Here is a 144179-nt window from a genome sequence, read left to right on the forward strand (position 1 = left end):
ATTGACACTTTTCTTGAGCCAAGACCGATTCGAATTTCTAGCTGCGATTTTACGTCTCCGCATCTACCGTCCGCCATCCGTACTTGCCTTTTTGTGGGTGCAACCTTTCCTGCCGCCTGCAGCCTGTCCGCCAGCTCTTTGCTGATGAAACTCGCTGTCGCGCCGGTGTCCTCCGTGGCCTTAAAGTTCGCGTCACCTATGAGCACTGTGGCGGACAGTTGCATTTCTTCCGCCTTCAGGTCGCCCATTATTTTTGAGAGGCAGCACCTTACGATCCCTGGCCGCCCCTCGGAGGCTGGGATCGTTGCGCGTTTTCCGAACAGCAATTCACCGTTCGGACGCCTATCTTTCCGCATCGCCAGCAGAATGTGAGTCGCCGGTTCCGGCACTCCTTCGTCCAATGGTCCACTCCCAGAGGACACAGAACCGCCCAGTGCCAAGGCCAAGGGCAGAGCAGGGTGCGGTGTGTAGGTGGTGCCAGAAGGATACGGAGGCGCCACGGTGACATACGCCGCAGGAACATGGACCACCAGCCGATCGCAGTGGATTTACCCAGAATCCGGCCAACGCTTGCCGCAGTTGCGGGGGCGCGGAACAGGAACAGGATGAACAATCCATCACCAGCATGGACATTGGGGACGACCAAGGGGATGGACACCCTATGTCATCCCAAGAGCTGGCCCAGGAGCTCCTCCTGGACGAAAGCTGCGAAGAAGCCGAGGTTACCGTGATAGCCGGTGATGGAGAGACTTGCTCTCTCTCTTCACCAGACCTCACGGATCATCAAACCTCGGAGTGATGGCTGCAACAAGCAGCACTCGGCTAGCCCAGGTAAACATCCATCGGGCCAAAGCAGCATCTGCTGTCTTGGCGAGGATGTTCACCTCCCAACACCTCGGGCTAGCCCTTGTACAGGAGCCATGGTGGCACCATGGCATAAAAGGCCTGTACACGAAGGACACTAAGGTAATATGCGATCCAGGAGGATCACCTCCCAGATCATGCATCGTTATAAGGAAAGATATCAACTATAGTATCTTTTCAGAGTTCATGAGCAGAGACTGCGTCGCCGTAACCATCAACGGCACAGAAGCTGCACCGAAACTAGCAGTGGCCTCCGCCTACTTTGCCGGGGAGGAGGCCTGTCCACCGCCAGGAATACCCGGGCTAGTAGACCACTGCCGGACGAACAAGATCCCCCTCATCATAGGATGTGATGCCAACGCACATCACGTGATCTGGGGTAGCACGGATGTCAACAACAGAGGTGAGCAATTACTAGAATTTATTTTAAACAATAACCTAGAGATCTGTAATGTCGGCGCCAGGCCGACATTTGTTACTAGGGTACGAGAAGAGGTGCTAGACATAACTCTAGTAACCAATTCTTTTAAACCCCACATTAAGAACTGGCATGTGTCACCAGAAGAATCAATGTCAGACCACAGGACAATTTTGTTTGAAGTAGCCTTCAAAACAAAAAGATGTAGCCCTAAAAGAAACCCCAGAAAAACAAACTGGGACAAATTCAGGTCAACTCTAGAGCTCAATCTTTCCAACGAACCGTCAGGATACCCTAGACATCCCTTGGAATTAGACAGAGCGGTAGACAACCTGGGTCACAAGATAGTAAATGCCTTTGAAGACAGTTGTCCTCTAGGTAGACAGAGGCGGGAAACAGACGCACCATGGTGGAATGCTAGTCTTGAACGACTACGAGTAACCACTCGGAAGCTTTTCAACAAACCAAAAACTGATAGAAACTGGGAACTATACAGGCAAAGCCTGACGCTCTACAACAAAGAGATCAGGAAGGCCAAACGGAAAAACTATAGGAACTTCTGTGAGGCAATAAGTAACGTCAACGAGGGCGCGAGACTGCAAAAAGCAATGGCTAAAAGTGCAGCGGATAGTAATTTAGCCCTGAGGAAAGGGAATAACACCTTCACCTCCACGGATCGGGAGAAATTAGAATTGCTATTTGACACGCATTTCCCGGGGAATACTCCCACTATGGGAAACGCAAGGCGTGATCAACATAGAACCCCTAGGACAGTAGCCAGTGACTGGGCAACAGCCAAATCTATAGTTACGCCCGAGAAACTCAAATGGGCTATTGGAACCTTCCAACCATTTAAATCACCGGGATTAGACATGATCTCTCCAGCTTTCTTACAGCAGGGGCAGGAACTACTCCTAACCCGCCTAAGAAGACTATTGGTGAGCAGCCTAGCCCTTGGGTATATCCCAAGTGCATGGTGCAGCGCTAGGGTGGTCTTCATCCCCAAGATCGGGAAGAAAGACATCACCAGCCCAAAGTCCTTCAGACCTATCAGCTTAGCTTCGTTTTGTCTCAAAACGCTGGAAAAACTGGTAGACTACAACATCAGAAGAACAGCTCTCAGAGACTGTCCGCTGCAAAACACACAGCATGCATATAGAGCAGGCCGTTCAACAGACACTGCACTTTATCAACTATGTCGCACCCTAGAAGGGGCAATTGACAGCAAAGAAATAGCTATCTGTGCCTTTCTAGACATAGAGGGAGCCTTCGACAACACATCACATGATGCAGTTCGAGCTGCCCTGTCCAGAAGGAACATAGACACTACTACGAGCAAATGGATTGGCAACCTACTTGAATCCAGGCAAGCAACATGTACACTGGGTTCGGAAAGAGTGACAATTGCTACCAGCAAAGGCTGCCCGCAAGGAGGAGTACTGTCCCCTCTGCTATGGAGCCTGCTAGTAGATGACCTTCTCAGCAAGCTTGCTGGAAAAGGAATTCAATGTCAAGGATACGCCGATGACATCGTGATAATCGCCAGAGGCAAATTTGAAGCGACACTCTGCGACATCGTCCAACTCGGACTAAGGACAACGCTAGACTGGTGCAGGGAGGTTGGACTCAACTTAAATCCTGCTAAGACAGTCATCGTTCCTTTCACAAGGAAGTACAAACTACAGAGAATGAGACAAATCTCACTGCTAGGAACTCCTATAGAAACTAGCCGAGAGGTTAAATATCTAGGAATCACTTTAGATAGTAAACTGACTTTCGTTTCCCATGTCCAAAAGACATTGGAAAAGTGTTACAGAGCACTCTATACCTGTCGGAAAATTGCTGGGAAATCCTGGGGAACCAGGCCTCAGATAATACGATGGCTATACTTAATGATCGTGAGACCAATCCTCACTTACGGAGCACTTGCATGGGGCAAACGAGCTAAGCTCATCAGCATGCAAAACCAGCTAGGAAAACTACAAAGACTTGCCTGCGTATGCATGACAGGGGCAATGAGGACCTGTCCTACAGCTGCCTTAGAAGTTTTGATGGAGCTAACACCACTCCACTATGTGATTGATATCCAACGCAAAGCTACACTCCTGAGAATAAGCACTGAGGGCACAGGTAGTGGTTGCATTCTAAATAACAGGGATGCGACTAATTTGTTAGGTGAGGTGCCCCTAATACTCCACCCTAGGGATGAAATGACAGCCGAACTAATCTTCGAGCAGAACTTCACAGCACACCTAGGCAATAAGAAAGATTGGACCACACTGTCTGAAGTGCATCCGATGGCTAAACACACCATTGCATGGTACACAGATGGATCCCTGACACAACAAGGCACGGGCCTTGGAGTGGTAGGGCCTCGCATAAAATACCACGAATCCCTTGGCCAATACACCAGCATATTCCAGGCTGAGGTATGTGCCATTGGACGTTGTGCAGAGCTCAACATACAGCGTGGATACAAGGAAAAGGACATATCGATCCTTTCGGACAGCCGAGCAGCAATTACTGCTTTACATAGTAACAAAATCACCTCGAAGCTAGTCCTAGAGGTGAAGAGTAAGCTAAATATACTGGGCAGTCGAAACAGGCTGGCCCTCAGATGGATTCCGGGACATAAGGACATATCCGGAAATGAACTTGCCGATAAAATGGCAAAACTAGGAGCCGAACAGCCCCTGGTAGGCCCAGAGCCCTACTGTGGCATAGGGAGGCACACTATAAAAGAATACCTTAGGAAAGCGGAAGGCGCCATGAGACAAGAACACTGGAGAAATACCCCAGGTCTTAGGCAAGCCAAAACTCAAATAAATAACTATAACAAGAAGAGGTTCAAGGAACTTATTCAACTGGGGAAAAACTCACTTAGGATCGTTACCGGATTACTAACCGGGCACTGTAGACTGAAAAGTCACCTAGGTAAGATGGGAATAACCAGCAGTGGAACTTGCAGATTCTGCGACATAGAGGACGAAACCTCTAGACACATCATTGCAGACTGTCCGGCGTTAGCAAGCATAAGAGGTAAAATCTTAGGAACCAGAACTCTTACACCTGAGCTCCTAGTAAGAATCAACCCACTAAAACTCCTCGACTTTATTCGAGGAAGTGGGTTGATATCTGAGCTGTAGGCTCTGAATGGGGGTACAATAGATCTTATAGGTCGCGGTACACTGGACACCCCGATATTAATAATAATAATAACCTATAAAATCGTCATCAATCTGTTGTACTGTCTAGCGTTTCGTCTTCATATGAAAATGTTAATCGTGGTGCACCCCAAGGGTCTGTGCTTGGTCCCTTATTGTTTACCTTGTATGTTAATGACCTTCCCAATTCGTTATCTGAATGTAATGTACACTTGTATGCTGATGATGTCCAAATTTATGTGAGTCGTCCTTGAATTTATAGATGTTTGTAACAGAGAACTTGCACTTGTAAATGAGTGGGCCGGCAACAATGGAATTGGGATCAACCCACCAAAATCAAAATGTCTTGTCATAAGTAAAAGAAGGATAATTTTTAACAATTTTCAGCCACTGAGTATGAATAACACGCCACTTGAGTACGTTGATACATCTGTAAACTTAGGTTTCACATTCAACAGAACTCTTACCTGGAATGATCATATTACAAAGTCTGAAGGGAAAACATATGGCATAATAAGGACATTATCCGTAACAAAAAAATGCCTGCCCACCCATATACGTTTACTAATAGCTAAAACCTGCATTGTTTCAGCGCTGTTTTATGGAGTAGAAGTTTTTTCAAACTGTGACACTACCAGTAAGAACAAAATTAAAGTTCTATTTAATTGCATAGCCAGGTATATATTCAACCAACCACATAGAAATCAGGTATCCGATTTTTCGCAGAAATTATTCGATATCTCGCTAAATGAATGGATAAAGATGCGAATCTTAATTTTTCTGCAAAAAATTATTTTCCAAAAACAACCTTCGTATCTTTTCGAAAATCTTCAGTTTACATCCTCTAGAAGAGCAAACTATCTTACTTGCATAAGACCTATGTAGATCACTGACATCCGAAAGACAATTTTTAATTAATGCTATTCGATCATGGAATCAGCCCCCAAGATAAAATTATTCACACACCTTAAAAATACCATTACGTAAATTAAAGTAAAAATAGAAGGCGACTTAGGTTAATTTTTATGAAAATTAGTTTTAAGTATAATGTAACAATTATTTGTTACTCTTAGTGACTAGCGCATTAACTTTTAAATTCCAAACTTGTAGCGTTAGGATGAAATTTTATAATAAAATACAAAAACAAATACAAAAATACAAATAACTCGAAATGCGTGTGTATGTGTACGCGACTAGCGGCTCTTCCTAGGCAAATGCTAACGGAGATTGATGCACTGACCGATAACTAAGGGCAACGAATATATAAGCCTGATGCCGAAAGGCACGCAAAAATTATGAAAAGCGGGGGAAAATGTTTAGACAAACTGCGGCGAAAGTTTTTGCCGCTAATTTTTGAGAATTACACTTTTCACAATTTGCACTTTTTTCCAGCTGTTTTACTTATACCCTAAATTGGTGCTCACTACTACGAAACTGGGGGAATTAAGTTCGCACTAATTGGGTTGACGACGAGTGTTTTACTGGCTTGTTTATGGGCCAAAGCGATTCGCATATAATTCAAAATATATTGTTTATTGCAGAATTTTGGTTGTTAGTACATGCAATGTACATGTTTTGAATTAAGAAACGCGAAATTTGTGACTGCAGTAGGTTCGAGACGATATATTTTGCGATCATTTGTGTAAAAACATTTGCGAAATTTTGACGACGAATGGGGAGTGGATACGCTGAAGTTCGATTGATCACTAAATTTAATATTTCAATAATTTCTCTTAGAACCTAACTTATGCTAAGGTGGCGAGAGATGGGCGAATTCGCAAGAGCGAACGGATGAAAGTTTTATTGGCCCCCGCTCTCGCCCTACAACTAGTGACTTCAAATACAAGCGCCAAGTGCGCAAACATAAAGTAATTTTCGAAAGCTTTCAAGGTTTATTCTTACGTTTTTTTGTTATTTTTTTTTGTTTTCAAACGGTAAAACGGAATCAAAACCGTAACCGTAACGGAAATCGAAACAGATATATATATTTCTTTCACAACAAAAAACTATTACGTTTATATGCAAACTAGTATCTCAGTTTTAAAGCTATCTCCATGAAACTTTCCCAAAATTTGTATTTCCATTGCAGGTAATATATAAGTCGGAACGAGCCGGTTCGGACGACTATAGCATATAGCTCCCATGGGAACAATCGGATGAAAAAAAAAGACTTTGCTGTATTTTAATTTTTAGTTCTTCATATAGTAATGGTTAAATATTTCAAAATTACGGTTAAAATTTTATCAAAATCGGACGACTATTCATATGATTCCCATAGGAACAATCGGAAAAATAAATGAAACAAAATAATAACTTTGCTGTTTCTTATTATACCCTTGCAGAGGGTATTATAATTTCAGTCAGAAGTTTGCAACGCAGTGAAGGAGACATCTCCGACCCTATAAAGTATATATATTCTTGATCAGCATGACTAGACGAGTCGATCTAGCCATGTCCGTCTGTCCGTCCGTCTGTCCGTCCGGTTCTACGCAAACTAGTCTCTCAGTTTTAAAGCTATCTCCATGAAACTTTCCCAAAAGTTGTCTTTCTATTGCAGGTAGTATATAAGTCGGAACGAGCCGGATCGGACGACTATAGCATATAGCTCCCATAGGAACAATCGAAAAAATAAATTAAAAAAAATTATAACTTTGGTGTTTTTTAATTTTTTTTTTAGTTCTTCGAGAAATAGTAATGGTTAAATATTTCAGAATTATGGTTTAAATTTCATCAAAATCGGACGAATATATCATATAGCTCTCATAGGAACAATCGCAAAACAAATACAAAAAAAATTATAACTTAGCTGTTTTTAAATTTTTCTTTTAGTTCTTCGACATATAGTAATTGTTAAATATTTCGGATTACGGTATAAATTTCATCAAAATCGGACGAGTATATCATATAGCTCCCACAGAAATAATAAAAATATATAAAATAACTATTTAATAATTGAGCTGCAAATCATCATAGCTTAAATGTTTTTAGACATATACGCAAGTAAATCATAATTTTAATGTTTCAAAAAATATTTAATTTTTGCAATAGCTGCAAGGGTATATGAACTTCGGCTTGCCGAAGTTTGCTTCCTTTCTTGTTTTTTTTTTTAGTTCTTCAACATATAGTAATAGAGCTTTGCTGTTTTTACATTTTTTTTTAGTTCTTTGAAATTTATTGATGGTTTATAGTTTTAGAATTATGGATTTAATTTGATTAAAATCGGACGACTAAATCATATTGCTCTCATAGCTCAAAAAACTCCTCTAATTTTCAATTTATTTTTTAATTCTTTTGAACATAGTAATGGTTTAATAATTCAGAATCACGCTTTTAATTTTATTCAAATCGGAGAACCATATAGCTGCCATAGGAGCTATCGAATAACTAAGATGAAAATCATTAAAGCTTCAATGTTTTTTAACATATACGCATATAAATCGAAATTTAGATTTTTTAAAGAATACAAGGGTAAATAAACTTTGGCTTGCCTAAGTTTGCTTCCGTTCTTGTTTTCGCTCCCATGGGACAAACGAAAAAATATATGAAAACATTATAACTTCGCTATTTTAAAATTAATTTAAATATACAAATTAATATTTTATTGTTTCAGAATTAAATCGGACAACGATATTATATAGATTTTTGTAAGACATAAAAAACAAAATATTGTTATTTTAAAAATGTTTGGAATAGCTGCAAGGGTGTATAAGCTTCGGCTTGCAGAAGATTTCTTTGCTTATGCTTATTCATTTTTCGTCACAAAATTGGATATCAAATATTTTGTACCTTGCCAATGGCTTAGTCCCACAGAGCACCAACCACCATTTCGTTGAAATATGGTCCGTAAGGATTAACCGAGCAAAAAATTTCTTGGTTATTCTTTGAAGGTGGAATTTACTTTCTTAACCGTTCGTTTCTGGCCGATATTTAGCCGATTTTTGTTCGGTGCAACACTAAAATCTAAACGCCAATAAATTTGAATTGATATGGCGGCCATCTTTGTTTCTGTGAACCAGAGACGTAATTGAAAGAGAAGGGGGCTTAAGAGGTTAATGCTCCCGCGGGCAGCAATTTGAATACAGAGTATATATAAGCCATTATTTACATGTTCAGAAAATCATCTAACCACTTTTCCATAGCATTAAAATAAAAGTAGGAAACAGTATTTCTAACAGGGCTGTAAACCCAATTTAATTTGGCTTAGGTTCGGTTCGGGGTTCGAACGATTTATAAGGTTCCGGCTTACGAACCGGTTTGTTCAGGTCGGAACCGGGGCTTATAGAGGCCTTACTAGGTATTCTTCCAATAGAACCCCCAAATGACAATAGTGATCTACCCAGTCTAGATAACTTAGTAGGGACTTCCACAGAATCCTGCAATTTGGCCTTCGAATCAGCCTACCCTTAATGCAAACCGAGGATCCAAAAAGCCTCCTTGGTGGACCCAGAAACTTTCAGAACTCAGATCCAGCTGAAGAACCCTTTTTAACAGCGTGAATGCGGTAAATGCAGATCTAACAATAACAACAACATAAGTTGGAACTAGCCTCCTACAAGAAGGCCATAAGAAAAGGAAAACGATCAGCTTGGCAGGCCTTCTGCTTAAACATAGAGGAAACAACCAATGCAGCTCGGCTGAGGAAGATCCTCTCCAAAACAAGCTCTTCCTTGGGATACCTTAAAAAACCAGATGGCTAATGGTCAGACTCTAGTGAGGAGACCCTAGGCCTACTTCTAGACTCCCAATTTCCTGCTATTCTCCCGGTAGAACGAATTCCAGAAAATCAGTCTGGTTCAAGCATTGACCTGGAAACGCTACTTTCTGAACGTAACATAAGATGGACAATAACAGTTTCAAACCCTTCAAATCAGGACCTGATCATCTCTACCCTGCGCACATCCAAAATGATGTGTGTCAACTTGCCGTCAACTGGCTAAAGAATTTTCCGCACCATACTAAAGATAGGAACATTGCCATCAACATGGAGGGAAACTAAGGTAGTCTTTGTACCCAAAGCGGGCAAAGCCTCGCACTCGACGACGAAAGATTTCAGGTCTATAAGTCTTATTATTATTTCATTATTTCTACTTAAGAGTTTTGAACGACTGATTGGACTGCACATCAGGTCAGTCATGGACTCAAAACAATTATCAGCAGCACAACATGCATACTCAAAGGGCAAGTCCACCGAATCAGCTCTACACGCGGTAGTCAGCCAAATCGAAAAGTCACTCAACCCCAAGGAATATGCACTAGTTGCATTCCTGGATATAGAGGGCACTTTCAACAATGTTCTCCCTGCAGCTATAACCGAACCCCTTACTGACCTGCGAGTTGAGTTAAAATACTATCTGACTGGACAACAGAAAGAGGTCTAGGGGTAAGCCCCTCGGAAACGGAACTGGTGCTGTTCACAAACAGATACAAGGTTCATCAGCTAAACCCACCAACATTAAATAACTGCTCTCTCTCTCTTTTAGTGGTAACGCTAGATACTTGGGGTTAGTACTAGATAAGCGTCTAAAATGGAGACTGAACAGCCAAGAGAGAACGAGAAAGGCAACAATTGCCCTCTATTCCTGCAAAAAAGCCATCGGAACGAAATGAGGCATGTCCCAGAAAATCGTCAACTGGCTACACACAGCGATAATCAAGCTTATTCTACTCTACGGAGTGTCCATATGGTGGCCTGCGCTAATGAAACAGACACAGCAAACCTTAACAAGGTTCAACGAATGGCATCCTTATGCATAAGCGGAGCCCTTCGCCACCACCAACAAGGCGCTAAATGCTATTCTGAACCTTCCCAGCCTGGACTTAGCCGGCATGGAGCGGGCCAAGATAGCTGCGGTATGAATGAGGGACTAAGGGCAATGGAAACCCCAAACATATGGTCATGCCAGGATACTCCAGCAAGACACAATGATCCCATTTAAAACGGATCTACGCGAACCAATTGAATAAATCTACACCCCCTTTGAAGCATTGCTCCCAACCAGAGACGACTGGCAGACCATTTCTACACTGACGGCTCCAAAATAAATAATCAAGTCGGAGGATGAATATACTCCGACCAACTTAACATCAGGAAATCCTTCAGACTTCCGGATCACTGCAGTGTCTTCCAAGCGGAAGTATATGAAATAAATGAAGCTTTGTTGCTCCTAAACGATGCAAACCGTCAAAAGAAATGGGTAAACATCTACAGTGATAGTCAAGCGATCAGGTCGATTATCTCGACCAATACAAACTCAAAAACTATATCAAACTACCGCAAATCTCTTAATGAGATGGTTTTACAGTTTAAAGTATACCAAATATGGGTCCCGGGTCACCGAAACATTGGAGACAATTGTATTGCAGATGAGTTGGCCAGGCATGGCAATACCGTTCCTATCCTTCCGGACAAGGAGAACATTGGTATGCCGATGGCCACCTGCAAGCTAAACATTAAAAACAAATATAAAGAACTTGCGAGCCTAGCATGGACACATATAATATAAGACATTTTCGCATCTCTATCTATTAATACGAGAGATCTTCTGAACTTCTAAAGCTAAACCGAACCGAGTGCGGAATGCTAATATGAAAGCTTACAGGCCATTGCAAAGTGGTCGGTTCCATAGGCCATAAATAAAAAAATCAAAGTCAAAATTTTCCATTTTACATCAAAAAATATTTTTAGTATGTGTTGTGTTTTGTGTAAATCAATATTGTATTTAGTACATAATTGTGAGCTTTCTTGGTTTGTCTTTTCTGTGTTTAGTTAGATTTTTAGTTGTGATGGCATTATTTTGCACAAAAAAATCTTTTTGTATAATATTCTTAAGCATTTTAAGAATATAAGAATGTTTAATTCAAGTGCGGAAAGTTGCCTAACGGCTTGCAATTATAAAAAAAGCGAACCTAATCTCAATTTCAAAAAAAAACACGTGCTTCTGCTGTGTGTTGTAGTTTGTTGCCGATTGTTGGTTTGTATTGTGGTTTGTTGCTATTTTTGTGTTATGTTTTGTGATTATATTCTTTTATTTAAAATAATAGCTTATTATTTCTTTAGGAGCACGCGTTAGGATTGCGTGCTTTTGAGATTTGGTGTGGAGAAACAGGTTCTAATAAAGAAAAGTCGACTAATCTAAACGATTTCATTATTAAAGATGCATATCATCTGGGATATCAGCTTTATCAGGAAGAGTTAGATAAATGTCTAAATTACGTTTGCAAGGAGCTTGCAATGTTTTGGCAAAAGTGCAATCGTACCCGATCATCCGCCTTAAAATATTATTCTGATTGGTTGGAAAAAAACGGCACCATATCTGCGAAACAATGCGATGTGCAAAAAGAACCTTTTACATTGAATCGTGTAAAAATCGTGAGCGTGAATCGCTCATTTGTAATTTCAAAAATCGGGCATAATTTACTACCTTGTTACGATAACATACTGATGTCCAAAACCAAATGCTACCCCGATAACATCACAGTTACCGAATCCCACGCTGAAGTTGAACTTCAAAATTTACTGGATCATACAGCAACTCGTATATTGCAGCTTCAGAAAGAAGTTATACATAATTTAGATTGTGATTCTGTAAAAAATCTAATTTTAATAGGAAATGGGGCTTCGATAATAGCACTGGCCATGCGGAATATAAGCAAAAAGTAGCAGCTAAAGACCTATCATATAACAGCTTGTTTGTAACCATATGTACCCTTTAGACTTGTTACGAAGACAAATAATTCAATTTGTATTTGGAAAAATCCACGACCATCGTCGACGCGGTACTGTCGACCTGTCAGATTTCAATTTAAGAAAGAAACTACTAAGTTGTCCATTGCCGAAGAAGAATACTTTTAAAAAAAGATTGACCAGCTTAAGCCCGTTATATTTCTTTAAGATCAGAAATTTAACATTGAACATTCTTTGCAACTAACGATGATTGATGGTAAAATATGTAATGCCCTAAGTGAAACATCCTCAGCAAAATGTTACATATGCGAAGCAACTCCAACTCAAATGAATAACTTAGATGTATGCCTGCAAAAAGATGTTAATGAGGACCGGTATGAATTTTGGCTATCACCAGTACATGCGTACATACGATTCTTTAAGTATTTTCTACATATATTATTGAATATATATAATCAATGTATATACAAACTCCAGGAACACACCAGCCCGATTTGCCAAATAGTAAAACACTTTAATTGTCTTTTTAGTTAATTTTTATTTCACAACCGCACGCTCTCGTTGTCTTCAAGTAAGTGACAAGGGTACGCATGTGCATACAAAAAGGAAACAAAAACGTTCTTTGAAAGAGAGGGAGAGAACAAAGAGAGGAGAGGGCTTTGCCTCTCTCTGAGATCTTCATTGTTCATCCCCTTCCCACACACACACCATGTGTATATGTATAAGTGTGACTTTTGGTATTCTCAACACGCCACCTCAAAAGTTACACTGATACAATTTAAGGAATAACAAAAGATAATTTTCTGACGAGTTTGTGCATTTTCAAATGGTTGTAATATTTTTTTTTTTCTTCTCTGGGGACTTTTTTTTTTTTTGATCCAGCATTTGCTGCAAAGAATTGGGGAAACCCAGTAAAACCCAATCAGATCATTCAAAAACATAAATCAACAAGATTCGCTTATATAAACAGTAATGGTTAGACTAGAAATTATTTTGGTTTGATTATTGTTAAATATATATATATATTCCAAGAGATCCAGTTTGGCTTGGTTTAAAGGTGAATTATAAATTAGCAAAAACTCCATATAAAGGTTCAGGGTGAAGGTCCAGTTAGCCCCATTTGGTCTCGCAGTGCAGTGAACCTAGCTGTTGGTAGTGGCTTCGTTAAAATATCAGCCAATTGGAAATCTGTGGAAATATACTTGACACAGATTAGTTTGTTTTCAATTTGTTCCCTGGTAAAATGATATTTGATATCTATGTGCTTAGATCTCTTGTGGCAAGTAGGATTATTGGCTATACTAATACAACCTTGGTTGTCTTCAAAAATATCTATTGGGCCAGTTAATTTTAATTTAATTTCATTTATTAATGACTTTAGCCATAATGCTTCTCTAACACCTTCAAATAAGGCCATATATTCGGCTTCGGTAGATGAAGCAGCAACTGATTTTTGTTTCATAGTACTCCAGGATATTGAACAATTTCCAAACATTTTAAATATATATCCTGTAGTACTTCTCCTATCAGTCTCATTTCCAGCCCAATCAGAATCGACATACCCTATAAGAATATTATCCACTTTAAGATTCCTTTTGAACGATAACTTTAAGTCAACAGTTCCTTTTAGGTATCTTAAAACTCGTTTAAGACATTGCCATAATTCTTTGTTATTATTATTAGTATACCGGCTTAAGATACTAATTGATGTACTCAAATCCGGACGTGTACACAACATTATGTACATTAAACAGCCAATTAAATTCCTACATGGTGCTTCACATGATTCTTCAGCTTGCAAGTCCTCATAATTTAGTTTGCTTGGAAGAGGGGTACTAACTGGATTGCAATCTTCCATATTGAATTTCTTTAAGACATTTTTAATATATGCAGATTGACTGAGACAAATTTGATCATCTTTTCGATCAATTTTTATACCAAGGAAATGTCGTATTTCACATAAGTCAGTCATTTGAAACGTACTTGAAAGATAAGTTTTAAATTTAGACATACTTTCGGAATTACTGGTGGCAATTACCACATCGTCAACGTATAATAATATATATATATTTTTACTTATATCTCCCTTATTTAAAATATATATACATCGGTCTACTTCTAGATTCTGAAATCCAAATTGTTTAAGTGCACTTTCAAAAACCTCAAACCAGCATCGCGCAGCTTGCTTAAGGCCATAAATAGCTTTATTTAGTTTACATACTTTATTTCCATCATACTGGTTTAAACCTTTTGGAACCTTCATATAAATTTCATCCTTTAAAGTTCCATTTAAAAATGCTGTTTTTACATCCATATGATGAATCAGTAAATTATATTGATTAGAAAATGCTAAAAGAAATCTGAAACTAGAAATTCGTGCAACAGGTGCAAAGGTCTCGTCATAATCTATCATATATTCTTGGGTAAAGCCCCTTGCTACCAGTCTTGCCTTATATTTTAGAAAATTACCATTTTCGTCTTGCTTTAAACTAAAAACCCACTTGCAATCTACTATGTTTTTATCCATAGGCCTTTGCACTAAGCACCATGTATTGTTTACAAAATGAGAATTTAGTTCATCTTGAATGGCTTCCTCCCACAAGGTTCTGTCATCCCGAAATTTAATTTCCTCATATGTATTGGGAATATCACTTAAACACAATTGGGTATTCATAAGACATTTTTCTAAAAATCTATATGATAATTTTGGTTTATCTTTATTTCTCTCACTGCGTCTGACTTGTTGATTTTCATTTTCTTGTATATTATCACCAGTTCCAACTACTGGATCGGTATTCTCGAGACAAGTGGAATTTTCATTTGAGTTTTCACCAGACTTTGAATCCATTGATTCATTCATTTCCTGTGATGGAAAAACTAACTCTTCATTCTCTCCAATTTGAGAATCATGACTTCTGCTAACATCATTATGTTTTACCACAGAGTCATTTTCATTTAAAGTCATAGATTTTATGCTTTTTTCGTCCACCACTACATCTCTAGCTATCACAAATTTTCTCGATTCCTCATTCCACAATTTATAGCCATTTGGCTCATACCCGACGAGTATAGTCTTGATCGATTTGTCATCAAATTTTTGCTTATGCACTTTATTTAGTGCGTATACAGTCGATCCAAATATTTTTAAATATTTTAATATTGGCTTCTTTTTATGCCACATCTCATATGGTGTTTTTCTTATATTTCCCAAAGCTCTACTTGGGGACCTATTAACTAAATAAGTTGCTGTTAAAACAGCTTCACCCCAAAAACTTTTATTAAGTTTAGTACAGTTAATCATAGAGCGAGCTTTTTCGGTGATTGTCCTAATCATCCGCTCTGCAACACCATTCAATTGTGGGGTATGAGGAACCGTTAAGTGATAGCTGATACCTTTTTCGACACAAAATTCACGCATTTCATTAGAGAGGTATTCCCTGCCATTATCAATATATAGATTTACCATTTTTAAGTTGAAATGAGCCTCACTTTTTGCCACAAAGTCTTTGAATACAAAAAACATGTCTGATTTATAAGTTATTAGATATGTCACACAGTAATGTGTAAACTGATCAATAAATACTACATAGTAGTTTTTATTATCAATAGTTGAGGGCGTAATCGGACCACATACATCAGAATGAACTACGAACAATGGGCGGTCAATATTTTCTTTGTTTTTAGATTTTTAAAATTTTAGCCTAGATTGTTTTCCGTTAATACATGCCTCACATAATTCATTTCTATTTAGCTGTACGTTTTTTATAAGTTCAATATCTTCAAACAAGCTGTTTCGTTTAATTTCTAAGAATTTTCCTACACTAATATGACCTAACCTTTCATGCCACAAGCGATATTCTGCATCATTTAAAATTTTGGATGTATATACTTTACTATTTAAATAAAATTTCACAATCGGTACATTATATTTACATATCCCTTCAAATGCCAAGTTACCATTTTTGATTACTTTTATTCCATCCGGATTGAATTCGACGGACATTCCAGCATCTAGCATCTTCTTCACGGATAGTAAATTGTGCGGGATTTCCTTGCAGTACAGCACGTTTTGTAATGTAATGTTTTTTCCAGAACTGTTAAGGCTAACTAGTCCTTTCGCAGTAGCATACACAAATTCTCCACGCTTTGCAATCTCAATCGCCACACTTGGATTTATATTCTCATACTCGGAAAACAGAGTTATGTCGTTTACTATGTGATCTGACGCCCCTGAATCTAATATAAAATCTACGCCATCTATCTTTTCACTGGAATTAGCTAATTTCATCATAAATGCAAACGAGCGTTCTGGCTGCGTTGCTGTTGCCATCTGAGCCTGTCTCTCTCTAGCATTACTCTGGACATGAACATTCTGGTTGCCACCTGCCTGCCTTTTTAAGGAGAAACAGTCTTTCTTTATATGGCCTAATTTGCCGCAATGAAAACACTTCAACTTAGGCTTAGACTTATTCTGAAATTGTTTCTTCACAAATTTTGTTATTTTGTTTTTGTATGTGTTATCCCTAGGCTCTCGATTGCCTATAGCCTGCAACACTTTTGCACTTGTGTCCTTGCCAGCACCTTTTAGTTTAATTTCGTGATCTAGAAGCCGAGTCTTTACAAAGGCTAATGTTAAATTGCTCTCAGATAGAGTTTCTATCGCTGTTATTACCCCATCATAGCTAGTTGGAAGTGTTAGAAGCAAATGGGACACTTTGTCCATTTCATCTATCTTGGCTCCCGCCGCAACTAACTCAGTAACCAAATCATCAAATAAACGAAAGTGGTTTACTAGCGGAGTATCACCCTTCAATTTTAAAGACAATAGTTGTTTGCGTAATGAAAGTTGAGATGCCAGACTTTTACGCTCGTAAATAGTATCCAAATTTTTAAAAATTTCCTTAGCCGAGTTCCCATTGTTGGCAAACACTAAAAAAGAGTCACTCAAGTATTCAATTATAAGACTCTTTGCATTTCTCTCTGCTCGCTCCACTTCCTCACTTTCCTTATCACTTGGTTCCTCATCAATTACTTTTATCAAATCGTTTTCCTCTAACAAAGCCCTGACTCTAAATTTCCATATGGAATACTTTTCCCCGTTAAAAGGTGTTATATTTCTCTTTCCCTTTTCCATCTTCCGAGAATAACTGTTCTTCTTTTCGGTTGCTATGCGCTTCTCAGAATTTTTTGTTGCTGGTCTGCTCTAACACTCGCACTGAAAAATGAAAAATGTGCGCCAATTTGGTGCGTCGTTATACATATACATATGTATATGTACGTTGTTCACTTATAAGCACAAATTTCAATAGTAATTATTTTGTTTAGACTTGATTTAAGTTTTAATTTGTTTCACTTTTTTTTTTATTTCACTTTTATTATTCGGTAACAATTAAAGCATTTTTCTATAGCACTTAGCTGCAAATTGTGACTGGGCCCATAACCTATTGAATATATATAATCAATGTATATACAAACTCCAGGAACACACCAGCCCGATTTGCCAAATAGTAAAACACTTTAATTGTCTTTTTAGTTAATTTTTATTTCACAACCGCACGCTCTCGTTGTCTTCAAGTAAGTGACAAGGGTACGCATGTGCATACAAAAAGGAAACAAAAACGTTCTTTGAAAGAGAGGGAGAGAACAAAGAGAGGAGAGGGCTTTGCCTCTCTCTGAGATCTTCATTGTTCATCCCCTTCCCACACACACACCATGTGTATATGTATAAGTGTGACTTTTGGTATTCTCAACATATATCATATAGACTGGACCAAGAAATTTGACAAATACGCTCTGAAGAAGCTAAAAGGAAATTCCTAATCCGAAAAAAAATTGTATTTAATCAGAGTTCCGATCAAAAATGGGCTTAATTGTCGATAAGCCTAAGGCAGGTGGAAGCGGAAAGTCTAACGATGGTACTACTGCCAGGGCATTTTTTAATAATCCTGATGGCTCTGCTATTATAACAGGTGTTGAAGAGAACTTGATCATAAGATGCTTAACAATTTTGCAAGCCATGTCTTCAGGCTACAAAATAAATCCTGCAAAATTCGGAGAGTATGATTTAGAAACAGCAAAACTTCTTATCAATAAATATCCGTGGTACTACCTGCCTGCATCGGTCCAAAAGGTATTATTACATGGTCCTGCTATTATAAAAAATTGTTTAGTCTCAATTGGAGAGCTTTCTGAGGAAGCTGCAGAGGCAAAAAATAAAGACATTAAATTATTTAGGCTAAGCCATACGTGGAAAAAATTTCAAGGGTCCTGACGAATACTGATTTATTGAACAGATTGCTTTTAAGTTCTGATCCTTGCATTGCTGGTCCAAGCTACTAAAATCAGGTATTGATTTACTGGACGAAACTATGTGAAATATAATTTATATGTATGTTTGACGAATTTTTACTACACATTTATATAAATATAAAAGAGTAAATATATTAATTAAAAGTGTGATTTATTTGATGGTCGATTTTGGTAAATACATGTATCATTTCACTTGTGCCATCGCAAAACGCAACCTTAACAGAAGCGAAACACTTTTTTGTTCTGCGTCATATCAATGAAAGCTTTTGATATAGTTGTCCGATTTTAATAATATTAAAACCGAAACTCGGGAATATTAAACTATTACTCAATCTTAAAGAACTAAAAAAAAATGTAAAAAACAAAAAGGTTATAATTTTTAAAAAAATCTTTTCCCTATTGTTTCTATGAAAATTCTTGTTTTTTTATTTTTATAACATTTTTCTAGATTTTTGGTAAAAGTTTCAAAGCGATAGCCCCTCTAGAAGTATTTATGACCGCGGTTCCCATACAAGATCGACCAATGTGCATTGGTTGGTCGGCACACATGCAAGCAGACTGGGCGCGCCCCAAAACGATTTCTGCAGAAGCTGCAGGGACGAGGAGGAGGAGGAAACGGTGGGACACCTGTTCCTGCCCGGCCCTATGCAGATCTAGACTGTACCACTTAGGGAATCCCTTCATGAGCAGTCTATCTGAACTGACGTATATAAGCCTAAAGCGAATAAAAAAATTAATGAAAGCAACCGGATGGGAGCTTTGCTAGGCCAGCTGCGGTAAGAGCAGCAGACAATAATATAGGAAAGGGGACACAGATCCACGCGGTATCACAATGGACCTTCTAGGTCTAAGTGTGTCAATAACCTCTAACTTAACCTTACCTAACCTACAGGAAATACCACAATATAAGTTTACTGTATTAGACAACTTTATAAAAATTATAAAATTCTCAATTGAAATTGGAAAAATGAATACATGGAACTGTATTTTGTACATTTTCTCATTTAGTAAAAAGTAGACTATATTTTGACAAAACGAAAACCCCTCTTAAAGAGATAAGTAGTCGTGACGGTCGCTCGTTTAACATACAAAATTTCTGATTTTAAGTATTGTTCCGAAAATGGTTAAGCATTTGACTAAAAATATACACCTTTTTTAGTGTTAGTCCCCATGCCGCCAAAATAATGGAATTCGTTGAGTCTGACCATCATTCAACCAGTAAATCAATTGCCCAGGAGCCAAACATTGATCAAAAAACAGTTTGGAATCATTTAATAAAGGCTGAATTCACAAAAAAGCTCGATGTATGGATGCCACATGAGCTATGAAAAAAAAAATCTTCGACCGAGTTTCGATCTGCGAATAGCTGCTGAATCGCAACAAAACCGACCCGTTTTTGAAGCGGATGGTGGACTGGTGATGAAAAAGACAACGTGGGGCGGCAACGGCCGTGGTCGAAGAAGGAGGAGCCGACCCAGGCTGTCACTAAGCCAGGATTGACGGCCAGAAAGGTTTTGCTGTGTGTTTGGTGGAATTGGCAAGAAAATATCTACTATGAGTTCTTTTTGTTTTGTTTTGTACTGTCAACAATTGGGCCTTCTGAAGGAAGCAATTGCCCAGAAGCAAACGCCTTGGCCAAAGGAAAGAAATTATTTCCCATCAGGAGAACGCAAGACCACACCTGCATCCACTTTATAGCCCGGACAGCGCACCAAGTTAATACCACCTTTTTCCTATCAATGTCGAACGTTTTAGATTGTGTAAAATAAGCTACAAGAGAGAATTAAGAAAACCGACTGGCTCACCTTTTTTGCCAATAAGGGCGAAGGATTTTATCATGAAACTACCATCAAAATTCTGCTTATTTGAAATAAATCGGTTAATTCAATGGTTTAATAATTCAGAATCACGCTTTTAATTTTATTAAAATCGGTGAACGATATAGCTGCCATAGGAGCGATCGAATAATTTAGCTGAAAATCATTAAAGCTTCAATGTTTTATGTTTTATAAATCGAAATTTAAATTGCTTATTTGAAATAAATCGGTAAATTCTAACCAAAAAAAAATTGCTTTGAGTTTAATTTACAAACAACGGATTACTTTTAACTTGACCTTATATGATAAGAACACACAATTCCAAAACATAAAGAAAGAAGAAAAAAAAATTTTTTAAAATTACATTCTGAATCCGGTTTGGTTCAGGTTCATTTACGAAACAAGTTGCGCTCCGTTTAATGGTTCGGTTCATTTAAAAAAAATCTGATCCAACATTTGGATCACAGCCCTAAGAGTATTGAAGAGTTAAAGACCTCCTTCAATCAATTCTGCATACGCCACTTTAATTTGTTGATGGATGGTGGATGGCGGAAGGTAGACAGTGAGACTGTGGTCTACCATCCATCAAAAATTCCAACCGTTTCGGTTGGTTGTGCTCTGTGGGTCTGGGCTATAAGAAGTGTTTTTTTTTATTTTTGATTGCATATGTATATGTAACATTAATCCATTTAAAGTTATGAATTACAATCTTTATAAATATAACTGAAAGTTATATCCTGAGACTCATTCAACAAAAGAGGCATTAAAATGTGGTCATCAACACATTGTTATTGAAAGCTATTTTTATTTTAGTTTTTTAAGTTTTTCTGCCCTTTTTTTTGACCCGAGAAGTTGTCTGCTCTGCCAACTCTAACATTTGAAGATAACATTTTTTATGCCTTGCGCCAGGCCCTGTCAAAAGTTCACCAAGAGTTCATCCAAGACGTCTAACGTACGTTCACCCAGAGAAATCTGGCAACGCTTTGCAATTTTCTGGTTAATTTTTCGTTGATTTGAATACCGGGCTTCATAATTAAAGCCTAGAACTCTGTTTTTTTTGGTATTTTTTGCCATCGATCTGAGAAATCGCTAAGCTTTTGATGTCAACTTAAATTATTTAATATTTGTGTAAGAAGAATCATTTTACGCTCAATTTTTTTATAAATAATCCAATTTTCGGCTAACTTGATAACAAGTTAGCACTACACAAAACCAAACTTTAACGTTTTTTTTGTTGTGCCGTAAATTATCCGTGAAGGAATAAAATTTGACGGTCTTGTTTTTATGATTTTTTTTTTAAACAAACCCTGTATTCTGCTAACTTGATATCAAGCTAGCAGAACATAGGGTTTGTTTTAAAAAAATATATTAAGACACGAGCGGCAAATTTGATTCTTTCACGATTAATTTACGGATAATTAACAGCAAATTCGTGGAAAAGAAATTTTTCGAATAGTTAAAGTTTAGTTTTGTGTACTGCTAGCTTGATATCAAGTTACAAAAACAAAGGGTTAAAGAAAAAACAAAACATAAAAAACAAGAACGGCAAATTTTATTCTTTCATGAATAATTTAATGGCAAATTCCTGCAAAAATTTTGTCGAAAAGTCAAAGTTTCGTTTTTGTACTGCTAGCTTGATATCAAGTTACCAGAGCAAAGGGTTAAAAAAAAATAAATAAAAAAAGAGCGGCAAATTTAAGTCTTTCATGAATAATTTACGGATAATTAACGGCAAATTCCCGCAAAAAAAACATTGAAAAAGTTAAAGTTTAACATTGGATAACTTTTAAAAAAATTGAGCGGCAAATTTTTTTCTTTCACGGATAATAAACGGCAATTATAGTTAAAATAAGTTTAGATTTTGATTGTTGTACTGCTTTATGCACATCGCAGACTGAATATTTAAGTGAAAAAATGTATGTGATATATACTTGCATATAAGTTCAATTAGAGGTGCCCTTTTGTGCCTTTTAGAAAAAATAGATTTAGAGTACTAACCTCAAAAACGGCAAATTTATCAGAAACATATTTAATTTTTTTTACTATTTACGGAGATAATCTAGCTAACTGAAATTGTTTTCAAGTTCATGTTTAGTCGCAGAATTTAAGTCTTTTACCTTTTTTGCTTTAACTTTAATCGTAAATGTATTTTTGGCATAAGTATAAGCAACTTAGGGTCCCTTATTAAATTAGTTCCTGTAAGTAAACATCGTTAGAAATTGTTTCATTAATACATTAGGTTATTAATACCAGGGACCGTTATCATATAAGTTTTATAATAAAAATTATTTGGTAATGATTACATTTTAATTTTTTACTATTTTCTTCAGAAAAATCATTAATTTTGAGTAATTTAATAAAACAGGGCATAATTATTATTTTTGATAAAAAAATAAATCTCAAAAATAATGAATATTAAAGTCCTGGCGTCTGTGTTAGATTTTTCTCGAAAATTTTTTCATATGCTACTCTGGAGGACTTTGTTTTTTTTCTGCACTGAAAAAAAATTTTTTCCATGATTTTTAATTTTTTTGATTATTTATTTTTGTATGCCGTTAGTTTTATTAAATTACTTCAAATTTTCATTAAAGAAAATCAATAATTTAAAATTCATGAAAAAAATGCATTGATGTGACAAAAAGAAAGATTTTGGTATATACCATGCACTGAAATTATAATACCCTCTGCAAGGGTATAAAAATGTAATTTTTTTATTTTGTAATTTTGTTAGAAATTCTTTTTGATTAATTAATAATTTGACAGTTCAGAATTACGCTTTTAATTTTATTAAAATCGGAAAACGATATCTTATAGGTGCCATAGGAACTATCAAATAATTCAGCTGCAAATCATCAAAGCTTTAATGTAAACATACACGCAAGTCAATCATAATTTTAATGTTTTCAAGAACATTTAATTTTTGCAATAGCTGCAAGGGTATATGAACTTCGTCTTGCCGAAGTTTGCTTCCTTTCTTGTTTTATTACGAGTTATCGCTTTTTATAACCTTGCAGAGGGTATTATAATTTCAGTCAGAAGTTTGCAACGCAGTGAAGGAGACACCTCCGACCCTATAAAGTATATATATTCTTGATCAGCATCACTAGTAGAGTCGATCTAGCCATGTCCGTCTGTCCGTCCGTCTGTCCGTCTGTCCGTCTGTCCGTCCGTTTATATGCAAACTAGTCTCTCAGTTTTAAAGCTATCTGCATGAAACTTTCCCAAAAGTTGTCTTTCTATTGCAGGTAGTATATAAGTCGGAACGAGCCGGATCGGACGACTATAGCATATAGCTCCAATAGGAACAATCGGAAAAACAAATGAAAAAAAATTATATCTTTGCTGTTTTTTAATTTTTTGTTTAGTTCTTCGGCATATAGTAATGGTTAAATATTTCTGATTTACGATTTAAATTTCATCAAAATCGGACGACTATAGCATATAGCTCCCATAGGAACAATCGGAAAAATAAATGAAAAAAATTACAACTTTGCTGTTTTTTAATTTTTTGTTTAGGTCTTCGACATTTAGTAATGGTTAAATATTTTCGATTTACGGTTTAAATTATATCAAAATCGGACGACTATAGCATATAGCTCCCATAGGAACAATCGGAAAAATAAATGAAAAAAATTATAACTTTTCTGTTTTTTAATTTTTTGTTCAGTTCTTCGACTTATAGCAATGTTTAATTGTTTCAGAATTATGTTTTAAATTATATCCATATCGGACGACTATATCATATATCTCCCATAGAAATAATAAAAATATATAAAATAACTATCAAATAATTGAGCTGCTAATCATCATAGCTTTAATGTTTTTAAACATATACGCAGTAAATCATAATTTTAATGTTTTCAAAAATGTTAAATTCTTGCAATAGCTGCAAGGGTATATGAACTTCGGCTTGCCGAAGTTTGCTTTCTTTCTTGTTTTTAAATACAAAAATATTTTTATTGACGAATTCATAGGAAACTTGTTATAATCTGTCATGTGCACTTTGTATTTAACACTAAGAGGATATTTTTAAGGGAACTCATAATTGTGATGGTGGAAAAAGTTATGGAGAAATAAATGCAAAAGAAATAAAGTCAATAGGACCGCTACAGCCGAATATTTAAAGTTCCATTCAAATGGTATTTGTGTTATTTTATCAAAATTTTGTAATATTTATTTTTACAAAACCCTGATACTCGTGTTAACTTAATTGCCACAATTATCTGCAAAACAAATTTCAAATTTTTGTTCGTCGGTCCGCCCGTTTCTACGCAAACTAGTCTCTCAGTTTTAAAGCTATCTGCGTGAAACTTTCCCAAAAGCTGTCTTTCTACTGCAAATAGTACATAAGTCGGAACGAGCCGGATCTGACGACTATAGCAAATAGCTCCCATAGGAACAATTGGAAAAATAAATAAAAAAAATTATAACTTTTCTGTTTTTAAGTTTTTTGACAAGATGGTAATGGTTAAATATTTCAGAATTACGGTTTAAATTACTTCAAAACCGGACGACTATAACTTAAAGCTTCCATTAGAACAACAAAAACATGACAAAAAAGATTTTTAAAAAATGTAACTTATCTATTTTGTAATTTTCTTTTTAATTCTTTTTGACTTATTTTTAATTTTACATATCAGAATTACGCTTTTAATTTTATTAAAACCGGAAAACGATATCATATAGCTGCCTATCGAATAATTGAGCTGCAAATCATCATTGCTTCAATGTTTTTAAACATATACGCAAGTTAATCATAATGTTAATGTTTTTAAGTATTTCAAATATTTAATTTTTGCAATAGCTGCAAGGGTATATAAACTTCGGCTTGCCGAAGTTTGCTTATTGCTTCTTGTTTAATTTAAATGTAGTAACCTAAAAGACTGTTATTGTATCTCACTTGTTCACTTATTATATAGAACATTTATTTGATTTATAAAACAAAAACGAAACAAATTTTTGCTACTAATTCCTAAATCCGCCGCCGCAAGATCTTTCCAAGCTCTACGCTCGGCGTATATTTCTGGCTTCTGCAAGGGTGCAAGTGTATAAAAATAAAAAAATTTAGCTTTCCTAATTTAAAATTGTGTTTATTTTTTTTGGACTTTGGTTTGATAATGGCTTAATAATTCGGAACTATATTTTAATTTTATTAAAATCGGATAACAACATCATATTGCTGCCATAGAAATGATCGAAGAATTGAGCTTTAAGTCATTCCAGCTTTCCAGTAATTTGAAATTTGGATGTCTAAGAGAATATTTAATTTTTGCACAAGCTGCAAGGGTATACAAAAATCGGGTTGCCGATGCTGGCTTCCTTTCTTGTTATAATTAATTTTTGTTACGCGACAATTTCTCTGGTCGCTGCCTGGCTAATATTATTAATGAAAAGCGGTTTTTTCTGTTACATTGTTTTTTCTTTTATAGAGTTTCACTTTCAGTTGAAATTTTTGTTCACTTAGCGGTCTCTGCTTTTACCAGAAATAAATAAAGCTTTTTATACCCTTGCAGAGGGTATTATAATTTCAGTCAGAAGCTTGCAACGCAGTGAATGAGACATTTCCGACCCTATAAAGTATATATATTCTTGCTCAGCATCACTAGGCGAGTCGATCTATCCATGTCCGTCTGTCCATCCGTTTCTATGTAATCTAGTATCTCAGTTTTAAAGCTATCTGCATAAAACTTTCCCAAAAGTTGTCTTTCTATTGCAACTAGTATATAAGTCGGAACGAGCCCGATCGGACGACAATCGGAAAAATTAATAAAAAAAAATTATAACTTTGATGTTTTTTAATTTTTTTCTAGTTCTTCGGCATAGAGTAATGGTTAAATATTTCAGAATTACGATTTAAATTTCCTCAAAATCGGACGACTACATCATATATCTCCCATAGGAACAATACAAATATATAACATTTTTTTTTTAAATGCAACTTTCCTATTTTGTAATTTAATTCTTTTTGACTTATTAATAATTTGATAGTTCAGAATTGCGCTTTAAAATTTTATTTAAATCGAAAAACGAAATCATATAGCTGCCTAGGAACTATCGAATAAATAAGCTGAAAATCATCATTGCTTCAATGTTTTTAAACATATACGCAAGTAAATCATAATTTTAATGTTTTCAAGAATATTTAATTTTTGCAATAGCTGGTTTAAATAAACGTAACGGAACTAAGGTTCTCAACTACCATGGCAATACCTGAGTCATAATGCTATGAGGTTAGAGACATAAAAAGTCATAAAAATGTTGTCTGACATAATTGCTAAAAAAAATCACAAAAGCACAAAACAGAACCTTTTAAAATTTGCATAAGCTGATTATTGTTTTTCAGAAGTATTAGTGTGCTCCTGAGTAAGAGTGCCATTAAAAATTATGTTTCATCAGCTAGGGGTACCGCGGTATAGCTAATACGAAAATCCGATGTTTTTAATTATGTAGACAAACCGTCTTTAAAAAAATGTTCCCGTCTTAAACCATCAAACATTTCCTTGGAATATATCTTCAAAGCTTAAATCTCTGATTTAACGCAATTTCTCCAATCTTAAAATGCCTCTAAAAAACATATCTTCAATTGAATTTTCCTGAGCATTGTAGTTTCGATTTAAACAGTATTTATAAGTATAATTAGTTTGCTATTTTATAGAATTAAATGTACGGGTGCATATTCTTAAATATTCCGCGGAACCCTAAGCTGATGGGACATAAGTTTAATTTTTTAATTTAATTTATTTTCGTTTTATCTCAGTGCTACAGGCTAGGTCACGACTTTAAGTTATGGCTCGAGTTACTATGGGTACAATATATTTTACATCAATTATTTGTATGGGACTTTTACTCAATTATGATAGAAAAGTACAAATAGTGCGTGGAATACTGCGGAGGTTTAACTGTGTTATCATACAGCCAACAAAAACCGTCCGCTTGGAATTAGACATTAGTAGAAAAACTTTAAAAGGAGAAAGCGCAACAACCAAAACTATTTCGGCTAATATACTGTTAACCCTCGTTCTCAAACCCGCACATTTCCAACCACAAGACAAGTCAAACTTGTTGAAATCCCAAGCTTTGCTCTTAAGAGGGCCTTACGCAGCCCGTTAGCCAGTTACTCACCAGTAAAAAAAAAGAAGGCCATGCTCTTTTGCCTCGACTATCAGATACCATTCAACAATTTTAGAATAAATTTGATTTCAGCAGAAGTGGCTGGCATTTCTATTGATATTGTCCTTGTTAGACGAAAATGTCTATATATATAATTTTATAATATATATATATATATATTTTATAGAACATAAGCAAAAAATATTATTTAAATTATTTAATTGTAAAACAGTTATTACATTGTCTAACCAGAATATAATACTATCAATCTATAATCAAATGATTATTATTACTATTATTATTATACCCTTGCAGACGATATTATAATTTTGAGTCAGAAGTTTGCAACGCAGTGAAGGAGACATTTCCGACCGTTTAAAGTATATTTCTTGATCAGCATCACTAGCAGAACCGATCTAGCCGTGTCCGTCTGTCCGTTTGTCAGTCTGTCCGTCTTCCTTAAAAGTTGTCTTTTTATTGCAGGTAGTACATAATTTGGAACGAGATGGATCGGAGGACTAAAGCGTATAGCTCCCATAGGAACAATCGAAAAAGTAAATAAATAAAATTAATTTAAAAAAAATTATTAGTTAGCTGTTTTTTAATTTTTTATTTAGTTATTCGACTTACAGTTATACTTAAATATTTTAGAATTAAGGTTTAAATTTCATAAAAATCGGGCAACTATAATATAAAGCTCCCATGGGAACAAAATAAATTTTAAAAATCTTTTCTATTTTGTAAATTTTTTTTAAATTCTTTTTGACTTATTAATAATTTGACAGTTTAGGAGTACGCTGTTAATTATATTAAAGTCGTAAAACGATATCATATAGCTGCCATAGGAACTATCGAATAATTGAGTTGAAAATTATCATAGCTTCATTGCTTTTAAACATGTACGCAAGTAAATCATAATTTTAATGTTTTAAAGAATATTTAATTTTTGCAATAGCTGGAAGGGTTTGCCGAAGTTTGCTTCCTTTCTTGATACTATTAAGATATACTACTTTGTTTTATTTGATAATAATGGTTTTTTTTTTGGAAATTATAAATTATTTTTAAATTTTAAAACATTGGAGACTCACTGTAAGAACCAAACTATTTTTATTTTTAAGAGTAATCTGATGATAGTAAATAAACTGATAAAACGAATTTTAAATCACATATTAACTATGTTCCTATATTGAATTTAACAATTCCATTTTTGGAGTGTAACAACTGTCCAACATTTAGATACGAAAAACTTGTGGAAGCCCCAACCGATGCTTGCTCGCTCCACACCAACAGTGTGATCCGAGCTTTTGTTGTAGCAACTACACCACGACGCAGTCGAAATACGTTCCGTGACGCTTAGACAAGTAGACAAAACCTGAATTGTCTTGAATGTTTGTGTAGATACGTATGTAAAGAAACAGTTGGTTCATAAAAGCAAATAGTTTTTATTCTCGATGAACTATTATAAGCCACCAAATGACTGTTCATTGAGAAGTAAAACGTTAAATTTGGGATTTAAATAGATGGGATAGCAACAAGTTTTTTAAATTACATTAAAAAAAAACATTTAAAATAACATTTTATTGTTAAGCCATCAGTAAATTGAAAAAAAAAAACTTGAGAAAAAATGCCTGCCGCCAAGTTGAAAATGCAGCCTCGCAGAGAGATGGTTGGAGAATATGAAACTGTTGATTCGCGTTACAGTGCTAATGTCCCCAAAATGGAGCTGCTGAAGGTTAGTTATGTGCACCAGTGCAAGAATGCTATTATGCACAGGTTGAACGAACAACCGCTGTCTGCGGGCGGTAAAAATTCGACATTTTTTGTCGGATATTGCCGCCAAACCGGTCGGAAACTCTCCCCGAATAGCTTCAGGACTCCTCTAGTCAACCTTAAACCTCCAATAGCTGATTCTTGGCAGTTGCTTTTGCAACCAACTCAAAAACGCGGCCTTATACCCATGCTTAAACCTAAGCAGGCCAATCTCAGAAAACTTACTAAAGATGCAAGTGTCGATCTGAGTGAAAATTTCAACACATTCAGCATAGAGGGTAGTACTGATATAGAGGACAATAAGAAGTCACATAGCTGGAAATATAAAAATCACTTTCATACTGTGGTAAGCGGCATAAAATCACGAGCAGACCGCATCGCACGCATAGAAAAAAGAAAATGCAGTTTCCATCTCAAACCATCATTTCGAAACCAAAACCAAACGACGGCATGCGAAATAACCCGCCCAAATCAATCTGTACCAGAATGGATGTTTAAGAACCCAGGAATATTCCTTGGGGACGGCAGTGGCAGCAGTAAATGCAGCATTAATGACTCGACGGCTCCACCAGGGCAATATTTCCGCTTTCAACAAATAAAACAATATAAAAAAGAACAGCTCACTCAACCAGCTGAGCTTTCTCGACCCAATTATCGCGATGAAAGTTACGACTGCAAGCTCTGTTCAATGCCGCAAAGTGAAGAAGGTCATAGCAAAGCAGTTTGTAAAGATAAACGCTTTTCTCCGAAGAGCTGCTCTGATTTCGACGCGTCATTTTCCGAAGAATATTGTCAGCAACAACGATATCAGCAATCCAAAACTATTCATAATGAAAAAAGATTTAATTTTAAAAATATCGAGAAGCAGACATTGGTGAAGGAATATCAAGAGCTAAATGGTTCAATTCAAACAAAAGACCATGGGGACCCTAACGACTTGCAGAACTTTTTGAAAAAGAATCTTAACAAGGCTACAACCAATGAATTGCTAACAGCTGCCGCTGAAAACACCAAAAAGTGTAACATTGAAATAGAACGTAGATTAAACGATCTTAAAGTAAGAGGTAAGAAGTCCACATTCAATGAAAGAAGCATTCCATACAACGACACTTCACTATCAACAACGCCGAAAGTAAGTTCTCTGACGGTTGGCAAACCATATAAAAAAAATGACGAACCAATATTTACGAAAGAATTAAATGAATTAAGAAAACCATCAAGGCCGTATTCCATTGATACATTATCAAGCGATTCTATGTCATTGTCTGGCTGCGGTAAATCTTGTAGAGACAACAGTTCTGTGTGTAGCTCAGAAGATGATTGCTTCGAATGCATTGACCAGAAGTATTCCAAAACTCCTTTCAATTGCCACAAAGCCGTCGAAGGTGTTTTCTGGAACACTGCATATGACGACCTTCCTACAGTTGAAATTACCGCTAACTGTTGCTGTAGCCTGTCTTACTGTGAAAAAGATGATTGCTCATTCCTTGATGAAAACTTAAGCGTAGACATAAAATCTATTTCGGTTCTCCAATCGGAAGCAAGCGGCGTGGACGAACATCTCACAAGGAACAAAAAATTACCGTTAATGGTAGGTTAGCTCTTAAGGCAAGGCAATATAAATCATTTTTATGTTTATATAAAATATTTTATAGGAATTTCACAAAATTATGCACTGACACTAGTTATACGCCAGTAATACATCTTATTAAGGGGATAATAGTAAACCGTAACAGCAAGGCCTAATAATACATTTTTTTCAATTAAAACAAGATGGGAAGCAAACGTCGGCAAGCCGAAGTTTATATACCCTTGCAGCTATTTCAAAAATCAAATATTCTTGAAGACATTAAAATTATGATTTACATGCTTGTATGCTTAAAAGCATTGAAGCTATGATGATGAGCTGCAAGCTCAATTGTTTGAGTTCCTATGGCAGCTTAATGATATCGTTTTCTGATTTTAATAAAATTAAAACCGTAATTCTGAACTGTCGAATTATTAAAATATAAAAAAGAATTTCTAAAACAAATTTCAAATTAAAAAGGTTAAATTTTTTAAAAATTTTTCTTTTAATATTATTTTTCTAATTTTTTATTGTTCCTATGGGAGCTTTATGTTATAGTCGTCCGATTTTGAGAATTTAATTTTTGCAATAGCTTAAAGGGTATATGAACTTCGGCTTGCCGAAGTTTGCTTCCTTTCTGGTTTAGGTGTAATTATTATTTTTTTTATGAGTGTTTAGGGAATTTTTAAATTTTCTCTAAAAAAATAGTTATTTGATTCTTACGTAAAATTAAAATATGTTTTAAAGGACTTTCAATACAATACATATTTCTTGTATTATTCAAATCTCGTGATAAGTGGTCGAAAAATAATGCTATTTAAACTACCGAAAAACTTTAATCGCGTTTTTCTCGAAACCATTTTATTTAAATGTCCTTAACTTTGTCAATTTTTGTCGGAATCCTACCAAGGTATGTTGTCTAGAAAATTCAATCACTGTGGACGGCCGTCCACGTAGTGATGGTGAAAGCATGCGCAAGGAGCCTACTACATATAGCCGTAATATTCGAAGTCAGCAAAGAATAGACCAATCTTAAAAAATGATATAGCAATCTAAAGGTATAGTTTTTTAAGAGTTTGTGAATACTAAGAGTTTTAGAAAGTCAATTGGTTCCGGAGAAATAAATGTGAAAAAGAGAGAAATTTATGTTTTATATTGAAGCTGTTTTGCAGCAAAAAGTCTTAAATTTGTGGCATGGTTGTATTCTGGCTTTATGTACGCGTCCAACGCCACCTCAATTATCTCAATCCGATACTCCGATAAAATAAACAAGATTTAGACAGAATTTTTGAAACGAGAACGTTTTTCCCATTATGGTTTGTATATGCGTATTAAATCGATATTTTAGGGTCCTGTAACCAAGTTTACTGTGTTAAGCAGCTCGAGCTGAAAACCTTATGTTCGACCACTTTTTGGAAATCCCGCTAGTTTAGCTGGAAAACGGATATAAAAGCTAGATTTTACACGCCCATAACTTCCAAACGACTAAAACTACGAATACGTGCTATTAATCGTTTAAAAGGTAGTTTTAAGGGCTATATTTAACATAGCCAAAAGTACGTTTTTGTGTTCACAAATTTGAAAATATCAGTACAGATTTATTTTTACTTTCGAGTCCTTATAGCTTTAATGGATTATTTCGGTCTATAAAATAACACATTTTTCTGCCAAAATTCGCTTTTGTTTAACCCCGGTTGTTCCCGTGGGATATTTCCGTAAAAAAAAGGTTTACCGGCAGATTGTTGAAGCTAATAGTTTGTTAGATTCGTGAGTGTTCCATCTTCAAGATAAAGTGATAAGAGTGTTCAGGCGTGTATTTTTTTATAATTATTTTATGCTGTCGGAAATTCAGTTTCTGCCAAGTGGGCCACCTAAAACTAAAAGTCTAATTTTCATGAAACTTTTAGGCTTTTTGGGTCCACAACAAAAAAAAATACATTTGGGCCGATATTGAGAATTTCGAAGTTTTGCGGAATTTTAAACTTCAAGTCAACTTTAGTCACTTTTTTGAAAAAATATCACTCTTTATTTAACAACGTCTGATTGGTCGGAGTGGTTTGATGATTTCTTCAGCAATTACTGCTTACAATAAGGTCCAGTAAAAAGAAATCCATTTTTTTTGTACATGAAACTCAAAGCTTTTCTTATGGTTAGAATTAACCGATTTATTTCAAATTAGCACCATTTTTTTCTTAAATCGATTGCCAATTTGATGGTAGTTACATGATTCCGTTCTCATCAAATTCTTCGTCCTTTTTTGCAAAATACTGAGTCAGTCCGTTTTCACAATACTCTCTTGTAGCTAATTTTACACTATCCAAAACGTTCGACATTGAAAGGAAAATGGGGTAGTAACTTGGTGCGATGTCCGGGCTATAAGGTAGATGCAAAAGTACCTTCAGTCCAAGCTCTCGGAGCTTCTGTCGAGTCGCTATTGACGTGTGTGGTCTAGCGTTCTTCTGGCGGACGCTTCTGGGCAATTGCCCAGAGAAGGTCCAATTGTTCACAGTACAAAACCGAATTAAGTGTTTGGCCATGGGGGAGCAGCTCATAGTAGATAATTCCTTGCCAATCCCACCAAACACACAGCAAAACCTTTCTGGCCGTCAATCCTGGCTTAGCCACCGCCTGGGCCGGCTCCTCCTTCTTCGACCACGACCGTTTTCGCCTCACATTGTCTTTTTCATCACCAGTCACCATCCGCTTCAAAAACGCGTCGGTTTTGTTGCGACTCAGCAGCAATTCGCAGATCGAAACTCGGTTCAAAAGTTTTTTTCTTCATAGCTCATGTAGCACCCATTCATCGAGCTTTTTTGTGTATTCAGCCTTTGTTAAATGGTTTAAAACTGTTTTTGAGCAATGTTTAGTTCCTGGGCAATTGATTTACTCAGACTCAACGAATTCCATTATTTTGGCGGCATTTTTTACAGTATTAGGGCCATATACTCCATTTACATTTTCAGCTGCCTGGCTTGCGTTTTCGCCTTTTGTCAAAGAAAAATTTTAAAATATATCGAATTTTTTCCTTGCCGGTCTCTCAACTTTCTAACGCCACTTACTAAAATCTGACTTATACAACGCGAGATACAGATCACTAAAGTCATATATTGTTCAAATAATGGTGTACTTTTAACTTGACCTTATATATTTCCTTGGTGAAAAAAAAAACCCTTAAAAAAATGGTGCCATATAAATGGAACAATACAAATGGTGCCATACAAATGGTGCGACTTTTTGAATCAGGGAGTCCATCTTCACCTGAAAATCAAGATTGGACTGTAAGCCAGTGTAAAAAAGAATAATTTTTTGAATCAGGGAGTCCATCTGCACTGGAAAGTCAAGGTTTGATCCCTGGGGGATTTCATTGGCTTAAATTTGTAAATTTGTAAGTGTTATCAGCTTTTATCGAAAACGAAAATTAAATTAAATGGAAATAAATCGGAAATTATTTTCAACAAGGGATCCATGTACCAAGTTAAACGCCGGTATGTTGGGGCTTATTTCTTCAGAATAAATATTTCTGCAAGCTGAATATTTAATCGAAGCTAAACCCGCGATTTAAAGAGCTTAGTCCGTAAAATCTTTAGAAAAATAAAAAAAAAAGGAATGTGCTCAGAAACAGTTAATTTAGCGGATATCATAAAAGTAAAAAGTGGTGCCAAAATAATCATACTTCGTAATTTAGACGTTGCATCAGGTCTATTAAATGATGCCATAGGGGTATTAAAAAACTACATGAAAATGTAAATATCGTTAACGCTCACGCCGTAAAATCTGTTGCACAATTGTTTGTCCATTTTGAAGAAAAGAAATATTAATTCAAAAGTTCAGCTAAATCACAATGTCTTTAAAATGTCTCCAATAGCTTTGCCATATGCAATAACCATCATCAAAGCCAAGGGACAAATAAAAATAAAAAAAAATGTTCACCTACGACGTCAAACAACTACTACCATTGAGCCTTCCGCATTAGACAAAAATTTTACAAGTTGCAAGAATAACAAAAAAAAAAACGCTATAGTCGAGTTACCCGATTCTCTGTTCTGTAATTCTCTCTCTTTCTTATCTACTAGCAGCAGCAGAACAGCAGCCGATCAGTGGCTAAGCAGCGGCAGAGAAATTTATAAACTTTATAACTCTTATAATAATAGCTCGAAACGCATACACAACAATCAACCCAAACCTTCTAACATGTTTCAGAGTAACAGTACACACATGCTTTTACGATTTGTGGGCGGTAGAGTGGGCGTAAACTTGCACTGCTTAGGAACTACTAAAATGTACATGCCAAGTCCCACATCTCTAGCTTTTACAGTTTCGAAAATCTCGACGTTCATACAGACGGTTAGACGGACAGACAGACGGACATGGCTTGATTGACTCGGCTATTGAATATATATACATATATAATTTATATGATCGGAAACGATACCGTCTACCTATTACGTACTTTTCAACGAATGCAATATACCCTTTTACTCTACGAGTAACGGGTATAAAACCCGCGTCATGAGTGGATGCAAGAGCCGGCATTCAAAGATGGCCCCAGAATTGAAAATCTGCTGTGATTTCCCTAACGTAAAGAAACACCAATCGAAAGGTATTGCTAAAAGAATAGGGATTGCATACCAAGATTTTAGTAAAATTAATTGGTTCTGGAGAAAGAGATTGGTTTTTAATATCTCGGATCCGCTGCTCCGTTTAAAAGGTATTTTAAAAAAACTTTTTTTTGGTATACCCCAACATGAAACTTATTCGGTGTCTGTTTGTCAGTTGCAAAAAATTGTAGCGATTTGTTTTAGAATCATGGAATAATTTTTCATGTGTTGGGCAGGTCGTTACAAAAACGACTTCTTGAAAAACTAACGGAAAACTGCTTAAAATAGGTAAATTTTGCACCGCTATAACTTCCAAACTAGTAAAGCTACTCAAATGCTAATAACGCTATCTTAACATACTTGGTATAAAATACCTCAAAAATTATTACATTTTTTTTTTTTAATTGTTAGAATCGATTTTTGATTAACGTATAAAGCTTTTGAGATTCCTCACTAATTGATATAACACGGCATGCTTTACACGATTTACGCGGAGAAACACAAACAAACAACTGTCAAACTAAGCTGAATCTTACCAAATATCAAGAAGAATACTCACATTAGAAATTTAAGATGTTTTCAGAAAACTGTAATCAAAGGGGAAAAAAAGAACAGTTAGCAAATAATAAGGTTGAAATGCAAATTTGATTATATAGATTAAAATAATTATTATAAAGAACACGAAATGAACCCGCAGGCCAAAACTTGATAAGATAAGATGATGGTTGTTGCGGGTTGGTCTAAAAGGCACATTAAAAGTTAAGATTGTCATAAAAAGATTGACGAGATTGTGCATAAAAATAGTTCCAAGTTTGTTGACAGAGTAAAGGGTATCTATCTCTCTTGTTGGTTTTATTGTTGAACGTTGATGCACTTTAAACAGTACAAACAAGTGGCCCAACGGAAACAAACACGAGCTTGTTACGCGTGGGCCCTTTTAGCATAGTGGGCAATTATCGATTTCGCAAGGAAACCACGTATAATAGCCTGATTCCATTGCCGTATAAGTGGACTTTTTAAATGTGCATTAGCATTTAGCTAATGCTACTCTGACATGTGAATGACACGAACAGCTGATCTGGGTTTGTTTACTTTTGAATTGTCTCAAATTAAAACGAAATAATACGAAATAAACGAAATGCCAACTTGGCCAAGGAGAGCTGATGGTGTTGTTTGACGGGTTTGCTAAGGGAGGCACCACAATTTCAAAAAAACAGCAAAGCTCCTGGTATATGTAATAGCCTGATTCCATTGCCGCATTAAAACGCATTTAGCCAAATGCGCATTTATTTACACAGGGAATCCCATAAGGCTAAATGCCGCATTTAAAATAAATGCGATTTTTAAATGCGATTAAAAACCATTCGCCCCGAAAGTTTTTAGAAAAAATACTGGAAAATACCGATGTTTAACGATATTTTCTTCGTGCCACCACTACAACAGCTGTTTTCTATAAGCAAGGTTGGCGCAATTTTTGATGTCTTTTGAATTTAAAATCTATTTTGTATAAAAATGACTGAAACCTAGAGCGCACGCTGCAAATTCTGCTCGCAGTACCACAATGCATTACTGCTGGATCTCTGGCATTAAGTAACTCTCACATATACGGGGATCCGTGCCCTTTTTAGAAACTGTGGTGGCAATCAGCTTCTCTCCTTTGTCATCCAAGTTGGCAAATGTCTCGGTCGCAATATGGATGTCCTGCTGAGCATTACAGATTTTAGTAAACTCACTCATGTTAAATAATTTTAATTATTTTCTTTTGGATTTGCTATAGGCTATAAGAGTTTTTTCCTGCCAGAGATTGTGGTACTGCAACCAGGATTTGCTGCGATTACGAAATATCGCTTAACATCAGTATTTTTCGGTATTTTTTCAAAAAATGTTCGGGGCGAATGATTTTTAATCGCAATTACTTATCGCATTTATTTTAAATGCGGCTTTTAACCTTATGGCAAGCGCTGTGTAAATAAACGCGCATTAAGCTGAATGCGTTTTAATGCGCCAATGAAATTCGACTATAAGTGCAGTATAGAGTCTTGTCGATTTAGGAGTTGTTATTGACCCGAAATTGAAATTCGACTGTCTCGGGTTTATTAAGTGATGGTCGAAAGAATTTGATCCTTATTATTAACTTCCCTAGTCCGTCCTCATTTAATCAAGTGGGATCAAAACGTAAGGTTGCCTTCTTACTGTAGTAGAATACTATTGCTTAACTTACCTACTCTTGTATATCGAAGAATCATGCTTGGAACTATTTTTATGCACAATCTTGTTAGAGGTGACATTGACTCCATAGAATTGGTAAGCCGCTTAACTTTTATTGTTCCTTTTAGACCAACCCGCAACTACCATCCTCTTAACTTGCCGTGATGTATGTGTCTTAAATATCGGCCTGCATGAACCCTTTCGTGTTCTTTGTAATAATTATATTAATCTATATAATCAAATTTACATTTCAACCTCTGTCACTAGCTTAAAACTTCAATTATATCATATTTGCACCGTTCTTAGTTTCAGTTTTTTTTGTAAATGTCTCTATATTATTCTATAGCCTGATTCCATTGACGCATTTAAACGCATTAAGCCTAATGCGCATTTATTTACACAGGGAATCCTACAAGGCTAAATGCCGCATTTAAAATAATAATTAATAGCCTGATTCCATCGCCGCATTAAAACGCATTTAGCCAGATGCGCATTTATTTACACAGGGAATCCCATAAGGCTAAATGCCGCATTTAAAATAAATGCGATTTTAAAATGCGATTAAAAACCATTCGCCCCGAACGTTTTTAGTATAAATACCGGAAAATACCGATGCTTAACGATATTTTGTTCGTGCCACCACTACAACAGCTGTTTTCTATAAGCAAGGTTGGCGCAATTTTTGATGTCTTTTGAATATAACATCTATTTCGTATAAAAATGACTGAAACCTAGAGCGAACGCTGCAAATTTTGCTTGCAGTACCACAATTCATTACTGCTGGATCTCTGGCATAAAATAACTCCCACATATACGGGGATCCTTGCCCTTTTTAGAAACTGTGGTGGTCTCCATTGCAAACCCCTCATAACAACGCAATCAGCTTTTCTTCTTTGTCGTCCAAGTTGGCAAATGTCTCGGTCGCTATATTGATGTCCTGCTGAGCATTACAGAGTTTAGTAAACTCACTCATGTTTATTAATTTTAATTAATTTCTTTTGGATTTGCCAAAATTCAAAAGTAAACAAGCCCAGATCAGCTGTTCGTACCACTCACATGTCGGAGAAGCATTAACTAAATGCTAATGCGCCAATGGAATCAGGCACATTTAAAAAGTCCACTAATGCGGCAATGGAATCAGGCTATAATGCGATTAAAAATCATTCGCCCCGAACGTTTTTAGAAAAAATACCGGAAAATACCGATGTTTACCGATATTTTGTTCGTGCCACCACTACAACAGCTGTTTTCTATATGCAAGGTTGGCGCAATTTTTGATGCCTTTTGAATATAAAATCTATTTTGTATAAAAATGACTGAAAACTAGAACGCAGGCAGCAAATTTTACTCGCAGTACCACAGTGCATTACTCCTGGATCTCTTGCATAAAATAACTCCCACATATACGAGGATCATTGCCCTTTTTGGAAACTGTAGTGGTCTCCATTGCAAACCCCTCAAACAATCAGCTTCTCTTCCTTTTCGTCCAAGTTGGCAAATGCCTCGGTCGCATTATAGAGTTGAGTAAACTCACTCATATTCATTATTTTTAATAAATTTCTTTTGGATTTGCCAAAATTCAAAAGTAAACAAACTCAGATCAGCTGTTCGTGCCACTCACATGTCGGAGTAGCATTAGCTAAATGCTAATGCGCCAATGGAATCAGGCACATTTAAAAAGTCCACTAGTGCGGCATTGGAATCAGGCTATTAGAAATGTTTAGTAGCTGTCGCTGCCTGTCAAAATACACTTCTATTAGGCAGGACTGGACAGGACAGGCTTCAGACAACTTTTTAATATTTTTTCTTTAAATGTCTTAATTTAAATGTTTTTTATATCCTCAGCACAAAAAAGAAAATTAAAAATAACTAAAAGTGTTTAATTCAAAAAAAAAGAAACATGGCAAAAAAAAAAAAAACGTAAAAAATAAACAAAATTACTCAAAATACTTTTTAAATTTAAAAAAGATAAAACAAAAATAGTAAAATTTTGTTCATATTTACGGTTTAGTTTTAAAACACTTTTAAAAACGTACAACCAAATACTATGTATTTGTATTAGACAATCAGCTAACAAAGCAAAATATTAAAAAAAAAAATTAACAAAACGGTAATGCCAACCGGATTTCATATTAAAGTCAGTTTGGCAAAAACCAGAGCACATTTAATACTGAATGCCTGCTATATTTTCTTAAAAATTCTTTATATATCATAATATATATTATAATACATAATTAATCTAAAAAAGTAAAAAAAAAAGGTACAAATTCGAATAATGCGTTCAAGCATTTGAACTCGAGCCTCTAAGTTTTGTTCCTCTTTGTCAACATGATTCTTAAATCGAATCGAATCAAGGCAATTTACGTTTGACGAAAAATTCTAGGCCATCTTCAGGAATTTCTAAAAACATAACTCAGTGGCATGAGTAAGTGTAATGCGCAAAGACGAGTGAAGTTTATTTTGTTTTTATCTTGTTCTTCGTTACTCATCTTAATGTTATAGAGTCTTTGGTTGAACTAAGCCTTGCTGCATTTGCGATTCTTTTTATTCTTCTTGATCATTTTTTTATCTTGGAAGCACAATTCCGTTCTGGTAACCGTGGTGATCCACTTTTTCAGAAGCACCACTCTGGCGTTACAAAAATCAATATTTTTATCCACTTGCAAGTAATTAGTAGACAAACGAATAATAGCCGATATTTAATATTATATCTCTTTATTTTTTTCTCGCAGGCAGCTCAAAAATAACTCTTTTTTCTAGTTTCTCTCTCACCGCTCTCTTGTTGAGAGAGCGCACATAGATTTAGAAAGAGAACGCTTATATGCTAACAAACTCGTATGATATGATAGAGAGAGATAACTGTATTATTCTAACGGATCTTAAACAGTAACTACTATATAGCGTATTTCCACCAAGATCCATCCACCTTTCACCATCCGTTGAAGGGATGGTCCATAAGGTTTTGCCGTTCCAAAAACTTCCCAGTTAGTCAGCCGTTACAATTTTACGGACTTTGACGAACTAATTTATGCGATAGTTAACCGATGTTTCTGCGGTGCAACCCTCTTTCCACGTAGTCCATCCTTAAAAAACCGTTGGGATTTTTGAACAAAGTGAAACTGAAATCGGAAGGATGAAGGTGGATGTGCTCTGCGGAAATAGGAGTTACACATTTGTTGAAAATTCAAACCGTTTCCAAAGGGTGGACTGTGTGGAAAGAGGGTAATAGACCTGCAATAAACCTGTTAAGATACAAAAAAAATGAAAAATTTTTACCATTGACATTTTGAGAATATAAAAGAAGTGAGCACGAGCTCCCCGAATATTAAATACCCGTTACTCAGTTAACAAGTTTCAAAATAAATATTCCCTCAGAAAACCATCGGCTTGTAGCTGGCGCCATCTGCCGAATTGCATTGACAATAATACATAAAAAGAGCGACCAGCAACCCTCCCCCGCTACAACGTCACAACAGTATAAATTACTCACACAAATCCGCTGGTCTCGGTTGCTCTCCGTAGCCACTGCTGCTATTATACTTTTGCAGAGGGTATTATAATTTCAGTCAGAAGTTTGCAACGCAGTGAAGGAGACGTTTCCGACCCTATAAAGACCCTATATTCTTGATCAGCATCACTAGGAGAGTCGATCTAACCATGTCCGTCTGTCCGTCCGTTTCTACGCAATCTAGTCTCTTAGTTTTAAAACTATCTGCATGAAACTTTCCCAAAAGTTTTCTTACTACTGCAGGTAGAACATAAGTCGGAACGAGCCGACTATAGCATATAGCTCCAATAGAAACAATCGGAAAAATAACTGAAAAAAATTATAACTTTGCTGTTTTAATTTTTTTTTTTAGTTCTTAGACATATAGTAATGGTTAAATATTTCAGAACTACGGCTTAAATTTCATCAATATATATTATCATATAGCTCCCATGGAAACAATAAAAATTTAAAAAATGTAACTTTTCTATTATTTAATTTTTTTTGTAATTATTTTGAACTTATTAATAATTTGACCGTAGAAAATTACACTTTTAATTTTATTAAAATCGGAAAACGATATCATATAGCTGACATAGAAAACATATTAAACATATACGCAAGTTAATCATAATTTTAATGTTTTCAAGAATATTTAGTATTTGTAGTAGCTGCAAGGATATATGAACTTCGGCTGGCCGAAGTTTACTTGCTTTCTGGTTTAAATATGCAGTGACGTAATAGCAAATCAAAGTGCGAGTTACTTTTAAAGCTATATCATGACATTACAAATTGTTTGTCAACCGAAACACACACTCAAAGCCCAAAACCTTCAGCCACAAGAAGCAAAAAACTACTGCAAATATAGGACGCAAAAATCAAATCTCGTTGTCCTGAGTTGTTCTGGACATCCGATTTATTGGGCACTTTCCCGCTCCTAAGCCCTGCGCGGAAACGTCCGTTGTTAAATCAAAGTTTTTGTTACAATCGGCGTTCTGACGCTAAAATTGTTTTAAGACCCAATAGATTGCCATTGGTAATCATAACACAACTCATAATTTAAGTTGTTAAGGTCCAATGGTTTACTGTGCCTTTTCAATATTTGTAAGTATGGTAGAGTTATTGGGAACAGGGTAATTATCATTAACTGAATTATGTTCAATCCTACCAATACTACGGTCAATTCAAGCATTTATTGAAATGATCAAGGCCAACTATGCCGTTGAATTCGTTAAAATTTGTACAGATAAATAAACACAAGTTTTCGTTTAAAACGTTTATTTCCCATTTTTTTTTCCATTTTACGATTCCTCTACATTTGTTATGTTTGGCAGGCAAATTATTCAACAAGCATGGACTCTCCTCTAAAAAATTACAATTTTCGGTTGGGTGCAGAACGTTCTCAACTTATATCAAACAAAAACACCTCTTAACGAGGTAAAAAAGTCGAGACGATCGAACCTTACTATACAATATCTGATGTCAAATTTTGTTACGAAAAATGAATAAGCTTTCGACAAAATAAATACACGTTTTAAATGTTTTCATTCAGACCGCTTTATCCAGGTATTTTGCCTACAGAGGCTTTTTTTATTTTAGCGTGACTTGTTATATACTTAAAGTTGAGGAATCTAAAGGGCTGTGTACGTGAAAACTTAAACAAAAACCAATTCTAGCCGGTTCTAACAATTTTTAAAAATTTGTAAAAAAATAAAATGTTATATATTTTTTTAATATTATATATAGACCAATTATGTGAAGGCGGCGTGATTAGCATATGATTATACCTTTTTATATCGATTGTCTAGCTTAGAGGTTATAGCCGTGAAAAATTTAGCTATTTTCAGCGATTTCCCACTAAATAAGCTAGTTTTACAAAAAGTCGTTGAACAAACTTTTTTTGTAACGACCTGCCAAAGACAATAAAACAGACACGGAACAATTTTAATTTTGAGTTGTACCCAAAATAAGGATTTTTTGAAAAACTTTTGAAACGTTTGGATTTAAGTAAATTGGGTGTCAATCGACGCGTACTTTCAAAAAAAAAATGTATCTGTGCTAAAAGAGTGGAGTATTTTAACAAGCTGGGCCCAAGAGCTCCATTAAAAAATTTTTTTAGTATTTCACTTTCACCGCCCTTTCTCCTGATCTAATTAATTTTTTAAAGTCTTGCTAAGCGATTCCTTTCGATTGGTGTAATACTCGTTACGATCGGACCATCACAGCAGATTTTCAATTATACGGCTATATATAGTAGTCTTCTGTGCACCCGCTGCATTTACTACCATCCATAGTGGTTGGCCTAAGCAAGATTTTTTTGTACAAAATTCGCTGCCTGCAGATAGCGTTTTCTTGGTAATGTTGTTTTTGTTCCTTTGAAATATGTGATTCTTGTTGTTTTAGTTCTTGTTGAATTACCTGTATGGACATCTTATCTGCGTAAGTAAATTCTATTCGAGCTATGATATCCTTATAATTAAAAACGGTGTTAAATGAGGCGTACCTTACCTTACCTGTTGTACCTTATAATAGCTACGGCTTGGTAGTGTTTCGGACTACCTTAAAATGGTTTGAATACTTCATACGAGATATACTGATCTTGTTTACCGTCAAATTCCAGCAAAGTATTAACGATGTCTAGAGGCTCATCCAGTTCTTTCACTTTTGCTTCAAAAAGGTGAGCTAGGTATTTAATTGTTCTCTAAGAACGACTACAGCTACATAATTCAAATATCTATTTTCACTTATTCTGATTCTGTATTTTTTTAAATTTTAGGATTGATACCTCCAATGTATTTTTTTGGTTGTTTCTGTTTTTAATTCTAACCCCTCTATCCCGCTACTATCTGGATCTTTACAAAAAATTTAAAATTAAATTCGCAATCCACAGATAGAAGAGAAAAAAATTACATTTTAAAAATATTTGTTTTTTTTTATTCTTTGTATATATTAGATAAAGGATAATGTTGTAATCTTAATAAAATTAATAAAAAAATATTTTTTTAAGTAATCATTTTATATATATTGTTGTATTCTTGATCAGAGTAATATAACAACTTTTAAAGTATTCAGAATCCTTTTTTCACATTTTTTAAGTAATTACTAAATGTCCAGTTACATGAATTCCTTTAGAATATTTTAATTGTGTAACCTTAAGCTTATTTTTCATTGAGTGTGTAACACACAAGAATAGATAACTTTTGATTGAGATTTTATTTTCAAACTGATTATAGATGTGATTTGCACCAAAACAGTTTTTCATTAAATTTTTGTGCAATGGACGAGAAGCGTTTTTCTGACCCATATGAGACTTTAGGGAGTCAGATGGATAGCTAAGTTAATGAATCGAATACAACCGTATACATTGGGAAGCAGGTTGTATCCATCTATGACCTTTAAGACTGAAGATAAAAATGTAAGATGGCTACGAACCGGTGCGCCCTTTTGCAGAGATAGTAGCGCTGATGTTGGTTTCATGCGAAGCAAAGCATGGCTCTTCGCAATTCCAATGGGGAAGGTTAGAGGACCATGATTGTCGATTGCCAAATCCATTGCAGTCCCAGCTGTAAATCCGTAAAAGAATAGGTTTTGGACGAATGCTCTGCTAACGCTGATCGTTTTTGCATGTAGAGTTGAGTCAAGCGGTGAACTCCTCAAAGTTCAAGTTGCGGCAGCGACTTTTAATTGCCTAGATGCAGCAACCATAATCCCGCATGGAGACATCACTGAAGCCGTGGAATTGTAGCTCATTGATGTGGAGCTGCAAGCAACATCGCGCGAAAGCCAAGGAATCCGAGTGCTTTAATGAGTAAATGAATGTTAGCCACGCTTGTTGAAGTGGCATTGACACCGACGCGATGTACTGCAACTTGAGGAGCCAAATTTAATGTAGCAGGTTTTTTGACGCCATGTTAATTGGTTAGAAAAGTCCAGCGGATCGAATAGAGATGGTGCCACTTAAAGAATAGCTCGCTTTGTGATTCTTTCCGGGATGACCTTTGAGATTTTAAAGGTGTCTTCTCGTCGATGCCACTTCAGGCTTAGTGTAATTGTGATGGCGCAGTCGTCGAGATTCAGATCTTTGACTACACGACTATCAAGAAGCAGTCCTGGTGGTTAGTTTGCGACCTGCCACTAGTTCCATCCTGCTCGTTTTGAGAATGATGACTACCGCTTGAATTTTGCTTATGAGATCCAACGAGTCTGCTCCGGTAAAACTGTTTGGTACCGATGTGAGAACTTCTTCTATGCGCTATGTACGTTCCATAATAAGATTAATTAAGTACTTTAACGATAAGAAAATGTGGGAAAAGGCGACGTGGCCATGATTTTCAGTGTAATCTGATATCACGAAGTGCAGCATGATGTGATGCAACCTTGAACAAACTCTGCATCTGTTTTAAGATGGGCAGTTAAATGCCGGATAAGCCAAGGCAGTTGATGCACAGTGATTTCGTCCAAACAGCCACGAGTCGCTGGACGGAATTATGTTCTGAAGTCGCGAGCATCAGAAGATCCTATGATCCTTGCTAAAGCAGATTGGTCGAGCTTGTGTAGAACACGCGGAGCTATGTCCCATGCATTGCGTTTGTTGTTGTCGCATCCTTTTCGAGATGTTGAGAGCACAGTTATTACTGCAGCCGTGATGCGTGGTGGACTCCAAGTGTTGGCAATACCGTTCAGTAAAGTTAAGGATCCTCTTGCCACCTTGCTCTTAAGGATGGCGACCAGCATATCTTGTGCAATCTGCGCTTTGGTTCCTTTAGAACGCAATGAAGTAAACGATTCCGATGCGTTGTCGACTATGCTGTGAAGCTGACAGACACGAAATGTTGTCCAAGACCTGGAACGCCTGCAAAGTTTCTAGGGCAGCACCTCGGAGACAGTTAATGACTTGGTTACACTTGCCGATTTGGCAAAGCGAATCCTGCTGGGGTTTCACTTGCTTGAATGTGGAAATGAAATTTCGGTATTCTGTAGTGTTCGCCTAAAAAAATTGGGAGTACGATCCTGGCGTAAGGACCGTATTACTGTGCACATCGTCACTGACCTCGATGTCGGTTTGGACAGCCATAATTTGTTTGAAATAGGTCTCCCGGCGTTGACGCAACTTGCGGCTTGTGTGACTTTTCAGCCTTTGTGATTGCTGTTCCGATCCACGACGGACATTACAAAGCTTTTGTTTTATCAATTACAATTTTGAAATGGTCCATGCTTAGAGTAGATCGTAGTAAACGATATCTTAATTATATTTTTCGAAATTTTTAACAACAAGAACATTCTATGAGTGTTTTCAAAACGAAGTTCCAAACTTAAAGAATACAGAGTGTGGTAGCGCTTTCTGAAAGCAGGGGCTTACGTTATAAACCAGTTCCGAAGCTACGAATGGCGTTAAACTAGTCTCAGCGAATGACGTGATCGTACTGGCGTAGTCCGCAAAACTACAATGAAGACGTAGCCTTACTGTTGTGGTGTTACGTTGGCCTGCAAACAAGCTTCCAGATTTTTGTTTGTTCACTGCACTATGGTGCAGTAACGATTCTAATTGCTTAAATTAACTATCCAGCCCCACGTTGGACGATTTTCTGGAGCAGGAGCGATTTCCTGACCCACATGAGAGTTAATGGAGTCGGGGGGATAGCTTAGTTAATGAAGCAACCGTCTTATCGTGTTGTTAAAAATGAAGTCTTCCATTCTTCGCGTTTAACAGCCTTCGGGGCCAGTGTGGCGAAAATACATGGGCATTATTAAATTTGATTTATCACCAACGGGTGTCCAGTTATAACAATAATGATATATTTCAATTCTGACAGTTGGCGAAATTGGCCAAAAAATCACTTTTTAGCCCTTGTAGAGGGGAAGGAGACATGCTCATTATTACTAGGTGAGTGGATCTAGTAAAGTGCGTCCTTCCGTCCGTCCGTTTCTAGGCAAACTGGTCTCTCAGTTTAAAAGCTATATGCATGAAAGTAATCTTTCTATTCCAGGTAAAATATAAGTTGGAACTAGGCTGACTGTATCATGTAGCTCACATCGGAAGAATCGGGAAAAAAATAAAAAATATATTACTGTTTTTAAATTTATTCATTGTTTCATTGTATTGGACGACTATATCATAAAACTCCCATAGTAAAAAACACCTTGTGGATTTTTAAATTTTTTTTTTTAGTTCTTATGGATATAGTAGGCTTACTAAAGACATATTTTAAAAATGACTCCCGTTTGATAATATTGGATTTAGTATAAATCTGGAATCCGTTTGGATTCATTGCGAGTCTGTAAAGAACTAATTAATGATAGCTTAAATTTTCTCCAAGGAGGACGGGCAGAAGGTCCAGCGCTATGAGCAGAATGCTGACCTTGTACTTCACGTCCAATGCATAGCCCGCCGCACATCTCGGCTGCCTTGGAGTGCTGACATTGTTCCTATCAGGGTTTGCATTTGTTACTCCCAAGAAGCGAGGCTTATAAATATATTGTTATGCTATTGTTACCGCTCTCACTTTGACGAGAGCCGGATCAGAGAATTAGCAGAACAACGAAAATGTATTTGCTCTGCTCTGCCCTGCGTAGTCGTAGCAATAGTACAAAAATATCTTTTGCCTTGCCCTCATCTCGCTACGGCTACGCAGAGCAAAGAAATTCATTATTATACCCTTGCAGAGGGTATTATTATTATTTTCTGGACAGAAAGGCAGGTAGTTATGTATAGTTATGTATATGCTAGATCAACTTCTAGCATATATTGCGCTTGTGGAGTTCTTTAAGGTATTCTTCCTTCCATCGCATACGAAACTGCTGATGGAGAGCCTTTAGATGCTGCCAGCGGTTGATCATAGACCTGGTGTCCCCTTTGACTTCTGGTTCCACGGTAGACAGGAGAGGTCCTCCAACAAGAATATGACCTGGTGTCAGGGCCAATAGTTCGGTAGGGTCTTTGGACAAAGGGGAGAGTGGCCTGGAATTGCTTTTAACCCCAGCTTCCCATAGGCCTCCCATGTGAATGGCTCCCGGAGGTATAAATTGCCAGGTGAGCTGCTGATGATCATAGGCATCTGTCACAGACTCTTTTACAGCCTGAAGAAAGTCGCGAGAAAGCAAGGCGGCAGCGCCAACGAAGGTTTTTCCGTTGTCAGACTGGACTTGTCGAGGACACCCTCTCCGGGAAACGAAGAGAGCGAAAGCGGCGAGAAACTTCTCGGTCGTGAGATCAGAGGTAGGCTCTAAGTGGATGGCCTTGGTGGAAAAACAAACGAACACTAACACATATCCTTTTGTTATGAGACATGCTCTTCCGGTATAATTTTTAATTTCAAATGGGCCGGCGAAGTCCATTCCCGTGTACGTAAATGGTCGGGAGAACGACGCACGGTTTTTCGGCAAAGTGCCCATCAACTGTGTTTGTAGCCTTTTCTTGTAGATAACGCATACCTTGCAGGAGTTTACTATTGCCTTTACTAAGTTCTTTAGTTTTGGTATCCAGTATCTTGACCGAATGAGGCTTACCATTAACTGGTTGCCGCCATGGAGGGTTATGCGATGAGTGAACTGGACAAGTAGGGGAGAAAGTGGGCAGCTATATGGAAGGATAACTAAATGCCGCTCATCATATTGAAGGCGGTCGGAGGCCGTCACGCGACCGGCCGCTCTTATCAGACCATGTTGATCTATGAACGGGTTCATGCTCAGGATATAACTTGAAGAAGGCACAGAGCGCTTTTCACTTAAGCAGTAATAATCATGGGAGAAGTCTCTGCGCTGAGTATTAAGAATAAGTAGTCGTTCCGCGGCGGAAATTCCCGCAGCTAGCCGGTGCTTATCAGAGGGTGTTGCTTGTTTTTTGCATCGCTGGATGAAACGATTGACATAAGCGAGAACCCGCAGTGCTTTGTCGAACTTGGAAAAACGGTCAAGGAAATCTTCAGACGGAATAGTTGCGACGTGGGACTTAAGGGGACGTTTCTCTAGCTCGGTCGCTGGGGAATTGTCGCCCTGACTTGGCCATTGGCTGCGTGGCTTTTGCAACCATGCGGGACCATGCCACCAAAGAGGATTGTCGACCAATTCCTGAAGTGCTACCTCTCTACTGGCCAGGTCTGCGGGATTGTGTTCGGATTGAACATGCGACCACTTCTCGGCCTTTGTAGACTGGGTAGTCTTGGTCACCCTATTGGCAACAAAAGTAGTCCACTGGCAAGCTGGCTTGTTTAACCATGCGAGCACAATGGTGGAGTCTGTCCAGCAGAAGAGTTCGGATGTGAGTATTGGCATACTCGGAAGAACACTTGCTGCCATTTCAGCAAGTAACAAGGCCCCGCAAAGCTCTAATCTGGGAAGCGATACCGTTTTTACCGGCGCAACTCGCGTCTTTGCAGTGAGAAGGTGCACCATAGTCGTATGCCCCACTTCCACTCGTACATAGATCGCAGCACCGTATGGCGTTTGAGATGCGTCACAAAAACCGTGATGCTCGACTCTGAATTCTGGTCGGAAGGAGACCCACCTTGGAATGCGGATTCGATTTAAGGCAGAATAGCTTTGTAGAAAGCTCTGCCATCTCAGACACAGATCACTTGAAAGTTCGTCGTCCCACCCCAGGTCCTGCAGCCAAATCTCCTGCATGAAGATTTTCTCACGCACTACGAAGGGCGCGAGCCACCCTGCAGGGTCAAACAATTTGGCAATTTGTGACAGAACCTGGTGTTTCGGTGCTTCGGATCTACCCAGATCTGCCGACACGTATTGAAAATACCGCCACTTTAGGATTTGAATGGTAAGGTCGGACTGTAAGACTGGGCCAGCATGAAGCATATCATTTAAACTGGCCCCATTCGCAGAAGGACTGGATGCGTTGAATACTACGCGCAGCTTTGTAGTAGTGCTCTCAGGCTTAAGTACGGCATGATGTGGAAGGTAGTAGCTGGCGAAATCGTGGGTAGGAAAGACCTCTCTCATATGGTTCAGATCCAGATATTCTTGAATCACTGAGTCGTATCGTATCTTTAGTGGAATGTCTCTTTTTAAGCGTTGCTCGTTTCTCAAAAATTGACATAACGCAAAAGACCTGGAGTACCCTAACCCTGACCCTGGATGTTCCGGGTCGCGAAAAAGTAGGGTTACGACGTATCTGCCGTTCGCATCTCTCGTGGTCGTTCGGAGAAAATTCTCTTCGCAGACGGAATCGGATTCCTTTACCAACTTTATTGGTAGGTCCTCCACCTCCCAGAATTTGGTGAGGATTTTATCTAAGCCATTGTCGTACGCTTGGGAAATTTGCGTAGAAGGTGGCAATCTGACTCTGGGTGGAAGCGAATACTGGCCCAGTGAGCACCCACCCGAAAATTGTTTTTTGTCCAAGGAGGAAGCCACAGATGTTTGTTTTTGCCCCATTTAGGAGAACCGAAGGCAGAATGTCGGCTCCTATCAGAATATCTATCTGTGCGCTCTCGTAAAACTTCGGATCCGCCAATGGTAAATCGGGAAGATTTCGAAGAAAGTCTTGCGGAATTGGGTAGGAAGGCAGATTCCCTGCCAGTTGAGGAAGGGCATAGGCTGACGTCTCTAACTGCAGAGCGGGCCTACTTGGAGATCTGATTGTAAAATGACAGAGCTTCTTGTACTGAGCGGACACTGTCTGATTTAAGCTTGAGACTTTGGCTTAGACGACTTGGAAGGGTAATTTGAAAAGATTGAACAGACGCTCTGTCACAAATGTTGCTTCGGATCCTTAGTCGATAAGGGCACGAGCTTGAAAATTCGAACCCAGGTGGCAAATATTTATGATGGCAGTCCCCAGCAGAACCGATCTTGCACCTGACGCAAAATAGACTTGCACTCCCGACTGGTCATCGGAAGTGGCTGCGCCTTCTGTCGAAGTTGCTGGTCGTGACATGGGAACATCAGGTCGACTTGGAGGGCAGGCAAAAGGGTTGCTTCGGTGCAGCAGCGTATGGTGGCGACTGCGGCAGGTGAAGCAGCTGTGGGTGCTTGTGCAGTCCCAAAGCTGGTGCCCTCGGGCAAAGCAGTTCAAGCACAATTGCTTGCTTCGGATATAGGCGGCCCGCTCGTCTACTGTCATTTGGAGGAAACGTGGACAAGTGCGTATAGGGTGGCTTTCCCTTGAGCACAGATCGCAACGTCTCGGTTTCGGAACTATCTTAGTCTCATAAGAATTTATTCTGCTTAAAGACCCGCTAGCGTTCGTTGCTTTGGACTGGGAATGATTGACCCAGAAGGTCGCACGTCATCTATGGCCTCGAGGGTTCGATGGCGCTCAGTGAGAAAGGTGTTCAGGTCAACCCATTTTGGAATTGCGGCTTTATCGTTCAAGGACTGCTCCCATAAGGAAATTGTAAGCTTGGGGAGCTTTGACGAACACATATAGACAAGAATGCAGTCCCAATCCGTAATCAGGATTCCGGACAGTTCCAAGGCGTTCAGACAGCCTTGAATCGTAGTTTGCAGTTCCTTTAGAGCTTCCCCAGATTCTTGCGAAATCGACTGGAGGTTGAAGAGGATTTTAAGCTGGATATTTACTAGCAATCGCTTGTTGTCGAACCGCTCAGTTAGGTTATCCCAAGCTGAGCGAAAGCCATCGTTGGTGAGAGGGAAATTTGAGATTATGGCATGCGCGTCACCGCTCGTTTTAGCGTTTAAGTGGAACAGCTTTTCCACAGGCGTGAGCCTTGGATTATTTATATATATCTCTGTAAAAAGGTCCCGGAAAGTGAGCCAGCGTAGGTAATCGCCTGAGAAAAACCTCTGTGTCGCACGGAGGCAGCCGACAGCCAGAGGAGATATAGTTCTGGGCAGGGGCTTGAGCTTCAGCTGGCGGAGCGGTGCCCTGTTGGATTATATCTGTGAGCTGAGCGGCGTATCTCTCATACACTGTATAACAGTAGTTATACTTTGACTTGAGAATGGGCAATGTGGACGCTGCATCCTCGAACTCTTTCTCCACCTTGTCCCATAACACTCGGACTTGCTCCCGACGGATTTGGAGCATGGAAACGCTTGGAGTTTCGTTCCCAGGAGTGTTGGTTCTGCTTTCGAGATCGCTTAGACGATCTGAGACCGCAATGAACTTATTTAACGCTAACTCGTAAGCAGTTGAAGCCATTTTTTGTATGGATCGAGTCACCCTTGAACTGGAAGTAGCGGGTTTGGCGTTTGGACTTAATGAACTTGAGTTTTTGGCGTAGCCGGCTTCACCACGATGCTTGGGCTCTTGGATCTTTTGGTTGCCAGCGGCGATATTAAATGACTCTAAATATATATATATATATATATATATATATATATATATATATATTTTTTTTTTTTTTTTTTTTTATAAAGGTTTCATTGACAGTAAGTCGAACACAACTCACTTACCCCTTTTTATTTCCATCGACGAGAGCTCTCATTGTGGTATTCTGGGTTTGGAAAATTAATTATACACCGATGCATAAATATAGAGTATTTATATTAGTGCAAATTCACTTAACATTTTTAATAAAGTGTTGGATTAATTTATATAAAAACATTATGTTAATTGTCATATCTTGGGCATTTATTTCGCAAACAAAAAGAAAAGAAGTTATTCGCTTTATTGTGATACGAATTGCGAGGAAGACTGGAGTGAAAACGGCACTCGCGACGGTGGACGGTAGCACTTCTAGTTGAGGTTTTTTCTGGTGGTTCCAATTACAAATAAAAACTTCGATCTTTTGCTTGCAATTAATTGTTTATTTATTATTGATGGGTGTTGTTTATTGTTTTTTTTTTTTTTTTTTTTTAATAATGAAGTAATTGTTATTTTTGCACGGGTTGATATGTTAGTGCTGGCTCCTTTCTGGCCAATTGGCGGTGGCAGCTATGATTTTCTCCAGCTCGTGTCCATGGTCCCGACGACTCTGCACAGATCGCTTGTACATCCGGAGGAAATTCAGAATCAACATAAGGATCAAGAGTCCAGTAATGAGGCACAAAACATTGTAGTCTTTTGTTATGTCCTCCTTGTGGTCTACAATTTCGACGTTATTCACCACGTTTGCCGTGTTGTCGGATGCCTTTCGAGGTTGTAGATCCCATGATACATAAGTTATATTTCTATCGGGTTCTAAATTCGATCACTCGGATAGGTCCTCCGCGATTACTGTTTTTGCCAGTAGAGGACTTACCGCGGTTCCGCGGTCGTTTCAGTCTCGACTCCCGATTCTCAATTATCTTGGACTATGACTGCCCGAACCGCAATTATCTTGGACTGTGACTGATCGAACCTAAGGTGGGGGCTTATTTATATCGGTGGTATTGCTACCGGGTCATCTAAGTGTTCCCAGTTAGGTACAGCATTTCCCCTTTTTTTTGGCTTAATGGGCCACTTCTGGAATCTGCTAGTTTTAATATTAATTGCTGCGTACACCTATTGCCTGCTGTATGTTCTTATGAATTGCTTACTCTGAACAATTCGTTGTCTCTGGTTATTGTATCTATTTCTTTCTTTTTTTATTTCTTACTCCGCTCCCGTAACAAGCTCCCATGGAAACCATAAAAATATATAAAAAATTTTTTTTATTTAATTTTAACCTTTTTGTTTTGTAATTTTTTTAAAAATTCTTTTTGACTTATTAATAATTTGACAGTTCAGTTGAGAGCATTTCGCGGTCCTTCACAGTTGCGGTAGTGGGCGTCAATTTCATATTTTTTTGCAAGGGTAGAACATAAGTCAGACCTCGTTCTTTTCGTATTCGACATTAAAACCTCGAAAGCATTCCGAGGGATAATGAACTCAACGGGAGCAGCAAATTCGGCTTATCCTAGACAAGCAGCACGGGTTCAGTGTCTTAGCTAACCGCCGCTCCTGACCACCGCTGCCGACCGCAGCTCCAGTAAGTCCCCACTACTACCCCAAAAACAGGGGAAAACCGCAAAATTATATGCACCCTCACCAAAAAGCATTTTCAAGACCTTTCCAATAGTATACTTTTCACGATTCTTAATTAAAAATTCCTCTTTTTTAACAAATCTATCAAAATTAGAATTTCACACCTTCGCGCACAAGCAGTCGTAAGGACGCACAAGTGGGTGGGGGTTGAGATTAGAGTTCGTGGGTTTGTGCGCTTACTTTCTCGTACCCTTTCTCAATTTCACACCTTCGCGCACAAGCAGTCGTGAGGACGCACAAGTGGGTTGGGGTTGAGATTAGAGTTCGTAGGCATGCGCATTCACTTTCTCGTACATTTTCTCAAACGATAATGATCGGTCTGAATATTTGGCGAGAATATTTAGAAATCAAATATGACGAGTGGGTTCCATCGGATATCATGTACACTGATTATGAAATTTGTATGTGAATGCATTTGGAAAAAATTCAACTGATTATAAAACCGTTAAAAACCCCCCGCTCCCGTATATTCCAGCTACTGATCTTATAGCTCCCATAGCAACAATGGGGTGAAATCGGTTAAATTTCTATGTTTCTCAGCATATTTCGCGCAGTATATAAGCTATTTACTTGAATCTTTCCGAATTTTATTTTTTCATAAATACCTTGATCAGGATAAAAAGGCGTACCGGTCAGATGTCTGTATCTTATAGCTCCCACAGGAATAATATGGTGAAATAGGTCAAAATGTTATGTTTTTCAGGATATTTCGCGCAGTGTATAAGCTATTGACATCAATTTTTCCAAGATTTATTTAATTATGCATACCTTGATCAGGTTAAAAGCGTTTGCCGATCGGACGTCTTTATCTTATAGCTTCCATAGGAATAATTGTTACACATTTGTTATTCTTCTCGCTACTTTTGCATTTTAAGCAATTTCGGTAAAGTCTGCAAGGGTATAAAATTTTCGGATTGCCCAAGTTAGCTTCCGTCCTTGTTTGCTTTTGCTATAGATCACCATGCGACGATACTGCGAGCAGAGCATATACATTTTCGTTGATCTGCTATTGCCTTCTTCCGGCTCCTATATATGAAGCCAATACTATGTTTAAATTATTTTTTCATATACTTTTTTATACCCTTGCAGAGGGTATTATAATTTCAGTCAGAAGTTTGCAACGCTGTGAAGGAGACATCTCCAACCCTATAAAGTATATATATTCTTGATCAGCATCACTAGGCGAGTTGATCTAGCCATGTGCGTCTGTCCGTCCGTCTGTCCGCCCGTTTCTACTAGTCTCTCAGTTTTAAAGCTATATGCATGAGACTTTCTTTCTATGGCAGGTAGTACATAAGTCGAAACGAGCCGGATCGGACGACTATAGCATATAGCTCCCATAGGAACAATCGCAAAAATAAATACAAAAATTATAACTTTGCTGTTTTTTTTTAATTTTTTTTAGTTCTTCGACATATAGTAATCGTTAAATATTTCAGCATTACGGTTTAAATTTAATCGAAATCGGACGACTATATCATAAGCTTCCATAGGAACAATCGGAAAAAAAATACATAAAAAATTATATCTTTGCTGTTTCTTAATTTTTTTAAGTTCTTCAACATATAGTAACAGTTAAATATTTAGAATTTCGGTTTAAATTTCATCAAAATCGGACGACTATATCATATAGCTCCCATACGAACAATCGGAAAAAATACATAAAAAATTATATCTTTGCATCTTTTTTAATTTTTTTTAGTTCTTCAACATATATTAATAGTTAAATATTTTAGAATTTCGGTTTAAATTTCATCAAAATCGGACGACTATATCATATAGCTCCCATAGAAATAATAAAAATATATAAAATAAATAATAAAATAATATATGAGCTAGGTGAATTGAAACCATAATTCTGAAAGCTTAGAAACGGCCGGACGGACGGACAGACGGATGCGATGCTGATCAAGAATATTTTTACTATATAGGGTCATAAATATCTCCTTCTCTGCGTTGAAAACTTCGTACTGAATTTATAATATCTGCAAGGATAAAAAAACAAGAAGGAAAGCAATCTTGGGCAGCTATTCCAAAAATTAAATATTCTTTGAAGTATGAAGACTTTAAGCTCAATTATTCGATGGTTCCTATGGCAGCCATAACACATCGTTTTCCGATTTGAATAAAATTAAAAGCATCATTTTAAACTATTAAACCATTACTATGTTATATTAAAAAGAAATAAAATAAAAAAAATGAAAAATAGTAAAGTTAAATTTTTGGTATGTTTTTTTTTGTGAGTATTTTGATTGATTCCATGGGAGCTATATGATATATTCGTCCAACCCAGGGTCGTTATGACTTATATACTATCTTCAATAGGAAGACACATTTCTTGTATTGAACTTGATTTTCGACCTACAACACGTAGTTGTTAAAGAATTTTACGCAATTGAAATAAACACGCAAATCAGTGAATTTGCCAGTTCACTATCAATTCATAGCCAAACTGGATTATCTTTATCTTGTATATACATATATAAATATATAAATGATTTGGAATTTATCTTTGTCTAAATCATGTTTTATGTTTTATATTGTTTCTTAATTATTTTTTTTCTATTTAAGGATGTCGCGTCTCGACGTTTTAAACGGGACCAAGTACTAAAGGAACTCTTGGAGACGGAGCGCATATACGTAAATGAAATGAGATCAATCCTAAAGGTAATGAGATCTTATAATTATTCTGTTTACTCGACTTCACGTTAAATTATACATAACACATTTCGTTTTCTCCTCCTCATATTCAATCAAACAATAACACCTCTTGAAGAGTTAAGGACAAAGAGATGGTACGATCATTAAACTCCAAAAACTTTTAATATCAAATTTTGTGATTTACTTTTGTAATAGGATAAATTTCTTCTTATGTATTATATCCACAAAGTGTACCTCTTTATATAAGCCTAGTATAACTATTTTAGCCGGACCTAGCCGAATGCGCATTTATGTATAGCCGGATTCCATTGGCGCATTAAAACGCATTTAGCCTAATTTATTTATTTACAAAGGGAATCCCATTAAAAAAAAAATCGATAAGTAAATCTGATTAAAAATCATTTGCGACAATTCAAAAGTAAACAAACCCAGATCAGTTGTTCGTGCCACTCACATGTCTGAGTAGCATTAGCTTAATGCTACTGCGCCAATGGAATCAGGCACAGGGTTCCATTTGCGCATTAAAACGCATTTAGTTTAATGCGCATTTATTTACAAAGGGAATCTCATATTAACCGGAATCCCATAAGGCTAAATGGCGCATTTAAAATAAATGCGAAATATAAATTCGATATATAAATGTGTTAAGGATAGTAAATAAATATAACCTTTTTTTTGAGTTCTGTATTGAAACTGTTTCATTTTATTTAAAACTTCTTTACAAGAAACTTATGTGAAAATCTTATTCTAATCTTAGCTATGGTCTACGCAGAGACCTTATCTTTTTAGTCTGGACGGGGGAGTTATTTATTTTGCCCCCCGCACAAGAACTCTCGGTGAAGGCACATCTGAGAGCGATAATATTAGATAGCTCAAGTGGCCTGCTGTTACAGATTACAAGTGTATTTGAAAAACTGAACCCTTGTCGAGTCCCAGATCGTAAATTATGGCTCTTGATCGAATTACACAGTTCTACATGACATGTGCAGAGCTCATTAAATCTTTGACACAATATTTATCAGTGTTCGTCTGAACATTCTGGCAAGGGCCGGCAAACTGTGGTGTCTGTGTTGCAATTACATAATTGATTCAATTGCAATATAACATTAGTGGACTGTATTTATTCGATTTTATTTTGCATTATAAATTTAACACCTTGCACGGCTTGAAATGACTTATGTTTTAGGATTACAAAAATTGAATCTTTAATTTATTTATTTTTAATCGAAACATAATTTGATTAAATATTAATTATACCGTTTGGTATGGCAATGGCTTGTAATTGCCTTCGTACATTTATTTTTCTTATAAAATATACAGTTAATACAAGTATTATAATAATTGCCAAAATTAAAGAAGCATGTCCAGTTACATGATGGAAGTCTAATTCTTTTAATTCTAACTTGTGAGTCTTTAAATATTGTATTTCTTGCGTTAATCGATTGATTTCATCAGTATGATTTATTAAGGGCAAATCGAGCTGGTTCCAAACTATCTTCGGTACATCATTAACCTCTCCAATATAAGACACAGAAAATGTTCCCTGATCTTCTAGCTGAATACTGTGTTGGGCAACTAATATTTTGTCATCAGTTCGAGCAGTACAATCTGACCTTAGCGTTAATATTCCTTGCTCAGGTAAATCCACTATTTCTATTTTCGAGTTGCTGCACTGAATTCTAGCCTTAGAATGGTTCTGAACCTTAAAAAGCCAACTGCTCTTCCTTTCTAACTCGACCCAATATGATTTACTCTCAATCACTGATTTATATTTGCAATCTGATTGCTTATTTGGTTTGAGAGGCTTAAGCTCACAACTATTATCGTTAGCACTACTCCAAGGCCAACTTCTCTCACAAACCCTTTTATTAGATTGCCATCTTTGACACTTATTAATGGTTGGTTCTGTCATGAGGTGATAAGCATCTATTTCAAAATTGTAAACTAAGTACTGAGAATCGACATGTACTGTAATCATTCGTTCATCTAGCCTAACTGGTACTGGCATAATTTTATAAAGCACCGAAGCATGTCTTCCAAACAAAGGTATTTTTGAATTGATAATTAACTTTTTATCTACAAATAACCCCCTAGCCGTGAGTAAAGTATAAACCTCTTTTAATTCTGTACCTGTTCTTTTTCCTGGCAGAATTAAATTCTCTGACAAACTGTCTTTTATTTGGGAAATCTCACTTTTCAACTGACTAGGTTTCAATATATTGGTATTAAGTCGACCATGATTGATGTCAATTAACAGACTTATGACTCCGGATTGAATCTTTTCGCATTCATCTATAATGTTACTTAATTGTTTTGTTATCATGAAGAAGTTGATGGACTCCTTGTACACATAATAAGATTCTTGCAATACCGCCGCCATGTTCTCAATTCTTTTATTTATTCCTTTAAAGTTTAAATTAACTTCTTCAGTAGTTCTTTTCAAAATATTAGTCGTAGAATCAACTAAGGAAGTTTGTTTCCTACTTAACTCATTAAGATTATGTTGATTGCTTAATAAGTTTTTCATGTTGTCCTCCATTTGTATCCTGTCGTCTTCATCCATTATCCCAAATAAAATGTGATAAAGCGATCCCATAAATCCAAACGGAGCTCGTTTATTTCTTGATTTCCCCTGAGCCATAAAAAGTTTATTATTATTTTCTTCTAAGTCTGAGATCTGCCTTTCTGTGTTATTGAGAACTAAAACACACTGATCCTCAAACCTAAGAAGCCTTTCGCAAATTACTCTCATTTTTGGGATTAAATCTTTACCTTTTTTAAGCATCTCGAAATAAGCGTCCATATTATAAAATATAATTAAATTCCAAGAGGAGGCTACAATCTCTACGTCACCCATTGGATCTAGATATATAGCCGAAGTTTTGTTTATTTTCTCAATTGCATATTTTGGCTGATCAACTTTAGCTGAAGCGTAAGAGAATTGACACAATATACATAATAACAAAGCCATTATAAAAGAAAGTTTCGATATTGTCGATGTACCCCTTGTTCGTCTTTCAGGTTTTGTTTCTTCAGGGTCAGATTCAACTTTGTCCACAGACTTAATTCCTTCTAAAGGACAATTTTTAGAGATTGGTCTAGTTACAAATCCATCCTTTATTTTTATTTCTACCACTCTGACCTTTTCATCTTTGCCCTTGTGAATCCTTTCTACTTTGCCTATTGGCCATCTGGCTGGATGAGTATTCTCATCTTTTAATAACACAATTTGTCCCTCTTCTATATTAGGACTGTCTCTCTTCCACTTGTGCCTCTGTTGCAGAGTATGTAAATACTCCTCTTTCCACTTAACCCAGAAATCTCTTTTAATTTTCTGGATTAGTTTCCACCTGTCTAAATTCCCAATTCTCTCATTTTCAATTGGTTCAACTATTTCTAGCGGTGGTCTACCAATCAAGAAATGTCCTGGTGTTAGGACTTCATCTTGATCAATTTCATTTTCATGGGTATACAATGGTCTTGAATTTAAGCATGCTTCTATCTGACATAAAAGTGTTGACATTTCTTCGTATATCAGACTATTTTCCCCGATTACCCGTTTCAGATGGTATTTCATGGATTTAACTCCAGCTTCCCAAATACCTCCGAAGTGAGGTCCTGCCGGTGGGATAAAATGCCAATCAATTCTATCTTTTTCGAGCTGCGCGGCAATCATTGTATTTTCCTTGATTGCTTTAACTAAATCTTGATCTAATTTTCTTGAGGCTCCTACGAAATTAGTTCCGTTATCCGAATAAATATTATTATTACATTTATCAGCAATATTTACCAGAACTCTGGTAGCTAAATATGGTGCGGATGCAGTACCATATGTGACTGTTGCCAATTTATAATTTTTTATTTTTTCATCTGGAGAGTTTCTCCATAAAATGTACTGGTATTGCTGATCCTCATCATCAATCTTTATTTGACGATACATTTTTTCAACATCCGCGGATACCACATATTCCCATTTTCTCCATTTAACGATAATGTCAAAAATATCCTTTTGAACTCGTGGACCAACCCACATTATATCGTCAAACTTTTGTTATTAGTAGTTTTTGCTGAAGCGTCAAAAACTACTCTTAATTTGGTCGTCAAGCTCGAATCTCTGATCACGGATTGTTGCGGTAAGAAATACTTACCTTCATTCTGCACTTCGACCATATGTCCTAAATTCGTATATTCATTAATGAAATTAGTGTAGTCTGCCCTTAGTTTCTCGTTTCTTTTTAATTTTTTCTCCAGATTCATGAAACGAGCCATCGCTTGTTTTTTTGAATTCCCTAAGGTGACATCATCTTTAAATGGAATTGACGCAATGTATCGCCCATCTGAATCTATCATTCTACTTTTTTTGAAATTATTTTCACATATTTCAGATTCGATATCATTTTTATCTTCATCCTCTACTTCCCAATACCGATCCATATCTTTTAATTCTATGGTGGTTGCTACAATTGTCTTCTGTCCCTTTGATTTTTTACATCCAGAGATAATCCACCCGAAATCGGTTTTTGGCCGAGGAGGCCATTTACTTTGACCACTCCACTCTGTAGAATGTCAGTATATAGATCTGCTCCAATAATTAGATCTACACGCCCCGGCTTATTAAAGTCGGGGTCGGCCAAATTATATTTTTCCCATTTTGTTTTGTCAACATTAACTTTGTGGGCTGGGAGAGCCCTCATAAGTTTTGGGAGTACTAATGCTTCAACTTTTAAAATTTTTTGGGAAGCATTACATTTAATTGAAAGATGAATTTTGTGCTTCGAGATGCACTTTCCTGTGGAGGATACTCCACTGATCTCTGTTTGAGATCGAATTTTTTGTAATTTTAGAATCTGCACAGATTCTTCAGAAATTATGGTGCTTTGAGAACCACTGTCAATCAAAGCTCTGAAATTTTCAAACCCTCCATTCGAGGATTTTATTTGAACGCGTGCTGTAGCAAGCAACGCCTGTTCGGATGTCCTGCAAGTGTTAACCTTTTCTAATTTTTGGTTAACGTTATAATTTATATGTAGCATGCTGTGGTGATTTTTCTTGCAAATAGAACATGAAATGTCGCTTTGACATTTTTTATTAAATGAGTGTTTCAAACATTTGAAACACAAATGGGCATTTTTTACTTTTTCCATCCTTTCTGATGGATTCAAAGCCTTAAATTTCTGACCCTGGAATATAAAATGTCCCGAAATTTTACATATGGGACAATTATTAGTAGCTAATTCTCTTATATTGCTACCATATATTTTTTTACAGGCTTTTCATCCTGAACTGAGCTTATCGAACTTAGCCGTTGCTCTAAAAATTCAATGACGTCCGATAACGCTTGAATCTCTTTAGTTTTTTTAACATGGCTCTCAAATAGTTGAAGAGCTTCTTTGTTAAACTTCCTAATTATTATGTGTGCAAACATAATATTCACTTCATCAGAAAGTTGTGCCTTCAATTTTATCTTATGTATTGACTCGTTAATCGTGTCAATAAATATTTTTAGTTGCCTAACTGAATCAACATTTACGATTTGAAGATCCAGAAGGCGGTTTAATTGATCGGAAACAATTTTCCTTTTATTTTCGTACCGCTTGGTTAATAACTCCCAAGCGGCCTCATAATTCTCCCCAGATCCCAACAATAAGTGAGAAACCACATTTTTGGCTTCTCCCTTAAGTGAGATCTTAAGGTAACTGAACTTAAAAGAAGGACTTAGATCCTCTCTTAAATGAATGAGTTCATTAAACAACTCATAAAACAGGTCCCAGTCTTTGGAATCTCCATAGAACGTGGGTACCTGAATTTTAGGTAACGTTGGCAAATCATCAATTTTATGATTTCCAACGTTAACCTTTCCGGGCACAATTTGTTCGATTTTTTATTTCATTGTGTTGGTTATTGACGGGATGTCGAACTCTAACTCGTTCAACTCCTCGTCATAACCCCTATCAGTGACATCTACTTGGTCGACTTGTTTAAGACCTACTATTTTTGTCCAATATAATTCTAATTTCTGGACTCTAATCTCAAAAGTTGAAACATTGTCTAGCTTAATGACTTCAAAAGTTTCTTTTAAGTATTCCCGTACCTGTACTATTGCCCTATCTAATTTATTGACAACTTTAGAACTACTGGCCTCTAAGTCAACTTCGTCAGCTTTGTTTAAAACCCTATTTATCCTATCATAATGATTCTTCTTGAAGTAGTCATGATCGAAGTAGTCATGATCCAATTTGAACCAAAACCGAATGATTTTGAACACATTCGGACCTTAATTCCTCATACTGTTTCAAATATTCAAATGATAGACTAGGTAGCTCTTTAAGGGTATGAATTAGTTTTGTAATTTCTACTTGGCTTTAAGGCAATAGTTTCAGCGGACAACATGGTTTTGACTTTAGTTTTGGATATGTATATATATAAAAATAAATTGCTGTTCGTTAAAACTCGAGAGCGTCTGAACTGATTTATCTTTTCTTAATATTAAAATGTTCGTAACTTATAAAAATAAATTTTAAGATTAACTTAGCTGGTGTATTTGTTGTCGTCACTGCCGTTGTCGCCGTTGTAGTTGTTTTAGCTGATGCTGTTGTTGCTGATGCGCTTGTTGTTGCGGCTGTTGTTGTTGTCCTTGTCTCTGTTGCCGCTCTTGTTGTTGATCCTGCTGGCCTTCCTTCAGTTGTCGTCTCTTTGAGGGTCTTCGTTGTTGTTTTTAAAGATGATTTAAATTTTTTTTTTTAATCTTTATTATTTATTTATTTTTGAACAGTTAATATTGGGTTTTTTTTTTTTTTTTAAATATTTGTTTTTTGTCACTGATAGTTTAAATATATATACATATATACATATATATATTTTTTTTTTTCACTTTTTCGATGTGTGGCCTCGAATACGCCTGATTTTAATTAATCACTTTTTTTTTTTGTTAGGCCACGAAAACGCCTCAAAATAAAATTGTTCGAAGACAATTTATTATATTTTTTTTTTAATTTAACTTGTCGATTTCTCGACCACAATTTCACAAAAATTTTTTATTTTTTTATTATTTTTGAAAATTGCTTTAAACAATAAGGACTCTTATTTGTCCTTTTGCTTTAAAATTTATACTCTGTTTCTTACCATAAAGGGGAAAACAAGAGTCAATTAAGGTGCTGGCTTTCCTCTAAGTCTCTTACCACTGGTGGGGGAAAACTGTAGAGTTGCTCGTAGGACCAAAATGTTAAGGATAGTAAATAAATACAACCTTTTTGTTTGAGTTCTGTATTGAAACTGTTTCATTTTATTTAAAACTTTTTGACAAGAAACTTATGTGAAAATCTTATTCTAATCTTAGCTATGGTATACGCAGAGACCTAATCTTTTAGTCTGGGCGGGGGAGTTATTTATTTTGCCCCCCGCACAAAAACTCTCGGTATTAGATAGCTCAAGTGGCCTGCTGTTACAGATAACAAGTGCATTTGAAAAACTGAACCCTTGTCGGGTCCCAGATCGTAAATTATGGCTCTTGATCGAATTACACAGTTCTACATGACATGTGCAGAGCTCATTAAATCTTAAACATAATATTTATCAGTGTTCGTCTGAACAGTCCGGTTTACAATTAGATTATTAGTTCTTTGAGATGCACTAAAGCTTAACTCAGAAAAAAGGTACGACGGTTCCCTAGTGTGGATAATTTTGTGGAGCACTGTCAGAGTTTTGCGCTTTATTACAGATTTAAAATACAAATTATAAATTTTATTTGCGTATTCAGAAACATGGTCCCGGGGTCTCAGCTTAAATACATATCGTGCGATGTTATTAAATGCTGCATTAATTTTTATAAGACTAGTAGCATCACAACTACCAAAAACTTCTATGCCATAGTTCAGATAGGTCTTTGCGACTAATAGTCTTATTTCAGGAGGAAGATACTGCTGGCTAACAATAAGTTGTCTTAAAAGTCTGTACGTTTTCCCTACTGCTCTGTTTATGTAGTCGTTCCAGGTTAGGGTATTCTTTAATGTGATGCCCAGGTTAGTTGCGTTGTCGGCATAGGGAAGAGTCGTGTGTTCAATTCGAACGGGTTGTAAATTCTCTGTTTTAATTTTCTTCTTGTAAATCATCATGCATTTAGACTTTTTGTGGTTTAAGGCTAGACCATTAGCACTTGCCCACTGACTGCTTTGTAGTTACAAGCACCGACACAGTCATTAATACGACAAAGAGAACTAATAACGTATAATTGCACTTCGTCAGCATACATGTGGACTTTACAATGGGGCACTACAGTCGAATGATCATTAATATACATTGAAAACAATATTGGTCCCAAAACAGATCCCTGCGGTACACCCAGAGAATTGCATGGTTAACAGTATCGAAGGCTTTGCTAAAATCAAGAAGTGTTAAGAGAGTAACCAGGCTGTTATCGAGTTTTTTCCTAATATCCTCTGAAATCTTTATTATGGCTTGTGTTGGGCAGCCTCTGAAGGGGCGAAAACCAGATTGTAAATTGTACATTAAATTGATTTGCTGGATCAATTGTTTTATCCGGGATGACAATATTTGCTCAAAGGCTTTAGAGAGATATGGAAGAATTGCTAGAGACCTATATTCATTAATCCCCTTAGGTGTTGGGATTGTTTTTCGTAATTTTCCATAATTCAGGGAATGTTGAAAATGTAATTGCAGAGTTAAATATATGTGCTATTAGTGCTAATATTTGAGGCAGTAGAATTTTTAAAAATTTTGGATTGTTATCGTCCAAGCCTGTGGCGTTAGATTTCACTTTTAATATTGTGTCAAGGACATCACATTGAGTAACACACATAAAGCTAAGCCTAATATTACAGTTGGCCAAAGAAGTCATGTTCAGGTACGAGTTAGAGACTAATTCAGGTACTGGGACATTAAAGAAGATATTATTGATGCGGCCAACATCCTTCCTATTCCTAGGGTTTTCAAGACCAAGTTTTCTTGGTATTAACTGCTTCGTCGAATTTTGACCTGAAATTTTTTTTAGCGCAATTTATTGACGTAAGAACTTTTATACGTAACTTCCTGAATTTTTCCTACAAAGCATTTGTCTTATATCGCTTCCACTTTTTGTATGCCTCTTTTCTCATCTTTGTGATAATATTAATTCTTACGTAAGGGAGCAATCTTGGATTGGAATTTGTCAAGCTGAGAGTCGACCGTGGACATGGAGTAGATTGAGTTCCAATCGTACGAATAAAACACACTTTACAGATTGGTCATATCTATGTTTTTAAAATCCCTATAAACTATGGAAAGGGCATTATACTGAATGTCAAGATTATAGGTTAGAAATATAAGGTCATGTTTTAAGAATACCGGAACTGAAATTTGGTTATATAAAAGGATCTTGGACTTGTCATTAACAAAAAATTCGGCCAATAATGTTTCAGTGGTACTTAAGAATTGGGTCGCGTGTCTTGAGATAACTTATTTCAGTCTTATAGCCTGATTCCATTGCCGCATTAAAACGCATTTAGCCAAATGCGCATTTATTTACAAAGGGAATCCCATAAGGCTAAATGCCGCATTTAAAATAAATGCGATTTTTAAATGCGATTAAAAACCATTCGCCCCGAAAATTTTAAGAAAAAATACTGGAAAATACCGATGTTTAACGATATTTTGTTCGTGCCACCACTACAACAGCTGCTTTCTATAAGCAAGGTTGGCGCAATTTTTGATGTCTTTTGAATAAAAAATCTATTTTGTATAAAAATGACTGAAACCTAGAGCGCACGCTGCAAATTCTGCTCGCAGTACCACAATGCATTACTGCTGGATCTCTGCCTTAAAATTACTCCTACATATACGGGGATCCTTGCCTTTTTTAGAAACTGTGGTGGCCTCCATTGCAAGCCCGTCATAACAACGCAATCAGCTTCTCTTCTTTGTCGTTCAAGTTGGAAAATGTCTCGGTCGCAATATGGATGTCCTGCTGAGCATTACAGAGTTTAGTAAACTCACTCATGTTAAATACAAATAAGCTTTGTGTTCAGTCTTTATGAATATAATTTGAAACTCCCTTTCCATGGCCATCACGATCACATCTAAGTAAATTATATCCACAACAATCAACAATAAGATCAGACATACCCGGGTTTCTGAAACGCAAATGACATCCACATTAGATTGAATTTTATATGTTTCTTGTTCAAAAGTCGTATTTTAATTGTAAGCTTTTGTAATTGTTAAAAAGATTAAAGGCCGAAAGATTTGGGTTCAGATTCGTCAGACGGAACTTTTGAGGAAATGCTGCAGTCCATTAAGCCGCTTCGAAAGCCAGAACCCAGGCACGAACCCGAAAAGGGAGAAAAAGGCGTAAAGTCGCGATATTAACGGACTTTGATATAAGGAAGAGTTGGCCAGAAGCAACCGAAGGATGCAGAAATCAAATGAGGACGTCCGAAGAAGGTGTTAAAAAAACCCAATCGGTTTCTAAATAAGTTGATATATTTTTTGTTCATAATAAACTGCTTAATATATACGAAATTGATTATTGCTAAAATGTATAAAGCATAATTGTAGGCGTTCAATTTCCCGTATTTTATAAGGGATACATTTATCTCCGGGGTGTGGCGGAATTGCCTCACTATAATTTAAATGTCAAATATCATGTCAAATGTCTATTAATATCAATGTCAGTGATAAAAATAATGCATTTAATGCATGGAAAAAAAATGGCTTTGAAAAAATCCTGACGGAATAGCCAACCTGTCCTCTACTACATAAATACAAAAACGAAAAAGAACCTATAGGGAGAGACGAAATGATTGTTTTAATTTCAAAAGCGTACTGGCTCACAAATTTAAAAGATAAATGCTTTGCTCATATATGACATTTTTATAAAATATATAGAATTTTCGCCTAAATAGGGAAAAGGAGAAGGCTTTTTGCACAGCATTCCCAAAGGAAAAAAATCCTTCGAGTTAATTCATATTGACCACTTTGGGCCTGAAGATTAATCAATGGTCCAAAAAACATATTTTCGTTGTAGTTGATAGATTTACTAAATATGTAAGACTATACCAAAGAGACAATAGTGGAATTGAATGATTTATGTTCAGATCATGGTAGTTGTTTTACGTCTAAGGATTTTTTAAGGATTCATGAAGAAGATCAGTGTAAAACATATTAAAAAAATGAACGGGCACATTAAAAGGATCAACAGGAGCCTTGGACCGATGATAGCTAAATTAGTAGATCAAAGTAAAGGTTTTTACTGGGATGCAGTCATAGACCAAATAGAAGATGCTCTTAACAATACTCAGCACAGAAGCATCAAATGATTTTTGGAATAGAACAAAAAGGCCAAGTTATAGATGAACTCAATGAAAAGTAAGAAGAAATAAATAAATGTCAGAAATGAGAAAGTTAAAGATAGATAATAAAGGAAGCTGCGACCCATAAAAAATATGTTAAGATTATATTGAAATTTCGTATAGTAAAAATCAAGTATATAAAAAAAGATGTATGAGGATTTCACGTAGCACGGTGCGCGCAAAATTTAAAACAGTGCACTATGGTCGGATGTCAATTTTTTGGCATAAACTCTAAAAATTGACTTACAGACCTAAAACTTTTTTTTTGAGAAGAGTAAGCAAAAAGATGTTGAGTCTGTGCGACCACGCCCTCATTTGCCTCCCATACTAAATAATTCCTAGTATAATTCTTAAAAATGAAGTTTGACTCTGATTTCAGACAAGTTACCTACACGCAGAAAAATGGTTAGAAAGAGCATCCAATTTTTATAGAGTGAGAAAAAATTGGATGTTATATCTATTTAAAATGAAAGATCAAATAACGGTGATGGTTCTTTTAGCAATTTAAAAATTATACCTCCGATTGGTTTTTATATCCTTTGAACTGGATAAGATTGCCAACTTTGTTGGAAATGATGACTTATACTGGTCACGTGACTTATTCGAGAGCCAGTCACGTGACATCCAGACGTAGAGAAAAATGGCCTCCATATCGGTGTTGATTTTACTTGGTTCTCCTTGTAGGTTATGAGGGATTGGAAATGAAATAAGAATTCGAATTTCGATTAATGAGTCAACCTTTTTGAAAGGCAGAAAGAACTCGATTAATCGTAGTTGAAAATCGTATTCGACTTTTATTCAATCCTCGAAAATTCTGTTGAATTTATAGGTTAAGAGTTAAATTTTTTATGAAAATAAATTTTTTCAATTCGAGAAAATTCATCATCAATACTTAAATATACCAAAATAATATCACAAAAGTTCTTTTCTGCCTTTCAAAAAGGATGACTCATTAATCGAAATTCGAATTCCAGTATAAGTCATCATTTCCAACAAATTTGGCAGTCTTATCCAATTCAAAGGATATAAAAACCGATTGGAGGTATCATTTTTAAATTGCTAAAAGAAGCATCACCGTTATTTGATCTTTCATTTTAAATAGATATAACATCCAAATTTTTTCACCCAATAAAAATTGGATGCTCTTTCTAACCATTTTTCTGCGTGTAGTGTTGACATATTGCTGTTTGGTTAATGAATTTTCCAAGATGTAGGTGGTGTAAGTGGACTCGGTTTTTGCACTTGAAGTTGCACATATAATTACATTTTGGAAATTTTTTTTTTATAAGAATTCAAAATAACTTATTTTTTATTTATGGCTACTCTTTTCTTATCTTATATGTCTTATTTTCAAATATGGAAAAGAGCGCTATGGCGAAACTTAAACGAACCTGAATATTCTGGATTTGTAAGAAAAGAGAGAAGAACGAGGAAAATGTGTTTATTAGCGATGAAAAACGAAATTTCTGTGATCAAACTGACTTTGTTAGTTTTGCGGGTAGACGTTGGTCATTTTTTTATTCCACGAAACACAGGGGACATTAAGCACAACACAAAGACACAGTGAACACTACACACTTTAATCTTCAATTTCCATTATTAACTTGAGGTTACATACATTTAATTTTCACGCACAAACGTAAACAAAATAATTTGGCGCCAATTTCTTAATCCTAAGCAGCTGATCGATTGCGTTCTGTTATAAGCTCATTTATTATTTAAGTTTTTAGAAGTATGATGTATTAACATTAAGAATTTAAAATCAAAAATACAAAACGATAACTTAAAAATTTCGACTTTATGCCAAAAAATCGGACTCTTGGACCATGGTGCATTGGATGCAAAATAAAAAGTTAAAAAAAAACAGGAAACGTTTATGCATATCGAATTTTTTCAAGTGCTAAGCGTGGACGCCCCAAAATTGATTTTGCCGAGTCCTCAAAAAGGACAAAACGTCGTCGGCTAGCCCTACTAGAAACACATGATGAGTCTGCAGCTTCTGTTTTGCGCTCATCCGATCCAAATATTGAAAAGGTTTTATTGCTTTTAATGGAAAATGGAATCACGAAACACCAATACTTGCTCATTCGTGAATTCATAAATAGTGAAGCCCCATTCGATATATTGCCAGGTTATGAGAAAATTCTCAAATTTAAGAATTCAAGATATCCGAAAGACATAACAGTAGCTGAAACATATGCAGAAGTCGAGCTGCAGAGTCTACTAGACAACACAGCTTTAAGTATTTTACAGCTCCAAATAACTGTAATTGAAAATCGTCTTGATGGCACAGAGGACACATTAAAATTAATTGGAAAATGGATTTGATGGCAGTACAGGGCACAGTGAATACAAGCAAAAGTTTTTACCGAAATTAAAATCTAAATGATTTTGTTTTTGTTTTTTTATGATTTAAATATATTGAAAGAACTAGAGAACCTCATTTGCTTATATTTCAAAAAGCCTGTGAAAAGGGGGAGAGGAGTTACACTTTCACAAATTTATACTGAAGATAATTTAAATATACATATCTTGGATGCTGATAATGAAATTTTAGCACTGTAACTTCACTGGAAGCATCTTTGCGCACCATCGCCATATAGACCATACTAAGGTGGTATGTGAGCTATAGGATAGAGTCTTCCGATGTAGCCAATTTTTTTACTCTTCATTCTCAATTTTTTTTTTAGATTTTTGAGAACAATTTCATAGCGATATCTCAACGGGAAATTTTTATGGCCGCGGCTCCATACAAGCCCAACCAGTGTGCAATGTCAAGTTGCAATATGAATTGCAGCCAACTTGTTTTAGCAGAAGCTAAGAACGACGCCACGATGAGGAAGGCAACAAAAAAGTGAGAGATACCGGTTCATCGTGTATGCAAAAAAATAAAGACAATTATACAAACAAAAAATGAACTTTCATGTATTAAATCAGTTTCTAATTCTGCGCGTTTAATTTAATTTTTAAGCAACAACACTGGATTTTCTTGGACAGCTTTGTGTCGGTTAAAAAACTAAATAAAAAAGTTAAAAAGTTTTTTATTAAATTAAAATAATTTTTTTGTTAAAGTAAATAATAATCGTCACTAAATGTGATATCAAAAGTTTTTGAAGTTGTAGCTGCGATAGTCACTTTTTTCTTACGTCGTCAACAGGTGTTTATTTTTGATATCAAAAGTTATATTTTGAAACAGACTTTTTACTGCAAAGCTCCATAACCTAGTAAAAATAAAACATTACATTAATACCACGATCACCACATGAAGTATTAAAATAATCCCTATTGCGCCATTTACAAGACCTGATGCAACGTCTAAATTTCGTAGTATGATTATTTTTGGACTCTTCTTTACTTCTACAGTATCCGCTAGATTACCTGTTTCTGACCACTTTTGTTTATATTAAGATTTTCTTAAAGCTTAAGCTTTGATTAAATCTTGAGCTGTAAAAAATATTTTTTCTGAAATACATTTCGGCGTTTAACTTTGTACATTGTTCCCTTATTGGAAATAAGCATATTGTATGTTTAGCAGTTTAATAATGTATTTAGTAAGATCGGAAAGACATGTTTCCCTTTTAATTTCATTTTCGTTTTAGATAAAAGCTGATAACACTGCCTTAAAAATTTAAACCGATGAAAACCTCCAGAGATCAAACCTCTATTTTCCGGTGCTGGTGAACTCCCAGATTCAAAAAATGACTCTTATTACACTGGCTTACAAATTCAAATCTATTATATCCTCCAGAGATCCAATCTTTCCGGTGTTGATAGACTCCCTGATTCAGAAAGGGCACTCAAATTTTTTTGTATTGTTTTTTTTACACCAAGGAAATATATTTTGGCCGTTGCTAAAACTGAATTTCCGTCAACATAAATTAATTATTTAAAATGCACGCCTAAATACTTTTACTACTTTATCTTGAAGATGGAACATTCACGAATCTAACAAGATATTCACTTCAACAATCCGACCGTGAGCCGATTTTTAACGTATTTTACGGTTTGCGCAAAAAAGGAATTTTTTCGAATGTTAGACCCCTGTTGGCTTCGGTAACATCTGCAAAAGCATTTAACATAACTAGCTTTACAGCCGCTAACAGCCCATCTGCACCGGAAAATCAAGGTTTGATCTCTGGAGGATTTCATCGATTTAAATTTGTACACCAGTGTAATCATTCTCATCTAAAATGCCTAATCTAACGTGGGCTAGTATGTTAGAAAACTGTTGATGTGTTTGTTGTCTGATATTTTGAGTTAGTTCATCGTAAGAAAAAAACTTAAGTTGGCCGGGTGCAGCACAGAAAACTATATAAAATATCTGCTGCACAGACTTACCGTCCGATTTTGATGAAATTTAAACCGTTATTCTGAAATAGTAAAGCCTTATTATATGTCGAAGAACTAAAAAAAAAAATGAAAAACAGCAAAGTTATAATTTTTTTTTTTATTTATTTTTCCGATTGTTCCTATAGGAGCTATATGCTATAGGCGTCCTATCCAGCTCGTTCCGACTTATATACTACATGCAATAGAAACACCACTTTTGGGAAAGTTTCATGCAGATAACTTTAAAACTGAGAGACTAGTTTGCGTAGAAACGGACGGACAGACGGACGGACTGACGGACATGGCTAGATCGACTCTGCTAGTGATGCTGATCAAGAATATATATACTTCATAGGGTCGGAAATGTCTCCTTCATTGCGTTGCAAACTTCTGACTGAAATTATAATACCCTCTGCAAGGGTTTATTATTTCAGAAATACAGTTTAAATTTCATCAAAATCGGACGACTATATCATATAGCACCCATAGGAACAATCGGAAAAAAAGAAAAAAAAATTATAACTTAGCTGTTTTTTAATTTTTTTCTTAGTTCTTCGACATATAGTATTGGTTAATTATTTCAGAATTGCGGTTTAAATTCCATCAAAATCGGACGACTATATCATATCGGAAAAAATTTTAAAAAAAATATAACTTAGCTGTTTTAAATTTTTTTCTTAGTTCTTCGACATATAGTATTGGGTAATTATTTCAGATTTACGGTTTAGATTTCATCAAAATCGGACGACTATATCACATAGCTCCCATAGAAATAATAAAAATATATAAAATAACTATCTTATATTTGAGCTACAAATCATCATAGCTTCAATGTTTTTCAACATATACGCAATTAAATCATAATGTTAATGTTTTCAAAAGTATTTAATTCTTGCAATAGCTGCAAGGGTATATGAACTTCGGCTTGCCGAAGTTTGCTTTCTTTCTTGTTAAACATATACGCAAGTAAATCATAATTTTAATGTTTTTAAGAATATTTAGTTATTGCAATAGCTGCAAGGGTATATGAACTTTGGCTTGCCGAAGTTTGATTCCTTTCATGTTTTTTTTAAAAATTGGAAAACAATATAACATAGCTTCTATAGGAACGATCGAAAAATTCAGGTAAAAATCTTCATAGCTTCAAATCGGTTCAATGGATATGAGATTTTTTAAAGATGTTACATTTTTTAAATAGCTGCAAGGGTATATAAACTTCGGCTTGCTCCCTTTATTGTAAATTATATATTTTCTTATAAGGTTTATCAAATATTTTAATGTACCTCCAACGCCAGATATAAATGAAATGTAAATATAATCTCTTTTAATTAAACTCTTTTAATTAATTGGTACGTTGAATGAATGTTAGTTATTTTTACCTTTTTAAAATAGCAATTTACCGGTTTTTTTAAAATTATTTTAACAAAATTCATTACAAATAAAGTAAAAAACCTTAACATATCAGCGTTATGGCATTTTCATTCATCGAATAGAGTTTTTTTTGCTTGTATCTAACATTTAGTACATAACTTTGTTATTCAAATTTAATGTTTTTGAATGTTTTAATTGGTTCCTTGTGATTTAAGAAATGTAAATAAATTGTCCCATAATTGCGTTGCGCTTGTGATTGTTTGAAAGGCATTGTGGCAGTTCGTTGCACAACATAATAGTGTGAATAAAGAATTGACGGTCTAAGGATGCCAGCTTATGTCTGTTTTTTATAATACTTCTGGTTCTTGTTGACGTGCCAAATTTCAATTTTTTATAAAGATAACTGGGTTCCTTGGTAAAGAAGCAGATTGTGTATTGAAGAAGGAAAGTTGCGTAATCCCAAAAACAATAAATATCCAAAAATAAAAATAAAAAAAGGTGTTTTTAAAAACATTTGTGTGAACACAAAAACCTAATTTTGGCTTAATTTCCGTAATCATTTTACTTGATGAAATGATAGCCCTTCAAAATTCCTTTTAAACGATATGTTGCACGTACCCGTAGCCTTAATCGTTGGTTGTGGGCGTGTGATAACTAGCGTTTTTAGCCGTATTCCGCTAAAATGTGGTAGAACAACATTTTTTTAGCTCGAGCTGCTTAATACAGTAAAATTGGTTTCAGGACCCTAAATCATTGATTTGATTCGCACAATCGCTCATACAAACAAAACAAGAGACGTACAAAAGCTTTTATTTCAAAAATAGTGATAAACAATTGTTTGTTGAATATCTTTTGAACGGAGTATCGGATTGAGATGACCGAGGTGAAATGACCGAAATCTTTGCTGATTTTGAATATTGCGGCTATATATAGTAGTCTCCTTGCGCATGATTTCCGGTGTTTATCGTCACTAAGTGGACGGCCGTCCACAGTGATTAAGTCATACTAAGTAGTAGTAAAATCTTAGAAGTACGCCTGCTTCTTATGAATTATGAGGTAAAAATGATAACGTGAATATAAGCGTTTAACTAACATCTTATCTTTTATTTCCTGGCGCACGATAATTTTTTGAATATCAAAAACGACTTTGAGCTTTCACAAAAGAAATATATTTCCAAATAGAGAGAGTTGCGTTTTTGGCCAGGCTGCTTGCTTAATTTCGCCGTTTTGGGGTATAACAAATTGAGCATTACAAATTCTCTCCTACTCCAACATAACGAAACTATAAGTTATTCGTGCTTGAAAAGTATGCATGGCGCAATGCAAAGTTTTCTAAATCTCGTACGGAATGCTCGGGTTCGATTTTAAGCGGAGAACAAATAAAACAAGGAGGAAAGCTTTGGTCGAATACCCCGCTTACAAGATACCTGTTAATTAGCATATGAGTTTAGAAGTCAAAAATTAATATTCTTTATAGGGCGTATAGGGTTTTTGATTTCTTCTACTACCCAGTAGCCAACAGCTGATCCTTCACCCTTTCAAAGCTGCCGAGAGATAGTTAGAAAGCGAGAAGGTTCAGTCTGCAATCGCGAACGACAGTGACCGCACGTATATTGATTTTATACAACCTGAAGTTTTAACAACTATATTATTTTTAAATCTTACCTGGAGTTGAGCACGTCCTCCACGCTGGTGAGGAGAGTTTCGAGCTCCTCCGCGGTCAAGAGGTCTTGGCCTACCGTCCGAAGAAACAGGTGCTTTGCAGACTTCACACGTACCTATAATAGTTCGCCGAAGTGCGGTGCTCTGGGCGGTATGAAAGCAAACTCGTATCCTTTATTTTGATGCGAATGTTTCGATATCGCCCCCCTGCTCCTCCAGACGGGCTCGGAACTCCCTCATGTGCCGATATGCGCCGACGAAGTTGGTGGCGTTGTAGCACTACACCTTCTCCGGAATTCCGCGACGACTTACGAACCTTTGAAATGCCAACAAGAACGCATCAGTGCACAGTGGTTCCGTCAGAGGCCAAAAATCAAAAAATTTTATGACATATTTTTTAAGCAAAATGTATCAAAATTGTCTCTTAAAAGTCCAAACTTCTCTTTGGCATACCGGATTTTACTAGAAATCTAACGGTACTTTCTAAAAATAGATTTGCAATCGTGAACACGTGTTCATTTTGGCAACGCAGCTGCGCTTTGGAAGTTATTTCTCTCTTTCAATTCGCCCTTTAAAGTGATCAGACGTACGCTGCAGTGCTCCGATTTGAATAATTTAACATGAATTATGAAATTGAAGGTATTTACTTTAAATTGAGATATTAATAATTAACTTTCCTGAAAAAGTTTTTTCGTAAAACTAATTTCATCGAATAACCCTTTTTTGTGTATTTTTTTAAAGTATATTTTATGTTTAGTTAGACTTTTAGTTATGTTCCAAGAAAACCCAGAACTTGGTTTGTATGTTTTTGTGATCGTCTTATTTTAGGTTACTAAATATTTTAAAATTAGCTGCCGAAATTTGCCGATGTGTGTTTTCTACTAATATTACTAAAGCAGTTAAAGGTGAGTCTTTGCTTATTGTGCTGTTGCGCTTTTGCGCTGTTGCTTTGTCTTCGTCTTTAGTGGTTTGTGTTTTTGCAAAAATATTAATTTGTAAATTATTATTTAAATTTTGATTTTGGATTTTGATAGGTGCATCGCAAAAATGTGTTTTTCCACGTCTGCATATTTTTAATATGTGGTGCACAGGTAATGGAACCAACGCCGAAAAAAATGAGGAAATTGATTTCCGATGTGCAAGCGGATATTGAAAACAACGGCTACATTATTCCAGAGTTGAGCGAAATATCCAATAAAATTGAGAACCTCTGCAAAACAATTGTAACTTTTTGGAAAAATTACAAACGGACAAAATCTGCAGTTATTAAATATCAATCTGGATGGCTTAATACAAAAGAATCAATTTCAATAAAACGCCCCTATTGCAAATCAAATCAAATAGAGGAAAGTGCTCATCGGGGCCGTCCTAAACTTGAATTTGAGGAGGCTTCAGAGAGAACAAAGCGACGACGTGTAGGTCAGCTCATTAAAATAGATGAATCCGCTGTTTCTTCTCTACGTAATGATGATCGAAATCAAAATTTCCTGCCGGCAGATCCCATGGAAGTTATTTCGCTTTTAATGGAGACCTCCATGACGAAGCACCAATATTTGCTGATAAGAAACTTTGTAAATACCAAAATATCCTTTGAATTTTTTCCCAGTTACCAAAGATTACTAAGTCTCAAAAAAATAAGATACCCTGATGGTATTTATATAGACGAATCTCGTGCGGAAGTCGAACTACAAAGCTTACTAGACAATACGGCATCTAGTATAATAGAGCTTCAAAACAACATCATTGAAACTATGCCTGAAAATATAGTTACGAATTTAACTTTAATTGGAAAATGGGGCTTCGATGGAAGTACAGGCCATAGCGAGTATAAGCAAAAGTTTTCAAACGGTGATTTGGACGACAGAAGCTTATTTGTAACATCCTATGTACCTCTCCAACTGGTTACTCAAATAGATAACACAATAATTTGGAAAAACCCCCGGCCATCATCGACTCGTTACTGTCGACCACATTCAGGAGGAATTTCGCGAAAAAATGGGAATACTAGTGGACAAACCTAGAGATGGAGGTAGAGGATCTTCAAACGACGGAAATATCGCAAGGAAATTCTTTTGTAATGCAGATTTGAGCTCCGAAATAACAGGAATCGATGCATCTTTGATTCACAGATGTGCAACATTATTGCAAGCCATGGCATCGGGATTCAAAATTAATGTGGAGAAATTTGAAAATTACGCGCTGGATACAGCCAAATATCTTATAGCTGCATATCCATGGTACTATTTACCGGCTACCGTCCATAAGGTCTTAATTCATGGTTCAGCTGTAATAGAGTATGCATTAGTGTCGATAGGAGAGCTTTCAGAGGAAGCAGCAGAGTCCAATAACAAGGAACTAAAAAAATGTAGACTTCAACACAGTCGGAAAGTATCTCGTACTTTAACAAACACAGATGTCATGAACTATTTATTATTGCGTTCAGATCCATTTTTAACAGGACAGAGACAACTTCCTAAAAAAGATAGGTCGAGTTTGCTTACATCTGTCTACGAATTACTTGACGATGCTTTATAATTTTTGTTTCATTTATATTTTGTTTGTTGATTTTTATTTTAGTTTTTTAAGAATATGTATAACTACGAAAAATATCTTCCATACCAAAATCGTAATAAATTAGATTAAACAAATATGTTTTTATAATTCGGTATCGATTGTTCCTATGGGAGCTATAGGATATAGCCGATCGATAAGTCCGATTTTTGTTGCTATATGTTTAGACAAATTTGCTAAATTATTGCTATAAATTTCAGCACGTTATGACCATTATTAGTATTTTTGGCCGCTCTTCCATACAAGCGGATCCACTGTGCAGTGGTTAGGTCAGACACTAAGTGGACCGCTTTGAACGCAAAACAGACGAACAAGGCCACGTACGACTTGTACGGTGGCTTGGCACGGATACGACACGTTGTGGTGAAGGGAAAAATCAAATCAAATCAAATCAAAAATCAATGCAACATATATTGAACGGTAAGCAGCATATGCACGACCGAACTGTTCGTCGGCAGACTTTTAGAGCATTAACTACCCATATGGTATTTTCACGTGCGTAACGTGCAGGTATGACACATAGGATCTAACGAATTGTGAGCTTTAATACAGCAACAACGGGAACTTGGCTTCATACGGGATGGGAGCAATTTAATAACCGACCCCAACTCGTAGCAATGTCGAGGAACACAATTCTAATTTATTTTCCTGAAGACAAGGGTTTAGCTAATGAATATTCGTTGCTACCGGTCTATTATTCCAAATATAACTTATGTCGTCTCTGAATTCGTAAAATTGAATAACTTCAACAATTTTCTCAAAAGCGAAATCCAGTACTCTTGGCGAAATACTCTTTTCAAAGGCTTCGACATCTTTCTGCACCTTTGAATAAAACGGAAAACCCACACGAACACTCTCAGAAGCTTCAGGTGTGGCGAAAAGGACGCTATTTGGCTCTGGGCTGACTACGAGAGCTATTGCCGATTTGCGTAGCTCCATCGACATTACATCAGCCGGAAGTTCGAAATGTTTATTTACAGGCCAATTATTTTCTGAGTCTAGCAAGAACGAAGGCCCACCGAACCAAATGGACGTTGTAAGCTCCTCTACGTCACATCCTCGGGACATCATGTCTGCTGAGTTGACTTTCGTGGGAACGTGTCTCAAAATTGCTTTCTCCGACCACTCCTGAATTTCTGCAACCTGGTTCGAAACAAAAACCGACAACGACGAGGGATGGGTTTTGATCCAGTGTAAAGTGATCTCGGAGTCTGTCCACAGGAATACATTCTCAATGGGACAATTTAGCAATGGCCTGACACGATTATAGAGATCTGCTGAAAGGTGAGCTGCACACAGCTCAAGGCGATGCAAAGTTTTCGTCTTAAGGAGAGCTACTTTTGATTTGGCACTTTCTAACCTTCAGCAGTTTGAGTCCGAAGGTAGATGCACGCTCCATACGCTCGCATGGAAGCGTCAGCGAAACCATGTATTTGAATCGGGACTTGTGGATCTGTGTTGACGAATCGCGATACCTTAATTTTAGGCAGCTGCAGAAGCGTCGCTTTAAACGTCTCCCACGACGTGAGCAACTGCATCGGTAGCGACTCGTCCCAATCTAATTTTCGAAGCCACAGTTCCTGCAACAACATCTTTGCCTTTGTGACCAAAGGACACAAGAGGCCAAGTGGGTCGAAAAGTCGAGCAGTCACCGACAAAATATTTCGTTTTGTCGCGCGAAGATCCAGGAAAGAGTCATCCAACCGAAATTGAAAGTAATCTTTAACCGGTAACCAAACCACGCCAAGGGTCTTAGTTACGTCTGAGTCTGCCATAAGTGGCATTACAGCGCTATCAGATACGGATAACTCTGGGCAGTTTGAAAACGACTTTGCCAATTCAAAGCCTGCCTCTTGCAAGACCTGAGAAACTTCGTTTCGAAGGCTTTGCAGGTCCTCAACGCATCCGGCGCCAGTCAACAAATCGTCAACATAAAAATCATTCTGAATAACCTTTGCGGCTTTTCGATGAGTTGTTGGGTCATCTCTCCTAGCCGCATTAAACACCAAATCGCCAAAAAGGGTGCTGGCGAAGTTCCATATGTAAAGGTGTTCAACTTAAAGATTTTCAGGGACTCAGAAGGATCTCGTCTCCATACTATGAGCTGGAAGTTACGATCAGCTTCGTCCACCATCACTTGGCGATACATCTTTTTGACGTCGGCCGCAAGGGCAAACTTATGCAATCTAAACCGAAGCAGAGTCGAGTACAGCTCCTCTTGAATAGTTGGGCCTACCATTAAGATGTCATTCAACGCTACCTGTGTGGAAGTACGGCTCGATGCATCGAAAACTATTCTCAACTTAGTTGAAGTACTTTGTGGCCGTAGAACGGAGGAGGACATGTGGCCCATTGAAACATATTCCTCCATGAATTCAAGATACATCTTTTTCAGAGGAGGGTCCTTTGACAATTTCCTTTCTAGCGACAAAAATCTACGTTTCGCAACTTCGTATGACGAACCAAGAGTATTTGGGTCAGATTTGAACGGCAAACGAACCGAACATCTACCGGACGACAATCTTTGAGTATTTTTCTCAAAGTGTTGTTGACAGAGTGGTTGCTCAGGAGTTTGGACTTTAGCCTTGGGTTGCAAGTCCTCCACAGACCAAAATTTCTGCAGGGTTGTGTCAATTGACTACAACGCTTCCTCCTGGCAGCTGAGATGTACCATTATTTCAGCCTTTACATTATTTTCAGAGGCACATCTCCCTGACACTATCCAGCCGAGAACTGTCTTTTGTAAGATGGGTAATTCAGGCCCCTGCTTTATTTGGCCAATAGATAAAAGTTCAAAGAATGTTTCAGCGCCGATAAGCATATCTATTTTTTGGGGCTTGAAGAAGAATGGATCTGGAACCAGAGTCGAGCAACGCTCGAGCTAATACACACTCGCCACTTTTTGTTTGAACGCTCTCAACAGCAGTTGGAAGAATGACTCGATCCGATGCATTCGCAGGCAAAGCATGCGAAGTGGATGAAGACTTCTGCGGCTGAGAAGGGGGTGGCAACGCGAAATTTGTGTTTGGGGAATATTTGTGTAGCAAAGTGTGATGTGAGGAATTGCACACTCTACATCTGTTCGATTTGCATTTTTTGACCGTGTGACCCTTTCTTAAATTAATGCTTAAGGGTGCTCTTTTAGCGAAATCGAATCTTCGCTGAACTGTTAGGGCTGCGAAGGAAGCGCAGTTTCCAATCTGATGTTCAGCTGAGTTGCAATACACGCATTGAACAGAGTCGTTCCTGGCAGCGCCAACGAAAAACTCCTATTTCCTTTCTTCTTAGGGTAAGAATGGGTCTGTTAAACAGTTTTGGGCTTAGAAGCCTCTTCCGCTAATATGTGTTGGTATCGCCTGTTGAGTGCCGCCACACATTCGCTCCAAAGTGGAAGCAAAGTATAATCTAACTGTTCTTCCCATTTTCTTTTAGTTCCTACATCGACCTTCCTCATTACCAAATGAATAAAATAGCATTAGTAATGCGTCTATCATCCCCAATAGACAGCAAGGAGTCATACAAGGCTGTGACCGTGTCAATGAGTGTTCTCAAGGCTGTAGCTGAAGGTTGGGAAATTTTTTGTAAATTAAACAGTGTCGGTATGTTGTCAAAAAAAAAAAATAAGACAATCATTATAGTGTCGTTATTGTCAACGAAATTTTCGAAAAGGGTTATGAAGGGCGACGCTCAGCAGGCGGCATTAAGGCGCTTTGAGCTTTGCTGGCGGAGCGGATTTCTCGATATTATTTTATTTGCATTTATTTAAAATCGAAATCAGCAATGACTTTGTCAATACGTCCATCTCTTCCAACTCTTTGCGGTATACATCTTTTGTATCTTTTACTTCTATTTGGTTTTGAAAAAGTGAAGCATTTTCAATGTGCGTATTAAGAATCTTTAATCGACACTCAAGCTCAACCGGATTCACAGAAAAATTAGCATCTCTTAAATGGCTATAAATTCGGATAATATTTTTCATGCAAACATCTCGTTGGTGTTTAAGCTCTTCGAAATCCTTGGTTACCATTGCGTTTATTATACCCTTGCAGAGGGTATTATAATTTCAGTCAGAAGTTTGCAATATATATTCTTGATCAGCATCACTAGTAGAGTCGATCTAGCCATGTCCGTCTGTCCGTCCGTCTGTCCGTCCGTCTGTCCGTCCGTTTATATGCAAACTAGTCTCTCAGTTTTAAAGCTATCTGCATGAAACTTTCCCAAAAGTTGTCTTTCTATTACAGGTAGTATATAAGTCGGAACGAGCCGGATCGGACGACTATAGCATATAGCTCCCATAGGAAGAATCGGAAAAATAAATGAAAAAAAATTATATCTTTGCTGTTTTTTAATTTTTTGTTTAGTTCTTCGACGTTTAGTAATGGTTGAATATTTCCGATTTACGGTTTAAATTTCATCAAAATCGGACGACTATAGCATAAACCTCCCATAGGAACAATCGGAAAAATAAATGAAAAAATTATAACTTTGCTGTTTTTTAATTTTTTGTTTAGTCTTTCGACATTTAGTAATGGTTAAATATTTCCGATTTACGGTTTAAATAATATCAAAATCGGACGACTATAGCATATGGCTCCCATAGTAACAATCGGAAAAATAAATGAAAAAAATTATTACTTTTCTGTTTTTTAATTTATTGTTCAGTTCTTCGACATATAGCAATGGTTAAATATTTCAGAATTATGGTTTAGATTTTATCAAAATCGGACGTCTATATCATATAGCTCCCATAGAAATTATAAAAATATATAAAATAACTATCAAATTATTGAGCTGCAAATCATCATAGCTTCAATGTTTTTAAACATATACGAAAGTAAATCATAATTTTAATGTTTTCAAAAATGTTTAAAATATATATTAGCGCAAAACCTAAAAAAAAATGTATTTAGGCAAAAAGTTACGTGAATTTTAATTTTAGCTTTTCGGGTCTAACGTTTTGGGCTATATATTTATACCCGTTACTCGTAGAGTAAAAGGATGTACTGTAATTGTTATGTAACAGGTAGAAGAAAACGTTTCCAACCCTATAAAGATATTCTAGATCAGGATCAACATCCGACTCGATATGGCCATGCCCGTCTGTCCGTCTGTATTAACGTCGAGATAAAGGTTTCGGCAAAGGTTTGCGCTACGCAGCGCAAGTTTATTTAAAAACGGAGCCACGCCCACAAATTGCGAATCACTAAACCTTAAACCTCACTCTGACCTTAACTTCTGTGTGTGTTTTGCTCGTATCCTCTGCCGCCGATCTGCCGCCGATCTGCCGCCCCTCTGCCGCCCCTCTTCCGCCCCTCTGCCGCCCCTCTGCCGCTGCTCAGCTACTCGTTGGCCGCTGCGCTGCCGGTGGTAATAGATGACAGAGTGGTAAATAAAGACAGAGAGAACGATAAAACTGTTAGCGGGGGACTCTTGGCTATGCAGTTCGACAGATGGCGCCACCTAGACTCCGATTGTTTTGTAGGGGGATATTTTGTTTAAAATTCGTTAGCTGAGAAACTCGTATCTAAAAGTTGGGAAACTCGACTATAGTGTTCTTTCTTGTTTTTTCTTGAGTTGGCAGGACTGATAACGATATCTTAGGCAAATTTCATGTCAGTTTTTTAAAATGTTTGATTTACTTGAGCGGAGAAGTGCCATCAAATTTTATTTGCGGAAAGAAATTTTGGATGCGGAAACGTTGAGGATATTGTGGAAGGGGTTTGGTGATTCTACCATGTCGCAGAAATGTGTTTATAAGTGGTAATGACTTCAAAGAGGGTCGAGTACGTGTTGATGACTTGGAGTCAAAGTCGTTCAAATATGGAGGTAATGATGTCATTTTTTTTTTGATTTTAGTGATAAGTTGCACTTTAAATTCCTTCCACCCGGCAAAACTTTTAATAATGATTATTATTTGAACGTTACGCGGCGAGCAATACGACTAAGAAGACCAGAACTATGGGCTAACAATTCTTGGTTTTTTCATTGCGATATTGCACCCTCTAATACTGCACTCGTTCTTTGAGACCATTTCGCCAAAAATTCGACGCATATGCCGCAACCACCGTATTCGCAGTTTATTCGAAGAAGAGGCTGATTGCTATATTGGAAAGGAACAATTTGGCATGTTTCGAGGATTGGGATTAACGTTGGCATAAGAGTATTTAAACGGGAGAGGATTACTTTGAAGAGGATAAAATTGATTAAATAAATAAATATTTTTTCATTTTACAAACAAATTGACCTTACTTTCTAATAATATTGATTTACTTTGATAATATATTGTGGATTTGGGAATTCTAGCAAGTTATTATATGTACGCCAACTCTGCCTAGCTTAGATTGTTCTTAGTTCTTCTACTGAATAAACAGTCGCTTATGAAGTCGAACACCAAGTGATTCCACCGCGCGTTTTAACCTCCAACCGCTTATGGGCCCAGGGCATAAAAACTGAGGCCTTTGAAACAGTTAATCAATAACTGCAATAAGTTCGTTATATAACATCGAGAAACTCGATGATACCAATTATGACACCTGGTCTGTGCTGATCCGGAGCGTTTTGGTTCATGAAGACTTGTGGGCGACTGTGTCTGTCGTTCAGATAAAGCCAGAGGATGAGACTAGTGCTGAATACTATTTTTGTCGATCAGTGCACCACAAATTTTCGGTGTAAAGAAATGCTATAGCGTGAAAGATATATGGGATAATCTGAAACAGATTCATCAACCATCAGCCAAGTTCGCAAAGTGACATTGTTCAAGATGTTGTTACATAAACGCATGTAAGAAGGAGCCAATGCATAACAGCAGTCGCAGCGAGACAGAAAGCAGAAACGAAACGGAAAACTGTCCGATCTACAAACTAATGAGATGTTATGTTTCAGTATAGGCGACGAGTTAATGAAATGAGCTCTACGGACGCCTAAATTTGCAAAGCTTGCGGGACAAGCGATGGTTCGAGGGTTAACATTGGAATCTACTTAGGCAGCCGATGTAAAATGAGAAACAGGTATCCGGAGAAACAGGTATCGGACAGGAGCGTTTCAGGGAGTTACCCCTTATGAAGATTGGACTACTCATCAGCTGGTGATTAAGCACCTGAGGATCGCTCCCGATTGCCTTGGACACAACCCAAAAGATAAAGTGAGAGGAGATAGGCAAAGTGTACGTGATGGTCGGATACTCGGAGATTTTAAAAGCGTATCGGTTTTATGACAAGCAGCTGGGTGAATTCAGGGTCAGCAGAGATGTATACAATACTTCATCGAAAAATGTGTGCAGAAAAACGATTTCAACGTAGAATCAGTACTCAACGATGGTAAGCATTTGAAAGAGGCATAAGATATAGCCGAAGAGGAATGTGAAGAAGATCCAGATGGGAACCAAGATGCGGAGCTAGCTCTAGGTGAAAAGGTTGTTTATGGAGACGAATCGGACCTGATTCACACTGAAGAGAGGTCAAGCAGGCGAGATTGAGCTCTGCAAGCAAGATTGGTAGCAAAAGGATGCAGCAAAAAGTTTGGCATTGATTACCAGGAAACATATTCTCCTGTCGTTGGTTTCGCAACAATACAAATGGATTTGGCTATGGCAGCCGAATACGCGCTACATGTACATCAATGGACGTGTCAATAGCCTATTAGAGCGGTGATCTAGAAGAAGACGTCTATATGAAGCAGCTAGAGCAGTTTGAGGATGGATCAAGTAAAGTACTTAAGCTGAAAAAATCCTTGTACGGCCTAAAACAGTCCGGTCGTGTCTAGAATACAAAGTTGGACAACGCTATTAACAAGATGGCCTACAAGGCGTGTGTAGGCGAGCCATGCTTAGACGTAAAGATCACTGAAGAGAAGAGCATCAATGTAATAGCCATTGGCGTGTTCAAGCCATGGTGAGGTGGTTAAATCTAAAAGAGCAATCTTATCTTATTTTCAAGTGGTTGATAAAGGTCCTGTTTCAAAATTTTTGGGACTTGAAATCGAGCACGAAGGTGATAATGGGTCAGCGGGATCATATTATACACTTTTTTTGGGCATCGAAGAAGCAGAAATCCATCGCCCTAAGCAGCACAGAAGCAAAATATGTGGTGATGTCGGAGACCACAGAAGAAGCAATTTATTAAAGTAAATTAATTAATAAAACTAAAATGTTTTTTGGTCTTTAACCAGTATTAAGATATAGTGACAATTTAAGCGCAATAAATCTTGTAAAGAACCCAGTTTTTCATGCAAGAAGCAAGCTTATAAATATTCAGTATCATCACATAAGGAAATGTTATGAAGAAAAACTTATTGATTTGATATTAGTCAACAAATGAAATGGTAGCAGACATATTAACAAAATATGTACAAAAGATAAATCTTGTGAAATGTACTAGATTACTTGGATTACAATAATGTAAACCTGCTAGTATTAAATAGGAGTGTGGATTTGGCAATTCTAGCTAAACATTATATGTACGGCAACACTGCCTAGCTTTACTACTTTTTCGAATAAACAGTAGCTTATGAACTCGAACGCCAAGTGGTTCTATTTTACTTATCTATCACGAGCTGATATTCCACCGCGCGTTTTAATCTCCAACATATTTTTCATAGCTTATGGGACACAATTTTGTGTGGGCATTTTACTCAGAAGCACCCAAATATATAACAAAAGTACAAATTCAAAAAATTGAAGTTTGTGTTCTTTGTTATAGAAGAATAAATGTTCGTGCAAGCAGAAGTTTTGTTCATATTATATTGACGAAACAGAACTAGAACCCAATTCTCATCAAATTGGGTTCTAGTTCTGTTTCTTCAATATAATATGAACAAAGCTTCTGCTTGCACGAACATTTATTCTCAGTGTATTTCAACGATTTTTCGAGCAGATATTTGTAGAGGAATCTCTTCATCTTACGTAAACGATATTATTACATTCTGTCAAATAAGTACTCGGAAATTTGAAATAAAACACAAAAAACTTATCAATCATATAAATTTATTATATCCCCTTCAAAATAGGCCCCTTCTGTGGCAATACACTTCTCCAACAAACAATCCAATCATCGAAACACGTTTTAAAGCTATATTCCGGAATGGCCTTCAGTTCTCGTTGCGAATTAGTTTGATGTCTTCAATGCTCTCAAAACGGTTTCCACGAAGTTGTAATGTGAATTTTGGAAAAAGGAAAAAGTCACACGGGGCGGAGAATGCGGTGGTTGTTTGATGATATTTGTTGAATTTTTGTTTAAAAATTACGTCTACTACGATTCACTTTTTGAAGAAAATTCAGATCTTTTGGCACCAATCGCACTGCGACTCTCCTTATACCCAAAACATCAATCAAAATATGACGAGCGGTCTCATGAGACATGTTCACTTCTGGGGCAATCTATAATGACGATTTTCGAGCACCATTTCCTTTATTTTGTCGACGTTTTCTCAGTTGAGGAGGTCGAAGGCCGTCCTGAACGTGGCAAATCGTTCAGTTTTTCTCGCCCCTCTTTGAACGATTTATATAATATTAATCGTAAACTTGAGTTTTCAACATGGTTGAATCACCAAATGTTTTTTCAAACGTTTTCCAACGTTTTGGCACAAGAAATTGTTTGAAACACAAAATCGTTTAAAACACAAAATTTCACACAAACTCTTTGTTCGATATTTTATCCATAGTAAAAATTAGCAAGAATTACAAGCAATTTCTCACCGTTATAGACTCGATTTACACTACAAGGTCAAAGAATGTCAGCAATGCCATAACGTAACTAGGAGGTCATTGTCATGTGCTTGTCAGCCTAGCTTGTATCATATCTGACCGAAGTTAAGATATTACCGCGCAAGACAATCTTCAATATTGCGAAGACTAAAACATTAATCATTAAATCAACTGCAGGTCTACCACGTATAAACTAAAAAGTGGAAACTTAATGAAATCTTTTTTCCAATAATCTCCAAACTGAACGAGGGTGATTTCACAAAGCGGTCCAGACACGTAGAACGAGGTTAGCAAGCCATCATTTTCACTTTTTAGAAGTGCATCGATAACCCTCCATCTGGGGTTCTTTCTGGAGCAAAGAGCAAAACAAATTATTGAGCTAATTAACGCGCAACGACCTTCGACCAATAACTCAAAGCTAAATCTCAGAAATGAAAACTTCAAAAAGAAAGAAGTACTGAAGGTACATCTTACGACGTAAACCAACAAAGATGTATAAAACTGGTGATCTGGTATCCATAAAATAAATGCAGTTTGGAGGCGGTATCAAACTAAAGGCGAAATAATTTAAAATTTGAGAAATAACAAAAATTAATCACAATAATGCCTATGATGTCCAACCAGCAATGTCCAGCAATGGACCAAAGGTTTTTTCAACCTGTTTAGTATATCTTATGATGTGGCTCACCCACGAAGACAACGTCTCAAAATTTGAGGCGATTATTTTATGAAAATGGCCAAATGTGAAAGTGTTTTCGAAAGATTCCCTATCAACAACTTAGTATACAAATGACGCCCTTGATAAAGATGCGTTAATTTATTCATACAATTCCAAACTTCTCGGATCGGTAGTTGTCGTACTCTCCCCACAAAAATAATGTATTTTTTTTTTATTTTGTAATGGCCTTTGACTTATATCGATTTAGCGTCGTTTGAGATCGGTTGTGTTTAACTTCTGGTCTGTGATTTTGTAAAGTTTTAATTAATTTCTGAAAGTACTGGTTTTTTTCTTAACCATGCTTACCTTAACTAAATTATGTGTGCTTCGAACTAGGCTTTTCATATAAATCTGTACTCTCTATTAGAGTTTAAATAATATTATTTTAAATTGTCTAATCCCTGTTCATTGTTAATGAAATTTCATTCTCTTGTATGCTTTGCCATTGCTCCTAGTGTTTGTTTTTGAAACATTGCTTGCTCTGTAATATTTTATTCTCTCCCTCCCGCTCTACTTCTTGCGCCTTTACTAAATGTAAACGTTTAAAGTTGTTGGTGTTTCACAAGAAGTTTTTCTCTCTCCCACTTTTGTATTTAAAAGCGATTCTTTTAATTCTTTGTTTGTCATGTTGTGTTTTCACTTAATCCGAGTGTCAAATTGACTAAGGTATTTATTTATTATTAGTATTATTGTGCACAATAATTTACATTTTCTTATTATAAATAAAACAAATATTCATGATTCTGTTACCTGTGGCAAGAAAGATAAATATATCATTTGCTCGCTCTGCAGTACAATCATGCAAGTGTCGTATTACCAAATACTCTAGTCATCAAACCTCAGATCCAGCCTGTATATCCCGAGATACCCATTACTTCATTTGTCAAACATGACATTCCAGAGCCTACTATAGGAGTTATTCAAATCAATCAGACATAACATCAGAGATAAACATTTCCCACGTCTGTTATCAACAGTCCCCTTATTATAAAAATTTACACGCCTTTACCGACGCGGCAGACAAATACAAATTATAACCTTTTAAACATGAAGTCCAGCATGAAAACCCATTCATCAGCAGAAAAGCTTTGACTAATCCAAATTTAATAAACAAAAGATGCAACCTGAGGACTTATTCATCAGGCCACTATTTTAACCAGCCGAAACCAGTTCTGACCGAAGTCTACATTCGCTGCTAGCGTCTCCGTCACCGATAAAAGCCACTATTGGGCTATGATAAAAATATGAATATTATATGTTATAATATATTTTGTAAAGGTAAATGGAAAAAGTATATTTTGCTTAAATAATATTTTAATGATTCTAATTTTAATTGTACCAATATCATTTAAAGACAATTTAAATTACACTGCGAATCACTAAAAATAAACCAACCAAAGATCATTAAACAAAACATTCAAAACAAGTGTCCTTAAAAGTGTAAACAAAACAAAAGCCAAACAGCTGTTTTTTTTCGCCGCCCCCTAAAAAGCAATTGTCGGTAGGATATGCAGGCAGCATCCGCTCGCAAAACAACAACAAAAGCTGATTTAGTTTGAAGTTTTCTCAACCACTTAAGAGCAGTCGGTGTTTTAAGTGACACCGAATACGATATGCCCTGTTCCCATCTCAGTAGACTGATTTCTATTAATTCGAATACCACTGCTACCACTGATTTGAATTTGTCAACAAATTTAAAATACATACTGAAATATTAAAAAATATTTTATAACATGTGGTATTCATATTTTTATAATAGCCCAATAGTGAATACGCCCATATTGTTAGGGTACCAAGTATGAAAGGTAGCAAAAGACAAAATATTCTTGATGCTCCAAAATGAAATAAACGCACATATGCTCCCATGTATGAAAATGCATAATCACACATACATACAAAGACCAATTCAAGCGCAGGGCAACCTTCTTCAAAATGTGCCTCTTTGCGACTGAGCGAGTTCGCGAGCATTAAAATGAGAATAAGAATGAGAGCAAAAAACCCGAATGCACACGAAACGCCGGGGCCTGCTGGTAAGAGCCCCTGTGTCCATTTTCGTTGTATGAAATGACCATTCTATATGTTGTATGGTTAGTGGCAGCGTGGAGGCCGTGCTCAACTCCAGACCAGATCAGCCTGACCAGATCAGCTTGACCTGCTTGCGACGATGGCACAAGTTTTGGCAGCGATGGTCCCCTGGGAGTATATCTTCAGTCTCCAGCAGCGGTCTAATTGGCACCAGGGGGAGTCCAACATCTTCGCGGGAGCGCTCATCGTCGACGCCGAAGACAACCTGCCGCCCAGCAGTGGTGGATAGGCCGTATGGTTGGGGTGTACGCCGGCGCCGATGGCAAGGTTCGCGTTACGGACATCAGGACGCAGGAGGGGAGTATGGGCGAGCAGTCCACCGTCTCTCGCCACCTTAGCATAAGATAGGTTCTAAAAGATATCGTTGGAATATTAAATATAGTGATCATTTGAACTCCATCGAAACCACTCCTTACGTCGTCGCAATTTTTAAACATAAAAAAAAATTTGTTTAGTCTTTTGATTGTTTTCATGGGAGCTATATAGTCGGCCGATATTAATAAAATAAAAACCGCAATTCTTAAGCAAAAATAAAATAAAAATCTGCAAAGTTATAATATGTTTTCATTTATTTTTCTGATTGTAAATATTTGAGCTATATGATATAGTCCTCCCACCGGGTAGTTCCGACATATATACTACCTGCAATAGGAAGTCAACTTTTGGTAAAAAGAGAAACTAGTTCGCGTAGAAACAGACGGACGGACAGGCGGACGGACGGACGGACAGACGGACGGGCAGACGGATAGACGGTCATGGCTAGGTCGACTCTCCTAGTGATGCTGATCATGAGTATAGATACTTTATAAAAAACATTGCATTACACATTTTTAGATATTCCTTAAAAATTTACCTTGAGTATATTGAATGGGATTACAATTAACAAGAATCGAATAGGAATGTACAATCCTAAAATATTAAAACATGAAGAGTCTGTTGACATAAACGAAGAAAAACTTTTATCAATCAAAACATCAGCTTGGATACGTAGCCAGATTAATAGAATTAAATAATTCTTAGATTATATAGGCCGAAAAATTGACATAAATAACTTTAAATATTTTGACAAAAACAATGTTTTTTATTTGGATAATACACCAAGTTGATTTGCAAATATATTAGACCAAATATGTATAATCTCTAATCAGGGAAACAACATAACACAATTAGGTCAATGCACTTTATAAATAAGAAAAATATTTCCTGTTATTAACAGCCCCCTTATTATAAAAATTTCACACGCCTTTACCGACGACAGCAGACATAAACAAATTAAAAAGTTTTAAACAAAGGCTCCAACATGAGAACCCATTCATCATCATAAAAACTTTGACCAATCAAATTTTAATAAACAAAAGATACAGCCTAAGAACCCATTCATCAGGCCACCATTTCAACCAATCTTCTGATCATCGCTGTCACCGATAAAAGTTATAGTTATAAGAATAATGGAATTGCAAAATAAGCTCAACTTTGGTAATCTAACTATAAAGACTTTAAATATAACACTGACCTGCGGATTGGGCTCAAGTGGTCATGTGAGTCCGGCAGGGAAATAGATCGTAAGATGTGTAGCTTTATGATGCAGACTCATGACGGTTTCAAGAATATTTTTGGAGTATTAAAATAACTCACTGAAGGGTTCAACGCCGTAAGTGAACAATTAGTAGTAAAAAACTGCCAAGTGAGTCATTCGAGCGTAAAAAAACCGAGTCTTTTAGAACTTTAAATTTAGTTCCAGAAAAGGATTCTGCCTCAATTCCTAATTTAAAAACTTGTAATAGGTCTTTTCTGGCACCTAATTCATCAGCCCCTGGCACTGGAGTAGTTTTAGAGCAGCCCGGTGGATCAAAAGCTTTACAGCCAGCTGTTCATCAGAAAGTCTGAGTAAACAAATACATCTTTGTTTCTAGATTTTCCCGGAAACCTCATCTGACGATGTTATGGAATTTATTCAAGAACAATACCCATCGCCAAACTTTACAGTTGAACAATTTAAATTTTCATATACTCGCAAGATATCCTCTTTTAAAATACAAGTTCCTCTAGAAGCTTTTATTGTTTTAAATAATTAAAGTTTTGGGCCTGATGACGAACCAAAATTAAAAGAATTTGTTCATAACAGATAAAACAATTATAATCGGCCACCGATTTTAAAGTCTTTTCCAAAAAAGTGAAATCTATATTTCTAGCCTATCAAAATTTATGGGGACTTGATATTAAGTTACCTATGCTGTACCCTGACTCCTCTGCCTTTCATGAATATATTTTAGTCTTCATAGAAACTTGGCTGAAACCAGAAATTAACAACTCCGAAGTCTTTCCAAACAACTTTAACACTTATAGAAACGATCGCGTTTTTCGTAGGAGAGGGTGTGTGCTTATTGCTGTTATCTCCAGTCTTACATCGGAGATAAATCAGCCTTATTACCCGAATGAACTAGAATTTGCTAGTGTAAAAGTTTCCTTGCATGTCTTATCTAATTGAGTAACCAGCTTTATTTGCTGCTTTGAAATTATTCACAAAGAGTTTTTTTTCTATTTTTTAATAACAAATTCTTCTGATGTTTTTTAAAGAGTTGATCTAGCCAAGTCCGTCTGTCTGTCCGTCCGTCTGTCCGTCCGTCTGTACGTCCGCCTGTCTGTCCGTCCGTCCGTTTCAACGCAAACTAAAGCTATCTGCATGTAACTTTCCCAAAAGTTGTGTTTGTATTGCAGGTAGTATATAAGTCGGATCGAGCCGAACCGGATGACCATATAATATAGTTCCCATCAGTGCTGCCAGAATTTTCGAAGCGAAAATTGGTAGACTTGAAAAAAGTTTCGAAAAATTATGGTAAAACTGCCAAAAAAAAAAGCTTAATCGTTAAATTTGTTGTTTTCAATATTTATATTTGCAGCAGCTTAACAAGACGAAAACAGCTCCACAGCATTTGGCAATGTGGAAGGCATAGTGCCGGATCCTGTAACTTATTGGTTTGCGTAAATGCGCCCATCGCTGCCACATGTTTTTTGCACCTATTGCGGATTTACAATACGTAATCCTTGCTTAAACTTTTTATTTTCCGACATCTTAACCCAGGCACACAACACGGCAAAAGAGTGACCAAACACTTTCAAATTGTTCATGTAATCGAATCACTGATTTGTGAACCATTATTAATCGTAACTTGTGCAATCAATTTCAAAATGGAACAAAAACGCCATAGTACTTACGAATAAAAATAATATTAAGTTGCTTAAATTGCAGAAGAAAAATGAAAAATTGCTATTGCAATTTTTTTGCGCCTGTTGTTATATGGGCTAGTTCAGAGGTGCCGAGTGCATAATATTTTATGAAATATTCCCCAAATATCTTTAAGGAAACGTCCTTTAAGCTTTTATTTCACGCAACTTGAAACACGCTCTGTAAAAGGCGCAGGAAGACTAGCTTGAAATTGATATTTTTAATTTTAGAGTTAGCGAGGAATTGGTATTTAATTGGCGGATCATATTTCGGATTGTGCCTTGGCTAACTGGATTATATAAGGAGTACGCGCATTTTCATATCCATTTAATATATTTTCACTTTTAAGCGATTTTCACAAAACGTATGGTTAATATTTTGATGAAATTTTGCCTAAAAAACTTCAACAACCTATAAAAGCTAATCAAAACAAGATATGAACAAAATTTAAACGCGCGATCTTTTTGTACTGTTTATATTTATTATTTTGTAACTTTATATAATTTCATATATCTCATCGAATGGTATTTTTATACCAAAATCCGGTGCATATTTTTTACTATTGGGTATTGGTTTTGACAATTTTACTCATTCATTTTCTCATTTCATTTCATGGAATCGTCATAGGAAAAATATTTTTAAAATAATAATAACTTTTCAATACAACAGAAGTACTATAAAAGAATAAGAATTTAAGATTCCTACAAACCTTCTACATAGTAAACTAGCTACACTGTAACTTGTACTAAGTTCTTCTTGAATTTTGTAGGGCTACTGCGATCGCTTGAAATCTGACGACTTAGCCCCGGAAACTCTGCAAGGAAACGAAGATATATTGTTTGGAAACCTGCAAGAGCTCTATACTTTTCATAATGACGTTTTTCTTGAGGATCTTGAAAACTGTATTTCAACAACTGAACTTGTCGCGTTATGTTTTGTTCAAAGGGTAAGGTTGATCAAACAATCCATAGTTTGCATTGAACATTATTTTTGTAGCGGGACACATTTTTTCAACTGTACTCACTCTATTGTCAAAACATCCCACGTTCCGAGCGGTTTCGCCAAACCCTAGTGGATACACATTTGTTTCTCCAAGAGTGTCAAAAACGACTTGGTCATAAACTACCTCTGGCAGCATATTTGCTCAAACCAGTTCAAAGAATAACAAAATACCAGCTTCTTTTGAAGGACTTACTGCGCTTTAGCGACAATGGCAACTGTACTATGGAACTTGAAAAGGCCCTTGACTGTATGTTAATCGTTTTGAAGTGTGTCAACGACTCTATGCATCAAGTAGCAATATCAGGTTTTCCGGTATGTACCTATTTCCAAATTAATAATTTCGTCGAAGTTTTGATTTAAATTGATTTCGTTTTAGACTGAAATAGCTCTACAGGGCAAACTTTTGATGCAGAACTCATTCCAAGTATGGACAGGGATCAAAAAGGACATTTGTCTCCGAACAAAGCCACAGCAGCGCCATATTTTTCTCTACCAGAAGTCCATGCTGTTTTGTAAGCAAACTTCGAAGCCGAACCACAACAAAAGCACCTATCAATTTAAAAACCATCTTAAGGTAACTATCTTTTATATTGCTATATAATTATACTTCCACTGGCAAATCGCAAGAATTTAAATCTGATGGTCTAGTCCCAAATTAAAAGTTGGAATCGAACCGTGAGAAATAGTAATTTTGCTTTTTTTTTATCTCTCATTGCTGACGAGCAGATTTCGTCGATAGAAGTACTGGCTATAACATTGAACTTATAACATTTGAAATGTGTCTGATTCCATTGGCAAATTTACCACCACAGTTTCATAAAAAGAGCGATATGTGTGGGAGTTTCTTCGTGCCAGAGGACCAGCAGTAACGCATTTTGGTGCTGCGACCAGAATCTTTATGCAAAAGAGTTTTTGATTTTCCGAAAGCAATCCAATCCAATCAGCTGTTGTAGTGGTGGCACTGTCGAAATAGCGTTATATTTTGGTGTTTTCCGGTATTTTTTTTTAAAAATGACATTTTATTGCAATGGTCGTATACAGCTAAACAATATGATCACTGATCACTGATTACTCATAAATTTCTTACTATAGTTTTGCTAAACGCGTATGATCACTGATAATCATGATCATGATCAGCAAAAAAGAAGCGTAAAAATAGTACGCTACCTTTTCTTCATATATGATACATACCTGCCAGCCTTTATTGTTGGTATAAATATCGATAAGAATTAACATAAAAACATCAGAGTGTAAGCAAAACAAAAATAACTTATAGCCTGATTCCATTGCCGCATTAGTGGACATTTTAAATGTGCCTAATTCCATTGGCGCAATAGCATTAAGCTAACGCTACTCTGACGTGTGAATGACACGAACAGCTGATCTGGATTTGTTTACTTTTGAATTTTCGCAAATCAAAACGAAATAAATTGAATATCATGAAAATGAGCGATTTTTCGTTAATATTTAATGCTCAGCAGGACATCCATAATGATATCGGGGCATTTGACAACGTGGACGACAAGGTTTGTTAATGAAAACACCACAATTTCTTAAAAAAGAGCAAAGCTCCCTGTATATTTAAGAATTTGTTCCTGCCAGAGATCCAGCAGTAATGCATTGTGGTACTGCAACCAGGACTTGCTGCGCTTGCACTTGTTTCAGCCATATTTGCGCAAAATAGATTTTATATTTAAAAGAAATCAAAAATTACGCCATCCTTGCATATAAAAACCATCTGTTGTAGTGGTGGCACCAACGAAAAATCATTAAAAATCAGTATTTTCCGGTATTTTTTCTAAAAATGTTCGGGGCGAATGATTTTTAATCGCATTTATTTATGGCATTTATTTTAAATGCGGCATTTAGCCTTATGGGAAACCCTGTTTAAATAAATGCGCACTAGGCTAAATGCCTTTTGGCAAATCCAAAAGCAATTAATGTTAAATAATGAATATGAGTGAGTTTACTCAACTCTTTAATGCTCAGCAGGACATCCATAATGCGACCGAGGCATTTGCCAACTCGGACGACCAGGAAGTAAAGGTAATGGTGTTGTTTGACGGGTTTGCAATGGAGATCACCACAGTTTCAAAAAGGGCAAGGATCCCCATATATGTGGGAGGTATTACATGCCAGAGATCCAGCAATAATGCATTGTGGTACTGCGTACAGGATTTGCTGCGCTTGCTCTTGTTTTCAGTCATTTTTATGCAAAATAGATTTTAATTTCGAAAGAAATCAAAAATTGCGCCAACCTTGCGTATAGAAAACAGCTGTTGTAGTGGTGGCACGAACAAAATATCGTTAAACATCGGTATTTTTCGGTATTTTTTCTAAAAACGTTCGGGGCGAATGATTTTTTATCGCATTTATTTATCGCATTCATATTAAATGCGGTATTTAGCACAATGGGATTCCCTGTGTAAATAAATGCGCATTAGGCTAAGTGCGTTTTAATGCTCCAATGGAATCAGGCTATAACAAACAAAACAATCAAAAATTGATTACTTAATGCGTAATGTAGCATAAGCAGAACAAACTTGATCACTGATTACTGATCCATCAGAGATCAGTGATTGTATTGTCCTGCTGATGCACCAATGAAATCATGCTATTAAACAATAACGAAGTGACAAGCTATGGGCGGCAACTGGATCGCAGCAACACCTAAACATGTATTGAGTTGCAACCTAAGACTGTCGCTCTTCCTTCTCCACACTCACCGAGGCAACTTAACCGCAAAAAGGCTCCCAATTTATATTTCATACTCGCGTCGGCCAAGTGTAAGCGGCAATTCTGCGTCATTGTGTCTAGTATGATATTGAGTGTAAATCGGAGAAATTGTGTAAAATCAGGAATTTAAACTTTACGCCATATTCCAAAGACATGGGCAATGTTTTAAGCTGAAGACTTTTTTGTAAAGCGGCATTAAGGACCGGTCTACTACAGATAGCACAATTCTCCAGGCCCGTGGTTCTTGTAACCCTTGCCTATTTACAAACTAAAAACCGTTCCACACAGACGTCTTTTTTACAACAGGGGTCAGTTTCCGCCTCAGCAGTATTTTCTTCCATAAAAAGTGCATGTGCTAGATAGAGACGGAAAAAGGCGTTAAAACTCGCTGTTGCGAGTAGTAGGCTAGTATTATGTTGTGATTAAGTATTTTTTAAAATATGAATGATTTTTTTTTGGTTCTTTCGGGATCTTTTGAAGATAGAAAATCTGCGGATTTAGGGAAAAATGTATTTAAAAGAAAATGCCAATAATATAAAATGAAAGACTAGGAAGTTATTGACTTCCATTTGACCTGCGGAGCAAAAGTATTAAGTTAGAACATAATACTCTGAAACGCTCAATCAACTCATAATTACAGTGACTTAATATTAAGCGATTATAAATTCTCGTTAATCTACTTGGCACAGTGAATTTAAGACGGCCCACCAAATCGGGGCTATTTATCTCAGCACGTATAAGGTTACAAATAAAAACAATACAGATAATCGCCCTATGATTGTTAAAATAATATTAGTCCACTAAACTAAGAAGGTAATATAACCCAGTTAAGGCGCCGTAAAGCAAAAAGTAAAACATTTTTTGTATAGATTCCATGCGTTCAATATGTATTCCACATTGCGGACTTCAGACGGGAGAAGAGTACTCGGGAATCGGACGAACTAGCGAAATATTTAAAGTCTTGTTGACATACGGATACTTAAATTTATTTGATTACCTTTTATTAAAATCAAGCTTTATTAACCATGGAAACCATGAAATATGATCGGAAAACTTTAGTTTTGGGTCGAGAAGGACGCCAAGATCGTTCACAAGAGCAAATCTATCAAAAGAGCAGTCACTTAGAGTATAAGTCACGTATCAGATAACTTAAGATCCATCTTAGGAAATCAACTGGAAATCCTAAGAGGTCAAGTTTCCGAACAGAGTCAAATGATTCACTAAAGTCAGTGTAAATGACTTCTTTGAATTTTTGAAGATTATTTTTAAAGCCCTTTATCACAACGGGCCCTGGTGAATATACAGGCTTAACACATTTAAGATATAATAACAGAGTACTTTTGTTTAAGGTAGGACAGAAAATTAGGTTCGACTTGGAAACGGTGTAAAAATAAAGATGCGTTGTGTTTGTAGGTTTATTGAGTTTTTATTATTTATAACATCTAGTGACAGTAGGACGCTAAACCAACACTTGAATTAATTTAACTCGGAGAAAATCATGCATATGAGGGCCAAAGACACAGCGATGCTCACTCGTAGAATGCAGAGTAATTGAATGCACAAGGATGACTTGAGTACTGATTTCTTTAGGGCAGAGGTCGGGCTTATATACACGATTTCAGAGTCAAGGGGGCCACCATTGCAATGAAGTGGAATGGGGTTGTTAGTTAAAATACATTGCCTTGCTTAGGTTCTAAGAGATACAGAGTCAACATATTTGTCTCCCACGCGGGGAATTTATAGACTAGAGTTAGTAAAAATAGAATACGGGTTTTGAAGGTAAAGCAGGTAGAGCTAGCGCTGTATGTATGCGCCGATTGAAGTGGTAGGCTAACGCGTTAAATGAGCAGAGGTGAAATAAGTCGTTTGAAAAAACTAGTCAAATAAATGGGCTATTGCCTGATCTGAAGTTGCTGTCGTGCTTTCAGTAGATAGCGAGGAAGGACAAGTATTAGATTTACGCTTAGTTTTAACATAATTATAAAACAACGGTTTAAGTAATTTGTATAACACTGAGCTTTAAGCATGGTAAATCTTGACCGAGCACTTATCTGGATAAAAAGATTGAGAACCGGTTTGCTTATATTTATAATGAAGTATAGACTTTTTATTTCTTAGTTCTGTCAGCTCTTAGCTAAACCAAGGTTGTTTGTCGGAGACAGGCGGTTAGTACCCCGGAACACAAGAACTAAAAAAATTAAATAAATACAAATATTAAGGGAATCAGCAGTTGTATTGCATGAGTAGAGATCGAACCAATCAAAGCCAAATATAAGAAGATTCGTGATGTCATGTTATATATCATTAAGCTTGTTGAGGATTTGACTGCTCGAACCACCTGGTACGGCTTAAGAATCTCATGAGGTTGGCTAATTCAATGTATGGAATGACGGCAAGGTTGGGTAGACCGTACCTGCCAAAATCCTGAATGGTTTAAGGTTGTGCGGTGTGCACAAAAACAGAAGTTGTTTTATGTTCTCCTCCTCGTCTGTCTTTCTGCAACTACGGAAGAAGTCGTAGTTCAGGACTCTTAATCTTCTAACATTACTGCTTGTTTTTTTTGGGCTACGTGTGGGGCCATGTAAGCTTGAATATGTTGCAGGTGGTGATTGAGTTCCATCTGCTCTCAGAGAGACTAGTAACCGTCTGTTTTAGGAGAAACTTGCAAGTGGCCATGGGCATGCCCACCGTGGCCTTCTCGGGAAGGATATCGGCAGTCGTCCCTTGTCTGGCCAGTTCATCACCTATGCAGTTGCCTGAGATGTCTCGGTGACCAGTCACCCATATATGGTTGATTCTGAGTTGATTGGCCATATCGTTAAGAGATCTGCGGCACCCAGAGATGATATTCGAGGTGGAGCTAAAGAACTCAATGGCTTTTAGTGCTGATTGACTGTCTGAAAAAAGGTATAAATATTTGTTATGATGTAGTGTTGGTTTCAGTAGGGTCATAGCGACTTGTATTGCTAAGAGCTCTGCTTGGAATACACTGCAGTGTCTGGCAGTCGAAAGGAGTATTTGATGTCCAGCTCAGGGGAGTAGACTCCGCCCTTGCTTATTAAATTTGCCCAATCTGTACGTGATGGGATGAGAACCCTGTAAAGATTTGTGAATTCTAGAAAGGGTGTTATATGGTCAGTTGTGCTGGTAGGATGGAAGAGTGGCCCGATGGTCAAGCTTGCCAGGCCACCGCTGCTCAATCTCAATCTCAATGCGGTTGCCGCAGCATAGCCTTTAGCAAGCAGGTCCAGGGGTTCAAGGTCCAGAATTGTATCTAGGGCATCAGTGTGGGTTGTGCGGAGCGCTCCACTGATGCAGAGTTCTATACTTCTTTGAATTTGTGTACCTTGACCAGGTTGCTTTTCTTGTCTAGGGAGTTCCATCAAACGATGATCCCGTAAAGAAGAATTGGTCTTACTATTGCTGTGTATAGCCAGTGTATAATAGAAGGGGAGAACCCCCATTTGCGTTATATTGCTTTCTTTCAAGAGAACAGAGCTATGGCCGCTTTAAGAGTGCGATCAACTATGTTTTCTGTCCATTATTAGGCCGAGGTTTTTGGCTTTTTCGTTAAAGGCTAGGCGAGTGTGGAGTTATTTGAGTGGGGTGAGCTCAGCTACCTTATACTTTCTGGTGAGTAGTACCAGTTCTGTTTTACTTGGTTTGACCCCTAGTCCACACCCCCGTGCCCACCTGGAGAGCGTTGACAGGGCTGTTGCCATGAGGTTGCAGAGTGTCCTTCTTGAGGAGTTCCTCTGCTGACGAATCTATAAGCAAGAGCGATCCCATGGTTGAGGTCGCCACTCTGCTTGTGAGCATTGAGTGTGTGATTCTTACAATGGTTATTCAACTTCAAAACTAGTCAGTGCTCTGTAAAATACAACGTGTAAAATAAGAGAGAGAACAGTGGAGCACGCGCTGGTTCCGGTTTATCTAATCTCTCAAGGGCTCGAATGTACGCAATAGATTTATAATTCGCGTGCTTGTATAAGTAAGAAAAATAGAAAAATTTAATACATTTGAATAAATTCATCAGTCAGAAAAAAAGTTAAGACAGCACCGCATAATACTTAATTAAGCTTTCAGTAATAATTTGAAACTAATAATGCAGTGGCCGTTTTCTTGAAAATAATACGAGAAGGTAATGTAGTGCCACGTGAATCTATATGAACTGATTTAAAAGAATCCGAAGTTCTTTTGCAAAAGAAAACACTTGTGCTGCTCCATCGCCGAAAGATCTTTTGACGGCGAAAATACACCTGCCAAAATTTGCACTCGCGAATACTATACTTTTTTCTTATTTTTGTTTCACGGTTGCTATTATCATTCATTTATTTTATATTTTGCCATTAATCTGATTACTACATTTAATTTTATTGTTTTAATAAGGATTTACTTTGTTTTTTTTCTCTTTGCTTAAATTTGTTGCCAAGCTTCCACTGTTATTCATTTATATATTTTCATTTTTATTTATTCATTCATTATATATTACCAAAAAGGAAATTCGAGATTCACTTAACCCTACTAAACTTTTTATGTCTTCATATATATAACCAATATAACACTACATTTTTCGACCTGGCGTTAGGTAATTTTTACTCGTTTTTCCGGGACTTTGATGATGTATTACTGTAAACTTGGTGCCATTCTGTTTAAGAGAAATTGTTTTTTAAATACTTATACAGCCGGAGGGGCTGATGATCGTTTATTTACCCTGGCACCAAAAAATTAATTTGTAAATTTTCTTTATAGATTTCCAAGCCTTTTTCACACATCGGATTGCCAAAATTCTGGAGTGGAAAAAGCACTGGAATAATATCTAAAATTTTATAACCACCATTGGGATCACATGGGCGCGTTGGAATTTTCCTTTTTATAGAAAAATTTCTGGAACTCTCCGCTTCGTTTGGTAACTCAAATTGGAAAGGCTGGGTTGACGTTCTAGCGGCTTTATACACCCCCCAAGGCCGGAAATCGGGGTATCGTGCATTTCTGGTTTCCGTCTATAACTTTCCAATATCGGAACCGACTCTGTTTATCCCGATTATTCCCATACATCCCTATTCCAAGAAAACTAGCTAGACCCTTATAATAGCTAAACCATTTTTATAGTAATTTTTATTTTAATATTTAGCGAAGCATCGTCTCATGTATTTCTCTTAATAAATTAAACTTCATTATAAATTCAATTACATTTTATCCTACTAATGTTTCGCGAAGGGGTTAACATATTCTTTTAACTATTCGGGTTTTGTCCCCTGCTTCTAAAACTGAGACGTAGGTTAAGCAGTTTATTGGTAACACTTTTGGGTACTATGCCATTGTCTATTGCTTACTTCTAAGGGTGATTTCTTATTGATTCTGTAGTGGTATTTTAAAGTTGCATTCGTTTATATATTTTTTTTTTTTTTTTTTTTTTTGTCAAGCGCCACTACAGCTCGTATGATTGCTTCTGGGGTGACGTTTTTGAAAGCCCCTTCTGTGTATTTATTATGGTGGATACCAGTGGATGCAGTGTGGTTTTAGTTGATGTGCCCTTTTCGGTAGTAATTCTAATGCCAAATTTGTTTAAGATTTGATTGGAGTTTTGGATTCACAACAACAACAACCAAAGACTATTTAATGAATTTGAGAAATTCGAAGTCGTGCTGAACTTTATTTGAACTGAATTTTTTTTAAAAAGAAGCTTTAACTCTTTATTAAGTTAGTGCAAGAGTGGTTAAAGCATAAAGTATGTATAATTATTTCTATGAATGAACAATTAAAATGATTTGCATATGTTTTTGTCCGTCTATCGATCTTAGCCGAGATTTGAACTTATTAGTATAATACACCTTCCTAGATATCAAGTCGTTCCACCAATCAGTTCTCCCATGAAAATGTTGCTTTGGTTCTTGACTGCCTGGTTTATGTAGTTGTATAGAGTCGACCAACGTTGTATACTTTCTAAGGTTGCTGCTGTGGAGCCTTACCAAAATGCAGCAGACGTATCTTGTAGATCGGGCACACAGTGTCGCTGGCAATCACGCTTGGGATACATCTCAGTGATAGATTTCTTCTCTGGCCATGCGAATCTTGTCCACAGTAAAACTGTCGCTAAAATAATTACCAACGCCCAGATCAAATTTAAGGTCCCTATGAGTCAGCCGAGTTGCTCTTCTCCTTGAACCAGCTTTGAACGGAGTCTTGTTGGTTTCGTCCATCTTTAAAACGAACGAACATTGTGACCAATGTGATATATCGCCAAGCTGTTGTATTTCCTCGTAAATATCCGCAGGCGTTTCTTGTTCTACGATTCATTGTTTTCATTCTAGCAGCAAATATATATTAAATAATAAATAAATAATGCCCAAGCAAGCTTACAACTTCGTGGCTTTACTTGAAGTGCATTTCTGTAGAAATATGCAGCGCCGACAGGCCGGTTTCGAAATTTGGTGGTACACGTGGTAAATGTGGGTAAGGGAACAATCGTTTTTAGGAAGAATCTTTACAGGTTTTCAGCTTCTTTGTTGTTTGCGCCGTAACAAAGGATTGACTGCGTTGCTGCACTACAGTCTCTTTAGACATTTATTTGCTACTCATTGGAAAGTCTTTATTACCCAACATCGATTTCCCTGTACAATATTGCTAATGTTTTTAATTTTAATGTTTTCAAGAATATTTAATTTCTGCAATAACTGCAAGGGTATATGAACTTCGGCTTGCCGAAGTTTTCTTCCTTAATTGTTTTTTGTGTAAGGCTGAAATTGTTTGATGTCATATCACTTTTATTTATGTTTTTATGTATTTTATACCTAATTTTAAAATAATTTTGTTCATGCTTTTAGTTTTTATTTTAAACGTATATTTTATTGTTTAGATATGGTCGGCGTTTGGTTAGGTGGAGCTTCTGCTCTGCAGGCACCCATTTTCTAAGATAAAACAAGAAAATTACCCTGGCTTACAAATTTAAATCGATGAAATCCTCCTGAGTTCAAATCTTGACTGTCCGGTGTGATGGACTCCCTGATTCAAAAAAGGATATTCCAAATTTTTTGCATGGTACTATTTTTATTAAAGTGGGAAAAACTTTTTTTACCCTTTTTTAAGTAAATTTTTTTTTCTGCGTAACCGATTTTCTTACTAATAAAAATTCGTTCTTCATTTTTCCATACGTATTATATGGATAAGTTTCCTAATATAGATGCTTGAGCTTGACAAAGCTTGAACAAATTGCTAAAACTGAAAACCGAAAAGCAGAACAGTTGAAATACGTTATTTACACTTACTTGGAATTACTTCCACTTAACCAGCTTTTCACTGAATTCTGATTTTAAGCACAGATCTCCTTGGCTTGGGAAAACAAGATCGAGGACAGCTTCGCTTATATATTTCAACCTATCAAAATTATAGCCACACTTTAGAATTATATTAACGAGTAATAATAACCTATAAAAATTTCATTTCAACTCTCTCAACTGGTAAGCCTACATACTGGCCCACAGATATTCGAAAAACCACAGACTTGATTGACTTCGTAGCATTCTCTGGTATCCCACAAACACACATTCGTTTAATGGATAGTTTTGATCTTTACTCACATCACTCTCCGATAATAGCGACCTATAGCACAATAGCTCATATACTAGACATCTCTGCTTCCACAGACATTTACGCGTTTAAAAGCTACCTAGAAGAAGCCATAAGCCTAGACATTTCGTTAAAAACAGGAGAGGAAATAGACTATGCTGTGGAGTTTTTCACAAACACAATTCACAAAGCGAGCTCTGAGCTGTTTAACCTACGAAATGAATATCTAGCGGCATATTTGAGAAACTTAGACCCTAATTCTAGTAACAAAGAGTATAACCTGTGGAGAGCAACCAAATATCTAAAGAGACCTGCAAAAAGAAACATAATCATCCGCAAAAGCAATGGAAATTGGTGTAGATCTGACGATGAACAAGTTGAGGCATTTGCTCAACACCTGCACTCTGTGTTTCAGCCAAACGATATTAGCAATCCTATAACAGAAGCTGAAATAGAAAACTTTCTTGGGTCACCCTGTCAAATGAGCTTGTCTATTAAAAGAATTCATTTTGACGAAGTTGTCACAGAAATTAAATGCTTAAACAATAAAAAATCACCAGGCCCGGATAAGATAGATGGCATCACTCTTAAAACTCTACCATCAAAATGCATACGGTTTCTCACGCTAGTATTTAACGCTATTCTCAGGCTAGACCACTTCCCAAGTCAATGAAAATGTGCAGAAATCATTATGATCCTCAAGCCAAACAATACAGAAACTGAACTATCATCTTAACGTCCCATTAGTCTGTTGACAATAATGTTGCCAATTTTGGACGAACTTGCCATCATTCCTGAATATCAATTCGGATTCAGAGAAGACCACGGAACCACTGAGCAATGTCATAGGGTTATCAATGAAATTGTATCTGCACTTGAGAATAAAAAATATTGTACTGCAACATTTCTTGACGTTCAGCAAGCTTTTGATCGTGTTTGGCACAATGGATTACTCTACAAGATAAAGAAATGGCTGCCTGCTCCATTCTATTTATTAATGAGATCCTACTTGTCTAAGAGATGCTTCTACGTGCAGCAGAGAAATGATACGTCAACACTACTTCGCATAAAGGCGTTCCTCAAGGGAGTGTATTGGGACCAGTCCTTTATACACTATACACGGCAGATATGCCAGTAACAAACAACTGCACCATTGCAACATATGCTGACGATACAGCCATTCTGGCAACAAGCTCATCTAGAGACGAAGCATCTCATCTCTTGCAATGTGAGCTCAGTCTGATTGAGGCCTGGTTCCTTCGCTGGAAAATTAAAATCAACTCCTCAAAGTCTGTCCAAATAACTTTTACACTAAGACCGGCTCAGAAATTCCACAAGACACCTGTGTGAAGTATCTTGGCATGCACCTCGACCGCAGACTAACATGGAAACACCACATAAAAGCGAAAAGACAACAACTCAAACTGAAAACACTGAAAATGTCCTGGTTACTAGGTAGAAAATCAGCAGCCACTTTGGAAAACAAAATTCTTCTCTACAAAGCCATTTTGAAGCCTGATTGGACCTACGCTATCCAACTCTGGGGAACAGCTAGCAATTCAAATATTGAAATACTTCAGCGCTACCAATCAAAAATCTTGCGACAAATTGTTAACGCTCCATATTATCACTAACCATACAACATATAGACTGGTCATTTCATACGACGCATTTGGACACAAAAAAACGGACCGCGGAAGGTCCACCGTTCTCACAGCAGCAGGTCCATGCACTTCGTGTGCGTTCGGGTTTTTTACTCTCTCATTCTTATTCTCATTTTTATGCTCGCGCACTCATTGCACGAGTTCAGTCGTTCAGTCGCAGAGAGGCGCTTTTTGAAGAAGGCTGCCCTGCGCTTGAATTCGTCTTTGTATGTATGCGTGATCATGCATTCTCATACACGGGAGCAAGTGTGCGTTTATTCCATTTCGGCGCATCAAGAATATTTTCTCTTTTGCCACTTTTCAAACTTGGTACCCTAAGAATATGGGCGTATTTACTATTGGGTTATGATATAAATATTAATATTATATGTTATAATATATTTTTTTAATATTTCAGCATACATTTTATTTTTGTTTACAAATTCAAATCAGTGGTAGCAGTAAAATGTTTTACATATATGTATGTATTCGAATTTATAGAAATCAGTCCACTGAGATGGGAACAGGGCATATCGCAGTCGTGTCACTTGAAACACCGACTGCTCTTCAGTGGTTGAGAAAACTTCAAACTAAATCAATTCTTGTTGGTTGGTGCCTGCATACCCTACCGACGATTGCTTTTAAGGGGTAAGTAATAAATAATAAAATACTTTTTATATTTTTGAAAATGTAAATGGAACAAATATAAAAATCCACATTTTTTTAATGATAATAATTTATTTTAATGATTATAATTTTAGATTTTAATTGTACCAATATCTTGAATTTTAACGAATTGTTTAAAGACAATTAAAATAACACTGCGAATCATTAAAAAATAAATCAACCAAAGATCACTAAACATAACATTTAAAACAAGTGTCCTAAAAGCCCGCTCCCCTTAAAAGCAATCGTCGGTAGGGTATGCAGGCACCAACCGCTCGCAAAACATCGACAAGAATTGATTTAGTTTGAAGTTTTCTCAACCACTGAAGAGCAGTCGGTGTTTCAAGTGACACGACTGCGATATGCCCTGTTCCCATCTCAGTGGACTGATTTCTATAAATTCGAATACATACATATATGTAAAACATTTTACTGCTACCACTGATTTGAATTTGTAAACAAAAATAAAATGTATGCTGAAATATTAAAAAAATATATTATAACATATAATATTAATATTTATATCATAACCCAATAGTAAATACGCCCATATTCTTAGGGTACCAAGTTTGAAAAGTGGCAAAAGAGAAAATATTCTTGATGCGCCGAAATGGAATAAACGCACACTTGCTCCCGTGTATGAGAATGCATGATCACGCATACATACAAAGACGAATTCAAGCGCAGGGCAGCCTTCTTCAAAAAGCGCCTCTCTGCGACTGAACGACTGAACTCGTGCAATGAGTGCGCGAGCATAAAAATGAGAATAAGAATGAGAGAGTAAAAAACCCGAACGCACACGAAGTGCATGGACCTGCTGCTGTGAGAACGGTGGACCTTCCGCGGTCCGTTTTTTTGTGTCCAAATGCGTCGTATGAAATGACCAGTCTATATGTTGTATGGTTAGTGATATTATGTAACCAATGCAAATATTCATAAAGATCTAAATATTCCAACTGTAAAAGAGGAGATAAAAAAATATAGTAAGAAATATACAGACAGACTTCACAATCATGTAAATAATTTAGCCCTAGGTCTATTAGACAATAGCTTAACATTCAGAAGACTCAAAAGATTCCACATTCTTGATCTCCCTGATAGGTAAATTTAAGTAAACGAGAAATTAAATTAATAGCAGGTTTCACTGGAAATCTGCTATTCCTATTATGTAAATATTAGTGATACAATTTACTTATTGTCATTAGACAGATTGTAAATAAAAATTAAATTAAAAAAAAAAAAAAAAAAAAGTATGGGGCCAGATCAATTTACTTTTATGTATGTAAAATACCATATTTATATGAAAACAAGTTGTATGTGAAAATTGAGGAGACAATATCAAACGAGTATTGTTCTGTTGTTTTATCTTTGAAGAAAATGAAAATTTCTAGCTCAATGGGCCTAAAACGTATCCTTTTGTTTTATGCCACTGCCTTTTGAAAATCAGAACTTTCACCTTCTCTTTTTTTATTAAATATATATAGGCCGCTTGTACGACCTATGGAGCGTGTCCGGTTTGCGGGCCCTGATCTAAGCACAATTTGTTTGAATTTGACTTGTACCGCATCCAATTTGGATTCAATGAACGATTAGGAAAGAGTAAATATTTCAAACTACGCTATTTATTGATATAAAAAAAAAATAGCTAAGCTTTTTTTACGTTATGGAACAATTTTTTGAATCTCCTGCCTTTTTTTTGCTGTCTTCATTTGGACTTGCACTTCTTCCTCCAAAACAACTACATTCTATCAAAGGCCTACATCTACTTTATTGTGTACTCCTGCAGAGGCTTGCAACGCAGTGGACATTTCCGACCCCATAAAGAATATATATTATTGATCAGCATCACAAGGAGAGTCGATCTAGCCATGTCCGTCTGTCCGTCCGTCTGTCCGTCCGTTTCTACGCAAACTAGTCTCTCAGTATTAAAGTTATCTGACTACAACTTTTCCAGAAGTTGTCTTTCTATTACAGGTAGTATAAATTGGAAAAATTAAAAAAATATATGCAAAAATTATAATAACTCATATGGTTCGTTTTAAATATACTGTGTAACACCCTTAAAAACACATTTGTGAGACTATATTGGTCTAATAATAATAATAATAACGACTGAACTGAATTTAACTGCCTCAACTGTCTATTCAACTTATCATTATTAACTTAAATATTCCCGAGAATTTAAAATGAATCTTTTATTATTCCAATTCATAAAAAAGGTTCAAGTTCCGATGTCGTAAATTATCGTGGTATACCCAAACTTTCTGCCATACCTAAGCTTTTCGAGCAGTTGGTAACTTGTCAACTTCAACATTTGCGTGCCTCCATCATTTCCCCCTAACACCATGGTTTTTTAAAACATCGGTCGACTACTACAAATCATCCACCGTAATTACCTAAGTAAATGCCAAACTGGCGGTCAACGCCCGGGAAGCGGCTGGGTACGCATGGCGTTGATCGTCGGCTAACTGCTCTAAAACTCGAACAACCAGCAATTGTTTTCGTCTCGTCGCGGATGAGCGTCAGCTTGATTTTTGGCAGCTGTTGGCAGTCTTCTAAGATGTCGTCAGAAATGCTAGGAATTGGTTGATGGTCACTGTGTATCGAACTGATTTTGATTATGCTGCTCGCTACGAAAATCGTGCGGCTAGCTCAGAAGATGTATGTGTTTGTTCCACCAAATTTATATGAACGTGACTGATAATGATAAATAGGTAATTTTTTCCTCTTCTTCGCCGGTCACGTATGAGCACTCTCCTTCCTACGTTGATGCTCTTGTTTATTCTGCTGCTCGGGGTGCTCGTGGTTCATTCTGCTGCCGTTAGCTTGTCGGCTATCAGTGATGAGTCACTGTTCTCAGATTAGGGTGAACAGGCACTGTACTCCTTTCGCAGCCGCAGCCTCCTTTGTAACTAAGACAATGCAATTAATCAAAGCACTTGCATATAAAAATATATAATACAATGATAGATAGGGTGTCTGGTTCCCAAACAGTCACACAAATAAAAAACTTGTATGACAGTTATTTTCTGAGAAATAAAATAAAGGTCTTTATATAACAGTAACTGTCTTTTAAATAAATATAATAACAACTGTTAAAAAGGATTTTTACTAGTTTTAGTTCCAATTTGTTAATTCAAATTTTACACTTCCTATTTTTTAAATGGTATGCATGCATTCTTCATATTTAACTATTTGCATTTGTAGATGTCACAAATTGGCTTAACGGAGTCCTTGCGAGGCGATGCAAAACGTTTTGAAGTTTGGTTTCAAGGACGACAGGAAGTTTATACCTTACAGGCAACCACAGTCGACGTAAAGCAAAAATGGGTTTCTGAAATCAAGCGCCTCTTACTTAACCAGCTTGAGGAGCTCAAAGGAGAAAAAATAAAGCAACACAGCTTAAACAGCCCAGATTTAAGGCAAACAACTTCATGGGACACCCCAAACATTATTCTATGTCCTCCAAACCGCACGACAAGCCCTGAAGAATCTTTAAGGACTTTTAACCGGAACTTAATTGGCAGCATAGACAATATTGAACGCTTCAGGGACAAGGATCAACGAAAAATTTGCTGTTGGAGCTCAGACTGTTCAACCAGTGAAGACGAACTGTCGCTTGTTGGTGAAAATAAATTACCAGTGAGTAAAACAAACGATATTTTTTGCGGTTGTATACACAAAAAAAAGTTTGATCCAATTGAGCAACGCTAATAGTCTTTACCAATAAAAAAAATTTTGATGTACAAATTAAAGTATTTCTTTAATTAACTTCTACTACAGTAAACATGTCCTTACAATTAAAAAAATATTTTTACCGAATATATATTATATTTAGAGTGTTATAAACCTAAACCGTTGAATTATCAAAGTAGTAGTAGTGAACATGTTAAATTTTAGGCCAGATAAAAATACATGTCCTAATTTCTAATGAGCTACGTTCGCCTAAATATACTACTTTGCTAAGCTACAGATTTAAGGCTTTTAGTTATTTTTTTTTAGGAACAAATTATGTACAAATTTAACTGTTACCTGCCGACTACATATAGGTAGTCACTTTGACTTATAAATGTTGTTCTTCATCAAAACACTTTATTTGAAATTTTGTTTTTTTTTTTATTTTCAGGACACTAAACAGGGGACAGGATTACTCTCGCTTCAGTAAATGAAATCGTTAGTGTGGAACAAAGATGAAGAAGAACAGAACCTATCGAATGTGTTTTATTTTGTATTCCTTGTATTTGTTTAAGGGTCATGGCATTTAAGTAGTATCATCCTTAAGCATAATAAATAGTTTTATAGCTTACACTAGTAACGACCTGAATTATTTATCTTGGTCACTTCGTAAACGTGCGACTAACTCAGAGAGGTTGTAGGATAGTCCCATTAAATGAATATTGGGTGGCTTTGTAAAGAATTTTTTTTTACTGGCTGTTTGCTGGTGTCCGAATCGTGAAGGCTCCACCGAGACACTCGATGTTATGCGAACCTCCAGCTCGATACCGTTAGTTCACGGTCTCTCCGCATCTCTCGGTTCTAAGGTCTGTTGCTCACAGTTTGACCAGAATGGCCTTGACTCTTTCGGAATTCTACCAGCTAACACAAAAAATCTAAAGGAGTAAAGGCCTACTTATATATTATGGTGTCTTATATGAGATTTTGTCTCAAGGTAATTTCATTATTCAGACCTTTAGTCAAAATCTAAAACATAATCACAGTTTGTGAAATGAGGAGTGAAATGCATCTATTTAAGCTCTTCTATAATACTTACGTTTGTTTTCGTTATTAGGGTGAGACTAATTCGCTACCACAGCACTACGGGTAAAAAACTAGAGTTGGTGAAAAAACTATTAATTCTTCTAATTTTTTTTAAAGAATGTCCTATGCCAATCGAGTTTAGATACGTTAAATTGAAAAAAGCAAAACGAAAGCCAGTCATTTGAAAGAATTGGCGACGTGGTAAAAATAAGCCGAAAAAATTGCTGGTTTTTTTATCCAAAAACTAAATCTTATATTATAGATTTTTACTAACAAGTGTGTGGAAATAGCTTAGCAAAAAAGTAAGAACGAGACTCCTTGATTTTGATTCTCGCAAAAAGTTTGGCCACGGCGTTTGTTTCTTAAAGTTTAGAAAAGCAAAAGCCGATCGGGGGAAGTCCTAAAAATTTACATATTGGGAAAGTTTAATTGCGACCTCTCTGATAAACATAAAGCATGCCATGTGGGTTGTCGGTAATATGACTATTGGGCTTAATAATACAATTTAGTCCACTTTAAAAGCGGGTCGTCCGAAATTGAAAACTAAAATAATTTAAGAAAGAAATAATGTAAGTTTAAAGTTCGTAGTTCTAACAAAAATGTAATAATAATTTATAAAATTATTATTTAACTAATTTATAATTATTAATTAAAAATTAAGTTTACCCACTGTGAAGAGGACAGAAAAAATGTTGTGAAAAACAAGAAGGGGAGAATAATTTGCCGAAGCCTTTATACCTATTGCAGATATAATAAAACGACAATGTTTCGGTTTTTATTATTAATTATGTTTTATCTGATTAATAAAACAAGAAAGAAAGCAAACTTCGGCAAACCGAAGTTCATATACCCTTGCAGCTATTGCAAGAATTAAACATTTTTGAAAACATTAAAATTATGATTTACTTTCGTATATGTTTTAAAACATTGAAACTATGATGATTTGCAGCTCAATTATTTGATAGTTATTTTATATATTTTTATTATTTCTATGGGAGCTATATGATATAGACGTCCGATTTTGATAAAATTTAAACCATATATCTGAAATAATTAAACATTGCTATCTGTCGAAGAACTAAACAAAAAATTAAAAAACAGAAGAGTTATAATTTTTTTTCATTTATTTTTCCGATTGTTCCCATGGGAGCTATATGCTATAGTCGTCCGATTTTGATATAATTTAAAACGTAAATCGAAAATATTTAACCATTACTAAATGTCGAAGAACTAAACAAAAAACTAAAAAACAGCAAAGTTATAATTTTTTTTCATTCATTTTTCCGATTGTTCCTATGGGAGCTATATGCTATAGTCGTCCGATTTTGATGAAATTTAAACCGTAAATCGGAAATATTTTACCATTACTAAATATCGAAGAACTAAACAAAAAATTAAAAAACAGCAAAGCTATAATTTTTTTTCATTTATATTTCCGATTGTTCCTATGGGAGCTATATGCTATAGTCGTCCGATCCGGCTCGTTCCGACTTATATACTACCTGCAATAGAAAGACAACTTTTGGGAAAGTTTCATGCAGATAGCTTTAAAACTGAGAGACTAGTTTGCGTAGAAACTGACGGACGGACAGACGGACAGACTGACAGACGGACAGACGGACGGACAGACGGACATGGCTAGATCGACTCGCCTAGTGATGCTGATCAAGAATATATATACTTTATAGGGTCAGAGATGTCTCCTTCACTGCGTTGCAAACTTCTGACTGAAATTATAATACTCTCTGCAAGGGTATAAAAATTATAACTTTGGTGTTTTTTAATTTTTTTTTAGTTCTTCGAGATATAGTAATAGTTAACTATTTCAGAAATACGGTTTAAATTTCATCAAAATCGGACGACTATATCATATAGCTCCCATAGGAACAATCGGAAAAATAATTAAAAAAAATATATAACTTTGGAGTTTTTTTAATTTTTTTTTAGTTCTTCGAGATATAGTAATGGTTAAATATTTCAGAATTACGGTTTTTCATCAAAATGGGACGACTATATCATATAGCTCCCATAGAAATAATAAAAATAACAATAATAACTGAGCTGCAAATCATCATAGCTTCAATGTTTTTAAACATACTCTATACGCATGTAAATCATAATTTTAATGTTTTCAAAAATGTTTAATTCTGGCAATAGCTGCAAGGGTATATGAACTTCGGCTTGCCAAAGTTTGCTTAACAATGCAATTTACAATTCCAAAAATATTTTTTAATAAAATATTCACAATTCCAAGCAAGACTGTATCAGTGTTGATTAAAAAAATTAGAATTAACGGGGTGGTACAGACGGTTCACAGATAACAGACTTGTTAGGATCAAAAGCTAAGTTTACGAGAACACCCAAAGCGTGTGCGAGACAGCGTTTGAACAACTAAAAATCGCTTTGACGTCAGCTCCGGTGCTAATAAATCCAAATTTCCAAGAAAAATTTGTTTTGCAAGAGAGACCCGTAGCATATATATCTAAAAAAATTCAGTTTCGCAGAATTATAGCCTTACAGAAAAAAAAGTATTTAAGCGTGATTTTAAGAATCGAAAGATTCAGGTGTTGTATTGAACTGCAGGAATTCGAATTCATAACCGGCCATGCAAGTTTAGCCTGGATCATGAAACAAAGTACTCTGAAAGGAAGACTAGCCAGATGGGCGATTGATTTACATGGATAAACATTTTTAGCAAGTCATAGAAAAGGAACCAGACTCATTGTCGCGTAAATATAGCGATGAACTAGCAGTGATAGAGTCTTATTGTCCTCACATTGATCTTGCGTCGCTGGTTTTAATCAGATGCTTATGTTAAGTTAAGAATGCGAAGGTAATATATCAGTTTTTAGATATTCGTACACACGAGGTATGGAACAATTTTATTGGCCAGGAATGGTTCGACAGCTTCGGGATACATACGGAGGTTTGAAGTTTTTAAGACGACGAAATATCCAAATGCAAATGAGGCAAGCAGCACAGTCTGACCTTTTCAGCGTAAGTACATCGACATATTGGGATCTTGTCGCAGAACTTTTCTAAATATTGGCTTTGTCCTCTAATTTTTTCTATGTATGGGATACCAAAATTAATAATTTTTGACTGGCTCACAATTTAAATCGAATTAATGAATGCTCTATCTCCGCAATCCAGTGCGTCAGAGCGTGTGAGCAGATCTATCACAGCAGCGACTTTGAAACCGACCAAACTTAGTGGGGTTATCAGTTGTGCGTTACGAAACTCTTTATGGGCTTACATCGCAATTTCAGTCCTTAAAATTTATTAATTTTTTTTTTTTACTTATTGTTAATTTTATCCTAGCTCTACAAGAACTTGGAACTTGAATAGAGAAGACCACTTAGCCCTTACGTGAGAAAAGTCAGAAACAAGTTCATGCTAAAACATACATTCTACGGGCAAAGCAAGTCAATTACAAAGTTAACTAGGAAGTTTTTAGAATGAATTTTACACAAAGTCATTTTCAGAAAAACGTGAATGCAAGGCGATAGAAAAATTAGGAAATTCATATTACATTTAGAAGATATGGAAGGAAAACTTTTGAAACGTGTCATGTAGTAAATAGGTAGTTAATAATAAGTATTGTTTTGGGAAGCAGGCAGGTGCATTTCCCGACCTGGAACGAAAAGTCAGTGCATGGTGAATGTCTAGCTTCATCTTTTTAGCTGTATCGGAATACAAAAAGGCGAATTACGCGTTACTGCCTCCTTGATTTTCAACACCTAGGCCAGCGATACCGATTGATACCAGTCAGACTTGCAACTCAAGTGCGAAATCAATTGAGAGAGACGATTAGCATCCGATTGGGTTAATAGCCTTGGGGAAAAGTGGAAAAGCGCCCGGCGCTTTTAACAGTTTACAAGTTAACATCATCGTCTAACTGAGATAGGATTCTTTGTTACGCCCTATTATTTACTCAACAGCAATCCTCGACTAGCATCATCACTGCTGTCGCCAAAAGGGTGAGTGCGATCTAAGTCATTTTGTCCCCAATCGAGGCGTGGTTACGCAGTTAAGTTTTGATACATCATGAATTTAATTTTACTGGTATTAAAGAAACAACTATATATTCGAGAGATTATCGACGCATGCGCGATTCAGTTAAAAAAGCTATTACAATTCTTAAAAACCTTTTATAAAATATATTTTGAATTAAAATAATAAAAAAAAAAACAAAACTATTAAATAAGCAGCAATAGATTTATCGAGATCACTTCCGTTATCCATGCCATGCCAGATTTTTATATATAAAGATGCTAACTACCAACAACTGTAAGTAACTTACTAATTTTTAATTATGTTAAATCAAATTAAATGTATTGCGTATGTTTAAGTGACAAATAAAACAGAATTGCGACCTCTCTGATAAACATAAAGCATGCCATGTGGGTTGTCGGTAATATGACTATTGGGCTTAATAATACAATTTAGTCCACTTTAAAAGCGGGTCGTCCGAAATTGAAAACTAAAATAATTTAAGAAAGAAATAATGTAAGTTTAAAGTTCGTAGTTCTAACAAAAATGTAATAATAATTTATAAAATTATTATTTAACTAATTTATAATTATTAATTAAAAATTAAGTTTACCCACTGTGAAGAGGACAGAAAAAATGTTGTGAAAAACAAGAAGGGGAGAATAATTTGCCGAAGCCTTTATACCTATTGCAGATATAATAAAACGACAATGTTTCGGTTTTTATTATTAATTATGTTTTATCTGATTAATAAAACAAGAAAGAAAGCAAACTTCGGCAAACCGAAGTTCATATACCCTTGCAGCTATTGCAAGAATTAAACATTTTTGAAAACATTAAAATTATGATTTACTTTCGTATATGTTTTAAAACATTGAAACTATGATGATTTGCAGCTCAATTATTTGATAGTTATTTTATATATTTTTATTATTTCTATGGGAGCTATATGATATAGACGTCCGATTTTGATAAAATTTAAACCATATATCTGAAATAATTAAACATTGCTATCTGTCGAAGAACTAAACAAAAAATTAAAAAACAGAAGAGTTATAATTTTTTTTCATTTATTTTTCCGATTGTTCCCATGGGAGCTATATGCTATAGTCGTCCGATTTTGATATAATTTAAAACGTAAATCGAAAATATTTAACCATTACTAAATGTCGAAGAACTAAACAAAAAACTAAAAAACAGCAAAGTTATAATTTTTTTTCATTCATTTTTCCGATTGTTCCTATGGGAGCTATATGCTATAGTCGTCCGATTTTGATGAAATTTAAACCGTAAATCGGAAATATTTTACCATTACTAAATATCGAAGAACTAAACAAAAAATTAAAAAACAGCAAAGCTATAATTTTTTTTCATTTATATTTCCGATTGTTCCTATGGGAGCTATATGCTATAGTCGTCCGATCCGGCTCGTTCCGACTTATATACTACCTGCAATAGAAAGACAACTTTTGGGAAAGTTTCATGCAGATAGCTTTAAAACTGAGAGACTAGTTTGCGTAGAAACGGACGGACAGACGGACGGACAGACGGACGGACAGACGGACGGACAGACGGACGGACAGACGGACGGACAGACGGACGGACGGACAGACGGACGGACAGACGGACATGGCTAGACCGACTCGCCTAGTGATGCTGATCAAGAATATATATACTTTATAGGGTCGGAGATGTCTCCTTCACTGCGTTGCAAACTTCTGACTGAAATTATAATACCCTCTGCAAGGGTATAAAAAAGTCATAGTGTTAATGAAAGCTGTGGCTGGTTCTGAAGAAATTAACAGAAAGGCACAAAGTGTCAAATTAAATATTTTAACTTAAATTTTGTAATATGCAGTTCAAAAAATAGTGTAGATATTAATTGTGGTGTAAGTTCTTACCTACATAGAGCTACATTATAAGAACAACTCTTTCACATTATGACGTATTAAATTTTCATTATAGTCACTTAGAATAAAATAGCACTTTTGCGCACTTTTTCTAAAATTTTAATTTATGTGCCACGACTTTAAGTTGCAAAGTTCTTTCATTTTTATCTGGTGTAAGTCAGTTAAGGTGGAATGGTAGAAAAATAGTATACAATAATGTACCATGTCCTCTTTCCAACAAAATAACTGTCTTAAGCATGATTTTTGTATTTGTTTGGAAAATGTATTTAAAAAAATCGTAAAAATGTGATTGCCCGAGAAATAGTAGTGGACCTTACTTTCAGTTTTTTTATAATTGTATTGTGTAGTTTTTTATTTTAGTATATATAAAGCGAAGTGAAAAACTCGAGGTCATAGTTGGTGATAAATCTTTGTAACACAACTTTTGATAACTTTCATCACATGAGCACTCCATAGGGAGTGATTCCGGACTCAGATAGGACTAGCGCTAGTTTCGTCTGCACGTCACCGCAGTCTCATCAGCTATCTCTGGGTACAGCGGCTGAACGGCGAAAACTTCTCATAGGCTCAGATCAGAAGCTTTGCAATTTTTGGGGCTTGCCATACACTTCTGGCTCTAGAGGTTAGATGCAGCTATTGTCGTTAAAGCTTCTGTAGTGTGTGAAAGTTAATTTTTTTATTATACCCTAATTTTTTTTATACCCTTGCAGAGGGTTTTTTTGATTGTTCCCATGGGAGCTATATGCTATAGTCGTCCGATCCGGCTCGTTCCGACTTATATACTACCTGCAATAGAAAGACAACTTTTGGGAAAGTTTCATGCAGATAGCTTTAAAACTGAGAGACTAGTTTGCGTAGAAACTGACGGACGGACAGACGGACAGACTGACAGACGGACAGACGGACGGACAGACGGACATGGCTAGATCGACTCGCCTAGTGATGCTGATCAAGAATATATATACTTTATAGGGTCAGAGATGTCTCCTTCACTGCGTTGCAAACTTCTGACTGAAATTATAATACTCTCTGCAAGGGTATAAAAATTATAACTTTGGTGTTTTTTAATTTTTTTTTAGTTCTTCGAGATATAGTAATAGTTAACTATTTCAGAAATACGGTTTAAATTTCATCAAAATCGGACGACTATATCATATAGCTCCCATAGGAACAATCGGAAAAATAATTAAAAAAAATATATAACTTTGGAGTTTTTTAATTTTTTTTTAGTTCTTCGAGATATAGTAATGGTTAAATATTTCAGAATTACGGTTTTTCATCAAAATGGGACGACTATATCATATAGCTCCCATAGAAATAATAAAAATAACAATAATAACTGAGCTGCAAATCATCATAGCTTCAATGTTTTTAAACATACTCTATACGCATGTAAATCATAATTTTAATGTTTTCAAAAATGTTTAATTCTGGCAATAGCTGCAAGGGTATATGAACTTCGGCTTGCCAAAGTTTGCTTAACAATGCAATTTACAATTCCAAAAAATATTTTTTAATAAAATATTCACAATTCCAAGCAAGACTGTATCAGTGTTGATTAAAAAAATTAGAATTAACGGGGTGGTACAGACGGTTCACAGATAACAGACTTGTTAGGATCAAAAGCTAAGTTTGCGAGAACACCCAAAGCGTGTGCGAGACAGCGTTTGAACAACTAAAAATCGCTTTGACGTCAGCTCCGGTGCTAATAAATCCAAATTTCCAAGAAAAATTTGTTTTGCAAGAGAGACCCGTAGCATATATATCTAAAAAAATTCAGTTTCGCAGAATTATAGCCTTACAGAAAAAAAAGTATTTAAGCGTGATTTTAAGAATCGAAAGATTCAGGTGTTGTATTGAACTGCAGGAATTCGAATTCATAACCGGCCATGCAAGTTTAGCCTGGATCATGAAACAAAGTACTCTGAAAGGAAGACTAGCCAGATGGGCGATTGATTTACATGGATAAACATTTTTAGCAAGTCATAGAAAAGGAACCAGACTCATTGTCGCGTAAATATAGCGATGAACTAGCAGTGATAGAGTCTTATTGTCCTCACATTGATCTTGCGTCGCTGGTTTTAATCAGATGCTTATGTTAAGTTAAGAATGCGAAGGTAATATATCAGTTTTTAGATATTCGTACACACGAGGTATGGAACAATTTTATTGGCCAGGAATGGTTCGACAGCTTCGGGATACATACGGAGGTTTGAAGTTTTTAAGACGACGAAATATCCAAATGCAAATGAGGCAAGCAGCACAGTCTGACCTTTTCAGCGTAAGTACATCGACATATTGGGATCTTGTCGCAGAACTTTTCTAAATATTGGCTTTGTCCTCTAATTTTTTCTATGTATGGGATACCAAAATTAATAATTTTTGACTGGCTCACAATTTAAATCGAATTAATGAATGCTCTATCTCCGCAATCCAGTGCGTCAGAGCGTGTGAGCAGATCTATCACAGCAGCGACTTTGAAACCGACCAAACTTAGTGGGGTTATCAGTTGTGCGTTACGAAACTCTTTATGGGCTTACATCGCAATTTCAGTCCTTAAAATTTATTAATTATATTTTTTTTTTACTTATTGTTAATTTTATCCTAGCTCTACAAGAACTTGGAACTTGAATAGAGAAGACCACTTAGCCCTTACGTGAGAAAAGTCAGAAACAAGTTCATGCTAAAACATACATTCTACGGGCAAAGCAAGTCAATTACAAAGTTAACTAGGAAGTTTTTAGAATGAATTTTACACAAAGTCATTTTCAGAAAAACGTGAATGCAAGGCGATAGAAAAATTAGGAAATTCATATTACATTTAGAAGATATGGAAGGAAAACTTTTGAAACGTGTCATGTAGTAAATAGGTAGTTAATAATAAGTATTGTTTTGGGAAGCAGGCAGGTGCATTTCCCGACCTGGAACGAAAAGTCAGTGCATGGTGAATGTCTAGCTTCATCTTTTTAGCTGTATCGGAATACAAAAAGGCGAATTACGCGTTACTGCCTCCTTGATTTTCAACACCTAGGCCAGCGATACCGATTGATACCAGTCAGACTTGCAACTCAAGTGCGAAATCAATTGAGAGAGACGATTAGCATCCGATTGGGTTAATAGCCTTGGGGAAAAGTGGAAAAGCGCCCGGCGCTTTTAACAGTTTACAAGTTAACATCATCGTCTAACTGAGATAGGATTCTTTGTTACGCCCTATTATTTACTCAACAGCAATCCTCGACTAGCATCATCACTGCTGTCGCCAAAAGGGTGAGTGCGATCTAAGTCATTTTGTCCCCAATCGAGGCGTGGTTACGCAGTTAAGTTTTGATACATCATGAATTTAATTTTACTGGTATTAAAGAAACAACTATATATTCGAGAGATTATCGACGCATGCGCGATTCAGTTAAAAAAGCTATTACAATTCTTAAAAACCTTTTATAAAATATATTTTGAATTAAAATAATAAAAAAAAAAAACAAAACTATTAAATAAGCAGCAATAGATTTATCGAGATCACTTCCGTTATCCATGCCATGCCAGATTTTTATATATAAAGATGCTAACTACCAACAACTGTAAGTAACTTACTAATTTTTAATTATGTTAAATCAAATTAAATGTATTGCGTATGTTTAAGTGACAAATAAAACAGAAATAATACCCTTTTAAATATTAAGATTTATGGAAACATTATTTTGAAGCAATTAATTAGAAATCAACTGAGCAGGAAACCTTTAGGGTAATCCCAAAAGTTTTGGAAGCTTAGTAATTACTTTTTGTGGCCAAGCAAACTTTCAAGTCTTCTCTATTTTGGTTGCTATAAACCTCGTGTAGTAGCATTATCAAGCCAGAAAGATCGATGGTACAGATATTTTGGACGCATCAGTGATCCCGCAGCCGCCTTAATAGGCGGTCGAAAATTCGCTGCCAGGCAGGAAACAACATTTTTTTAAGTTGCGCTTTAATAAGAGTTAAGAGCTGGATCGTCGCCTTATCATCAAAAAACTATGAAAAACTTAATTAAAATACGCTGAGCCAAATTAAAACAAGAAAGATTAATCCTATTAAAAAGAAAAAGTTAAGTTAAGTTTTTATTTTAATTATGCTATTTTTTAATCATTTCCGCTTTAGCGAACACAATTATGAATAAAAGGCAAAAAGGAGAACAGAGGAGTTTAAGAGTTGTTTTTTGTAAGAGCGTTTTCTGACATGTAACTCGGTTACGTTTTTATACCCTTGTAGAGGGTATTATAATTTCAGTCAGAAGTTTGCAACGCAGTGAAAGAGACATTTTCAACCCTATAAAGTATAAATATACTTGATCAGCAGCACTAGGAGAGTCGATCTAGCCATGTTCGTCTGTCAGTTTGTCCGCCCATTTCTACGCAAACTAGTCTCTCAGTTTTAAAGCTACCTACATGAAACTGTCCCAAATGTTGTCTTTCTATTGCAATTAGTACATAAGTCGGATCGATAGCTCCCATAGGAAAAATCGGAAAAAGAAATGAAAACAAATTATAAGTTTGCTGTTTATAATTTTTTTTTAGTTCTTCGACATATAGTAATGGTTCAATGTTTTAGAATTACGGCTTAAATTTCATTAAAATCAGACAACTGTGACATAAAACTTCAAGGGAAACAATAAAAATATTAAAAAAAATATTTTTGTATACCCTTGCAGAGGGTATTATAATTTCAGTCAGAAGTTTGCAACGCAGTGAAGGAGACATCTCCGACCCTATAAAGTATATATATTCTTGATCAGCATCACTAGGAGAGTCGATCTAGCCATGTCCGTCCGTCCGTCTGTCCGTCCGTTTCTAGGCAAGCTAGTCTCTCCGTTTTAAAGCTATCTGCATGAAACTTTCCCAAAAGTTGTCTTTCTATTGCAGGTAGTATATAAGTCGGAACGAGCCTGATCGGACGACTATAGCATATAGCTCCCATAGGAACAATCAGAAAAATAAATTAAAAAAAATTATAACTTTGGTTTTTTTTAATTTTTTTGTTAGTTCTTCGAGATATAGTAATGGTTAAATATTTCAGAATTACGGTTTAAATTTCATCAAAATCGGACGACTATAGCATATAGTAGCTCCAGCAGTTATTATTATTTCATTGCGTTTAACTGCCGCAAAACGGAACGCACTTTGGCTCGGTAAAACTCGATGTCACTGAGAGCATAATTTTGAGGCTGAATCGCGTCTCCTGGGTTTACCATTTTTTAATTGTCTGAGAGGGCAGGAAACACCCTATGCCTATTGCCGCGCAAATGTTAATGCACCGAGCGTCGCCAACAACGTAACGGAAACTTTGACTTGGTTTTTGTTCTTTTTACCGAAGTTTTTGCCTAGCAACAGCGGATTGACTTGGCAAAGAAATGTATGTGACCATACACATAGACGGCTATTTACACATATATGAGTTAAAAGATTGATTATGATATTGATATATATAAAATCAAACTTTTCTTTATTGAGTTGGATTAAGAACTGATTTACTTAGGTTAAACAATTGTTTTTTATAGCTACGCATCGATCCATTGCTGCCGCCGTCTCTGCCGCTGTTGGTGATTCTGCTGACGTTATTGGTTGCTGCTCTTGGTCGTCGTTGCCGTTGACCAAACTTAATTGTAATTGGCCAGGGCATTTTAATTATTGTTTTTATTGTATGCACTTACTTGAGTTCGATTAACTTTGGAAATTGGCTATTCTACATTCCCACGATCGCTGGCCAAAAGGTGCAAGCTCAGCGCACGTGGCTAAGTTCGTTTGAGCTTTATTGAGGGCACTGCTTTGCTGTTAGTTGTGCAATAAATGCTCTCTTCTTCGGTTTGGGAAATTGTATTATTGAGGGCATTGTTTTGCTGTTTGTTGAGCAATCGATGCTTACTCTTCTCTTCTGTCTGGGAAATTATATTATTGGGTGTTAACTCTTCCCTCCTTAAACGCGACTGTCCTCGGACGCAACGTAGTAGAGTACAGGTCCGGAATGTGTGGGCTTTTCTTGCGTTTCTGGCACGGAAACTGGTGTACTTTCCGTTGACCTACGTTTTCGTGGGAGTTCCGTGATTGATCCTTTTATAAGTAGTAGTAGGATGATGGCGGATCCGTAGCTAACGGAAGATTCTATGGTTGCCTTGCTTCTTAATTTTCCCAACGCTTTTGTGTTGTTAATGTTGAGTTCCTTGACCATTTGTAGTGAGAGAACTTCCTCTAACTTAGTCTTTTCACCCAATAGTTGGAATAACGGAAGTTCTGGTTCGACTACGCTGATTTCCTTTAACTTGCAGATGGTTTCGCCAATTGTTACCGTCAAATTACGATATTGTATTATGAAAGAGCCTTGCAGTTGTAGAAGTTTTTCATCTAGTGAGACTGGTCCATTGAAGTTGTTTAGCAGGATGGTGCCTGGGAGTGTTTCTTCGAAACCCGGTATATGTTGATTGTTGAGCATCATACATTCTGGTTCTCGAAGGTTTAAAAGAGCGTTTACGCAAGTATCACTGCTTAAATCTAACAAATTTTCTGAATTACAAATTGTCTTATCATTATAGGATTCACAAGGTTTAATTATTGCAAATAATTGTCTCTTACATTCTAAAAAATTTTCATATTTTATATCATTGATTATTTGGGCTTTTTTTATTGCTTTATTTTTAAAGTTCTACAATTATCTGATTTAATGGTTGGAAGGCTAATATTGTAAATAAGGTCGTTGCCATTTGTGACTAATTTGATTCGAGCAAATTCCAAAAATTCTTCTATGTTGAAAAAAAGGTTATTTTCTTTTTTAAAAACTTCCTCCACTATTTTGGTTTCTGTGTTTGTAAGTACAAATGACTTTATTGTGTTAGATTTGGCCCATGTTATTGCGTTTATTATGTTGGTTATTTCTTCTTGTATTAATTGAATTTTATACTTTTAAATACTTGCTTTCTGACTTACGATTTCTTCCGAGCTCTGCATTGCATTGCATTAGTAGCATTAGTAAGTTGGTTTATTTTTTGATAAATTAATCTGTTAATAACTACTTGTCTATTGTTGTTTTCTAGCTGCTCATTTATCTTATCTTCTAAGATCTGATAGTCGTGGTGATCTGGTGATCCCGCCAGCCATTTTCATGCAGTACCTACTGCTTCTATTGCTTCTATTGCCCTTTTTTGTCTTTTTTTAGTTTGGAGTATGCGTAAATCCGTTTGGATCTGTTTTAGTTCATAAGAAAGATATGGGTGTAATGGATGAGATGAGGTGAGTGAATGAAATGATTCTTCTAACTTCGCCAGAGTTTCTTCATAGCTTTGTAGGTTAAAGATGTGGATGATTTTAAATGTTCCGTCTTGTTTAGCCGCTAGTCCGGGTTCGAATGGGATGATTTGTGAATTGGAATAGTCGAGGACTGTAGTTATCGCCAAGCATGTTGGTAAAAATAATCTGAAAAATTATGATATTATGTTATTTTTATGTATGATTTTACCGTTTTGTGTTTTAATGGTGGTCGTTTTGTTTTCCGCTACTTTCTCGGCTTTGTATCTAGGTGTAAGTTTAGTTCCTAACCTTTTATCTATTTTCACGTGTAAAGTTTCGCCTGGCTTATAAAGGTTTGGTAATGTTTTTTCTTGATTGTGGTATTCGAGGTCAGCTGTTTGTTTATTTTGAATTTTCTTTTTTATTTCTTGTTTTTTTTTTCTATGTCTTCTGTTGAACTAGAGATTGTACTTCTGAAAAATATGTCTATGGGTCTATATTTCTATTTCAGATAGGGTTGAATGAAACCTTTCTATTTGTCCGTTACTTGTCGATGCGTACGGAGCAGTGGTGTGTACTGATATTTTGAGTTCATCTTCTTACATAAACTTTATTGCTGCTGAGCCAAATGATCGTTCGTTGTCCATTATTATCCATTCCGCATACCGAAAGCAATTAACATTTCCCTCAACAGATTTTTAATATCTTCTTCTTGACTCTAAAATTTTTGCTTAAACATATTTTGAAAATTTGTCAATTCCCGTTAAGACTCATGTTTGTCGGTAATATAACTATCTATGTGAACTATTTCTCCTGGATAATTAGGAATAGGGGTCGGTTGGATTTCTCCTTTTGGGGGGTGGCTATCGTATTTTGATTCTTTACAAGTTTGACAGGCTTGAATTTTCTTAGTAAGTTGTGGAAAAAAATAATTCTTCAAAATTTGTAATTTGTTTTTTTTGCATCTCTATGTGCTCTTTTATGTTAGAGGTTAATTATTTCGTTTTGTTGGGACTCAGAGGATACGTCGTCTATTTCATTTTGAGTGAACTTTACCTTGTATGATTTTAAATAGGTAGGGTAAATGTTTTGAATTTTTCCCATTACCCCTTCGGATGTAATAATTCCGTTTATAAGCTTAGGGTCAAGTCTACTAGTTAAAATTGCAATAAGTTTTTCTTCTGTGTAAGATTTTTGTTTAATTATGTGTCTGAGGTATGTTGGGAATGGCATTTCGAAACTATAGGAATCTGTATCGGCAGTCAGTAGAAATAATTCGTTTTTAAATGCGTTAATTGGAGCTTCTACCGAAAATATGAGGTTGTGTGACGAGCTTTCGTCGCTATGGGCTGATGCTGAGGAGCTGTTTGAATTAATTTCTGCGGGGGCCCGGGACAAAGCGTCCGCTACCACGTTAGACACTCCGGGCTTGTACCTGCTCTCGTGGTTATACTCGCCAATGAGGTCTCTCCAGCGTTTAAACTTAGCGTTATGGTTATTTAAGCTATTCGAAAAACTCAAGGGTTGGTGATCCGTGTATATTAGCACTTTTGCATACCCGTAAAGATAATGTCTTAAACTTTGGAGCGCCAAAACGATCGCGAGCATCTCTCTTACGTTGGTTGCGTAGTTCTCTTCAGCTTTTGACAGGGTGCGCGTTATTGGCCCATGATATTGTTCCAATACTGCTCCTATTGCGTAACTTGAAGCGTCAGTAGTCAATTGAAATTCCTTTCCGAAATCTGGATAGGCAAGGATAACCTCCCTAGAGACGAAAGTATTTTTAAGTTTCTCGAATGCTGTAATCGCGTCTTTGCTCAAGTTGATAGCAGTTCTGCTTGACTTGGTCTTAGATATACGGCCTTCTTCGCCTCTTAGAAGAATGGTTAGGGGTTTTGCTATTTTGGCGTAATCTTTAATGAACCGCCTATAATAACCTGTCATGCCCAAAAAGGAACGGAGATCTTTTAATGCTTTTGGAGCTGGAAATTTTGTAATCGCTTTTATTTCGTCTATATTGGTTCTTACTCCATTTTCTGATATTGTGTACCCCAAGAAGTCTACTTCGTTTTTAAAAAAATGGCATTTCTCTATTTGAACCCTCATATTTGCGTTTTGTAGCGTTGAAAATACTCTTTCCAAGTTTTTGCCGTGCTCCACTTCGTTTTTGCTAAAGAATATAATATCATCAACGTACACATAGCAAATTTTCCCTATTCAATATGTCGTCTAACGCTCTTTGAAAAATGGATGGGGAATTTTTCAAACCGAATGGGAGTCTCGTAAATTCATATTTTCTGTAATTTACCGCGAATGCTGTTTTTTCAATGGTATTTGTTGAAAACCACTCTTAAGATCTAGTACCGATAAATACTTGTTGTCCCCAAACTGTGCAATAATTTCTCCAATTTCGGGAATGGGATACCGATCTGAGATAGTAACTTCATTAAGTTTTCTATAATCAATTATCTAGAAGGTCTTATAATACCATTTCTTAGCATCTCAGTTATTTGTTTTTCTACCTCCTGTTTGAGTGATATTGGATATGGGTAATGTTTTCCGTAAACTGGAGAATCTGATGAAGTTCTGATCTCACCTACTACTTTAGTTGTGTACGCTAGCTTTGAATCGGGATCTGCGAAGAGGGTTTTGTGGCTTCGAACGAGAAGTTTTATTATTGATTTTTGTGACTTGGTCATATGGTTGACTTGCGGTACAATTGTATTTACTGCTTGTGTCGCTAGTTGATGGATTTTAATTTTGTGTTTATTTCCGAGATTAATATATCATTTTTTACATCTATTATTGCTCCTAGGCTTTTCATTGTGTCGTTGCCCAAAATACCATATAAGGTTTTCAGTGTATCTAGTAAAAAGAATTTCATGGGTGTATCCAAAATATTAGCGAGCTTAAGTATTGCGTGTTGTGTTATTTTAGTGTTACCACCGACTGAACTAACTGAAAAAGTGTTTTCATTTGGCTTTGGATTTGGTACTAATGGATTTTGAATATAATTTTAATTAGAGCCCGTGTCGATTAAGAATTTTAGAATTTTTCCGTTCCCCGTGGCTACCTTAAAGTAAGGTAGTGGGAACGATTTATTCTAAAAAATAAAGTTCTGACATATCTACGTATTCTTGGTGTTCGGTATCGCTTTGCCATTCCTCCTGAAGTTCGTTAACATATTTTCTTCTACCAACTGATAATACTTGTGGGAACCGGCACCAAGGAGCTAAGCCAGCGATGACGGTTGTAGGAGAGCGAGGCTCTCTCTCTCTTCCTAGACCTTGGATCACTGTTCTCAACATAATTAGTTTAGTTTGATTTTGGCACTCGCCGCGGAAGGAGAGTGAAAATAAAGAACATTTATAAAAGACAATCTAACGTGATTTATTGAGTTGTTACATTGACGACGAGGTTAAATCTATGGAAAACGAAGCTAAAATCGTTAGAGTAAACCATTAACCATAAAACTAAGCTAAGGAACATACCTTATGCGAAATCATTGAAGCATGCCAGGTCGACGAAGAAATTAATAAGCAATCACAGTTAATGCTATCGAAGCCGTTTTCAGACACAATTAATAAAATTTCCAATTGGAAATCGCGGCCAACCAGTCAAAATGATTGTGGAAGATGTGGACGGTCAGGTCATAAGGAGGATAGTCCTACATGCCCAGCGCGACAGACTAAATGTAATCGATGTTCCCGACTGGGCCATTTTGCCCGGAAATGCCAAACTGTTTTAAAACGTCCATACCCACCGTCGTATGAAGGAAAGAACGTGGAAAGTTTCAAAAGAAGAAACGTACGGTGGGTTAAAGGCGGCAACCAAGAGGGAAAGAAAATTAATCAAGAAAACTGTTTTAAAATAAACAGTGACGAGGAATATGAAGAATGGATTAAATGTAGAATTGGTGGTGAAGACATTGCCATGATAATCGATTCCGGATCCCGTTTAAATATTATTTCTCAGCACGATTGGTTAAATCTCCAGGCGAAAAAGGCGACTGTTTTCAATGTGCGTACAGATACACACAACCAATTTAAAGGATACGCTTCGGACACAATTTTAAATGTCATTTGTGTTTTTGAGGCACCAATAGCGGTCAAGTCAAGCTCGGAGTTGATTGCATCCTTTTTTTGTAATTGAGAAAGGACGACAATCGCTACTTGGACGGGAAACAGCAACTAAATTGAATGTTCTGCGGATGGGCTTACCAGTAAATCACATTAAATTAGTAACACCGTTCCCTAAGTGGAAAAATGTTAGCGTGAAACTGTCAATAGATCCTTATGTTGACCCGGTGAAACAGCCCATGAGACGTATTCCAGTCGCGTTGGAAGGTAAGGTCAATGCAAAGTTGGAGGAAGCGCACAAGCTGGATATAATTGAACCAGTAAATGGTCCCAGTCCGTGGATCTCACCGATAGTTGTTGCTTTTAAAGAAAACGGGGACATTCGACTGTTTGGATATGAGGCAGGCCAACCGAGCGATTCTTAGAGAAAATTACCCTTTGCCTACGTTTGAGTCTTTTATGACTAAGTTGAGAAACGCTAAATTATTTTCACGTTTGGATCTCAAAGACGCGTACCATCAATTGGAGCTAGAGGAATCAAATCGACAGATCACAACTTTCATTACACCCCAAGGTTTATTCAGATATAAACGGCTGATGTTTGGCATAAATGCGGCTCCTGAAATATTTCAGCGACGACTTGAAGAACTCCTTGCATCGTGCAACAATGTGATGAAATATATCGGCGACATTATTATTTTTGGAAGCAACGAAAAAGAGCATGATGAAGCTGTTAAAAAGGTTTGTGATGTTTTCAAAGAAAATAATGTTCTCTTAAACAATGAAAAGTGCATTTGGAAGACGAACAGAATCAAGTTTCTGGGACATGTGTTGACTGATAAAGGAATTGAAGTAGATCCAGAGAAAATAACAGCTATTAATTCTTTCCGTGATCCCAAGACTAAGGAAGAAACGCGTAGTTTCCTCGGATTGGTCACATACGTTGGTAAATTCATTCCAGACCTTGCTGACCTAACTGAACCGTTACGTGAGTTGTTAAAGAAGAACCATAAATTCAACTGGGGACAAATTGAAGAAAATGGATTCCAAAAGCTAAAGTCAGCATTATATAAGATCCCGAGCCTCTCATACTTTGACCCCAAAAAGAAGACTAGATTGATAGCAGATGCTAGCCCTGTAGCTTTGGGTGCAGTATTGCTACAATTTAAAGATGATCTCGAACCAAATATTATCGCTTTTGCCAGTCGAAGCTTAACTGATGTGGAGAAATGTTACTCACAAACAGAAAAGGAAAGTTTGGCTTTAGTCTGGGCAGTAGAGAAATACTATTTTTATTTAATAGGACTCGAGTTTGATCTAGTGACTGATCATAAGCCACTAGAAGCGATTTTTAAGCCTACGTCAAAACCTCCGGCGCGTATCGAAAGATGGCTTCTTCGTCTTCAAGCGTACAAGTTTAAAATCATCTATAAGTCCGGCAAGGAAAATATAGCTGACAGTTTATCCCGGTTGTGTGAGATAACACCTTCCACTTGTTACGACCTCAAGGGCGAGCACAGCATACTGCGAGTTATCGAGAATACTGCACCAACATCGATAGCCATATCTGATATCGCCGAAAAAAGTGCTCAGGACGAGGAAATTGTCGACGCAATGATGTGCCTTCAACAGGGTTCTTGGAACTCCGCACTTTCAAATAAACTGTACCCTTTCCGACATGAGTTGTCAACTATTGGTACAATTATGCTAAGAGGAGTTCGTATAGTCATTCCGTTAACCCTAAAACGATCGGTGTTAATACTGGCACACGAAGGCCACCCTGGCGAATCGGCAATGAAGCGGCGGCTGCGCTCTAAAGTATGGTGGCCTCAGATTGACAGGGATACCGAAAAATATGTCAAGGACTGTCGAGATTGTATTTTGGTATCTCAGACGACACACCCACCTCCAATGAAAAGAACCGAGTTTCCGAGTTTAGTGTTGAGTTTCGAAACTTTTGCAAATCGTGCGAAATTGAGCAAATAACGACACCACCTTATTGGCCACAGGCCAATGGCGAGGTGGAAAACATGAATAGAGCTTTAGTAAAGCGTCTAAAGATAGCCCATCTACACAGAATGCTTATGAGAAATGTTAGTCATCTTAAAAAGATTCCCATAGAGACGGAATCACCTGATGATACCAACTTGGAGCCCCTTCAAAATCCTGGCCTAGGCCAAGTTTCGGATTCAGTAACCCAATCCAAGCAGCAAGACCCTGAGGAGAAGGACCAACATAACCAGGATGGATTGAAGCTGAAGCTGGTGAGGAAGGAAGGGATGTGGGAACCGGCACCAAGGAGCTAAGCCAGCGATGACGGTTGTAGGAGAGCGAGGCTCTCTCTCTCTTCCTAGACCTTGGTGCCTTCACTGTTCTCAACATAATTAGTTTAGTTTGATTTTGGCACTCGCCGCGGAAGGAGAGTGAAAATAAAGAACATTTATAAAAGACAATCTAACGTGATTTATTGAGTTGTTGCAATACTCTTGTTCAGAACTTGATGAAGCTTCATCTGAATTTTGCTGCGCGGCACTTTCTGTCTCTGGTTGAATATGGAATTGTCTTGGCATCTTGTTATTATTTGGGACATTAGCGGTGCTGAGAGGTCTTTTCCCTACATAATCATTATTTGCTGGTCTGATCATATAATTTATATGACGCGATCGAACTGACTGATCTACGTCCATATGTACCGGTTTCGGTTGTGGTCGTGGCGGAGGTTTTGGTATGTTATAGGACGCTACTATACCGGATTGGTTTGTATAAGGTTGACTATAAGATTTGAATTGGTTAGTTTGAGTAATTAGGGGTTTTCCGGATTGGTTTGGGTTATGGTAGAGATGCGGATGGAAATTTTGGTTGACGGCTACCATCCGATATGGTTGTTGAGGTTTAGGTGGTAGCATGGGTGCCCTCCCTAAATACGGAGTTTTTGGTGTCTGGTTATTCCTAGCATTTTGATTCTCTAGCAGACTGCATAAATGTAGAGCGTGTCCTAAGTCATGTGGTTCTTTAATGGCCAGCAATTGTGCCAGGTTTCCATTAAGTCCTCTGACAAAAGTGTCTAAGGCTTTTTCCCTATACATGGCTGTCAGAGATTGTATAGTTTCTTGTGAGGCATCAAAGCTGCCAATTTGGCTTAGAATTAGTGATAGTTGTTGATAAGCTGCCTGATAATATTCATCTATAGTATTGTTACCTTGGTTCAGAGCATAGAGTTGATATTCTAAGGTCTTTAAGTCGCGCTTGTCGGCGAAATGTGCTGTTAGGCATTTTGAAATAGCTGTCCAATCTAAGGGGGTATTATATGATTCTAATACTGCGTCCGCTTGACCAGTAATTTTGTTACGGATTGCTAAAAGAATTCCATAATATTTTGGTGAACCAATTCTGTTTTCATAGATTTTTAACACCCCCTCGACACTTTTCCTCCATGACGAATATTTAGTTTTGTTTCCTGAGAAGTCTCTAAGTGTCCGAACAATATCTGGTAATTTATCTAACTCACTAAGATTGTGCGTTAATTCTCTTTTAATTGTTTGATCTGTATATTTGGAAATATCTTTATTTGGATTAAGTATTTCCTTTACTAGGCTACTGAGATTTGTCTCTAAGACTGTTTTTATTTTTTCCTCAATGTCCCTTTCGGTCATGATTCGCGTGTTTATTTGTGTGGTACTGGCTGATGAGGGTCCGGTAAGATTCGCGAGTCTGTCTGCCAAATCTTGTTCGGTTATTTTGGGCATGGATATATGAGCAGCGAAAAGTTTAATTTAATTTTTTTTTTTAGATTTTTGTTACTCAGAATTCGGATGTTGTCTTCTAAAAATTAGGGTGTGAGATTTCTTATTGTGTATTTTGTAATTATTTTGTGGGAATTTTTATTTTCCCTATATTTTGGATCTTTTTTACATACTAAAATGTGTGTTCTACACTTTACATTTGGGTAAAACCTTTTGTTCTTTGAACATTTTTCAATTAAATAATTTTTTATGGTTTTTGTTTTTAATACATTGCTCAAAACTATTCTTACAGTAGTCGCATATCTCGGGGTGCTCTCGTGATGACAGGTTCGGCAGATTCCGTTTTATCCCACACTGCAACGACCTCTCCTGAGTGTGAGTTTACTAAGGGGCCTTCTCTGTACCTTAATTAACGTTCCCTTCGAACGGATACTAAAGGGATCACAGCGATAAAATTTGGCCCGATTATTCCGCCGGGTACAAGTCCTGTTTTTTTTCAGAAGTGACCATTTGCGGCGTTTTTGAAACGGCACTTTTGCACTTCCGGATCTCAGGATTTTTAGTTTTTCACTTCTTACTGATTAGGCGGAGGTTCGAAACAAAACGTCAGAATTTTTTACTTCCTGTACTTCGCGAGACGCGGAACTAGTTATCCTTTCGCGGTTTTCAATCAGGTCCCTGTTCGGGCGCCAGTTAAAAGATTGATTATGATTTTGATATAAATAAAATCAAACTTTTCTTTATTGAGTTGGATGAAGAACTGATTTACTTAGGTTAAACAATTGTTTTTTATAGCTACGCGTCGATCCATTGCTGCCGCCGTCTCTGCCGCTGTTGGTGATTCTGCTGACGTTCTTTCATATTATTGGTTGCTGCTCTTGGTCGCCGTTGTACAAAAAGTGTTCGTGGGTTTGTGACTGAGATGCAGCAAACAACAGCGAAAATAAGTTATTTCTTAAACGATATTAAACAATGTTAAAAACCGACTTGCAGACTCCGATTAAACGAATATCACGTCGGGGTCACCAAAATGTTTATGGGCAAAACAACCAAAATGCCACCCTTTAGTTTAGAAATATACATTAAACGCACGATAGGTTCAATTGAAATTATTTCTTGATTTTGTTAGCTGTGCTCGGAGTTACAGCGATTTTGTATAACTGACTTGCCGAAAGCTTGACTTCAAATTTTGTACATGTTTTCGCTGTAGCTCAGCTGAATAGATAACGCGACAAATGTAGCGAGGTAAGAAAGACGAAAAACAATAAACATGCAAAGCTGTATAACAGCCTTGCATGTGCAGCTCACACCTATAAGCATTTTACTAGGTGCTGGCGGTCTGCTCTAAACGCCAGGGATTTATGAAAAGGTGATCTAAAACATTTGATGATCCCTATGTCACAAGTATTTTATTTATTTCATTAAGTAGGCCAATTCTACAGTATCGCTCACCACTTTGAAGTCCCCAGTATGGTGTACATATAGACCGGATAGAGTCTGTGCAAAAGAACTTTGTACATTTTGCTCTACAGGGCCTCAATTGGGATGCAGACCTTATCTTACCATCTTACTCTAGTATACTTTTCCTTATTGATTTCAGGGCTGTGAACCCATTTCAATTTGACAAAGTTCGGTTCGGGATTCAACACTTAACGATTGATAAAGTTCCGGTTTCCGAACCGGCTTGTCGATATGCTGGAACCAGGTTAAGATCCAAATCGGAGTAAAACAAAAGAAATATTTTTTTAGTTAAAAACAATGCTTACTATATTATCATTGTTTTTCGTAAGTTTGTAAGTGACGTATTACCAAATACTCTTGACATCAAGCCTAACACCCAGCCTGTAAATCTCAAGATACCCATTATAGCGACTATAGCATATAGCTCCCATAGGAACAATCGGAAAAATAAATGAAAAAAATTATAACTTTGCTGTTTTTAAATTTTTTGTTTAGTTCTTCGATATTTAGTAATGGTTAAATATTTTCGATTTACGTTTTAAATTTCATCAAAATCGGACGACTATAGCATATAGCTCCCATAGGAACAATCTGAAAAATAAATGAAAAATAACTATAACTTTTCTGTTTTTTAATTTTTTGTTTAATTCTTCGACATATAACAATGATTAAATATTTCAGAATTATGGTTTAAATTTCATAAAAATCGGAAGTCTATATCATATGGCTCCCATAGAAATTAAAAAAATATATAAAATAACTATCAAATAATTGAGCTGCAAATCATCATAGCTTCAATGTTTTTAAACATATACGCAAGTAAATCAAAATTTTAATGTTTTCAAAAATGTTTAATTCTGGCAATAGCTGCAAGGGTATATTAACTTCGGCTTGCCGAAGTTTGTTTTCTTTCTTGTTATTAATGATCTTCCAAAAGCAGTGTCATTTGCCTCTACTCTAATGTGTGCGGACGACGTAAAAATTTGCCTTTCATTCTCTGACCAAATGTCATACCTTCGCCAACAGTCGGACATTGATCAATTACAATTATGGTGTTCCAACAATTTGTTGCTTCTTAATCACGCTAAATGCAAATATATGTCATTTTACAGGACTTAAGCCCACATACACTCTTACCATCTTGATAACTCTACTTTAGAACGTATTACGCAAGTTACTGATCTAGGTGTTCTATTTGATGGCAAGTTAAATTTTCAAAAGCCATATTTCTGTCATCATTGGCAAAGCTAAGGGTATTTTAGCCTTCAAAAAACGTTGGGCCAAGGAGTTTGACGACCCGTATACAACAAAGACTCTTTACATTTCCATGGTTCGTCCTATTTTGGTATACTGCGCATGTGTTTGGAGCCCTCAATATATTGATCAACAAAAATTAATCGAGTCAGTCCAAAAGCAATTTCTATTTTTAGCTCTTCGACAGCTGAATTGGGACCCGGTGAGGCGTTTGTCACCTTACTCTTTAAGGGGGTAGTCAGGTTTAAAAGGCCTTTTTTTCAACAACGTTTTTTTATTATTTATTGATATTTGACATTCACAACTTTTTTATATATCGTAAGGCATGTTATTACCTACAAAAAGAAAAAAAATTTTCAATTATCAAAGTTATGAAACTGAGAAAACGCTATGACAAGGCGGCCGACTCAACGCGCCAATTGTGCGATTCGAGCGCTCGCGGCCTTGCGGCGAAATTCATTTTTCGGCCACTTCTGTTACCGTCTGCGGTTAAAAAGGGTTTCTAACTTATTTCTAAGGGCATATAGTGACTGAAAATGAAAAAAAAAGAAATCGATTTTTTGAAAATTCTAAACCTGACTACCCCCTTAAGGTTAATGTTAATTGATCTAAAGTCTTTAAAATATCGTAGAATGTGCAGCAGAGTAATTTTTTTGCATAAGCTTCCTAAGGTGAGGTGAATTCTGGCCTCCTCCTTAGCTATATTAACATCGCTGTTCCCTCAAGATTTACTCGTACTTTTCGCCCTATTCACTTGCCAATTTGTAGATCAAACTTTGCCCTTCATGAGCTATTCAAGTGCTTTGTTCAAATTATAATGCAGTATATCCTGCAAATATCTTTGGAAAATTCTATTGATCGGATATCATCAAACATTTTTGCTTTTCTTGAATCATGTTTGCGCACTCAGCGCTTGTATTTAAATCACTAGTTGTAGGGCGAGAGCGGGAGCCAATAAAGCTTTCGTCTGTTCGCTCTTGCGAATTCGCCCCATCTCTCGCCACCATAGCATAAGTTAGGCTCTAAGAAAATTATTGAAATATAACTGTTAGTGATCCATCGAACGTCATCGTAGCCACTCCTTTTCGTCGCGCTTTCGACATAGTTCCACAAGTTTCGCAATTAAAATCGTCTCGAACTACTGCGTTCACAAGTTTTCGCGTTATTAATACAAAATAGTATTAAATTTTCATGGTGACCCCGACGTGATTAGCAGTAGAGTTCGCGAGTTTTAATTTTTTTTCGGTGAAAAACTATAAACAATACCAACAAAAACCAATTTAGTCGTGTCGGTTAGGCCAATAAATTAAATTCAATAATTTCGTCGCTGGAAATTTTCTGCCGTTCTTGAAGTTGCGCCTGACGTTTCGGCAAATTTAATTGCTCAATTTGCTGCTGCCGCCAAATGGAAGTCAAAAAGGAAGTTGCAATTATCAAGTCGGCCATCCAGGTATAGAGTGCCAAAAGTTGAAAGTTAATCTGTGGCGTTTTGTCAATTGTGTTTTGGCCCATCTTTCAACTTTTTGCATTCGTGTAAAAATCGGTAGATAGTGAGCATTCTAACCAAGAAATAAAAATTTGCATGTACTAACAACCAAAATTCTACAATAAACATAATATATTTCGAATTATATGTGAATCGCTTTGGCCAAAAAACAAGCAATAAAATACTCGACGTCGACCCAATTAGTGCGAACTTAATTCCCCCAACTTTCGTCGTAGTGAGCACCAATTTAGGGTATAAATAAAAATAGCTGGAAAAAAGTGCAAATTGTGAAAAGTGTAGCTCTCAAAAATATTAGCGGCAATAACTTTCGCCGCAGTTTGTCCGAACATTTCCCGCGCTTTTCAGAATTTTCCCGCACTTTTCCAATTTTTCCGCACTTTTCATAATTTTGCGCGCATTTCGGCGTCAGGCTTACATATTCGTTGCCCTTAGTTATCGGTCAGTGCATCATTCTCCGTTAGCATTTGCATAGGAAGAGCCGCTAGCCGCGTACACATACACACGCACACCGACACCGCTGCCGCTATTTCGAGTTATCTTTTGTCGTTTTCGTTCTCGATCGCTGCAGCAGTGCAATTTTCGGTCTGCCTAAACGTTTGTTCGTTTTTTCGGTACGCTTGAGCTTGAGCGGTAGCTCCCCTACAGTGCGTGCGTGCGGCATATACTGTCGCAGGGGTTATATAAAAAATATAAAAACCCTATTTAGGTTTTTCGCTGTAATTCTCTCGGCACTTAGCTCCCTTACACCGTGTGCGATTGGTATATTACTCGTTGATTTTTAATTATATTATTTAACAAATAAATAATTTAATAAAAATAAATATTTAACACCTCTTCGATACCAACCAAATAAATACAAATAAACGCAATGGCAACTAAGGATATCGAAGAGCTTAAACACCAACGAGATGTTTGCATGAAAAGTATTAATCGCCACTTAAAAGAAGCTAAATTATCTATAAATCCGGTCGAGCTTGAGTGTCGATTAGAGATTCTAAATACACACAGTGAAAATGCTTCACTTTTGCAAAACCAAATAGAAGTGAAAGATACAAAAGATGTATACCGCGAAGAGTTGGAAGAGAGGGCCGTAATGACAAAGTCATTGCTGATTTCAATTTTAAATAAGTCCAAACAAAATAATATCGAGAAATCCGCTCCGCCAGCAAATCGCCCGCCTCAATGCCGCCTGCCGAGCGTTGCTCTCCCAACTTTTAGCGGAAAATACTCCGAATTTAAAAATTTTATAAGCCTTTTCGAAACTTTTGTTGACAAAGATGACACTTTACACGATATTGGAAAATTCAATCATTTAATTATGTGTTTAGCTGGAGACGCTTTAGGAACAGTTAGGGCCTTTCAAGTCACTGCGGAAAATTATCCCAAAGCCCTTGCTAGCCTGAAGCGGATGTACGATAATGATTGTCTTACTTTTTTTTGACAACATATCGACACTTTTTAATTTAAAAAAAAATTTCCCAGCCTTCAGCTACAGCCTTGAGAACCCTCATCGACACGGTCACAGCCTTGTATGACTCCTTCCTGTCTATTGGGGATGATAGACGCATTACTAATGCTATTTTAATACATCTGGTAATGAGCAAGGTCGATGCAGGAACTAAAAGAAAATGGGAAGAACAGTTAGATTATACTTCGCTTCCACTTCGGAGCGAATGTGAGGCGGCCCTCAACAGGCGATACCAACACATGGTAGCAGAAGAGGCTTCCAAGCCCAAAACTGTTCAGCAGACCCAATCTAACCCTAAGAAGAATGGAAATAGGAGTTTTTCGTTTGTCGCTGCCAGGAACGACTCTGTTCAATGCATGTACTGCAACTCAGCTGAACATCAGATTGGAAACTGCGCTTCCTTCGCAGCCCTGACAGTTCAGCAAAGATTCGATTTCGCTAAAAGAGCACCCTTTTGCATTAACTGTTTAAGAAAGGGTCACACTGTCAAAAAATGCAAATCGAACAGATGTAGAGTGTGCAATTCCTCACATCACACTTTGCTACACATATATGCCCCAAACACAAATCTCGCGTTGCCACCTCCTTCTCAGCCCACGCTCATGCAGGAGTCTCCATCCACGTCGCATGTTTTGCATGCGAATGCATCGGATCGAGTCATTCTTGCAACTGCTGTTGTGAGCGTCCAAACAAAAAGCGGCGAGTTTGTATTAGCTCGAGCGTTGCTCGACTCTGGTTCACAAATAAACTTTGTAACCGACGAGCTCGCTCAGAGGCTCTAAATTACAAGAGAGGACGTGTGCATGAGCTTGCGAGGCATTGGTGGAACTAATGCCCAAGCCACAAAAAAAATACACACGATTGTGAAGTCGCGAGTAGGGAACAGCCAATTGTCGTCCGATTTTTGGATTATGAAAAATATTTCTGGTTATCATCCGGATCAAGCGGTGAACACCAGCGGGTGGAGGGTGCCTGAAAATATTCAGTTGGCAGATCCATTATTCTTCAAGCCCCAAAAAATAGATATGCTTATCGGCGCTGAAACATTCTTTGAACTTTTATCTATTGGCCATACATCTCAGCTGCCAGAAGGAAGCGTTGGAGTCAATTGACACAACCCTGCAGAAATTTTGGTCTGTGGAGGACTTGCCGCCCAAGGCTAAAGGGCATACTCCTGAGCAACAACTCTGTCAACAACACTTTGAGAAAAATACTCAAAGATTGTCGTCCGGTAGATTTTCGGTTCGTTTGCCGTTTAAATCTGACCGAAATACTCTTGGTTCGTCATACGAAGTTGCGAAACGTAGATTTTTGTCGCTAGAAAGGAAATTGTCAAAGGACCCTTCGCTGAAGAAGATGTATATTGAATTCATGGAGGAATATGTTTCATTGGCCTCATGTCCTCCACCAATGACAAAATTCCGAATACTCCGCAGTATTTCATTCCGCACCAATGCGTTTTACGGCCACAAAGTACTTCAACTAAGTTGAGAGTAGTTTTCGATGCATCGAGCCGTACTTCTACGCAGGTAGCGTTGAATGACATCTTGATGGTAGGCCCAACTATTCAAGAGGAGCTGTACTCGACTCTGCTTCGGTTTAGATTGCATAAGTTTGACCTTGCGGCCGACGTCAAAAAGATGTATCGCCAAGTGATGGTGGACGAAGCCGATCGTAACTTCCAGCTCATAGTATGGAGACGAGATCCTTCTGAGTCCCTGAAAATCTTTAAGTTGAACACCGTTACATATGGAACTTCGCCAGCCCCCTTTTTGGCGATTCGGTGTTTAATGCGGCTAGGAGAGATGGCGCAAGCAACTCATCCAAGAGCCTTCGAGACGAAGTTTCTCAGGTCTTGCAAGAGGCAGGCTTTGAATTGGCAAAGTGGTTTTCAAACTGCCCAGAGTTATCCGCATCTGATAGCGCTTTAATGCCACTTATGGCAGACTCAGACGTAACCAAGACCCTTGGCGTGGTTTGGTTACCGGTTAAAGATTACTTTCAATTTCGGTTGGATGACTCTTTCCTGGATCTTCGCGCGACAAAACGAAATATTTTGTCGGTGACTGCTCGACTTTTCGACCCACTTGGCCTCTTGTGTCCTTTGGTCACAAAGGCAAAGATGTTGTTGCAGGAACTGTGGCTTCGAAAATTAGATTGGGACGAGTCGCTACCGATGCAGTTGCTCACGTCGTGGGAGACGTTTAAAGCGACGCTTCTGCAGCTGCCTAAAATTAAGGTATCGCGATTCGTCAACACAGATCCACAAGTCCCGATTCAAATACATGGTTTCGCTGACGCTTCCATGCGAGCGTACGGAGCGTGCATCTACGTTCGGACTCAAACTGCTGAAGGTTTGAAAGTGTCTTTATTGACCGCCAAATCGAAAGTAGCTCCCCTCAGGACGAAAACTTTGCCTCGCTTTGAGCTGTGTGCAGCTCACCTTTTAGCAGATCTCTATAATCGTGTCAGGCCATTCCTAAATTCTCCCATTGAGAATGTTTTCCTGTGGACAGACTCCGAGATCACTTTACACTGGATTAAAACCCATCCCTCGTCGTTGTCGTTTTTTGTTTCGAACCGGGTTGCAGAAATTCAGGAGTGGTCGGAGAAAGCAATTTGGAGACACGTTCCCACGAAAGTCAACCCAGCAGATCTAGTGTCCCGAGGATGTGACGTAGAGGAGCTTACAACGTCCATTTGGTTCAGTGGGCCTTCGTTCTTGCTAGACTCAGAAAATAATTGGCCTGTAAATAAACATTTCGAACTGCCGGCTGATGTAATGTCGATGGAGCTACGCAAATCGGCAATAGGTCTCATAGTCAGCCCAGAGCCAAATTATGTGCTTCAGAAAATAGAGTGCTTTTCGTCGCACCTGAAGCTTCTGAGAGTTTTCGTGTGGGTTTTTCGTTTTATTCAAAGGTGCAGAAAGGTGTCGAAGCCCTTTGAAAAAAGTATTTCGCCAAGAGAACTGGATTTCGCTTTTGATAAAATTGTCGAAGTTGTCCAATTTCACGAGTTCAGGGACGACATAACTAAAATTCGGAAGAATAAACCGGTAGCAACGAATATTCAAAAGTTAAACCCTTTTCTGCAGGAAAATAAATTAGATTGGTGCTCCTCGACATTGCTACGAGTTGGGGGTCGGTTATTGAATGCTCCTATCCCGTACGAAGCCAAATTCCCGTTGTTGCTGTCTAAAAGCTCAAAGTTCGTCAGATCCTATGTGTCATACCTGCACGTTACGAACTGTCACGCTGGCCCACGAGCTCTCGTAAGTCGTCTGCGCGAGAAAATCTGGCTAGTTAATGCTCAAGAAGTCTGCCGACGAACAGTTCGGTCGTGCATGCGCTGCTTTCGTTGTAAGCCGCAACTTTTGACGCAAATTATGGGAAACTTGCCAGCAGATAGACTTCGAGCTCTCCGCCCGTTCAATATTTGTGGCGTTGATTTTTGTGGTCCCTTCAGCACAAAGTATCGTATCCGTGGTAAGCCACTGTACAAGTCGTACGTGGCCTTGTTCGTCTGTTTTGCGTCCAAAGCGGTCCACTTAGAATTAGTGTCTGACCTAACCACTGATGCGTTCTTGTTGGCATTTCAAAGGTTCGTGAGTCGTCGCGGGATTCCGGAGAAGGTGTGGTGCGACAACGCCACCAATTTCGTCGGCGCAGATCGCCACATGAGAGAGTTCCGAGCCCGTCTGGAGGAGCAGGGGGGCGGTATCGAAACATTCGCAACAAAAAAAGGATGCGAGTTTGCGTTCATACCGCCCAGAGCACCGCACTTCGGCGGACTATGGGAGGCAGGTGTGAAGTCTGCAAAGCACCTGTTCCTTCGGACGGTAGGCCAAGACCTCTTGACCGCGGAGGAGCTCAGAACTCTGCTCACCAGCGTGGAGGCCGTGCTCAACTCCAGGCCCCTCGGCGCTCTAAGCAGCGACCTGAACGACGGCGAGGTCCTGACCCCCGGGCATCTGCTCATCGGCGGCCCTCTTCTGGCCCCACCATCAGGGGAGCCCAACCTCGTCGTTGGAGCGCTCGTCGTCGTCGCAGAAGACAATCTTACGCCCCAGCAGTGGAGGATCGGACGAGTGGTAGCGGTGCACGCCGGCACCGATAGCAAGGTTCGCGTGGCGGACGTCAGGACGCAGGACGGCGAATATCGGCGAGCTGTCCACCGACTGGCCCTGTTGCCCGTTCTGGGCTGAAGGACGTCGTCCCTTCAGAGGGGGCGGTGTTTGCGCCCTCAGCGCTTGTATTTAAATCACTAGTTGTAGGGCGAGAGCGGGAGCCAATAAAGCTTTCGTCTGTTCGCTCTTGCGAATTCGCCCCGTCTCTCGCCACCGGAGCATAAGTTAGGTTCTAAGAGAAATTATTGAAATATAATTGTTAGTGATCCATCGAACGTCATCGTAGCCACTCCTTTTCGTCGCGCTTTCGACATAGTTTTCACAAGTTTCGCAATTAAAATCGTCTCGAACTACTGCGTTCACAAGTTTTCGCGTTATTAATACAAAATAGTATTAAATTTTCAAATCATATAATATTTAGTTAGTTTAAGTCAGACTTATTGTTAACTAAAATCATTAAATAACTATAAAGACTTTAGCCATGAAACTCCACTATATATTAAAATAAAAATTGCTTTTTTTAATATATTTCAAAGTTTGTATTAAGTCTTATACGATAAGTCTATTTTAAGACTCGTTTTTTTATGTTGCGTTCACATTAATAGGTTATCTTAAGAATTCCAATATCGTCCATGGCATTCCTGAAAATACCTCAATATCAGTATACTGTATTAGACAACTGTGTAAAAATGTTAAAATGGCTTAATTAATATTGGTCATGTGAATGTCGTTAAGTGTATTGCACTGTATTTTGTACATTTTTTCATACCATATATTTTAACAAAACAAAAACAACTCTTAACGAGATAAAATTACGTGACGATCGACCTTTCAACATACAAATTTTCTGGTATCAAATTTTTTTACGAAAATGGCATTTTTATTTCAGCGTGCCGGCTAGGAATATCTTAAAAAAAACTAGAACTAAAAATCTGAACGATGCTTGGTATTACTTTTTTTCGTGAACTTGTTCACGGTGAATTTTGGAAGCATTAAACTTATCTTACTTAGCACGAAATAAGTATTTAGTATTTGGTTTTGAATTAGTATGTCCGCTCCTTATTGTCTCTTTTCTTTTCCCCTCTCGCGTTATCGTTTATAACTACCCCAGGGCCCCTGCAGGGGTCCGCGCGTATCAAGCACTGCACTGTACTGACAATAGTGACTCAAGGCCCAGAAAATAAATTACAAAAAAAATAAAAGAAAACAACAATTTCAATTCGAGCGGAAAAACAAAAAAAAAAACAAGAAAGAAAGCTATTGCAAGAATTAAACATTTTTGAAAACATTTAAACATTTAAAAACATTGAAGCTATGATGATTTGCAGCTCAACTATTTGATAGTTATTTTATATATTTTTTATTATTTCTATGGGAGCCATATGATATAGACGTCCGATTTTGAGAAAATTTAAACCATAAATC

At 36.8% G+C, this 144179-nt stretch overlaps 1 protein-coding gene across 4 annotated transcripts; it reads left to right on the top strand.

Annotated features, from left to right (window-relative positions):
- Nucleotides 1-28667: 28667 nt before the first annotated feature.
- On the top strand, nt 28668-111517 carry LOC108146871 (proto-oncogene DBL). 4 transcript variants are annotated; one of them, XM_041708703.1, is made up of 7 exons: nt 28668-30727; nt 56493-56588; nt 94356-94532; nt 94583-94900; nt 94965-95162; nt 110410-110844; nt 111329-111517. In XM_041708703.1, the coding sequence occupies exons 1-7, from the start codon at nt 28991-28993 to the stop codon at nt 111365-111367; spliced, it is 3000 nt and encodes a 999-aa protein (XP_041564637.1). In that variant the 5' UTR covers nt 28668-28990; the 3' UTR covers nt 111368-111517. The 4 variants fall into 4 exon arrangements, with proteins under 4 accessions (XP_041564637.1, XP_041564638.1, XP_041564640.1 ...); XM_041708704.1 differs by having other exon boundaries at nt 94763-94900; XM_041708706.1 differs by having other exon boundaries at nt 28668-28768.
- The last annotated feature ends 32662 nt before the right edge of the window (nt 111518-144179 follow it).

Source organism: Drosophila elegans, unplaced genomic scaffold (genome assembly GCF_018152505.1).
Source record: "Drosophila elegans isolate 14027-0461.03 unplaced genomic scaffold, ASM1815250v1 contig_377, whole genome shotgun sequence".
Lineage (NCBI taxonomy): Eukaryota > Metazoa > Arthropoda > Insecta > Diptera > Drosophilidae > Drosophila > Drosophila elegans.

Excerpts from the sequence above, each read along its gene's own strand:
- LOC108146871 (XM_041708703.1), top strand. The coding sequence starts at position 28,991 with ATGCCTGCCGCCAAGTTGAAAATGCAGCCTCGCAGAGAGATGGTTGGA. Across the intron at positions 30,728-56,492 it reads ACAAAAAATTACCGTTAATG|GATGTCGCGTCTCGACGTTT; the intron begins GTAGGTTAGCTC and ends TTTCTATTTAAG. Across the intron at positions 95,163-110,409 it reads AATTTAAAAACCATCTTAAG|ATGTCACAAATTGGCTTAAC; the intron begins GTAACTATCTTT and ends TTGCATTTGTAG.